A 144,179-nucleotide genomic window follows, 5' to 3' on the forward strand; every position below is an offset into this window, starting at 1 on the left:
GGGGTAAACGAGAAAACTTAAAATATGAAAACAAACACGGGAAAGAGGAGAAAAGCTGAGACAAAAAAAAAACAAAAGTTGCAATTAAAAATGAAACCAAAGGAACGGGTAGGAATATCAAGAAAAACAGCATGACACTAATACTCTCTATGTCCGAATAACTCTAGCATTCTATTCCACCTAACGCCAGACGATTTTATTCAGCTGGGAGTGAGTTTTAGGAGCCTGTGTAAAAAAGAAAGGGTGTTGTGTGTGTGTGTGTGTGTGTGTGTGTGTGTGTGTGTGTGTGTGTGTGTGTGTGTGTGTGTGTGTGTGTGTGTGAGAGAGAGAGAGAGAGAGAGAGAGAGAGAGAGAGAGAAGAATATCCATAAACACTACATAATTTGTGGAGGACAGAGAACCTACTGGCCAACCCACCAACAGGAAGTAAGACCCAAACATTACAATCCGGCAGAATAGTAATAACTCAATCAGTACCATGACGCCTTTTACGTCATGGAACCACCATACGATATTAATTAGCATGCGGGGCTCTTCTCGTGCTGATATTTGAGGGAAAGATTCTTAATAATATATACGAAGACTCGAGAATCGCAAACATTACAGAAATAAATCAGTTTCATCATCACTATCATCATCATTATCATTTTCATCATCATCACTATCATCACCATCATTATCATCATCATAGTAAACACAGTATCAGTAGGTCTATGTGGGTATAATGGACATCCGTTCGAGCAATTCAAGGCACTAGATGACGACAAAGCTTTTAAGTGTCTCCGTGTGTGTGTGTGTGTGTGTGTGTGTGTGTGTGTGTGTGTGTGTGTGTGTGTGTGTTTACAGTCGTGAGGAGGTGTCACGATGAAGGGAGTTGTGTGGGTGTCATCATTTCCGGTGACCCAGGAGAGGAGCAGCTGGAGGCCTTACTCGGATCTTCTCAAACATCTATATAACATTTCACTCTACCAACAGTTATAACCAATGACAGAAATATTTACTGAGAAGATATATATACTGTCAGGGCAGAACTACTGTACGGTACCTAAACACACACACACACACACACACACACAACTACAATATATATATAAAAGAGAGAAAGACGGGGTTACGTCCTCGGGCTGAATGGGTTAGCGTCGAAAATCTGAAAGCAATGCCTAAAAATTAAGTAAATAATAGGAAATATTGGTTTTGTTTATGGAGAGGAGGCAGACTGTAATTGCTAGCAAGGTGTGTTAGGCCAGAGGGAGTGTTGGTGTAAGTTTATACTGAGGAAGAGAGAGGAAAGTTGGTAGAGAAAGAGATAAGACCGACACACACACACACACACACACACACACACACACACACACACACACACACACACACACACACACACACACACACACACACACACAGCTAGACCCCAGACAAGTGTAGTACTTTCGCTTTTGTACTGACTTCTTCAGTAGAGAGAGAAAGTAGTCGTTCCTCTCTCTCTCTCTCTCTCTCTCTCTCTCTCTCTCTCTCTCTCTCTCTCTCTCTCTCGAATAAACAAACTCTAAGTGCCGAATTGTCGTGGGCAGGGAGCACTTCGCAGAATATTTTCCTTGGCGAATTTATATTGCCTATTAAATCGTGTTATATTCCCGTACATCACTGATAAAACTATGTGGAAATTAACCCCAATCCCTTTGCTAAGATGACGATTATAAATTTTTAGTCGACATTTCAGACGATTTTCTTCAAATTAGGAAAGATCTTTATTCAATTGGATAGTAAAGATTATACCCAGGCCCTACAGTTAAAAATCTCCCACAGGCTGAAGTAAATCGTCTGGGGATAGCACGTACAAGACGGAAATAGTAAGAGATAGAAATAACACACAGATTATCAAAGTGTACTGTGCAAAATAAATCGCCGAGATAGTTGTGCTGAGGTCTCCTACACTAACGAGAATATGGGCATTATAGTAAATTCTGTTTATTTCAGCGTAGGATGGGAGAGAGAGGGAGAGACAGAGAGAGAGAGAGAGAGAGAGAGAGAGAGAGAGAGAGAGGTATCAGACTCGTACCTAAGAGAGTTTCTTATGCACCAGGAGACTAGTTTCTAAACCTTTCTCCATCAAATTAATGCTATTGTGGAGATTTTCGCCTACTTTTACCAGTCTTCCTCTACATCACTTTCCCTTACTTATTCCCGTTTCTGCTTGATGTCTCTACTAAGCTAAACACGATCATCTGCAATAACTAGAAAGAAGGAAAACAGACGTCCTTGTACTAAAGAATCAATGGAGAAACAAGCCTTTTCGCATGAGAGGCCTTTCCCATGCTGAATACAACAGCCTGCAGGTAGGAACCATACATTAGGGGTGATAGATGAAGTCCAAGATGGCTAATGTCAATGAGCTAATAATAAGCAAAATTAAATAAAACAGAACTGTAAAGTCAAAGGACTGCACACATAAACAGAGACCTTATATTTTTGTCATTATTGTTCTTTCATATACATTGCAAATTTTTAAAGACAGTTTTCTGCAGTTTCGGAGTAATACACACACAAACACTATATATATATATATATATATATATATATATATACAGTAGAGAGAGAGAGAGATGTAGATATAGATAGATAGATAGATAGATAGATATAGCGCTTCTGTTTCATCAACATTTTTCTTTTTTAGTGCATTTACTTCAGTAAAAATTGGTACGCTTAACGTTTATGTTACGTCTTTGCTTGTATACTATATGAATACAGGGTGGGAGTAAACGGTAGACAAAAGTTAAAAGCCACAGAGACAGACACATACCCTAACATTCTGGACTCTATATTTTCTTATGCTCTTTTAGCGCTTTCTAATATCGTTCTCCTCTGCACAATTTTCATTCTAGGTTCAGTCTTTGCTTTTAACCTTGTTCAGCAGTTGTTACAAGCTTTCCAACTCTCTCTCTCTCTCTCTCTCTCTCTCTCTCTCTCTCTCTCTCTCTCTCTCTCTCTACCTCCTCCTCCTCCTCCTCCTCCTGGCCCAGCCACTACCGTACCTCTCTATCCCCAGTCCCCTCCTTCTCCCTTTCCCTCTTCCTCCCTTCCCCAACCCTCCCTACCCTGCGTGTTTGCCTAGCTCCTAAGGTCAGCACAACACAACACATCAGTCCCGCGAGCTCGTTTTCGCCAACCCACAACCTCATCACTGCTGTTGGTAAACCTCATCTCATTTCACAACACCTAGCCTACCTCGATGCCCAACACAGAACTGACCACTTGCGAGCTTAAGGCTACATGGGAGATGAAAGTAATGAGGCTAATAATCTTCATATTGTTAGCACAAACTACCTTTAGAAACAGATAAATATCGGGCGAAAATAGCTTTAACATGGGGCTAAATAATGTTACTCTTCGACTTATCCGTGAATAAGGATAGCAATACGCAGTTTCTCAAAGCACTAACAAAATATGTAGGGTCTTCGATATCGTGCTTTCCTTATCTACGGCATAATGAACGCATAAGTTCGTTTAGAAAGTACTTGCTATCACGTCAAAGCTATTTTAACGAGCAATTTTTCTATTTTTAAAGCAATATGTTCTAATACTAAGAAAATTATCAGCGTCGATATTTCTAACTTCGTGGAGCTTAAAACTCACAAGTAACCAGCCGGGGAAGTGTGTGTGTGTGTGTGTGTGTGTGTGTGTGTGTGTGTGTGTGTGTGTGTGTGTGTGTGTGTGTGTGTGTGTGTGTGTGTGTGTGTGTGTGTGTGTGTGTGTGTGTGTGTGTGCGCGCGCGAGCGCCCGTGCGTGGGGGGGGGGATGCAGTTGGACAGACAGACGGATGGAAGGAAAAAGGGAAGAAGTAGAGGAACACAGAGCAAAAGATAGATAATATTGCAGAAAAATAATATTTAGATAACTTCTAGACAGCTCTGCCTCATACTAGGCGGCACTATGAGAATAAAACAGGGATGACACCGAAGCTGTCCAGACACTCTTCGAACCAAAACTGGCAGGAAATAGCAAGAAAAAAACAAGTATGAAACAGACATAGGAAAACCGACACTATGAGGAAAATTAATAAAAACACTTTCCCACTGCAACTTACACAAAATATTTAAAAAAAATAATATTAATTCATCTTTTCCTACGCTGCCCAAGGGAGAGAAAGGTAGGAAAATAAAGACTGGTTAGGAAATGAAGAGAAAGTGTAGGCGGGAGGTGGGGAAAATGTGAGATATGAATAATCAGAACAAGTGGTATATGTGGCTAAAGTGAGTAACAGAACCACGGGCAAGAAAAATTTTGTGAGTAAGAAGAAGGGGGAAAGTGAAGAAGACAAGAATATAAAAAAAGGGAGTAAGACGTACGAGAAGATGGAAGATATAAACGCTATCATATCCACGGTAAGGTAAAAAGTTGTGGGTAAAGGTGTGTGTGTGTGTGTGTGTGTGTGTGTGTGTGTGTGTGTGTGTGTGTGTGTGTGTGTGTGTGTGTGTGTGTGTGTGTGTGTGTGTGTGTGTGTGAGAGAGAGAGAGAGAGAGACGCGGAGAATGTACTGAAGACGGTAAAGTGAGACGTAAGAGAAGACGATAACGAAGCCAGGTGAGTCAGAGATAATGGCGTGGAGCAAAAGACAGAATAACAGAGCCACAGACGAGGGCAATGTTGGGAAGAAGGGAGAGAAGAGAGCAGGGAAACACAGATTTTAGAGAAGGGGCAAAAGATGATGCAATTTTAGACGTTAGTGTCGCCAGGCAGGTCAGAGGTGCGGGTGTGATAATGAGCTAAGTAACTGAGAATAACAGAACCACAGAAAAGTGAAAATAGTCTCTGGGTAGGAGGACGAGGAGAAAAATGAACACTCAAAGAAAGCAAACAGGAGGATAATGGGACATAAAGGAGGACGGCAAAATAAGAAAAAGGAAGAAAGAAAATAAGAGAACCACAAGCAAGGTAAAAAAAAAAAATGTGGGTAAGAACGAGGAGGAGGAGGGGTGAGAAGGGAGACACGAAGAATGGTATGGGGGAAAAAGCAAAAAGGCAGGAGTAAGGTTGGGCAAATTATAGGTACAGCCGAGGTCAGGAATATCGCTTCACGTTTAAGACGAACATATATGCAACTCTCACACATCATCCTCAAAAAATTGCTGAGTATCGAAGAGCACCTCACTAGATTCCAAAAGTTACTGTTCACTCCTCCGTTATGTATCGTATGGAAGTGGATCGATATAGCGTCCGCAACAGTGCGTACAACCATAACCAAAAGTTCACCGAAATTCCACTGCCAGCAAAGTGTCCTTCCGACGATATTTCTCACTTGACACAACGACAAAGTTAACCCTTATTCTCACCCATTTTCCTGCGTGTTTCATACTGCCATCAGATTAAAGAAAACCACGTAACATTTTCCACTGCCAAAGAAAGAAGTGAAGTGTCAACCGACCATCCCCTCATGGCTGTATAACTTAAAATGAAGCGAAAGGAAAACAGTGACCCGTATTTTTGTCCGATAAGAGGGCTCCCAAGGGCCTCTTTGCTATCAGTTTATTCTTGCGTATGGCGTGTTAATTTTTCTCTCGAGTGTTATTTTTGCTTGATATATCGGTAATAAGAGGGTATGAAATAATTACAGAAGAATATCATGGTTTTATATGCAAAATGAATAGTACAGGAATAAATACATAGCCAAGGAAGGGTTGCTAGATAAGATGACGAGAATACCACCCAGTAACAGAACCACAGGCAAGGAAAAACTAGTTGAGAGAGAGAGAGAGAGAGAGAGAGAGAGAGAGAGAGAGAGCTAAGATGGTAGTGAAACCAGGCAAGGAACTGATTCGCAAACACACCTGAGTAAAGGCAAACACTATTCCTAGGGGTTCAGAAAGAAATGTCGAGATTGAAAGAGCGATCCGGATTACAAAAGAAGGCATATGTACGTAAGTGTGTGTGTGTGTGTGTGTGTGTGTGTGTGTGTGTGTGTGTGTGTGTGTGTGTGTGTGTGTGTGTGTGTGTGTGTGTGTGTGTGTGTGTGTGTGTGTGTGTGTGTGTGTGTGTGTGTGCAGTGGTTATACCTTGACACAAACACGCCAGTTCAATGTCAAATAATCGCCATTCCTATCACAGCTACATATTAAACAATCACACTCATCAACACCAGATAACACAGGCCTGAGATCGGCAAACAGTCTTATGATTCATCCCCTGTCATAACCAACATCTGTTTTTTTGCAGGAAGGGGAAACGATGCACCATAGTCGGATCTTAGCAGCCAGGACGTTGATTCGCCTATAGTTTAACATCATTTCCAAGCCGTAATTGTGATCTGACTGTGTAGGCAGGACAAGGAAGGAGGAGTGAAAAACCTTCCCGTATGTTATTCCCCATTCAAAAACAAATCCTAATTCTGACGGGGATCTCATCATTAGTCTGTGAATCCAATCCTTGAGTATCTTGATCCATTAACATATACACTACTTGCACATTCAACAAAGCCAGATGCACAACCGGGGACCAAGTTGGCCTATATAACATTTCTCCTCTTCTACTTCTTGCATTCCTATACTGGCTACAATTCCTAAGCTGAAACAGGTCTGGTATGCTTCTCTGCTCAAGGATAACGTTGCAACAGGAATGAAGGTGAGGGACGTGCCCTAACTGTGAAACAGAAGCAGCGGAATAAGAAGCGACCTTTTATCCCCGACTGTGCACATTGACCCCAGCACGCAGATGCACTTAAACAAGATAGACAGCCACACCACAAGCAAATACACACAACTGCACAAACAACACAGCAAACACCTACACCCACTGATACCTATGTCTACACCACCACACAGAAAAAAAATCACACACACACACACACACACACACACACACACACACACACACACACACACACGCTAAATATATATATATATAGATAGATAGATAGATAGATATACCGTAGATATAGATAGATAGATAGACAGATTGATAGACAGACAGATTGATAGACAGACAGATAGATAGATAGATAGATATACTGTATATGTATACATACAGATCAGAAAGTATTAAGATTTGAGAATAAAATACTGAGAGTGATTCTTGGGGTAAAGTGGCAAGACAGAGTTACAAATGAAAGAGTAGGGAATATTATGAGTGGAACCAGTTGATGAATACGTGAGACTGTCTCGCTGGAAATGGCTGGGGCACATAATTATATAGAAAAGAAGGCAGTTTAATACAGGATGTGCCAGAGTGGACTGCTAGAGTCTGAGGATGAGGCAGAGGTAGGCCGAAGGAAACCTGGTTGAGGACAAAGCAAAGAGAAGAAGGAGAGGAGTGTTGGTGGGAACTGAAGGAGATGAAAAGAGACAAGTATTGATGGGGAGAGTTCATCGAGGCCCAATGCATCCTGTGGGGTGCTACAGGAAATGACTGACTTATATATATATATATATATATATATATATATATATATATATATATATATATCAGCATCAGCAGCCGGTGAGGTCCACTGCAGGACCGGCCTATCCCTACCGAAGCAGGGACGATACAGCCAATGTATCTCTACCCAGTGGCTTAGGCTGTCTGGTAGAGACAGTATGTACAGTAGGGTGAGAAGTGCTTGTGAGTGTGATTGTAGTGGCTTTGGATGTGTGTGTAGTCTGTGAACCAAGTGTAATCGGCCCGCCTTAAGCTGACTGGGTGCAAGCATACTAGTATGAGACACTGCTTCAACCACAGCACCCCTTGTGTCTGCCAAAGCAGCAAGTGGCTTGGTGAACGCTTCCCAAAGTTTTTACAACTCTGGCGGGAGGCGAACTCGCGCTCACCAGCGTGCGAAACGCACACACTACCACTGTACCACAGAGGCTCCCATATATATATATATATATATATATATATATATATATATATATATATATATACACACACACACACACACACACACACAGACTTGACAAGTAACAACGAAACCCACTGTCACATCCGCCTAAATAAGTACACTCAGCACAAAACCATCACAAACATATTTCCATAAACAAGACAGACCCACTACCAACATACACAAGCATACAGCGCCAAACAGCCTAAATACACATACACCACATACTCGTATACCTATGGATACCCCAATACACACACACACACACACACACACACACACACACACATACACACACAAACACACACACACACACAAACACACACACACACACACACACACACACACACACACACACACACACACACAAGTACACGCTACACGGCAAACCCCAGAAAAAGCTTGATCGTGATAAAGACTGAGTCGCATGGAGCAGGAAATTAAAGAAAGCCTCGTGTTCTGTCACAACCTCCTCTATCACAATGGACAATTCAGCTTCTTTTTCCTTCAGCCGCCTGTCACGAAGACCAGGAGAATTTTCTAATTAAGCTTGATTTTTTTTTCTCTCCTTCTGGGGTTATGTGTTGGCAAGTGCCTATAACACGAACTGACAAGTGATGGAAAATTACAAGGGAAGATCATAGACGGCATGTGAGGCGTGATATCGTGGAAATGTCATGGCTGTATCACCTGACCTAATCGACACCTGCATTAATCCACGCCTGGCCTAATCAACACCAGGACTAACTGACACCTTGCCTAAACGACACTTGGACAAATTGACACACAGCCTAATCGACACCTAGCCTATCAACACCAGGACTAATTGACATCTGGCCTAATTGACACGTGGCCTAATCGACATCTGGCCCAATCAACATCTGACCCAATCAACACCTGGCACAATCGACACCTGGCCTAACTGACGCCTGGCCAAACTAACCCCTGGACTAATCGACACCCGGACTAATCGATACCTAGTCTAATTACAGGTAGGACAGGTCTATGTGGCGTCAGTGGGTCTAACCTGTCACCCGTCACACATCTGATCGCACCTTGAACTTAAGATCAGGTGTGTTAGGAGGGAAGCCGGGGAGACGGGAATGCACTGAACTGAGACAGGGAGAGAAAGGTGAGGTAATTAAGGTGTGGCAAAATGTGGTAGGCAAGACAGGATCGGGCAGTGTAATGAGAAAGAAAGAGAGAGAGAGAGAGAGAGAGAGAGAGAGACAGACAGACAGACAGACAGACAGAGTAAAAACTGAAACAGGAAGAGGGAGGGAAGAAGAAATGGGAGCCAAATGTCAAACTCTTCAGTAACCTGACGTCTTTTGTTTATTCCATTCTTACGTCAATACCAACAGGCGAATGAGATATCTCGTAATAAAGGGGTTAGGCGAGGTGGAGAGATACTAAGCAGGGGCTGTAGGTGAGGCAGGTGCAGTGGGTGAGACAGGTGAGGTAGGTAAGGTAGTTGCAGTAGGTGAGGAAGATGTAGGTGAGGAGGGTGAGGCACCTAAGGAAAGTGAAGTAGGTAAAGAACGTGAGGTAGGTGAAGTAGGTGAGGCAGGTGAGAAAGGTGCAGTTGGTAGGGTAGGTGAAGAAGATGAGAAAGGTACAGTAGGTAAGGTAGGTGAGACACATGAGGAAGGTGAGGAAAGTGCAGTAGGTGAGGAAGGTGCAATCGGTAAGGTAGGTGAGGAAGATGAGGAAGGTACAGTAGGTAAGGTAGGTGACACATGATGAAGGTGAGGAAAGTGCAGTAGGTGAGGTACGTGAGGAAAGTGAGGAATGTGCAGTAGGTGAGGAAGATGGTACAGCAGGTGAGGCAGATGAGGAGTGTACAGTAGGAGAGGCAGATGAGGAAGGTACAGTAAAGTACAGTAGGTGAGGTAGGTGAGGAAGGTACAGTAGGTGCAGGTGTGGCACGTGAAGAAGGTGAAGTAGGTAAGACAAGTGAGGAAGGTGTAGTAGGTTAGGCAATGAGGCAGGTGAGGAGGGTACAGTAGGTGAGGCAGGTTAGGCACGTGAGGAAGCTGAATCTGGTAAGATATTTGAGGTAGGTGAGAAGATGAGGTGGGTGAGAAGATGAGGTAGGTGAGAAGATATGGCGGGTAAGGTAGGGCAGGTGAGGCAGGAGAGGTAGGTGAGGCAGGTGACGTAGGTGAGAGAAACAGGCCTGAGGAATTCTGAGGCGGAGGGTGAGATGAGAGAGGGTGAGGTCAGGGTGGAGGAGAGAGAGAGAGAGAGAGAGAGAGAGAGAGGGAGAGAGAGAGAGAGAGGGAGAGAGAGAGAGAGAGAGAGAGAGAGAGGAACGAAGGGGAAGTGAGTGGGAAGGGTTAGGGATGGGAGGATGGAGGCTGAAGGGAGGGGGAGGGCCCAGGGAAGAGAAGGCGGAAGTGGAGAGGAGCGAGGGAGACGATGGTAGGAGATGTTAGAAAGAGGGAGACAAGGGAGGAGAGAGTAGGGTGAAGGAAGGGAAGAAGCAGGTAGGGTGAAGGAGGCGGGAGACAGGTAGGGTGAGAGGGGAGAGATGGAGAGAAATGCGGCTGGGAAAGGGCGTGTGGAGATGCAGGGAAAGGAAGATGTGTCGGTGAGGGAGTGAGGGAAGGAGCTGGTGGTAGCGTGAGGGAGGGAATGGACGAAGACAGGGAGGGAGAGGGAGGGAAGTGAGGGAGACAGGAGGGGAAGGACGGCAGAGGGTAGGGGGAAGGGGTGTGGGACGGAGAAAGGGAAAGAGGTATAAGAGAGAGGCCCAGGTGGGGTAGGATGGAGAGAAGGAGGCGTGGGAGAGGGAGGAGGACACGAGAGTGAAGTAAAGGGTGAGAGAAGAGAGGATGGGAATTCGAAAGACGAAGACAAGACGAAAGGGAGAGGAAGACTGAAGAATGAGAAAGACTGGACTGAGGAGGAGACGGAGGGGAGAGGATGAAGAGAGGAAAGAGGAGAGATGGGGTGGGAGAGAATAGTCGGTGGAGGGTAAAGAAAGGAACGAGACAAGAGATACGGAGGGGAGACAAAGAAAGAGAGTGAGAGAGGAAGGAGTGTGCAAAGGGCAGGAGAAAGAAAGGGGAGGGAGAGCTGAGAATGGGGAGACGAAAGAGGAGGAGGAAGCTGGGGGAAAAAGAAGACTACGGAGGAAAAGATGGAGGTGGGAATGCAGGAGAAAAAACGAATGAAGGGATGAGATGGGAGAAGGGGAGGAGAAGATGAAGGAAGACAGAGGAGGAATGAAAGAAGACAAGGGGAGTGGGAGATAGTGGAAACAGAAGAAAGGATGATACTGTGGGAAAAGGGAAAAGGTGTGTGTGTGTGTGTGTGTGTGTGTGTGTGTGTGTGTGTGTGTGTGTGTGTGTGTGTGTGTGTGTGTGTGTGTGTGTGTGTGTGTGTGTGTGTGTGTGTGTGTGTGTGTGGAGGAGGTACACACACACAGACACACACACACACACACACACACACACACACACACACACACACACACACACACACACACACACACACAACTCTCTACACACACTCACTCCTTTTCTGGCCAACTCTCTAATGACAGCGTTAACGGGTACCCTTTTGGTCTTCTATATACACAAATGATCAGTTTTAAATCAGTCTTTCCCAGTCCACGTTTCCACCAGGCTAAGACATCAAGTTTCTCAGAGGCAATATGTCCAGGCATCTTGAAATATACAGAAATTTTGGTTTGCTGTGGGAAGGGCGAACTGGTAGGCTGAAGAATGTTTCGTTTCTTCTTTCTACAAATGAGAGAGAGAGAGAGAGAGAGAGAGAGAGAGAAACGTGGTAATGCTGAACTGGCAGGTCGGTACTGCCAATGAACCTGCCTGTACCCTTCCCTCCCTCCCCTACTCTACTCTCCTCGCTTCCTTCTTCCCCTCCCTCCCTCCCTATTCTCCTCTCCTCTCTTCGTTTTTCTTTCTACTCCCTCCCTGCCTGTCTCACCCTAATCTCCTCTCTTCTCTTTTATTCCTCCCCTCCTCCCATATCTTACTATTCTCCCATTTCCTTTCCTTCCTCGTCTCTTTCATTCCTCCCTCCATCCCTCTTTCCTTCCCTCCTCTCTCTTCTTTCTTCCCGTCCACCATTCCCCACTCTGGCGTTTCTTACATCCTTCCCACCCTCCTCCTTCTGCTTCCTTCTACTCATCCCTCCGTTCAACTACAGTAAGCAGATAACCTTATAAATACTAAGGAGTCTCCCGTTATTTGCACTTTCTATAAACTCCTATATACCTCCCATCCTCAGCTGTTTTCTTCACCCTCCCCCTCTTCTTTACTCTCCCATATCTGCCTTCCTCTCCTCTTTCTTAATTCACCCCTCCTTCTTTCTCCCTTTCCTCGCTTTTCTTTTTCCTATATCCTCCTTTTGTCCCATCCTTTCCCCCTCTCCTGCTCTCTGGAACAGCACTCTTCTGTCTTTCCATTCTTCTTTCTCCGTCTCACTTCCTTTTCCATCCTTCCCCTCTTTCTTCCACTCTCCTTCCCAACTCCCTTTCTTCCCTACTTATTTCAAGACCTCTTCCTCTAGTTTTCTTGTCATCTCTTCCCTTTTCCCTCTTTCACTTTCACTTCTCCTTTACTCCTTCAGTCCATTCCCTTTCTCTCCTTTATATCTTCCCTCTTTTCCAATCCTCTTCGAAATTCCTTCCCTCCACTCCCTCTTCCTCACATCCCAACAACCTCCTATTCTTCTTCTCTCACTCCTTTGTTCCTTCCCGTTTTTGCTTTAGTCTCCCCCCCCCTCTCTCTCTCTCTCTCTCTCTCTCTCACACACACACACACACACACACACACACACACACACACACCTAATTGTTACGCCGACTCTCACTATCCCTTCCTTCTCTTTCCTTTCCTTATCTTTACCGCATCTCTTTCTCTCTCTCTCTCTCTCTCTCTCTCTCTCACACACACACACACACACACACACACACACACACACACACACACACACACACACACCTAATTTTCTCCCTCCCATACCCTACACCATTACGGTCACATTACTCTCTCTCCCTCCATTTCTCCTCTTCCACCTAATCCCCCTTCATGCCAATATATCCTCACACACTTCCATAACTCTCTCTCTCTCTCTCTCTCTCTCTCTCTCTCTCTCTCTCCTTCCCCAAGCCCCTGTTTTTGCACTTTCGCTCCTTCACGTTCTTCTCTCCCGGCATCCACCCACCTTTCCCTCTTCCTTTCATGCTCATTAATCTTATCCTTTCTCACTATATTCTCCCTCTTTTCCTTTCTTCCTATTTATCAAGTTTCCTGTCTGCTTTCTCTCTATGTATTTTCTCTCCCTCTAAAAAAAATTCTCCTTAACTAATATCCACGCATCTCTCTCTCTCTCTCTCTCTCTCTCTCTCTCTCTCTCTCTCTCTCTCTCTCTCTCTACCTACCTACCTACCTATTATCCATTATTTCACCCGTCTCTCTCCCTCTTTTCTCGATTCTTTTCTCCCCTAACCACTCATGTTTTCTTCCCGACATTCTTCTCTCCTCAAAGTCAGCCATTTTCCCGTATTCCCTTCCTCCCTATTTTCCATCTCCAATCCTTCTCCTCCTCTCCATTTTCACTCAACTTCCTTCTCCCTATTTTATCTCCTCTTTTCCTATTCCCATCTCCATGTTTTCAATGTTCCCTTCTCCCTATTTTATCTTTCTCCCCTCATTATATTCTCTGCACTTTCTCCCTCCAGTCCTGCCTGCCTTCTCTTTCCTTCCCTTTCTCCCTCTCCCATCCAGTCTTTCTTCTGCCTACTGTAAGCCTGCCACTTTCCCTCTCTTGCATACCTTTCCCCGCAGACTCCAATCTATCCCCCCCTTCGTCTTCATTCTCACTACTTTCCTTTCCCTTTCTCTTCACACCGTCTTCAAACCTTCCCCTTTACCTGACTCTCTTCCCCTTCTCCTTTCCCCTCATCCCCCCTCTCTCTCTCTCTCTCTCTAAACTCTTCACTACGATGAAGTCTTTCGTTTTTTGTGTTCTTGCTTCAGTCAAATGGTTTTCATCGGCTTGAAGCTAGATCCCCAGTAATGAAGGGGCTGTTGTTGTTATTGTTGCTGTTGTTGTTGCTGATGTCCCAGGCTCTTCTGAAATGTGAACGTGGTGGACTGCAGGCTTAATGTTGCCTTCCTCCTACAGTTTTCCATCCTCCTGTTTAGAGACGGAATGGGTTGAGGGACGTTTGTATAACCTGGCACTTGAGTCGTCCAGTTATATCGGTGCCACCACATGAAGGTGTTCCTTCCTAGCATTAATGATGGGGTTTGAAGCAATATCCAATAATCCATTTCAGAACAACCAGTTCTTTATGTGTCCTTTATATTTTCTGCCCCAAAGACAATTCTACACAGGAAAGGAGAAGCGTATGTGAGTGGTGAAGCTAATCCCTTCGATCCAATTATATTTTACAAACTTACCTTTGCTACTTACAGACGATTTTATTCAGCTCAGGAGAGACTTAAAATCAGATGGATTAGTCACTGTACAGCTTTCATCACAACCTTCACTACTACAGTACAGGTCATTCGTAAGTTGGATAAACTCGCTTGGTGGTAGAAAGTAAAAAACAGAACGTACATCATCGGACTTCAGGTGTAAAGTTCAATCATCCCTCTTCATTTTTTCTTTATTTCAGTATTTCTTTTTCTCTTTTCTCCTCACCCCCAATCCGGCCACTTTCCCTCCCTCCCACTCCACCCAGTCCCCTTCCCTTCTCATCATTTCTCACCTCTGAACATAATCATCTTCCACCTTCTTTTTTTTTTTTTCCTGCCTCAACATTTTTGCTTTCCTGTTGTTATTTCTGGATACACCGCACCACATGTATTTATGGAAAGTATAATGATGATGATGATGATGATAAAGAGGAGGAGGAGGAGGAGGAGGAGGAGGAGGAGGGTGCGGAAGATAATGATGATGATGATGATGATGATGATGATGATGATGATAATGATAAGGATGATGATGACATGAACTAAAGAAAAAACTAACAAAATGAAAAAAGGCGTCAACGTCTTCCCTCTCATTAATTCTCCCTGGTTACTTTTCCTCACTTCTTCCCACTGAATCTCACCCAACTTTCCCTTTCACCATCCAGTCCATATCTCTACACATTCCAAATTCTCTCTCTCTCTCTCTCTCTCTCTCTCCATCTATCTACCTATCTATCTCTGTCTCACTACAGAATCTGCCATATTAGGCTTGTAACTTTCACCCCAGGGATGGATAGCGTGGGATAGGTGGCAGAGAGATGGGAGGATAGCAGAGAAGGTAGGGTGGTAGAGACAGCGTAGAAGAGATGGCAAGATGGCAGAGGGATGGCAGAGAGAAAGTAGGATGGTGGAAAAAAGGGCACGGTGGTAAAGATGGCAGAGTGGCAGAGAGGACAAGATGGCAGAGGGATGGCAGGGTGGCAGAGAGATCGCAGGATGGAAACTGTAGGGTGGCAGAAGATGACGTGGCAAAAATAAATGAAATAAAAGAGTTAATTAATGGAGTGCAGTTGAAAGATTATAATTAATAAATGAAGAGTTAGTGAAAGGAACAAATGAGAGAGAGAGAGAGAGAGAGAGAGAGAGAGAGAGAGAGAGAGAAGGAACTGAATAACTGAAAGATTATAATATGAAAGATGATTAAATGAAAGAACAGAACATGAAAGAGGATTAAGTGAAAGAAGAAAATAAATAAGAGTAACGAAAAGAAGACAGCATATGAAAGAAAATAGTAGTACAAGAAGAATGTAACTGACTGAGGAGAAAGGTTAAACTAAAGCCACAGAAGGAGTGCCAAGAGAAAGGGAAGGTAACGAAGGGGAGGAGGGAGGGGAGGGAGTGGAGGACAGGTGGGGCAGGGAGAGGATGGCATGGAGAGGGAAGGAGGGGTGGGAAAAAAGAGACAGGGAATGGAGGGATGGGAGGGAAAGGAGTGGGAGAAAAGAATAGGCATTAAAAGAGAGGAATGATGAGCGGGAACGAGTCGCAGAGAGAGGAAGAGGGGAGAGAGGAAAGAAAGAGGAAAAGGAGTAGAAAGAAGAGGGAAGAAATAGAAGGAGTGGAGGAGAGAGGAGAGAGAATGACAGGCGTGGAGAAGAGAATGGATGGAAGTGGCAGGGGTGGAGGGGAGAGTGGAAGGATGTGGCGATGACAGAGTGTACAGGAGGAGATTGGAGCAGAGATGGTAGCTTCCCTTTCCCTCCTCGACCCTCCAGCTTCCCTTTACCTCCCTCTTCCCTTCCCTTTAACCCCTCCCCTTCCTCTTTCTCCCTCAAGCCTCCCATTACCTCCCTCCTTTTCCCCATTTCTCCCGCCAGCTTCTCCTTACCTTCCTCCTCTCTCCCCTTTCTCCCTCCAATGCCTTTTAACTCTCCACAAGCTGTAGCTTTCTTCAGCTTCCCATCATCTTCCTTTTCTTCATTACCCTTCCATTTTCTCTTCCCTTTCTTCATTTCCCTCTTCCTTCTTTTCCTTTTCTTCACCTTCCTTCTTTTATCCTCTTTCTTTCATCACCCCCCTCCATTATTCCTTCTTTTATCCTCTTTCTTTCATCACCCCCCTCCATTATTCCTTCCCTCTCATCTTTCTCCTTTTAATATCTTTCTGTCTTTCACCTTCCATTTCCTGTCTCCTCCTCCTCTTCTGATCTTTACGTCTGCTTCCTACTGCTTCCTTTTCTGTACATCTGATACCTCTCCATCCTTCATCCTCTCTTCCATATATAGATAGACAGATAGATAGACAGAAAGATAGATATTTTGACTGACTGACAGATACGCCGGTATGTATCCTTCTCACCCTCTTGTTCCTTCAGTTTCTTTATCATTTCTGTTTATTTTCCATCGAGATGCTATCCTAGCATTTATATCACTTCTCAATCTTCTTCTTCAGTCTCTTCACCTTTTCTTCCCATCATATTCCCTCATCTTTTATCCTCCCCACTACATCTCCTCCTCCTCCCCATTAACATCTAAGATCTCTTCACTTTCCTGTCCATTTCTCTTCGCTTTCCCAATCACTTCCCTTTCTGATCATCCACTACCATACTCCTCCCTTCAACATTATCCCCCTACCTCTCATTCCGCTTCCTTCCATTCGCTTCCTATCCCCTTCACATCCTTCCTTCATCCACCTTGTTCATTCCTTCCTCTTCCATCTCTCCTTCCCTCCCTTCGTCAGTACTCCTCACTCCATTTTATATTTTTCCTTGTCCTTCCTCAATTCTCCCCCAAAGTTTCACTCCTTCCTTCACGTTACTTTTCTTGTTGCTTGTTTTTTTTCCCCTCTTCCTCTTTTCCCCCTTCCTTCCCTCTCTCTAAAAACTCTCTCTTCTCCTCTCGTCCCCTCCCCTCCCCCCAGTCCTTCCCACTGACATACTTTCTCTCACTTTCCCTCTCTTCTCATTCCTTACGCTTCCAGTGTCTCTCTCTGTCTCTGTCTCTGTCTCTCTCTCTCTCTCTCTTATCTCATTTCCTTAGCTCCCTTTTCCTTTTTTTATTTCAACTTTCTTCGCCAGTCTTCCTCTTTCTCTTCCCCTTCCCCATTTCTCTGTCCTTTCTTTCTCTTCCCCTCCCATCTCCCTCCTGGCACGCCTCTATCCCATCACTCATCCATCTGTACCCTAACACCCCCACTTCTCATTCCTCCCCTCCCATCCCGCCCACCCTCCCTAATATCCATTCTCCCTTTTCTTTCTGTCTTCTCCCACCTTTTCTCTGTCTCTCCTGGCTTTTCTCCTCTTCCTTCCCTCTTCCCCCTTATCCTTCCTTTCCCTTTTCTTTCTCCACTCCCTCCTACCTTTTCCCCCCCTTTCTCTGTCTCTCCTTATTTTCTCCTCCCCCTTTCTTGCCTCCTCACCTACCCTTCCCTTTCTCCCTTTGCTTTTTAGTTCTTCTGGTCCTCCCTCCTTCCCTTCCCCTACCCCTCATTCTCTAGCTCCTCTTATTTTCTCCTCCTCATTCCCCTCAATCCTTCTCTCACTCTCCTTTCTTCTCCCTTTCCTTTTTTTCGTTCTTTGGTCACTCTCAACCTTTCTCTCCCTTCTCTGTCTTCATTATTCTCCTCTTCCTTCCTCCTCCCCACTCCCCTCACTCTTTTACCATCTCCCTTTCCCATGCCATTCTCGTCTTTCCCTCCTCTTTTCCCCCATTTCCCTCTCTCTCTTTATCTTCTCCTTTTCCTTTCCCTCTGCCACTTCTCTCATCTCCCCTTTCTCTTTCCTTCTAGTCTCTTGCGTCTTCTTTCTCTCCCTCTTGGTCTCTCGCTTGTAATGTCCCCTTTCTTCCTCTCTCCTCTTCTTTTCTTCTTTCCTCTCTGTCCATCCCTTCTTTATCCTCTTCCCCTCTCCTGTCTCCTTCCTTCTCCTCATCTTTAATCTGCCACGTTCTCCCTCCCCTTAATTCTTCTCCTCCTTCCCTTCTTCCACCTCCTTCCTCCTCTTCTTTCTTTTATCTCCACCTCCATTCCGTCTCCTCACCTCTATCGTGCTTCTCTTCTCTTTCTTCCTCCCCTTCCTGTTCTCTCCAGTTTCCTTTCATTCATCTCTTCTCATTTTTCCTACTTGTTCCATCCCTTGTTCTACTGCTCATTTTCCTTCATCTCCTCCCCATTCGTCCCTTCCTTACATTATCTCTCTTGCTTTTCTCTCCCTCACGTTCTCTCCTCTCCCCCTCCATTCTCTCCCGCACAGTATTTCTTTTCTTCCCCTGTGCCCCTCTCCCATCTCCTTTTAAATCGCCCTCTCTCCCTCCCTTTCTGTCCTCTCTTTACTTAACTCTCTCTCTCTCTCTCTCTCTCTCTCTCCCTCTCTCTCTCTCACAGCATCCCCTCTCTCCCTTTCCGTGCCCTCTTTCATCATCTCATACCTCCCCCTGTTCTCCCTCACTGCTCTCACTCACTTGCTCTTTCCTCCCTCCTGACTCTCTCTCTCTCTCTCTCTCTCTCTCTCTCTCTCTCTCTCTCTCTCTCCCACCTTTTCTCCTCCCTTTATCTTATCTCTCTCTACCTCCCTCGATCTTTCTCCACTCAGCTTCCTTTTAACTCTGTGTACCTGACCTTCTCTCTGTCTTCATCCCCTGTATCTTCTCCCTGCCTATCTACCCGTCCTTTGCTCTCCCTTGCTTGTCCTTCGATCTTTCCCTCTCCATGCCTATCCATCTGTACATTCCTCTCCCCCGGCTGTCTGTTTGTACCTTCCACCCCTGTCTCTCTAACTTTTTCTTCTTCCCTGCCTATTTTTTTACCTTCTTGCCTGTCTGTCTTTATATGCCTGCCCTTATTCTTCCTCCCCTCTGCTTCATCTTTGCCAGTCCCCTGTCTCTCTTATTTTTATTTCTTTCACTCCCTTTTCCTCTTCCCTGCCTACCTTTCCTTTTTGCTCGCTTACCTGCCTATCTTTTCTCTATCTGCCAACCTCTCTTCTCACTTGTCTTCCTTCCTCTCTTGCCTCCCTCTCATTTTCCTTGCCTCCCTGCATCCCTTCCATTTACTTTACTTCCCTACTTTCCTTTCCTCTTCCTTGCCTCCCTGCACCCCTTTCCTCTCCCTTGCCTCCCTGCCTCCTTTTTCTCCTCCCTTCTATCATGCCTGCCTTCCCTGCCTTCCTGCCAGAATACCGTCGCTCTGCCTGTGCCTGCCTCACCTTTCCCCTACCGTGGCGTGCCGTCCCCCTGCTGGCGGCGTCTTGCGTAATGGTTGCAGGAATGTTGCAGCGTGGCCGGCGGGGGTGGCTACGACCGGGTACACTCCACCCAAGTCGCCGGAAACAACTCATTATGTTGCACTCATTCTCACTCTAGAAAAAAATGTAAAATGAATACTGAAATGCTGAGAATAATAAACTGCAAACTAGAGAGAAATGCTACTATAAAAGATATGCTGAGATGAAACATAAAAAATGGTAAAATTAATACTGAAATGTTGAGAATAACAAATTGTAAAATGGCTACTGAGATGCAAAAATAAAAGAAATGCTGGGATTAAAGAGAAAATAAATGGTAAAATGAATACTGAAATACTGACATAGAGGACAGTCAAATGAATGCTGAAATACTGATACAAGAAATGCTCAGATAAATGAAAGTCAAATCAATACTGAAATCCTGAAATGAAAAAAATCGTAAAATGGATCCTGAAATGCTGATATGAACAAAAAATAGTAACATGGATACTATTATGCTCAGAAAACGTGCAAGAACTGGGAGGCCAGGTCTACCTTTTATTATCATTATTATTTCTGTTATTATTATTACTATTATCATCATTAGTTATTATCATTATTATTATTACTATTATTATTATTTTTATTATTATTATTACCGCCATTACTGAGGAGAAGATGGACAAAAACAACAACAACACGGGAAGAAATGGCAAAATATTGAAACTCCTAAGCAATTGAGGCAAACATTTCATTGCCCTCAGCAAGAAATTCTGCACAAGTCTTCAAGTACTATCAACCTTTATTACGAGCACCGGCAACATTTTTCATGCATAAGAAAAAATGAAGGAAAGAAAGCGAAAAGAAAGAAAGAAAGAAGCCAAGACTAAGAACCTAAATATATATATTCCCATGCATATTCCACGACACCGCCTTAATATGAGTAAGACTGGAGGTTGTAGACGGTGGGAAAGACAAACTGAGGAATATAGTCATTAAGTTGATTACCTGCATACATGAAAGAGTAGGAGTGCCGATTATACCCTACTTTACAAAACTGGGCAGAAAATGGATGAGATTGACTAGTAAGATGGGTGCTACGTGACCGCCGTAATGAGGAAGGAATACAGGCAGGTAGTTTAGAAGGAAAATGACCAAGATAGCAGAGACAGACAGAGAGAGACAGAGAGACACAGAGAGAGAGAGAGAGAGAGAAAGAGAGAAAGAGAGAGAGAGAGAGAGAGAGAGAGAGAGAGAGAGAGAGCAACACAGGTAAGGAAGGATAGATGAGGACAGGAAGACAGAGGTGAAAGCTACCAGTGCTGGCCCGCCAATATTGACATCACCCTCCCTCCCCTGCACAACACCTCATCCGGGACGCTGACCAAACAACTACACCCTCTCAGATGCTAAGGGGGACACAGCATCCACACAAAAGTAACAAACTCTCTCTCTCTCTCTCTCTCTCTCTCTCTCTCTCTCTCTCTCTCTCTCTCTCTCATTTCCGATCCAAACCGCCTTCCTCGTGTGCTTTACCCGTACATCTTGCTTTTCGTCTTCTCAACTTCCCATCAACTTCATCTACGTACACTTTGTTAATGTTTCATTTCCCAAGTATTCCATAAGTCTAAACCAGTGACTGTCAACCACGGTGCATGGTGAACCCAGGAGTGCATGATTTTTTTCAAAGGGTACATAGAAATAACGGGGTGCATGACATGAACAGAATGCATAGGAGGAAGCTGTACTAAAGAGCATGTAGGGGGGGAAACTTGAAGTGTAACGTAAGATATGCATTTAAATAATTAAAATAATCCAGATGTGTATAAACAATAAATAACGTTGTTATTAGATGGTGTAAAATGAAAATTCAATCAGGTAGCCTATAAATTTATGGCTACTGGTTCGGCAGGGCCCAGTGAGTGAAGGCAAGTTGTAGCCTACCTTACTTGCTAGCGAGTTTAATTGCAAGTTATAAGTATCACGACCATTAAACTTCTGTTCACACTATTGCATATGAATTATTCATTTTCTTTCTAAACAAAATAATTTTAAATTGCCAAGTTTTAGTTACTAGTGATTAAATACGGGCTTTTATTTGTATCAGCTTATGTATTTCCTTTCCAGCAGGGATCTATATTTTACTCCATGTGCAAAAAGGAGACATACTATTTGTATTCATCTGTTTATCGCCTTTAAATATAAAGTACTAAAGTGAAATAATCATACATTTTTGTGATATTTAGTCTTTCTAGGCCCTAAGGGCTATGGTGCAAGAGTTTCTCAAAGCCTCATGGAAGGGTGCATAGAATTAGAAAACGTCGAAGAACTAGACCACTTTATTAAATTTTTCCTTTAGTGTCACAATCGTTCAAATGCCCAGCCATTATCTCCCCATATAACTCCAAATACACTCCTCACATAACTCTGCTGTTCGTTGTAAATTACCCCCTTCCTACAATATCCCATAGAATATCTCATTCGTCCTTCTTACAACACCCAGTACCTCATTCCCATTAATCAAAATCGACACCAACACACTGCTATGAACGGTTACCTTTACTTCCATACTGGCATAACGTACCCTTAATCACTGTTGTCATTACACTTGTTCTAAGAAACACTGCCGTCCACTTCCTCGGTTCTTACTTTTCTTGCCAAATACTTAACTTCTTCATACTCTCACCGAATCATTCAACTTACAGAACACATGGTATCAGTGATTTCTTTCCATGAATTTCCTCTTCCCCAACACATATGTCTTCGACTTTCATCGCTCACGCAAACTTCAGACTTCTTTGCAACTTTCCATTCTTATTCCCAAGCAGCACAGCATCACTTACAAACGAGAAACCAGTAAATTCCCACCATCTTCCCTCCATTTAAAGCTGGACCTAACATCTGTTGTCCTTCCCTAAGCACCCCAATTCTCCATCCTTAGCCAAGTACACATCACACATCCTTGTATCAAACTCTCACTTGATTTTCCTGCTAAATTGTCCATCCACCCTAATTTCTGCTCTCATTACAACATATTCAGTCTGTATTACTTCAGTGGCCTACCATTCAATCCATATATTCTGCGTATTCTCTGCAATTTTTTGACCTTTCGTCTTGACAAAATTTTCTAGATCTATGAATTTTGCACTAAACTTCCTATACTTCTATTTATCAACCTAAACAATTTTACACACACACACACACACACACACACACACACACACACACACACACACACACACACACAATGATACATACACACCTTCCCTTCCTAAACTACCCAGTCTTCCTTAACTAACCTCCCAGAATCTCTTATCTTGGCGATGTGTATTGCACAAGTTGTACTGTACATTTTCCCTACCACACTGAGCAAACGGACACCCCTACAGCCCTCATATTCCCTTCTTTCACCGCTCCCCTTGTGTACTGCCATACCGTACCGTAGTTATATCTCTCTCAGTGTCCTCATGCTTTCCTTAAACAAAAACGAAAAAAAAACAAAAAAAAGCCATTCCACCACCTTCTCTCCCCAACACTCCAACATTTGACCACATACCAGTCTACTGTACACCAGGAGCTCACCCCAGATCTGATTTCTGCTATGCCCTCACATTTAACTGTCCTCTCTCCTCCCAGCATTCTCTCCACCACTGTCATTCATATCTCACTCTGAGTTCGCATTAACCCTTTCAGCTATATACGAGAAATACCATGCTCCTATTTTTTAATCCCTCTCTTGCAATGTGATTATGAGAAAAATCATGAAGATACCGATAATGATGATGATAATGACGTGAAAGGTGCAATATGAAAAATTATATCGGCTTGAAATAGGAATTACAAAATCTCCTAATCCAAGAAATTAAGTGTATGTAACAGGATCTTCAGTCACCATCCCCCCCCCCATTTTCTTACACCCTCCACCTGACAAAGTCAGAGGAGGGTGTTATCACAGGGATCAATGGGTGTCCGTCTGTAAAGCTGGGCGACAGGGAGGCTGGCCTGGCGTAGAGATTTAGTTTCCGGGCCAGAACTCAGAAAGTATTCACTACAGGGTCATGAAACTTCACATAGTTGTGTCTCACTGTGAAATGGTGCCTTCTAATAGGTAAATGCTGTCTTGGGTAGTTTTTTTTTTTTTTTATAAAGAGAAAGTTATTAAAAAATCCAAATTTCAAAGCGACCTGCGCAAGAAATCTCAAGGTCCCAGATTGTGTCCTCAAGACGTTCTCCGTACACCCCCCTTTAAAAGAAAAGACCGGGGGAGGGGGGAATGAAGGCCGTTATGCACTTGGTTGGGTGTGCAGGGAGGTGGGGGGTATGTACTTGGTCAGATGGAGGGTTAGTAGACTTAGTTTGGAACAACGTAGCGTTTACAGAGGAGATCAGTACAGAAAATCGAGACTGACATCTTCGAAAACTGTTTCCCTCAACATCTGAACTGTTATCCATATATATAGACAGATTGATAGACTACGACAGAATATGTAAGCTTAAATGAATTATCGCCTGTTTTTGGTGTTGGTAAGGGGCTGGGGTACCATACTTACCGCTGGTCCAAAACGTTTATATAATATGCACATGCAGTACCTAAGCAGTAACCCCTAACCACCACCACCCCTCGTTTCAAAATAGTTCGGTACATTTTTTGAAAACGTGTTTATGTTGAACATTTAATGTAATACTTGTACAGTATTCCAGTTCAGTGAGAACATACAGTATGTGTTTGTTTATTCTGCTGCAGGATATTTATGGGAAGTGTGTTCTCGCATGGTACAGATCTAACCACGATATCAAACGTTAATGTTTACTCTCTTGATCTAGGTTTACAGTACGCCAGAGTAACCTACGGTACGTTACGGTGCTCATGGAACAGCAACGCCGCACCGTGTCCGTATTTTGACCCTGACCGGAGACCCTGAGTCCTTTACCTTTGAATGATAAGCATCACAATCTTACTACTTCCACCTAGATCCACACGCAGTTCATGTGCCGGATTTTGATCCTAATAAGATAAGACAGCCGTGAGATATTTGGGGTAAGGTTTACCACACTGGCGCAGCAATTCCAACTGTATTCTTACAATCTCACGATCTTCTGGAAAGTAATTTTAGTACCGTATGCAGCACAGATTGTTATCCGTGTCTTTTAGACTACAAAAAATGTACAGGAGAAACAAAACATACCTATTTCGGGGTATTTAAGGATGCCACCCAACCCCCACGGTAGCATGTTTACTGACTAGACGCGTTCTGGCTACCGAAGATCTCGCCAACGGGATGCGTTAGTGCATCAAACATTTAGGGCAACACGAAACAACGATCCAACTTAACCTAACCTATCCTAATCCATCTTAACCGCTTCGTCCCACAGACCCCCTGATTTTAGCCAACTTTGGCCACTTTACCTCATCTTGAAAGCCCCCGAACACCTGTCAGGTTAGATCCCAATTTCAGGTCTAATTTACTAAATCTATTCTAGTCTAACCCAACCTATCCTAACTTAATCAACAAAAATAATCGAAACCTAACACATCGGTAAGGAATTTGAAATTACGCCAGAAGACGTGCGTTATGACAGTTTGGCAGCGTTTTCCTCTCGGCGATAACTTCGCCGGAGTCAAGGATAATAGATACCCGGTGGTCCTTGATCAGGGTGATGGCATGAGATATAAATTCAGGTATTTCACGAAGCATACTTAATAAATGCGCAGTATCTATGGCAATCTGTGAAACAACAAATATCCTTTGAAAGACCCATTTCAATAGTTTTGCAAAACCCCGCATGATAGTGTCAATAGACAGTATTTTATTAGCACAGACACACACATAGAAAAATAGACATCACAATAACTACGCATCCGGCGTTGGTAAGTGCTAGACTAAGTACTGAGAGTGATGGTACCTGACACCTTTTAGTCGATTAACTGTTAGTTAAATGAAGGAGATAATATTAGATCCATACATAATTTCCTTAACATTTCTTTACAGCTAGCAACGTCTTGTATTGCCGATCTCCTATAATAGCACTTGATCTGGTAGCAATTTTTTCTGCTGCATCAATTATAATTATCCAAGCCTAAATACATATCGCATACGTTTTTTGCTAATCCTTTCGTAGTATAAATGTCTAAGGTTTGGAAACTGTTGAAAGAATACCATACCTAATGCAGTGGAGAAAGTTAACAAAAAGACGTAAAAGCCGTCACACACCCATTCAAATCAACACTTTCCCGCCAACTGGCGCACCGTCCCAACCTCCGTCGACTCAATGGTTCTATGTAATATTTGGCAGTGTCAAATACCTGTGTCCGAAACACGCATTATTATATTGTTTTATTTTTATTTTTATTTTATTTATTGAATTTTGGAAAAGTTTTTCTAAGTTAGGCTACGCGTTAATTTCGTGATGTTTAGCAACCAAAAAGGCGAGTTTGGATGCCTCTTCCTCAAGCGTTTTATTCTACACATCACACAACAGCATTCTTTCGTATATTATTGATGCAAACTTTGTCGAAATTAACCTATGCAAATATCATACAAAATAAGTGGGAGAACTTTGCAAAATAAACTGCAGAAGAGGTGCTCTTTCGATCCAGTCTGTTTCATCATTAAGATGATAGTTAATTGCAGGATAGATGAATAAGTGTTTCTCTCTCTCTCTCTCGGACCCAGTTCCCAACCCACTTTTGCTCAGAGCATTTTCTACTGTATTAAGATATATAAACCTCAGTTTCCTCAATAATGAAAAAGTCAGAAAACCTATTATAAAAACGTAAAGCCATGGGACTCTCTCTGGCTAGAATGTTCAGTGGTAGAGCCCGTACTTTATGACCAATAGGTTTGGCACAGGGTGGCGTATTTTCTGGCGAGAGATGTAGCTGTCTCTCCAAGGATCTCTCTGCTCTACAGAGCTATATAGTCCATGGGGATTCACCCTTTCTCTCTCTATATGTCCCAACTCCTCGCCTCCACAACCCCAAACTCTAAGTGGATTTGTTCAGAAATCCTTTCATGTCTTGCAGTACATGAGTCATACATCTATTCTCGTTCTACAACACCACACTTAATGATAGCTGGTGGCGACCATCATAACTCATTTGATGTGGTGGTGTCAAAGTATTGCTTCACCTTTATTATTCCTTTTCTCTGTCTGCCCTCCTCTTCCTACTTCTTCCATCTTTCCTATCACTTTTTATTACTCTTCTTTCCACTTCTGGTGCCTAAAGGTGCCTCCAGAGAGGGAGTTGATAACTAGTTAAAGTTGCAACCTTTGTCAAGTACACCTGCATCCCATTTGAGCCTTTATCATCAGCTTCGACACCTCACTTTGACATACAGTACGGTCTTGTACCATATCCATCCACATTCCCCTTTAAGCTCAATAAAATGACTTGGCAGGAGAACAAAAGAAATAAAGTTGTTACTGTACTTAAGAGGTAATGGAAATTTTCTAACCACTTCAGCATGGGCATGTCCTTTTTATTGCATTCTTGCTGATGCCAGCTCATTCTATCCAACTGAAGGTTAATGTCCCTGAACTGTTGGGGTTAACTGCAAAGGGGTCTCTTCTAAGATGAATAAAAGCATCTGGTGCTAACATGAATTAAAAAGATATAGTCATCACTCTAAGATGACTAAACTAAAATATGCATTAATGATGCAGAAAACCCTTGAAAATAGCAATGAATGAGCATACCACCGAGTACTACATTTACATTTACAAAATAACTCAGGTGATCAAACAGAAACTACTATGGAAATGGTGTTGACAAGTTCATGTATATATTTGCATTTATACATTATAAAGAAACCACATCAGTACAAACCAAAGAACGACCACTGTTCATCCTAGTTCCTGCAAGTGACAAGAATAAAACCTAACCCTTTACTTAACTTTCAACACCAATATTACCCGTAATCAAAGTTATCCCCCAATAGATGCCATTTAATAAATACTACTACATTTAAGAAGAGCCCTCATAGAGCACTAGATAATAGAGTACTATACAGAGAACTTGAAAAAGGAGTGGTTGAAGCAATAATTCCTCCAAAATATAATGATCAGAAACATGGAAGCTGATCATAGCAAGTCAAAAACACCACTGGTAATTATATTTTCTAATATTTTACTCTATCTGGCAAGTGTATGTTAAGTGCACCTATAAGCAATACCAAAATATTTGTGCAGATTGTTAGGCACGTAAAATGGAGCCAGGATTCTAGGGCTTCAATGGTGTGTGATTGATTGTTTGGCCCACTTCACCAGGCATATTGCTGCTAATTCTTCCTTGTTTTCTGGACCCTACTTTACACTATCCTTAGGAGGGATAAAAGGTCATGATGATGAATATAACAACAATGATGATGACACTGATGATAATGCTAACACAGCAGTATTGTATTCATAACAACCCTTCAGGCTGACTGCTTTAATCCTGTAAGTGCAGCTGGGATCTTAAAGTGAGCTTATTATAGCTAACTATTGATGATTTTATTCAGCAAAAGGATGCTTCTAGCACTAAGAGGGTTCAAGAAATGAAATTCTTTTAAAGTACAGTATTGCAATACATTACATACATATGCATGCAGTAATATAAGTCGAGAGAGAGAGAGAGAGAGAGAGAGAGAATGTACTGTACTGTACAATCTGCTTAGTAAAGTACACCAGGGTACTGTACAGCACAGAAAAAAATCGTGAAATCTGAATGATGCCCAAACTGCACAAAAAAAACTTCCATTAAAGCAATTACTGTGTGTGATAAATCTTTTATCCCTTTTACAGGCAAGAATTTCCCATTGCTGAATAAATTCTGGGATTTCCCCAACTACTGTACAACCTACACATGATACCAGGTAATACTGTGCCAGTGAATAAATAAATTTCAGCCCAAGAAGTTTCTCCTCAGCTGAGTAAAATTGTTTGCCTTATTCACCCCAAAAGGTCTCCTCAGATGAGTAAAATTTTTTACCATATTCACCCCAAGGGGTCCCTCCTCAGCTATGTAAAATTGTATGTCATTGTGGTTTTTGTTGCTTAACTTCCAGTCCACATGGCTGAGCAGACCCATCAACTGCAGGTAAGCAACTGCCCCAGTGGGATTGTCCCATAGGTATCTTAAATCAACAATGTTGTGTACGAGTCTTAGTGTGGCGTGCTGTGCAGTGCTCCATTCTGTGTGTCATGCTGTCTGGGCCTGTTCTTCAAACACAGAACATGTCATCTATGACTCCACACAACCCAAACTGAAGATGGTTACTGAGCAGGGCTGGATGATATCCCAACCTAATTCTAGCTTGGCGAACTCAGGTGAATGTCGGGAGCAGAGGTTTGAGGTGTAGTGTCCTGATCAAGTTGATCTATTGCCCATTTCTGTGCAGGAATATCTGGGGGTGGGACGTTGTTGAAGAGGGTTTGGTAATGTTTGTGTGGTGATCGTTTTAAGTGCCTAATTGTGTTAAGTGGCTTTATTACGTCATGACGGGTGTTATGTACTGGCCCAGGCAGCCATGTTGAATTGTGCACCTTTCATATCAAGATATTCTCTGACATGGAGGACCTTAGTGTCAAAATGTTAGTAAGCTGCATGAGTTGTTTTGGTGCAGTTAGTCATTATAAACTGGGCGTTCCTCTGTATTGTCTGCGAGGTGTTGAAATAGGTGTTTGATGGGATGTGGAAACATGCCAGAGAGCCATAAGACATCACTGATTTAACATGAAGTATCACCTGCATGAATGGCAGCCACACCACTTTTATATTTCCCAGTCTCTGTGGATTCAAGCTGGCAATACCTTGAATTTTTGCTTTGTGTATCAAGCCAGGCAAATTTTGCCCTCAAGTGGTAGGAAATAGCATAATCCAATGTCGTGCAAGAATGCTGGCAGTCACTCATAAGTTTTTCTCAAAACTATAAAAATGTACCGTAGTCCCCGAGGAAATGCCTCATACGTTTGAAGAACAGGGAGAGTTTCTTTTTTGCTAGCCAAACTCTGTTACCGTAAGTGCTCTGAATGAACTCAGTCTGGGGGTGCACCACCTCTTGATGTCTTGTATTTGATCCTTGAAGGTTAATCCAGTGTCATAAGTCACCCCAGCTATCTTAGCAGAGGGTATGTCCACAGATGTCAGGAATAACAGTACTTATATGTGCAGTTGGTGGTGGGTGTAGTGGTGGGTTTCACTGGATCCATTCTCTACAAGGGTTACATCAAATGGATCCATGTGCTCATCTGGTGTTTGTGATGGGTAGGGAACAAAGTAAGCATGTGTGTCTTTTGGGGGGTCCAGGATTGCACTCAGTGCCTCCAGCTAGTGTGAGGAGCAAGGAAATGACCACAAGAAAGTAATTTTCCTTGTGCAAAAAAACCATAGGGAGCAGCCACCACCATGCGAGACAGGACTTTACCAGCCCAGACTGGGTCCTCCTCACAGGGTGCAGGGTAGGATAAGGAGGTTCTGTTCTTAGTCAAAAGCCTCATCCACTCTCCACTCAAGGCAATGGTGGAACCACTTGAAGACTCCTCTCCAACGCCAACTCTTTGCCATAAATTAACATAACATGCAAAGTACGTCCCAGACTGAAAGGGTTAACAAGAGTTTTTAACCCTTTAACTGGCAGGAATATCCCACTGGTGAATATAATGATCTGTTACCACAGAAGACCTGATATCCAAATATGACTACCAAAGAAAAGGCTGACACCCTAAACTGAAAAACTTACAATCTAGTTTAACATACCTATAAATTTACTGTATTATAAAAGACTGCTTAGACACTGTACTCTACATAGCAAACTATTCAAGGATATCTTTAAAACTGAGAACAATTTTAGTCTGGATATAGTGTTAAAAAAAAAAAAAAAGTCTATACCTACTGTGTCTATTGCAAGATGCCTTAATCCCGTAAGGGGTGGCCATAAACAAATAGCCTCCATGTCGCCCTGTTCCCCGCCATTTCATTGCCCTGCTTGCAGCTCACACACCCCTCCCTCATATACCTCTCCACTCCATCCCTCCATCTCATCCTTGGCCTCTCCCTCCGTCTCCCGCCACCCACCTCACTCACATAAACTCTCCTCGTAAGTCTCTCGCTCTTCATCCTCTCCACATGGCCAAACCACCTCAATGTGTTTCTCCTAACGCTTCCTATCACATCCACATTCACACTACAAAAAATGTGAACCTTCTAAATAATCTGGATAACTGATCTACTGTATGACTTTCACTCCCCAGTTGAAATTCTGTAAAGCTGCAATCATTATCCCTACCACAGACAAAAACAATACTGTACTAAAATACAAGACTAAAATACAGCTAAACCTCTTTTATAATATATGTCAAAAGCTCACAAACTGATGTAGTAAGTTGCAAAGGTAAAAACAGCAATATATTTGCATTGTAGATGAGTGAGCAAGCCACTGGTTCAAGTATAACTCAGTCATGAAGTATCTTATGATATCGGAATTTGTCGGAACTTCGTCACAGTCTTTGCTGTCAAAACACAGAACTGTTGCCATAACAAGGTCCTCAGAAACAGCCTTACTGGGCTACCCTGAGGCCCATATGCTGCCATTCATTAGCGGGTGAACCAGCGAACCACGGTAGCGGTTCCAGTGTCTCACAGGTGTTTGCAAGTGACATACGGGGGTACATTAAATCACATTTCCAGTACAGAAGGGGTTAAAACAGTTAATTGGGTGCTTAATGGGATTAGACGAATAGGTTAAGTTACACCAAGACTTAATACATCTGAGATTGGGACACATCAACAAATGCTATCACACCACTGTGGTAATTATATCTACACAATAATTACCACACCACTGTGGTAATTATATCTACACATTAATAATTACCACACCACTGTGGTAATTATATCTACACATTAATCATTTGCTTTTTTGCACCAACCTCATAGTGAAATTTGTTACATTAAGAACTGTAAATTTAAGAGTCGTTTTGTTAGTACAATGTAAACAAACAATAGTTAAGTTATCCCAAGAACAAAATATATAAATTTTCTATTAAGAAATTCTTTTAACCTGGCTTGTTCTTTTGTTTGCACATCCATACCTGGTGAGGCCCCACCAACAACACTGCCTCCTCAGATGTGCAACCATGAGATTTTGAGGGGTTAGTAATGAAATATGTGATGAGCTGTATGGTGCCATGAGAAGCATATTCATTGCTGTAGATGTATCTTCACTGCTAATGTTGGAATGTCCGGAGGTGGATTGTTGTTGTCAGGGCTCCAGTATTGTTTGTGTGGAGACTGTTTTGTGTCTTCTTGTGTTGTCATGCTCACGTAATGACAGGGGTGATGTACGGTAGCACAGGCTGCAGCACAGAATTGTATGCCTCTTACATCAAATGATTCTCCAACAAAAACTTTACTTTCAAAGTGTAAGTGAGCTGTGGGAGTGATTTTGGTGCAACCAGTGATGATGCATAGGAAATCATTTTCTATGGAGATGATTATAATGATAATGAATGACAATGATATATGATATATTTGATGTGATGTGATGTGTGGTGTGGTGTGGTGTGGTGTGGTGTGGTGTGGTGTGGTGGGTGTGGGGGTGGCAGTGGCGACGATGAAGACGACGACGATGAAGTATGTGTGCTAGACAATCTTTTAGGTTTTGTGTGTGATATATGGACTTTATATCATAATGCACCCACAAAGAATCATCATTTCTCATGTACAGTAAAAAGCTGAAGCATCATGAAAGTTTTACAACACATTCACACAGAAGACATGAATACCAATATAGTAAATACTGTATAAAATATATAACACACTATTCTTCTATATAAACTAGTCTGTATAAAATAAAAATTATCTGGAAATTCAATTACCAAAAGCACAGACAAGTACTTAAAACTATTGTCTACTGTGGTTTTACCATCCTGCATCCTAATAAGAAATATGTGCCCTGACTGTCATAAGAAAGGGGAAAAAGTATCTTGGGCAACAATATAATCATCAGCTACACGATAAAATCACTCCATGTCACAGCCATTCACAGCATGAATTGCAGTAGTGCCATTATATCACAATGAAGGATGTACACTTTTTTGCTCTATGCACTGTACCACATAAATCATAAAACATCAATATGCTCATAATAGTGCACCATACTAGGTTATGTAAGGAAAGGAATAATCTTAAATATTTAAACTGAAAGACGTGTAACATATAAATTACCTATAACAGCATAAAGACATATAAATTACCTATAACAGCATAAAGACATATAAATTACCTATAACAGCATAAAGACATTAAAAAGTCACAACAATATGAAATTAGAATCTAATTCATTATTTCCTGTTAAACTCCAGTAAAATTTTCATCCTAGCTGGAATGCACTGTTCTCAGATACATCAGTATTAACTCATTACCTGTACAAATACCTGACCAATCATTAACCCTCGCAGAACTAATTCTTTTCAACACAGTTACCTTCCCTGAGTCAATGTTTTCAGACATTTTTTCTTTAATATTAAGTTGATCTTTTGTCAGCAGATCAAGTGTTTCTAAGCCTGAACTCTTCATCACTCTCATCTTTTTGTATTTTACAAATCTTGGGTGGGTGTGAGGGCAGCAATAAATCGCCAGCACCGCAGGAGGTAGACGGGCATGAATCCACCACTGCTGAGCTACAAATGATAACTGAATTACTAAATATGTGGTATCTGGCAACTGCGGTGTGGCAGAGCTTGGTAACTGCTCTGATGGAGAAGAGGGAGACTCAACATTCCCATGGAAACACTAATGCTTCCTTGTGCTTGAAATTAAGGCATGGAGACCTATCGCCTCATATGAGGTGATCAGTGAGCCCAGGGGTGGCCTGCATACCGCCTCATATGAGGCAATGAGACTGGCGGGGGTTAAGGGAACAAAAGTTCACTACTTGAGCAAATGCACGAGTAAGCAATTGGATGTTTTGCGCTGAGGCATATGTTCAAACACAACATTTGGAAAACGTACTGGCAACCTATGTTAATCACAGGGGTTTGATTAAGGTATTCACTTCACAGTTAATCTCATCTTCTGTCATTGCATACAGTTGCTGTTGTTGTTGTTGTTGTTGTTATACCAGTCTGTCTGGCCAAACAGATCCATCACCCACGGGTAGACTAGGCAACTGTTTCTGTGGGGCCACCCTACAAGTATAGTACAATACATTCGTCATGTAGGAGTCTGGCACTACTTTGTGGTAAACAGTGCCTCACCTTGATCAGGTCAAGGCACTTCCCACGGAGAGGTGCGGGAAAATATGAGGAAGTCTGGCTCCAGAGTGGATGCTGCATGCAGCTCTTCCACCCAGGATGCACAGCAACACCACAAGTTGGCTCCTCATCATCACCTACAGAACATACAGTACAGTACAGTACTTTGCTGCAACTGCATAGCTACATGATCAATTTGAAAAACCTTCCCAGGTACCATTAAAATACTCTCTATATTATTGTACTCTTATATGGATAATAAGGCCGCTTGTGAACAGTAATTAAGCACATCATCTGAGTCAAATAATGTTATTAAGTTACAATAACTACATCCGATAACTGCAACTCTCAAAACAAATGATAACAACCCACACTAATTACATATCACTTATAGTGCAACTTCTTGCTGTAAGTCCTCTTCTAAATCATTCTCCAGCACTTGCCGATACATTTCCTTTATAGCAGCAGCAATGGCAGCAGCAGTATCCTTGGCTGAAGACTTAGAGAGTGGAGGGATGTGAATAAAGGCTGAGCGTGTACGATCTTCATTCAGGGAGAGGTAGTAAACAAAGTCACACAAGAACCTGAAACCATCCCAAGTGCAAAATAATGGTAAAAAACTACCAAATATATCCCTGTTATTAGTATAAACAGTGGGTCTCACCTGCAATACATGAAAATGCAGTACAAGCACAGTACAGTGCAGAAACAGCAAAAATAACGATTGCTGTATAACAGTACACTACATTCAAATGATGGGCCCTTGCCTAGAGGTTTTGCAGTCAAGTGCCAAGGGCTTTCTGCAGCTGAGTGCTTGGGTCACAGAGTTGTGCCTTACTGATACTTGTTCAAATCCGAAAGACAACTGAAAGTTTTCTTATCATGTAAAATACTGCCTGAAGGTAGGTTTATCTCCTTTCCCTGAGTGTTCTGGAATATGACATAAACCTTGGGCCCCTTAACTCTAAAGAAGGCAATACAGGCTTAACAGTAGTAGCTACATTTAAAAGATGCTTCAACAAATGTATTTATTGACCAAGTGGCCTGCACTGTGGCATGGCACAACAATAAAAACAGTAATAATAATAATAACAATAACAATAATAATAATAATAATAATAATAATCCATCCATCCATCCATCATCCAATCCTACATTGCGCCATGAGGGGCATAGGAGCCCGGGGCTAGGCAAGTTGGTCCTGACATTTAAGATGACAGTGACCAGGCTCACTCATCTCTGAATGGCATTACGTGAGCAATAAACCCCAACCACCCTTTGGATATAAACCTTCACCGGCTCAATCCGATTCGAGCACAATAATTACCCACTAAACCACCAGGTGCCAAATTTGGCTATATGGTTACCACCCAGCATAGTAAATGGTTTCCTGGTGTACAGGAAACCATTTAGCTTGTCACTCAGTGTACAGTCACCCACAGGCAGAAGGAAGAGGAAAGAATGAAGGAAAGAAAGATAGGGGAGGGAGTGTAAAGTTACCCGTAGGGAGAAGGACGAGGAAAGAATGATAGATAGATAGATAGATAGATAGATAGACAGATATAGATACAGATATAGATAGATAGATAGATAGATATATATATATATATAGTGCTGCCTACTTTTTCCTTAGCCTTGATCATCCTTTTTCTGTGCCTGCCCTCCTCTCTTCCTACTTCTCCCATCTTTCCTGTCACTACTTAATCCTTTTCTTTCCGTTACAGGTGGCTTTACATTGAGTGACAAGCCAAATGGCTTCCTGTAAGCCAAGAAACCATTTACAACGCTGGGTGGTTACCATATAACCAAACCATACGTGCTCCCTACGTGTCAAGTGGGTTGGTGGAGGGTTAGTGCCCCTCCCTGTAAAAGAAATAACTCAGAGTCAAATGGCCACCCCATACGGGATTATGGCGTCTTGCGATAGATAGATAGATATATATACAGTATATATATATATATATATATATATATATGGAAGTTAAGAAGTCACTGCATGATAGTATTGTGATCCCTACCCTGACGTATGGAAGCGAGGCATGGACCTTGCTAGAGGGGAACAAGTCAAGAGTGAGGGCAGTGGAAATGAGTTGCTTGAGAGGAGCATGTGGAGTGACATAGAGGGACAGGGTGAAGAATGAAAAACTGAAGGAACGTTGTGGGGTGGATGTGGATGTGGCTGAGAAAATTAGGAAAAATACACTGAGGTGGTTTGGACATGTGGAGAGAATGGAGAATGAAAGACTGACTAACAAGGTGTATGTGGGTGAAGTGGAGGGAGGGAGAGGGAAGGGAAGACCAGGGATGAGGTGGAGGGATGGAGTTGAGAGATATATGAGGAAGAGGGGAGTAAGTTGGGGGGAGGGCAGTCGAATGGTGGATGACAGAGCGACTTGGAGGCGTTTTGTCTGTGGCAACCCTGTGCGGGGTTAGGGAGTCAGGCTATATGTGTGTGTGTGTATATACATATATATATATATATATATATATATATATATATATATATATATATATATATATATATAAAATTGGTATTCGTCCATATATGTATATCTTCACATGTACGTTCTGCCTATGACTGGAATATCACTTCTTGAGTTTAATATGACAATTGTTGGTTGTTCCCGCCAATTCTTCCCTACAGCTTGGTCTGGATGCACGACAAAGTCACTGGACCATCTCTTGATTGTCTAGCAACAGTTCAATGAGAAAGTGGCAGAAATGTCTAGGGACCGTCTTGCGACAGTCTCTTGACAATCCAGAGACAAAGTTGCCTTGTCTCCAAAGTGTCTCTGGACTGTCGCCAATCTGTATCTGGATTGTCCCGCAACAGTCGAGATACATAGCCGCTGGACTGTCCCTAGACTTTGTATCTCGGTGTGTACAAGGCTTTACAGGCTTCCATCCTTTTACTAATGATGTTTAAGGACACACAGTTCCTCCAACAAGTAACATTTTAATGAGGATTAGGTAGCTCAGTATGTTGAATAACTGCCTATAAAATACTGCAACATACTATTGTGGTGTGGCGGGAGGGGGCGCTCACCATCCACTCACTCGATATAGTGCTGCTCTCAGGTAACCGACCATTCCTCTCGTCCTTCCTTCTTTCCTTCCTTCCTCATTTGTCTTTCCTTCCTTACTCATTTGTCTTTCTTTCCTTCAATCTTTCCTCTTTCTTCTGTCTACAGGTGGCCCTACACTAAGCGACAAGACAAATGGTTTTCTGTACACGAGGAAACCATTTACTACACTGGGTGGTAACCATATAACCAAACTATGGGGCCTGGTGCTTTAGTGAGAAATTTAGGCACTCCAATCAGATTGAGCATGGCCTAGTTTATATCCAAGGGGTGGTTGGGGTTTGTTTCTCACATAATGCTACTCAAGGATGAGCAAGGCTGGTCACTCTCATTTTAAATATTAGGAGCAACTTACCTGGCTCCGGGCTCCTACACTCCTCATGGGGCGTCACAGGATTAGATGATGATGATGATGATGATGATGATGATGATGATAATGTGTCACTGAAAAACACTCCACTAGATGATTCTGTTGATACAAATCATAATGGATATGTATCAGAACCATAGAGAAATGTTTTACCTACTTTAACCTCAAATTATGCAAAACTGAGACAGGTGGTCACATCCTTCTTATACCAGTCACCTCATATCCGAGATACATTTTTCCCAACAATTACCAGTCACTGCTAGGAATTGCAGCAATTAGCTTATTTTGGCACTTGATTTAAGTGGGTCTAGGCACTCCAACTAGATGTGGCCCATAAAGATAAACTCTAGAATGGTATTTATTCAGGGTGAGCGACTGGTCAAACTCACCTTAATATGACTGAAGCAAGTACCTCAGCCTCATGGCCCCTACACTCTTGATGGAGCAAAGAAGGACTAACTGATGCATGGAAGAATGCATGATTAAGCTTGCACTTCACAGAACACTTCTGTTGTACCATGGTCAAACCTAGTATGACTGATCCTTAAGTGGAATTATGACATTGTAATCATTTGGTCTGATTATGTGGTCCACAACTTCCATCAATAAATTTTCATGTCCTGAGACAGACAGAAAGCCAATCATAGTAATGTATGTTAACAAAGAAATTATCTGAAAGGACTAACCTTCCTGGGTCTGTGGACTTTGCACAGGGAAGTTTGAGATGAGTCATCTTGTTGAGACAGCTGGAGACAAGATCCATACGAAGGATAGATTGCAGCATCTGGTCTCCTTCTGAAAGGTTGCAAGTGTACTAAAGAGGTAAAGAAGTGGGAAAGCAGTAAAACATGCAAACACAGTTCAGTGACAAAGATTATTATACAATGGCAGCACAAAAAAATATTTTTGGCTACAATTTCTTCATATCCCAACCCCCCACATTTTGAATACAGTAATCCCTGTACAATCCAGACACCCACTTTCCGGACACCTCACTTACCGGACATTGTGGGCCTGGACCTTCGGAACCCAGAAATGGCCAAAAAAAGAAAAAAAAAAATCTGAATTTTCTCCCACCCGTAATTTGAAATTACTGCGCGACGCCGAACAGCTGTTTATACCACGGCCCCTTCACCCCTTCCTTCCTCCCTCCTCCTCCCTCCCCTGTCAGGGTTCCAATTTGGTATTTTTCATTACCAAATGTGGGCCAATTTGGTAATGAAAAATTCGTTTGGTAATGAATCAGAGGGGGCGCGTGGGCTGTGAAGTGGCGTGGGACAGAATGACATGGAGGCAATTTGTTTGTGGTCAACCCTTATGGGATTAAGACATCTGGCAACAGATAGATTGACAGATGTTGCTGTGGCCCCAGGCTCCTTTGGATATAAACTCAGCCACTGCGTAAAACCAGTGGCTTAAATTGTGTGCTCCCTGAGACCTGTTCTTGCGCTGAAGTTAAGAATTATCTGTGTTGTCACTGTGCGGTGCATGAAGTGATTAGGTGTGTTGTAGTGTGGGGAGGCAGCATTCAGTGAAGGAGTAATGGAGTGTTTAAGAGCTGTATTTTCTGTTGGTACTAAAGCACTGCAAGGGGATGACCACATCATAGTGTAGTTAAATGTGTTCACGTCCATCTAGGAAGGTCAATTTTTGTTATATGGATATCATGTGCCTTAATTAGTCCAGTAATTAAACTATCAAGACAAGGAGAACCTCCCTTGCAACTAAGAGAATGAGCTGTAAGGGATTAGAATTGTCAACTCTCCTTTCTTACGGCCTAGAATCACTTACTCATCGTGAAAGGGCAATATCTTGTAGGTTCCAGTAATAATGAGCTTCGGTAAAGGCAGCTCTTTTAAAACATTATTTACCTCACAATGACACATCAACCCCCTTGCCGCATTAGGAGACTGTGGTCACCCTACTAACGTAATCATTCTTCATGATGCATCAGGCAACTACAGTCTACAGCCGACAAAAAACTTTTCTGTACTGCATTCTCTTGAAGTTAAGCTGAACGCAAACCTAGGATATTCTGCCACATGTTGCAGAAAACAGCAACTAAGCCAGAATAACAATAACAGCCTGAATAATAAAATAAAAACGGACTGATTACTGAAGTTTTGTTTGTTTTACCCACGATGAATCCAAATGATGGCTAGTGTTATGACTGATATATATCTCATAATGGGTCTTACTGAAAAATGAAATAGGCCTATGAACTCTTATGAAAGGTAAGCTGGTTCTCAGGCATGACCATGCTTCTGTAATGTATTTTAGCAAAGTGTTAGCAATGCAAGTCACTACAGATGCAAAATTAGACAATAGCAAAAATTAATTATTTTTGCATTTTTCCTCAGTAAATGTCAGTTTTCTTGTTGAAAGGTGGACTTTTTGCTGTTATCACAGTAAAAAATGGAAACTTCACAGTCATTTCCTATTAAAAAGGTACGGTACCAACAAAGTTATAATTAGCACTTTCATTTTTTAGTAACTTAGGCTGCGTCTAGAGGAATCACTGTGCAATGCTAGGTAGCGGCCAAAGGGTCAAAGGGGTCGGATTTTGATTCACTCAACTTCCTTAATGGAACATGGAGGGAGTGGTAACAAATAGAGCCTTCCCCACAGCCTGTCTTACAATGAGTTGTCATGTGGCTTTTGTTTATCCATTTTCTGAGTCATAAAAATTTGACAAAAGCTGTGAAGCTTCTCACCTCTTGCTTTGGTAGCCAAATTCAGATAACAGAATAACCGACGGAAGGGGCAATAGTATAAATTTTTGCACAGCCTGTAAGCTGTCCATCCACTGCCATAAGGGAATAATGCATCTGAGTTTCCTATCCTACCCAGAGGTTATAAGACTTGCTCTTCGTTCCCATGCCATCCTTTCAAGGGGCCTCCAATAAGCAGATGAGGAAATGGACTGATGTCACTGCCTGATGGGGAGTAGGGATGGTGTAAGTAGTAAGTCTTTTAGCTAACCAGAGGCTAGCAACCTACACCCTGTTGTGTCTTATTGAATTTTACAAAATGATAGTGACAGTTTCACATGCTTTTCACAAGCACAGTAGAGTTAAAATGCCTCTCTCCTCAATGCTGTAGCAGCCTGACAAAGTTCCATAATCACCATGTTTGTAAGCAGCACTTCAAATGCTCTTCCTCAGATACCCCTATACCCTCCAGGAGGAGGAAAAAGTACTCTACAGAAGTATTAAACAGATGTCAAACCACAGGAGAATTTGGGAAAGTGCTAAAGCACAATGCATGTGAAAATCCTTTGGGAGCTGAAAGTGAAGTACCATATAGGGCTTTGTGAAAGTGAACCACCACAAGGGGCTTTGCTACAGTGAACCACTACATGGGGCTTTGCTACAGTGAACCACTACATGGGGCTTTGCCACAGTGAACCACTACATCGAGCTTTGCTACAGTGAACCACCACATGGGGATTTGATGCACTGAACCACCACATGGAGCTTGACAACAGTGAACCACCACATGGGGCTTTGCTAAAGTGAACCACATGGGGCTTTGCTACTGTGAACTACCACATGGGGTTTTGCTACTGTTAACCACCACATGGGGCTTTGCTACAATGAACCACCACATGGGGCTTTGCTACAATGAACCACCTTGCATGTGAATATTTTAAGGCTTGACTAAATGGCTGGACTACTTCTAGTGATGCTCTTCCATCTAAAAATGGGTTTCAGACTATACAATAACTTGGTTTGAATAAGATACAGCAGGTATCATTTAGCCAGTCAAGAGATAGGAACACAAGGGCCACGTATGTGAAAGATGCAACCTGATTATAAATGTCCAGTATGGAATGCTAAGTAGTGCCACTTCACTTACCCAGCATATTTTACAAAAGACATAAATGCTTGAATAATGACTTACCTGGACAGCAGCATCCATTAAGTGGTATCAGCCCACAATTATCAGGTCTGCTATATTCATGGTTGTGAGCCAGCTGCTCCAAAGTCAGGGTTTCTGCCATTCCAGACACACCCACATGCACCACCAGCTGCAATGGCACATACAAATACTATGTGCACTACATCAAATAAACTATTGTCACATTACATCATATTTAAACTAGACTAGACTACACAACAGTACTTCCAAATTCACTATTCCCAAGCTTCCAAAATCTTACCATGTAGCAATGTGACTTTTTTTTTTTTTTTCTTTTTTTTTTGCAATTTGTGCACTGCTTCTTAGTTTACACTGGCCAAATCAAGCTGAAGGGCTCACAGTTAGTAAATTGTTCAATACACTCATACTGTAGCTCCTTTGCTAATGGTAAACAGCTACCAATACAATAAAACCTCATCCACCAAATTAAAAGTAGAAGGCAAATGAAATTAAATAAAATTCTTTACAGCAATTAAGGTACGGTAATCCACATTTCTACCTCTCACTAAATTTCAAGTTTCCTAGGATGCAAGTTCAAAGAATCCTACATAACAAAGTGCAGGAATCAATACAAATTTTTTCTTAAAAGAGAGATATGGAGTGTTCGTGAAAGAAGTCACTACTGAGGAGAGGTGAGAGGAGTTATATACTTTATGAGTTTAAGCAGAGTCATCAGGAGACAGGTGAAGAGGAAAAATGAATGTGTGTAAACAGAATCAACTGAATGTGGCCATGATACGATGCACAATCTCAACTTGACTCTCAGCCAAGAAAATGGTCGTCACCACCACCATTATCTCCGATGCCTTGCTCTTACCTGAACAGGGTATGGCCACGACAGAAATGTCCTCCAGGCTACCTTATCCACATACACATCGCTTTCGCTCTCAAACATTCCTTTTCCTCTTTCTTCCCTTTCATCACTATAATACAGGCCATACTCCAAAATCAGTATCTACAGTAAACACTGTGGTCAGTTTGGTATCAGACAGGGACCCTAAAGACATGGAGGTGGTAATAACCCAAGCAGTGGTTGGGGAGATATGGTACAGTACTGGATTTAGACACTGTGAGACCCTAAGCAATGGAAAGCTGCAGAGGCCCTATATGATACTTGTTAATAAAGAATTAGGCTCTGTAACAATGGAAATTGAGAAGAATGCTGCCGCGAAGCATGACAAATCCATGTGAGTGAATTACAGTAATTAGGTTAAATCACAACTTTAATACAAACTATAATAAAACTGTAACAAATCTTTTAAAAATCTTATTTTGAGTGGCCCCTACAGAGACTGATGCCCTAAGCTGTAACTTGTTTAGCTTATGCCTAAATCTGGCCCTAAGGAGATAGAAGGGCTGTAAAATACAATTTAGTGAGAGTGGCAAACTTTTACAAATATACAGTAGAATAATGGAGCAAGCATGATCTGATAAGAGAAACAGTAGATAGTGATGCTTGTGTGAGTATGGGACACTCTTTGGTGGGTCAGAAAGGGTGCCAAGATGTGGAAGAGAATAGGGAAAACTGAGAAGAGTCCAAGTACAAAAGGCTTATAACAGAAAACAGAATGGTATAGCAATATTATCATATGAAAGAATGGGCAAATGTGTGAAGAAAAATGGTTAAATAAAATTTTAAGTTGTGTGGTGTCAACACAGAACTGAAATAAACAAGCATATATTTGTGTAGACACAGTATTTTAATAAATAAGAAAGCAGCAAAATAGACTTTAAAAAAAAAATCAAGAAGTTCTGGGATAAGCAGCATAAATGTATCAAACCCTGGCCCTGCCCTAAACAACCACTACCTTCCCAGCCCATTCTGTCCAATCTTCTACATCAATACCAACCTTCCCCACCTCCTCCCCTACACAAACACCCAACAACAGGGACAGACTTTCAGCATTAAAAAGAAACACTCTCCCTATTCTACAACACAATGTATCAGATAAGTGATACCCTATGCTTCATGACATAGGACTCCATCCTATCTAACACCCACTACAACACCTTGCACACCATAGGATGCAGCCTCACTTGCTCGAAACATGTGTTCACAACATGTTTCAAACCATGCCTGGAACAATGTTACAGACATGTCTGAAACACAAGTGTCTCGAACATGTTGGCAACTCTGCTGGAACCATGTTGGTAGCACCGGTGTGGACGAGGCTTTGAGCTGCAGACATGAATCTAACACAGCAGTAGAACATTACCTGCAACCATGATACCATTTGAAAATCTGTCTTTGACATCCTCAAGAAATTACAAAATTCTGAAGTATCCCCCACTTGCTCCATTAGCAGACCAATGTCATCTCTACCGAGATCATTTACAAAAATGTGTCCATCACCATAGGGGTTTGCCTTACGTGATGGACGCACACAAAATCACCGACGAGCATGTATTTTTTGTCCCTGTTGTGCACATCATACAACCATTGCTGCTGCAGCAAGTAAGGCGTCCTGCCTCACTGCCATGTCGCTGGGTACTGTTTCTCACAAGTCTGGACCACACGACTACTTCACCTTTGTTTTGAACGTCAGTGACTTTCTCGAAAACCATGCTCGTGACACTGCCCATAATATGTCTGTGACATGTTGCTAATATGTTTGAGGCATGAATCTAACATGTCACAAGCAATGTTTCCGACAATGTTCAAGGGCAAGTGTGGCTGCACCATAAATACTAGGCTATGTATCATCGCTGGTTGCACCAGTACTACTCCCACAGCTTATTTACACTGAAACTATCCACTACAACACCATGCAGACCATACAGAATAACATTCTACATATCATCATTGGTTGCACCAGAACTACTCTCACAGCTCACTTCCACTCTGAAACTACAGTCCTCCCCATGAGTGTGTGTGTGTGTGTGTGTGTGTACACGCAAAAAGGTCGTGTGCATCCACTTGAGTAGATGAATAATGTATCCTTCTTTGCATGACATGTACTGTACAATATTACCACCTAGTGCAGTACATGGATATATCCATAAGAATAGAATGAGAACCATCTGCAACATGGACAGATCTAAAGGAATGCATCCTCAGATTCAATTTCCTGGAGCTGGAATTCTGCCACTTCTATCAACACTAAATGCTAAAGCACTGCAATAAAGAAAAACTGCACTACTGAGTCACCTTAGGTTTAAGTTCCTTCCATCTGAATGGGACTGTGTTCTTCACATAGTCATACTCAACCCTAAGAGTCTCTGTCACTAGTTTCACCCCCAGATCCTCCTCCAATTTCTCCTCTTTCAGCAACTCCACTGCCACTTGGCTGGCATTCTCAGGATGGGCTGCAAAGGGACCAAACCCAGTCACATAAATAACAGGGCAGTTCTCAGACAATTCTCTTGTTGCATCCATCTCTGTAGAAAAGAAAAAGCAAAATGCCAGAATTACTCTCACAGTGTAAAACTTTCCTTTCAGCTCATACTCAGTCTTATTATTTTTGAGGTGTTCAATAGTCACCTCTCACCTCTACAAACACTGACGGGTACAGTATCTTTCTATAACAATTCCAGTGGAAATCAAGGTAAGTGCAAGGTTTAGTTTAAACAGCTTAAAGACCTTAGCAATTCCGTTTTTATTCTTCCAGTTTGTTTTCTATATTTTCCTGACAGGTATTGTTTCTTGGGCATGATAGTGGACACTTAAAGCCCCTCAAATCTACCAAAATTCATTAGCTTTTCCATTCCAGCAAGTCTGGTTACTACCATGTTAGGTTAGGTTTGGTTAGATTAGATTAAGTTAAGCCCCTGTCACACATACACGACTCAAGGGCCAACCGCGGCACAACTCAAGGTCGTATACTAGTTGGCTCCCACGCCTCCCGACTGGCCCCGAGTCTGCTCTCCTCACGACTCACTCACAACCACGTCACAACTACCTCACGACCAGTTGTGACGTCCTCAAGAATGCGACAAGATTGTGAGGCGACCATGAGGCGATGGAGCTACGAGTCTTCAAATTTGAAATTTAACAGACTTTTGTCTTCTGTCTTTCCTTCATTCTCTCCTCTTCCTTCTGCCTACAGGTGACTCTACACCATGTGACAAGCCAAACAATTTCCTATACACCTGGAAACCATTTACTAAGCTGGGTGGTAACATTTAACCAAATCATGGCACCCTGTGGTTTAGTGGATAATTCAGGCGCACCAATCAGATTGAGCCTGTGCAGGTTTATATCCAAGGGATGGTTGGGGTTTATTGCTCACAAAATGCCACTAAGGGATGAGTGAGGCTGGTCACTCTCATCTTAAATGTCAGGAACATCTTGCCTAGCCCCATGCTCCTACGCTCCTCATGGAGCGCCACAAGATTGGATGATGATGACTTGGGTAGTGTGATGAGTAAGGATGAAAGTTTGGAGGATGAAATGCTTGAAAGGTTACTACAAGGAAGAAAGGTTGCTGGTTCTTTGATCGCATTGATAAGAAATAGGGAAGTGGGCATGGAAGTAAAAAAAGTCATGCAGTTGACAGTACTGTGTTAGCAACTCTAACGTATGAAAGTGAAGCTAGGACCTTGTTGGAGGGACACAAGTTAAGAGTGAAAGCAGTGGAAATGAGTTATTTGAGAGAAGCATGTGGACTTACATGGACAGGCAGACTGACAAATGAGAAAGTGAAGGAATGTTATGGTGTGGATGCGATAGAAGCATTAGGAAAAATACATTGAGGTGGTTTGGCCTCATGGAGAAGATGGAGAGCTAGAGACTAATGAGGAGAATGTATGTGAGCAAGGTGAAGGGGGGGACGCCAAAGATGAGATACAGGGATGGAGTGGAGAGGTATATGAGAGAGTGGGGTATGAGCGAGGGGAAGGGCAGTGAAGTGGCAGGGGACAGAGTGACATGGAGGTGATTTGTTTGTGGCCATCCTTTATGGGATTAGGGTGTCTGGCAATTGACTGACAGATAGACAAGTTAGGCTAGGTTGTTTAGATTGATAGGTTAGGTTAAATTAGATTAGGTTAGGCTAGGTTGTTCAAATTTCTTGGTTAGGTTAGACAGTTTGGTTAGGCTACATTATTTCATTAAGTCTGATTGGTTTATGTTAGGTTAGGTAAAGCTAAGTTCTGCATATGAAGGGTTAGGCTTGTAGGATTTAACGTCTACCAATGAACTTGGGAAAACAAACAGGAAATTGGAATGGGCAAACAAAAGAAAACAAAGTTGGCAAGAAACCACCATTTACCACCATAAAAATTATTAGAAATATAGAAAACAATTTAAAAAAAAGAAGAACTGAACTGGTAAGGCACTTCTGATGCTTAAACTAAAATGAACGTTCACTGAATTTAATAATAACAAAGAGTTAAAGCACATATAAATTACATGGCTCTCCCCAAGATTTGATGCTGCCCTCATCAATGTGCATGCAGCTGATCCAACTGGGGGAGGGGGCAAAACCCCCCTGACTCCCCCATCATTATCATCACCTAACACCATGCATACCTAAATATGCTAGTAAAAAATAAATGCATACCTTTCCTTTCATACACTGACAACGTGTATGCAAGGAGAAAGGATGAAACCTAATGCCTGGGAGGAACCACCTGCTATTTACTACTGGTATATTTCCAATAGTAATGATTTCTGACAAGTTTCAGAGAACAGATGCTTTTATTGGTGAGGGCCAGCTACAAACACCTGAAAAATGGCTGAATGGAGAATAATACCTTTAAAATTATCATTATCTTAAGTTTGCTTACAGTTGAATATTTCCGTAAAGTGGCACAACGTCCATGAAAAGTTTGATAAAAAATATGGAATCAACAAGCAATTATACACAAAATATGGAATCAACAAGCAATTATACACAAAATATGGAATCAACAAGCAATTATACACAATTACCTGTTACAATAACCCCTCAGTACAATGGCAAGTTTTTCATGACTACTGATAGCTGATAAGATTTCATTTAGCCTATCTAACAAGACACTTTTCAGCTAAATAGCACAACCTCCAGCAGCATAAATATAATTTCTGATTCACGTCTCATTAAGGCATTGACACGCTATTAAGTTACATTGGTAATTAATAGTTAGGAAGTCAGTTGAGCAATCTTCAGGGAGACATGGGACCATCTTATTTTGAGGTTTATTTTTTTTCCTTTACCATTGCCCTTCATGAGATTCTTTGACTATTTCCTGCGTGCGTTTTCAAGTCTGTATTTAATCTCTCTTAAAAGTGTAAAGCATTTATAAAGCGGCCTTGTTTACATTCCCCAACGGTGCCGAAGTCAAACGGACGCCATCTTAGAACACCATTTTGGAAGAAATTAGGCTCATCAGTGTTGATTTATCCATGCCCGAATTTTCTTAAGCCAATCTAATTTATCCTAATCTAACCTAGCCAAACCCTAACTCAACCTAACCTATCCCTTACATAATCACATTTTCCTTGTATTGATGGATCCACTTCTAATACTCGACAACGCCCTTGCTAAATACAGAGGTAGGTAATAATAATAATAATAATAACTAATAATCGAGGTGGTCCTGTCTCCCCTTGATTACCGTCAGCTGAGCTATTTATTTGGCTGGGTTAAGCGTAAAACTAGGTTTATAAAATACTTGTTCATACATTTGCCAGAACAAGGTGTCGGTAAACTTAAGACAAACTATTAATGTAAAGCCTACCGCCTAAATAACAAGTCGCTTTATCACTGTACCTTTATGCAGAGCGCACAGAAAACTAATTCTTGAGGATATGAATGGCCTCGGTCAAGAGATGACACAGTGCCCTTACACTACTATATTACAGGCGTGGAGGTTGCTCGGATGATTAGAAACTCACACATGTACCGTACATCCGGTAACAAATAACAGTCTACAGTGGCACTGAACCGTGCAGAGCCCCGACCCCTGTCCTCATTCCTGACCAGTCAATCAGTAGCCACTTTCGCCACCTCGTACTGGGGTTTGGGGAGTGAACAGGCTTGCCAGACGATTGAGCATAAAATTGGACAAACTCGCCGCGAAATAAGACAATTTCAAGGAAAAAATGACATTTTATATCTATATATATATCTCTATATATATATCTCTATATATATATATTTATTTATTTATACACACACACACACGAAATACCCACCCCAACGGGAGACCACGGACAGGGTGGCGCAACATCTACCCCAAGGGGAGACCACAGGGAGGCGCATATAGCGCACGAAGAGCCCAGGCCAGACTGGCCTATGTCCCCCACTACCTTGCGCCCCTCTTCCCCTCAACGGAGCCAGCCAGAGGAACGCCGCCTCTGCAGACTACTTTCCAGCCAGACCAGCACTTGCCAGGATTGGGTACAACCACAGTCTAAGTAATACGCAGTCGTCTCACGCACAGGATGATGATGTCATGAGAATGACGTCAGATTGCCTTCCATTGAAAACGAAAAGTAAAGGGATAATTCGAGTGTGACAAGTATACCCTGTTCACTCAGCTCCACTGGCTAGAGCCAAGAAACGTTTGAATTAAGGCTGCTCATTGGTTTATGCAACACTGAGGAGCGTGGTAAATCTACAGCTCTTCTTATTTTAATGCATATATTTGTAATCTGCTTGCAATATAAGCAGCCAGTTTAAATATGGAATAATTTCCAAAGTTAAAGAGGTCAAAGTTAGCTTTAAAAGATTACCATTATTAAAATACCCGCTGTCTCAAGAAGAGCACCTTCGGAGCGGCTACAGGCCGACTCCTGATTCCTCTCAGAGCGGCTACAGGCCGTCTCCTTCAGGAGGGTTGAGCGGCTACAGGCCGTCTCCTTCAGGGTGGTTGAGCAGCTACAGGCCGTCTCAAGGAAGACACCTTCAGAGTGGCTACAGGTCGTCTTCTTCAGGAGGGTTGAGCGGCTACAGGCCGTCTCCTTCAGGGGGGTTGAGCAGCTACAGGCCGTCTCAAGGAAGACACCTTCAGAGTGGCTACAGGCCGTCTCCTGAAGAAGGCAGGAGGGCTACAGGCCATCTTCTGATTCCCCTCAGAGCGGCTACAGGCCGTCTCCTTCAGGAGGGTTGAGCGGCTACAGGCCGTCTCCTTCAGGGGGGTTGAGCGGCTACAGGCCGTCTCAAGGAAGACACCTTCAGGGTGCCTACGTGCCGTCTTCTGAAGAAGGCGGGAGCAGCTACAGGCCATCTCCTTATTTCCCTCAGAGAGGCTACAGGCTGTCTCCTTCAGGAGGGTTGAGCAGCTACAGGCCTTTTCGAGGAAGACACCTTCGGAGCGGCTACAGGCCGTCTCCTTATTTCCCTCAGAGCGGCTACAGGCTGTCTCCTTCAGGAGGGTTGAGCAGCTACAGGCCGTCTCCTGATGAAGGCGGGAGCGGTATAGGCTGTCTCCTTATTGTCCTCAGAGCCTTTACAGGCCGTCTTCTTGTTGAGGGGTGAGCGGCTACAGACCGTCTCAGAGGTGCTGGTAGGAGTTGGAAAAACAGCTCCACCCCGAAGCTGGTTGGAGAAGGCTCCCCCGGAAGGTAGTCAAGTATTCCTGCTATGGTGGCGGCGGGCTAGTTCCGGGTCATAGGGGCGCGCGGCCCCGGCAGACTTATGCCGTAGTCGCTCGAGTTCCGGTGTAGCGTTATGATCTGTCCCCCTGTCCGCCCCCTACGGCGCATGCGCGAGGGTTGCCAGAGGCCGCCACAAATATGCCATTTGTCCTCTGATCTCTGTAGGGGTAACATGATCGGAGCCTCTCGCCCTTTGTTTACAAACGGCAAATGGTCATTCCGGCTTCTCATATCATTCGTCTCAAAGCTTTCTCGAGTAGTTTCCGCCCTTAAATTAAATTAGGTTAGGCGGAAAGCAGTAAAAATTCGAATTTCTAAGGTATGAATGAGTTAGGTTGGATAAACATAGATATAATTAATCATCTGGGGACGAGTTATCTAATCTGTTAGGCGTGATGATTGCCTTAGCTTTGAATCTTAACAGGAATGAGTCAAGCTCGTACTGTCCCGTGTCTTAAGCCATTTTTATCATATATATCCCTAAAATTATAAATAGTTTTGGCACACACTACCTCATTCGGTTGTGCATTCCACTGATCAATTGTCCTATTAGGGAAACTGAATTTCCATACATCTTTATCACCTCTCTTTTTATGCTGTATTTTGCAATGTCCTCTTGCTGATGCTTCACACATATGATATATATTCATTTATGTCTATTTTCTGTTCCCCTGATATGCATTTATATAGCATAATCATGTCTCCTCCTCTCCTGCAGCGTTGGTAAATTCAATCTTTCCAGTCTTTCTCAGTAACTTAAATCCCTTAAGATTGGTACCCATCTTGTAGTGGCCCGTTGTACTTTTTCAATCTTATCTGTGTTTTTTGAGATGACGATTCCAGACTACTGTGATGCATACTCCAGAGTTGGTCTGATGAATATCTTCCTCAGCATATCTTCATTTATATATGTGAATGCTATTCTCATATTAGCAAGCAATGTATACATGTTTCGTACCTTCTCACTGATGTGATCATCAGGAGATAGTCTGTTCCTGATAATTACTCCTAGGTCCTTCTCCTTTTCTGATATGTGTAGGGTTGATCTTCCTAACTTATAATACCAATCTGGTCTTTTCTCACTTTTACCAAATTTTATTACATGACACTTATCCACATTAAATTCCATTTGCCATGCTCCATTCATGAAGCTTGTTCAATTCCTCTTGCAGCTCTTTGCAAGAATCTATGTTAGTAATTTTCTTTTGAATTTTTGCATCATCTGCAACCATATTTAGATAGCTTCCTCTCTGCGTTATATATTCGCTTTAATACCCACCCAACCCCTTTTAAGTGCCATAGAGTCAATAAATAGCTTGGTGCAAACTTTTCCTTTTCCTTTGTTTTCCAATTATCCAATCCAGTCCCTTTAGTTTTGAGAAATCTTACATCTCACTTTTAGTTTTGAGAAATCTCACATAAGAGTGTTAGGCTAGTCCAGTATAGTTCAAGTTCAGTCAATGTGAAATAAAAATTAGCCTCAAAATTTCATTTATGGAAAAGTACTTTTAACTCCAAACACTATGAAAACAGTATGCACTCCAGTAGGGTATGCTTAGTGAAGTTTCCTGTTCACACTGTTACAGCACTGCTACTGATTCAATGGATAATGATAAAGTAAAAACCCTTATCAGTTACGTTACTGAGATCACTTCAGATACTAGTTGTTATGGGAAATAAAAAAAAAAAAAATTCCTACGTTAGGTTATTCAGCACATTGGGTACATTACTACACATCACTGATTGGCATATTTTAATACCAATCGTTTATTTAAATTTGCACACATGTGCAGTAACATAAACCCTGTCGTGTCCAGTAGCACAGGATATATTTATATACTGTGCTGTCAGTGGAAATGCATTGAATACAGTAAAAAAAAAAAAAAAAGCAAAAGTTAGCACCAAGCCAATGAAAATATGGCACTGAGGTGGAAGGGGGTTGGGTGGTTATTAAAGTGAAAATATATGGCTGAGAGATAAAAGACACATGAAGTACAAGAGGAGGTGAATAATAAGCGCCAGTACCAAGCTAAAACAATGACTACATGGCACTATAATGGAAGAGGGTTTGGTGGGTATTAAAGTGAAAATGTAAGGCAGAGAGGTACGACAGATAAAGTACAGGAGCAGAGTGGGAAGAGGGGAAGGATGCAGATTAAAGTGCCCCTTTTGCCACAAGCAGGGATACTGAGGAAGTATTCTGTCCCCCCCCCCCTCCCCAGGGGGAAACTTGGTCATTGAGTGGCTTGGTGCTCGCTTTCCTTTTTTTTTTTTCTTTTTTAATTATTCCATTTCATTCCATTCCATTCATGAGTCCTTTACTCATCCCTCTTAACCACCTGTGAGGTCTACAAATACCTGTACACTAGTCAAATTTAACACAATGAGAACTACTCAGCTACAGACCAGTATCACCGACCAGTGTTGTAAGATACTAGAAAAGCTGATAAGGGAAGTTTGGGTAAAACATCTAGAACATGGTGTGATAAAAGAGAGGTAGTTCGGTTTTAGGAAGGGAAAATCATGTGTTACTAATCTTCTAAGCAATTATGACAAAGTTAGAGAAACATTACAGAAAAGAGAAGGATGGGTGGACAGTATCTATTTAGATTTTAAGAAAGCATTTGACAGAGTACCGCACCAAAGACTTTTATGGAAGCTGTACTATCAAGGAGGTATCCAAGGCAATCTCCACTGTTGGATGCAGGATTATCTCAGAAAAAGGGAAATGAGACCAATATTAAGGGGAAATTATTCATCATGGAGGGAAGTGACCAGCGGAGTTCCACAGGGCTCAGTTATGTTTTTAGTATATTATGTTTTTAGTATATATAAATGACATAGATAGTAAAATTGGAAACGGAAGCTATCTAAATATGGTTGCAGATGATGCAAAAATTCAAAAGAAAATTACTAACATAGATTCTTGCAAAGAGCTGCAAGAGGAATTGAACAAGCTTCATGAATGGAGCATGGCAAATGAAATTTAATGTGGATAAGTGTCATGTAATAAAATTTGGTAAAAGTAGAAAAGACCAGATTGGTATTATAAGTTAGGAAGATCAACCCTACACATATCAGAAAAGGAGAAGGACCTAGGAGTAATTATCAGGAACAGACTATCTCCTGATGATCACATCAGTGAGAAGGTACGAAACATGTATACATTGCTTGCTAATATGAGAATAGCATTCACATATATAAATGAAGATATGCTGAGGAAGATATTCATCAGACCAACTCTGGAGTATGCATCACAGTAGTCTGGAATCGTCATCTCAAAAAACACAGATAAGATTGAAAAAGTACAACGGGCCACTACAAGATGGGTACCAATCTTAAGGGATTTAAGTTACTGAGAAAGACTGGAAAGATTGAATTTACCAACGCTGCAGGAGAGGAGGAGACATGATTATGCTATATAAATGCATATCAGGGGAACAGAAAATAGACATAAATGAATATATATCATATGTGTGAAGCATCAGCAAGAGGACATTGCAAAATACAGCATAAAAAGAGAGGTGATAAAGATGTATGGAAATTCAGTTTCCCTAATAGGACAATTGATCAGTGGAATGCACAACCGAATGAGGTAGTGTGTGCCAAAACTATTTATAATTTTAGGGATATATATGATAAAAATGGCTTAAGACACGGGACAGTACGAGCTTGACTCATTCCTGTTAAGATTCAAAGCTAAGGCAATCATCACGCCTAACAGATTAGATAACTCGTCCCCAGATGATTAATTATATCTATGTTTATCCAACCTAACTCATTCATACCTTAGAAATTCGAATTTTTACTGCTTTCCGCCTAACCTAATTTAATTTAAGGGGGGAAACTACCCGAGAAAGCTTTGAGACGAATGATATGAGAAGCCGGAATGACCATTTGCCGTTTGTAAACAAAGGGCGAGAGGCTCCGATCATGTTACCCCTACAGAGATCAGAGGACAAATGGCATATTTGTGGCGGCCTCTGGCAACCCTCGCGCATGCGCCGTAGGGGGCGGACAGGGGGACAGATCATAACGCTACACCGGCGCTCTGTCGTTGCTCCTCTATGGGCTCCTTGTGGGGGTGTCTGGGCGCTTCCGGAGGCACTATACTGCATTTTACTATGTACTCTGTATACCTTTACAACTATAAAAATTTCAATCAAAAATATAATTATGACGTCATCAAGATTCTTTCGAGAAGTTTTTGTATAAAAACTCCTTTCCTCCTGCTTTCCTATTTATATCATAATGAGCAATTTATTATTTTCAAAACATTTGTAAGTTATACTTGTATGAATTAAATACTTACGGAAATATGTTATAAATCCTCATTATCCCAACGATAAAATGTTGATATTTTACTAGAAGTTTCTCTGCGGGTGGAGTCATCGGGAATATACAAATGCTTCAGAAAAGTTCCAGTAATGCTCTAAAAAATAAATTAATGATAGTATTTGTAAATTATATGCAAAATTCCGCCAAGTCCTAATGATTGTCAACATCAGACAACATTCTTAACAGACATAATTAACCCGAGAGAAGTATAAACGGACAAATAACATGAAAGACGGCCAGTCAGCTGTCTGAGCTGTGTCACAAGCGATTCGTCTGACCAAAACATTACCTCGCCTGGCGGGTGTTCCTCACTTTGTGTGGGCTTTATTGCTCCGCCTAGTGTTCTAGATCAAAAGAAAATGACACGTAAGTATGCCCAAGCTATATATGAAACTACATGCTGAATCTGGGCGCAGGTGTTGTCAGGAAGATTGTTGTGAAAGCCAGTGGTTATTGAGGTCGTCCCGATGTTATTAATATATCCAGTGTTTCGCCACTGGTGATGTAAGATCTCTTAAAAAGGTAAGTGTAATTTTATTGGACATGGAAAATACCAAACTGTGTATTAATATATGTTTAGATTGCAAACCAAAGTTTTCCTTGAATTTCTACTTCGTCCTTCATAAGACTTGGTGGATACGGAACGTGACAACAGGTCATATTTTCCGTGTTTTATGGCATTTATTTGTCAGTGTGATTCGGGTATCATTTAAATAATCACGATATCTTATGTGAACCAAACATAAGAGGTTTCCCATTTACAGATATTGAGAAGTTAAGATCAGCCAAAATTTCCTCATAGCATGTCATTTTTTATGCCCAGATGCGGTAAATGTTCTCTTTACTCTTAGCGGCAGAAAGACCTTACCAGTTCAGTTTGTATTCCTCCAGTATGTTAAGTGTATTTTCCTGACCTGTCAGGGTAATAAATGACCTTCATGCTGAACTGTTTCCCCCATTGTTATCATACATTAAGCTATTCGATACCTACAATTGCTTGTGTCCAGCGTAATGGAAAAGGGAAAATATTTGGATGCCCTGTACTTCGATCTGTCAATTTCATTGTATTTTTCCTAAAATTATATTGGTCCAGCGATAAAAAAATATTTCATTGTGCAATTTATATTCAAACTGAACTCTGAAATTTGCCCCCTCCAGTTAGGCTAGGTTTGGTTAGGTTAGGTTAGGTTATTTGTGTGTATTTGGGTTAATTTTGGTTCTGTTTTTCGTCCTGTTTCAAGTAGCTTCTGTTTCAAGGGAGATTGTTACAAAAACCCACTTCAGGGGCATTTCCTCCCCCCCAAAGAAAGCTTTCAAAAATAAAACATCCGAAATAAGGCCAAAAATTAAATTAGTGGTACAGCAGCTCTTAATATTTACCTGGAAGAGATGTACCAAAATGTATGTAAATGTACCCAAATTCATTTACTTATTTGTGTTTTTTTTACTGCCTTTATGGGTTTAAATTATAATTCCTGTTGATATTGTTTCCTTGTTATTATCCATGTTCCTTTTGCTCTGCTAATGGTTGTTTTGTGGAATGGATTTTGCTTCGGGTGGTAGATGATGATGGCCATCATCCACCCACTTCATGTAGTGCTGCCTACTTCTTCCTTCACTATTATCATGTCAGCCCTCCTCTCATCCTATTTCTCCAATCTTTCCTATCACCTTTTATTACTCCTCTTTCCTTTTCAGGTGGCTTTACATTGAGTCACAAGCCAACTGGTTTCCTTTAAAAGGGTCCAGAATGTTCAGATCATTTTAGCAAATGATTGTATGACAGGATATCTTATAATGTGGTTTATGTTAGATTTGAAACCATAGTCAAATTCCAAAGTAGCATTTTGGGAGGTATTTTCATCTTTGAATCGAAGATCCTTATGGGAGCACTTGCAAGTTCAAGATGACACTTGCTATACTTGTTAAGGTGCTTCCCCACACTCGTACAGAGTAAGATTGGGTTAGTGGCTTGGGGGAAACCTGTTACAGTATTGCGTAGTGTGATGTCAGACTCTTGAGGGTATCTTATTTTTGTAACATGCTCTTTTATTTTATAATACTTTGGCTACTGTAAAGTTGTCGCATTAGATAGATACAGAGGAAACTTGGAGATTTATTATATAAGCCTAATTGCATGTACTGTATTGGAACTTATACATAAATAGTAGAATTCAGTGTTGAAGCAGCTAGTGATGAAAAGTACTGGTATGGATTAGACAAGATTTTGGATTTAGTGGGTAATGAAGGCACTCTAATCGGATTGAGCCTGTGTAGGTTTTTGTCCAAGGGGTGCTTGGGGTTTATTGCTCATGTAATGCCACTCAGGGATGAGTGAGGCTGGTCACTCTCATCTTAAATGTTAGGACCAACTTGCCTAGCCCCAGGCTTCTACGCTTCTCATGGGGCAACACAGGATTAGCTGATGATGATGATGATTGTTAGTGTGCAACTAAACATAAGCAGATTGTTACTTTGTTACTTAATAAGGTACTATCTGTCTGTCTATAGCCAGATTCCATAATCCTGTAAGGGGCAGCCACTTGTCTCTGAGTGAGGGGTTTTACAGGGAGAGTCACTAACCCTCCTCCAACCCCCTTGTTGAGACCTAGGGAACACGTATGGGTTAGTTATATGGTCGCCATTCAGTGTTGTAAATGGTTTCCTGACTTACAGGAGACCATTAGGCACTCACTGTCAAGCCACCTGAAAAGTACAGTAAGAGTTATAAAAAGTGACAGAAAAGATGAAGGAAAGGGGAAGAGAGGAGGGCAGACAGAAAAAGAATGATGAAGGTGAAGGAAGAAGTAGGCAGCACTACATCAAGTGAGTGGAAGGATAATGATCACCACCACCCACCACAAAAGTACCTGTAAGAAATAAATTAGTATTAACTGTTGCTGTATTTATTCCAGGTGGCAACCAGCGTGAACTTGCTCGTGCCAAGAATGCGAAGAAGCAGTTGGATTCAAAGAAAGGGAAAGCTGCGGCTGAGAAAGTAAGATTATTGTTACTATTAGTTGTTATTATTATTATTATTTATTTTTTCTGTTTAGTCCAGTCTCAAATAACATGAATTTAATCAGTAATACCCATTGGCTTGCTTTTTCTTTTGATATAAACTGAAAAGCTTATGGAAGTACTGTAATTATTTTCATTTTAGCATCATGCCCTAAGTTCCCTTTTTAACCCTTCAGCCCACGACATTACCTAAATTACCCTCCAGATAACAAAATTCTACCCAACAATTATGACAAGCTAGAATAATCATCATCATCTGGACCTCCTTTCCCACCCTAGGGCAGGGTGAGGAGTAGCAATGTCCAGACAGCCTAAAATTGCCCAATCCAATGGGCCACGCTTCCATTCACTCATCATTCAAGCCCCCAGAATCCTGGCTCTATCGGATCTGCCAAAAACATTCACGTTCTGTAGCTTCACATAATCATATCTGACAGAGTCAGTCCAGTTGCAGCCACGATAAAAAGGGGTGCCAAAAATCCCTGATCATGCAGTTCTCCTCACAAAATTCATCCAGCCAGCTCAGTCTCCTGTCAGTTCCCTAGCGTCACCGACTTCCAAACCTCTCTTCCTCACACATTCATCCACCATATCTCTCCACCTTCTCCTTGGCCTACCTTGCCTCCTCCCTCCTTCGAATTTGCTCAGATATACCTTCTTCATCACTCTATTGTTATCCATTCTCTCCACATGACCATACCATCTCAGTACACTCTCTTCAATTCTGGTGTCCACCTACTTCCTCACACTGCATCTTTCATGAATCACATTATTTTGTATCCTATCCACCCTCTGTATTCCACATACATTCCTCAGCAGTCCCATCTCCACTGCTCTTACTCTTGACTTTTCATTTTCATGCCACACCATAGTCTCACATCCATATGTTAAAGTTCTTACTAACACTCCTTCATGTAAGCCTCATGCAGCTGCAACACTCAAGCCTCTGTTTCTTATCAAGGCCTTCATTGCACCAGCTACTTTTCTTCCTTATGTCACTCTACCTTCAACTTCTTTTGCACATTTTCCTCTCTTTTCTATCACTGTACCCAGGTATTTGAACTCTCTCACCAATGCCAGTCTCTCTCCATTCACTGTTACATTGCACTGGGAGTCACCTTCTCTCTCAGTAACCATCACTTTACTCTTTTCTACATTTACTCTCAAGGAACGACGCTTACAGACATCAGCAAAACTCTGCACTAGCCTACCAAGTTCTTGTCCGGTACTTGCTAGCAGTACTGCATCATCAGCATACAACAAATTTGAGATATTCCATCCATCACCATTGATTACCAGTGCCATCCCTCTCTCCATTACTCGTGTTTTTACTTCTCTCATCACCCCATCCATATATATATTGAACAACCATGGGGACATCACACAACCTTGTCGCACACCCACACTGATCGTGAACCATTCACTTAGATGCCCATTAACCCAGACACATGCTTCACTACCATCATAAAAACTCTTGACAGCACCTAGCAGCTTACCATCTACACTGTACATGCGCAGAACTTTCCACAATCCTTCTCTGTCCACTTTGTCATATGCCTTTTCTAGATCCATGAATGCCATAAACACCTTATGGTCCTTCTCACAAGCCTTCTCTCCTATCTGTCTCTGCAAATATTTGGTCCACACATCCTCTGCCACTCCTAAAACCACTTTGTTCATCACTCACTAGAACTTCTGATATCTCTCTTACTTTCTCTATAATAATCAGTGTAGAGATCATATGGCACCTCTACATTGAGTGAGTGGATGATGGGCATCCCTACTTACCACAAGCCAGAATACTTGTTATAATGTAAACATTTCCCTCCCCATACTAGTTTCTCTCCCAAACTCACCTGGCCAGCAGCTGCTCTCTGCTATAACATGTCATACAGCTACTTGCTGGTTAGCTCACATCACAGCAGCATTGCAGTTGCTGATTTTTAGTCCCAAAGTGTGGGGTAGGGGAAGGAAGGACTAGGGGAGAGGTTTGCAGTTGCTCAACATCACCTTATGCAACATACATTACAGATGGGATGTCTCTCTCACTCATTCACTTGCCAGCTACGGCCAGTGGTTGCTTAGTGTTGTGCTGGAGGGGGTGTACTCATTAAGGCCAGATTCTATAGGTTTTACCATTGGACTTAATGTTCTGTTTCATGAGTTCATGTAATTGCCTTTTCTAGGTTTCTTTAGTCATACATTGCATTCTAGATACTTTGCATTGTGAACATAGCATATTATACCAGTATGTGACCGGACTGTATTACATTAATAATCCATCCAACCATCCATCATCTATTATTATTATTATTATTATTATTATTATTATTCATAGCATTTATAAAGTCTCCAACATGCTTGCATGCTCTGGCCTTGGTACCTAATGGTGGCTCTCCACCCAGCCCGATCTCTAGCAGCCTCCCTGTTCACTCTCTTATCCCTGAAGTCACACTATGACCTCATCCCATTTCTTTTTCAGTCTGCCTCTTGAACATAGCTGAAGTGGTTAGGCAGTCCAGACTGCTTCTGGCTTAATCGAACTTTTTCCGATATACAGTATAGGAACTTAGTCCGGTAGTTCATCGAGTCCGTTAAAAGCAAATTCTAGTCTATTGAAGTCCGTTATATCAAGGTTTTACTGTATAGGATATATATATGTAAAGTGTGTGCACTAACTATTTAAGGAAAGTGTTACTGAAGGTACTGTACACACATGAATAGACCGTATCTTTATATTGTGCAGTGAGAAGTTGTAGGTCCCTCAAAACTTTAAAGTTAGTGCGACTGAATCCCATCTTATGAGTATTTACCATTCCAACACAGTATCTCTCTGAAAATGGAAATATGTTGGGACTACTGCATTGCACCCTCACTTCATGTTCTGTTTACGTCTGTCAGCCGAGAGGAAATGCTGCTTTGTGATTGGCAGACACTTCCTAAGCGTATTTTTATAAATCTGCTGTGATTGGCTGGGGTATCAAAAGGCACCTTTCATCAACTGGCGCTGTCGTTTTGCGTATCTATTCCCAGGGTTGCCTTTGCCACAGCAGAATCATGAACATTGGCCTAAAACATATATAAAAATTATATGTTAATGATTGCTTGCATACAGGCAAAGCATGTGAGAGACAGTGTATTAAGTCAAATGTTCTGCATTATGGGGGGGGGGAAACTAATAAAAATAATAAATATGGCCAGATAATGCTCGGATGTCTACAGATTGTTGCTGAAACGTGTAACTTTTACACTATGGCCATAACCCATTTCATGTGGCTGGTCAGTTTCTCATTCAGAAAAGTAGTTTTGTGCATAAAGTTAGGTCATCGCATGTGATGGCTGATCATCTCAGTTTGTATTATATACTGGATATGTAAAGTGGAGATGTGGTTTATAACTTGCTTGTTTTGCAGGATGGTAACAAGGGCATGACACTGGAGGCCAGGAAGCAGCGTGATGCAGAGATGATGCGACTGAAACAGCAGAAAGCAGAAAACAAAAAATCAACTGAGGGTAAAAACTGAGGAGTCTTGAAAGGCTCCTGTCAAAGTTTCAGGAAGTGGTGAAATAACCACCTTTTGTTAATTTTTGTGGTTTGAAATAAAGAACATGGTCAGCAACTCCTTTAAATAGTGTTACTTGATGCAACATAGGATAGGTTTTTCCTGTTCTTGTACCTGTGAGGACACCTGCTGTCAGCATCTTACAGGTCTGAGCACCAACTCTTAATGATGATGGATGCAGGATCTGGTTCCAGAGGCAGCCGGATGGTTGTGCCTCTGAGGTGGGTTGTGGCAGTGGTGCGCTGGGTCATGGACTTTCTCAATTATTTAGTTTCCTATACAACCAGTGACTGGATTATTCAGTATTTAACGTCATGGTATTAAGTGTATTACTAACCATGCATCCATAATTTGTGTTGACTGCCTTGTTTGTCCTAGAGAATATTGTTTTTACAAATATGTGTTATCCACTTATGATAATGGTCAGAATCTCTGACTAATTTTAGAACTTCATTAGTGCTCTTTTATGTAGGTTAATAATTCATTTTGTTATGTACCAAATTCACTTCACTAACTTTAATTTGCTGTATACCTTCAGACACTGGTAATTTTTAAGTCCAATGGGAATCATAGCCTTATTTTATATTCATTAAATATTTCCACTTACATTTTGTTTATATAAGCCTCAAATTTTTCAGTATCTGTAAGAGTCTGTTGATAGCTCTCTTGCTTTTGCACTTCCTGTATCTTGATCCCTCCCTGTCAGTGAATTAAGGGAAAGTTTTGTGGATGATAATTTACAAATGATTGTAGTATAGTAATCCCAAGAGCAACATGCTCTAGATGAGTAAAGTTCTAAGGAACATTTGTATATATGTAAATCTTTGTGGCAATAACAAGATGCTTGATATTTAGATTTTTACTCTGCTTAGATAAAGAAATACATAGTGTTATGTACTTGTCCTTTATGCTGTGTAGTTGATAGTAAACAATGATGCAAATTTATTTCACAGGTGAAGAACAGTATTTCTTTGTGGGTATAGCATAACATCATAGTTCAGGAAAGAGTATGAAGTGACAAATTTTTCACATCCTACCTGTTATGTTGAGTGACTTGGACTGTGGTGAATTTCATAAACTATGATTAATAATGTTACCAGTATGTGATAATTAAAAATATCATAAGTACAGTATGTATGTTAGCATTCCTATGAGACATTTCCTCATTAGCAACACCACCAAAACCAGCTGACCCAATCAGCAAGCCTTTAGCTTATTCCTACAGCCTTAGAAACTAGGATCAGACAAACATTAAGCGAGCTATCACAGGACTTATTAATCCTTTCAGTATGCGTAACCAAGTCTGTCCCGTGGAATGTATATCCAGCTGAAATTTCTAAATGGTGAAAAGCATCTGGATAGTCAATATCCTAAAACTGTGTAAATGTGTGCCACAACATACCATTCTTATCACTGTGGCAGTGATACCCATTGCTCATACTAAGTGTTAGGACCAGTGCCTCCTGCAGTTGGATGAATAGCATGTGCATCTGCAAATTCTCTTGACTTGAGTTCATTCCCACTTTGGGGCACATTCAAGAGGATCCCCTTATGTTCTCTCAGGTGCTCACACTGTAGTGATTTCGTAAATTATGTAGATTCTTTAATTCTCAAAGACAATCATTACAACAGTTTCCACATGCACTTCTCATTTACACTCAAGTTCCTGCCTCACAACACCCATGTGTGAAGCACGAGCAGCAGCAAATTAATTATCCAGTGACAAAATTGTTTCAAAGTCTTGTGGAATGGTATTGGAATGGAATGCTACTGTCATTGGATGACTGTTCAAGGGAAGAAACTTGGAGGAACCATTATTGCTAGCAACTTAATGCAAATAAAACGGATGATATACAATTGACCCTCAATTGTGCGGACCCCGAAACAATGGATTTCAAATTTAACCCCTAAAGACTTCAGATCTCTCCCCTATCCCCAAAACCGCAAAAAGGGTCCGATTTTTAAACTTTACCACAGTAAAAAAATTTCTTACAGGTTTCAAGAGCTTGAATTTACACACCTGAAAACGTATGTTTCACTCTCACGTGGCTTTCGCAATATATGGCAAATGACATGGACTGCCAAATGTCATTACCATATAAATTTTCTATGATCAATGCACAACAAGACTTCTGATATATATTTTTCATCTGCATGCAATCAAGCATCCAAAGAATGGTTATACAAAAACACTGTGGACATCAACAGAATGGAAAAATTTAAACTGCTTGTGAATCATGAAATTAGATTTCTTGAGTTTCCATACTTTTTTAATTACAGTTCACCAAAACTAGACAAAACATTACATAAGAATCCTCACCTCATACATTACCAACTTCACTACTACTAGTAATTACCACTGACACATTAGTGATTATACATGGGAGACAGAGTTCAATTATACATATTTTGGGGGGAAAGTTCCTTCAGTTTACGACTGTAGTCATATGGGGGTATTCTCGAGCAACAGCAATCTAAGTAGCATTACCAAGAGCAATGAAATTCATTCTAAAGTGGTCGCACAAGTCATTCTCTCAAAGCATGATAAAAACGGTGAATGCTGCCATGCAAGTGAGACAAATGACTTCTTCCGTATTACCAGTAAGTCGTACAGTACTGATACACGTGTAAGTACAATTATAGAAACAATGAAGGTAAATGCCAACGAGGATATTGTTATTCTGGCTATGTTAATGACTGTCAAAAAGAAACACAATGCTGATGGAAAACTTTAGTAGACTTTCAAGAAGCTTACAGATGTGGGGAGTGAGAGCATTTATTATAAACAGTTCAGAAAATTTAGTCTGGAGGACCCAGAAACTATGTGGCAGTGCATATCTTCATCAGTTATGTCTTGTTTCTATTATTGCAAAGCAGGATACTGTACCAATGTACAAAAGTCTGTGACAACTGACCATGCTTGAGTGGTGGGTAGTGAAGGACTTGTATGTAAATAAGGAAGTGGAGGACCTGTGTGTATTTTAAAAAAAAAAGGGGGAGGGAGGGGGTCAACCCAACATCCAATGTATACTACCCGTGTTTTTAAAATTTATGTGAATATTTGGAAAGCAAGAATTGCTTGAAAATGTTCCATGTGACCATTGTTTAAGATAAATCACAATTGTTTTCCCTTCTGGAAACCCCCAGCAGGGGATGGCCATGACAATTTCCTCAAGTACTGTACCTCACTTCCCATATGTCCTGCTGCTTTCCTGTACTACATATCAGTATTAACTATAAAATGCTTTCCTTCCAAACTCTATTTTGTTTGCATTTGCATATACATTCAAGATTCTTCATGAAATTCAGTAACTACCTCGAGCAACTCTCTCACTTTCTGCATGCAAAACTGCATCATCAGGTGGGCAAGAGATATAGTCTACTACACACTCAGTGTCACCAGTTACTTTTATTTACACCTGAGACAGAAATTACAGTATCAGAAAGGTCATCTGGATCTTTGTTAAAAAAGTAATACACTCGACTTCACAAACAGAGGGTTTCATACTAAAACCCACCAGAAGAGCTTTTAAATTACAGTATTTTTAAAACAAAATACAAACTGATAAATTACACTAACTCTGGATACTGATAGTAGTCTATATCATTAACAGCATACAAGAGCATACAGGGATGTAATATATGAGATAAACCACAAAAAGAAACAAAAATGCTAGAAAGCCTCTTAAGCTGATAAGAGTATGACCCTAAAATCTGAGCCTTTACTACCTGATTCTTTCATCCTCTGAAGCTGATTCACTTTTATCATCTTTCAGTTGTACTGACTGAAAGGGTATAGAATTCCTAGCTCTCTCCTGTAGCAGACGTGTGCGGCAGTTGTTAATGTTAAGAGCATACAGAGATGGTCCTGGACGCAGTATTCGAGAGGACCCCAGAACTTCATCTCCCATATAGAACACTGCAAACTGTTGGAAGGAAAAACAGGGACAGGAAAAACTCTTCATATAATGTTGGAAGTGAAGATGGTGTTTTATACTTTACTACCCAAGGTGAAAATGGTCTGTCATACTGATGTAAATAAAAACTGTCCATCATACTGATGAGGTGGAAATGATATGTTATACTACTGGAAGTGGAAATACTTTGTTTAATCCTAGTATGACAGTAATTTGTTATAATGGTAGGAGTGAGAACAGTACTGTCCTGTCTATTACAGTACAATCTCTCAAATCCAAAATGGCTAAATCCAAAGGCTTCATGGAAAATGGAATATCTGAATGAGACTAATAATGAAAACTATGCAAATCATGTTGCTGACATCCTCTAGTACCACTAACAGTAAATGCAATGAAGCATCTCACATCTGTTAGTGATCATCTATTCTTTCTTACATCCATCCATCCATCCATCCATCATCCAATCCTATGTCGCCTCATAAGGAGCGTAGGAACCCCGGGCTAGGCAAGTTGATCCTGACATTTAAGATGAGAGTGACCAGCCTCACTCATCCCTGCCTGGCACTATGTGAACAATAAACCCAAACCTCCCCTTGGATATAAACCTATGCAGGCTCAATCCGGCTGGAGTGTGAGTGAGTGTGTATCATGATGAACTATTGATTTATAAGTATTCACATTCTGCCTCTCCAGCCTTTAACCCATGGACTGCGCAGTTACCTTTTTTTATCCCACCCGACGGTAAGCAAAAAATGAAGGCAATTTTTTCTTTTTTTTTTAGTTTCTGTTTATTATAAACTTGAAGATTAACATCCAGGGCATCATCTGGTGAAAAGAAAAAAATCCCTCTCTCCGTCTTTGTGAAGGGCCATGTGAAAGTTTATGTATGGGAGGAATTAAAAAAAAAAAGAAAAAAAAAATTGTTTTTGTTTATTATAAACTTGAAGATAAACATCCAGGGTATCATCTGGTGAAAAGAAAAAAAATCTCTCTCTCTCTCTCTCTCGTCTTTACGTAGCGAAATGCGTAAGTTTGTGGAGGGGTCGAGTTGTTTACGGTGGTGCACGGCCTAAGCTGTGGCTCGCAAAGCGACGCTACCCAGCCTGAGCTGTGGCTCGTAATCCACGGGTTAAAGCACGTTTATCTCTGTACCCATGTAAAAAGTTTTTTTTTTTCCCTTTTCTGTCTGTCACCTGGCCACCTTCATACTTCTTTCTCTCTCTAGTCTGGTCATTTTGAGAGAAAATTAAAGATACCATGAAGTCTTCCGATGCAAAATACACCAAACCCCAGTTAAAATAATATGTCCCTCAACCTCCTCCCATCCCTCAAAAAGGGGGATAGTGCATAGCAGGAAAAGGACAAATCATCATCATCATCATCCAGACCTCCTTTCCCACCCTAGGGCAGGGTGAGGAGTAGCAATGTCCAGACAGCCCTAGTTTGCCCAATCCAATGGGCCACATTTCCATTCACTCATCATTCAAGCCCCTGGAATCCTGGCTCTATCTGATATGCTAAAAAGTTTCACCACATTCTGTACCTTCACATAAACGTATCTGATAGAGTCAATTCAGACCCTGTCACATTAAAAAAGAAGTTGCCAAATCCCTAATCATGCACAACTCACAACATTCATCCAGCCAGCTTCATCTCTTGTCAGTCCCCTAGCCTCGCTGACTTGCAAACCTCTCATCCTTACACACTCATCCTTCCACCTTCTCCTTGGCCTACCTTGCCTCCTGCCTTCTTTAAATTCGCTCAGATATACCCTTTTCACCACCATCTCAGTACACTCTCTTCGATTCTGGTGTCCACAGACTTCCTCACTCCACATCTTTCATGAATCACATTATTCCATATCCTATCCACTCTCTGAACTCCACATACATTCCTCAGCAGTCTCAGTTCTACTGCTTTCACTACTGACTTCATTTTCATGCCACACCATAGTCTGACATCCATATGTTAAAGCTGGCACTAACACTCCTCCATGTAAGCCTCATGCAGCTGCAACACTCAAGCTTCTGTTTCTTATTAAGGCCTTAATAGCACCAGCTACTTTCCGTCCTTGTGTCACTCTACTTTCCACTTCTTTTGCACATTTTCCTCTTTTCTATCACTGGAACCAGGTATCTGAACTCAGCAATTCCAGTTCTCTCCATTCACTAACCACACTGGAAGTCACCTTCTCTCTCGATTACCATCACTTTACACATTTCTACACTTACTCTCACGGTATGATGCTCACAGACATCAGCAAAACTCTGCACTAGTCTACCAAGGTCTTCTCCAGTCTCTGCAAGCAGTACTGGATCATCATTTGCAGCTTCACGAAGATTACTTGGAGCGTTAGTGCCAACTTTAACATATGGATGTCAGACTATGGTGTGGCATGAAAATGAAAAGTCAGAAGTAAGAGCAGTGGAGATGGGATTGCTGAGGAATGTATATGGAGTACAGGGGGTGGATAGGATGTGAAATAGTGATTCGTGAAAGATGTGGAGTGAGGAAGTCTGTGGACACCAGAATCGAAGAGAGTGTACTGAGATGGTATGGTCATGTGGAGAGAATGGATAACAAGAGTGGTGAAAAAGGTATATCTGAGTGAATTTGAAGGAGGGAGGAGGTGAGGTAGGCCAAGGAGATGGTGGAGAGATATAATGAATGAGTCTGTGAGGAAGAGAGGTTTGGAAGTCAGTAAGGCTAGTGAACTGACAAGAGATCGAGCTGGCTGGATGAATGTTGTGGAGAAGTGCATGATCAGAGATTTGGCACCCCTTTTTAACATGGCAGCGTCTGGAATGACTCTATCGGATACATGTATGTTAAGCTACAGAACGTGATGAATGTTTTTGGCTTATCCAATAAAGCCAGGATTCCAGGGGCTTGAATGATGAGTGAATGGAAGTGTGGCCCACTGGATTGGGCATATTTGGGCTGTCTGGACATTGTTACTCCTCACCCTGGCCTAAGGTGGGAAAGGAGGTCTGGATGATGATGATGAATGATGATGGTGATAATGAACCAACTACAACTTCATACAGTAGTGTCATATACTGACCTGTCCTGGAGTAATAGCTCTAAGAGGCTGTGCAAGACTGACCACCATGTTGTTCGAGGCAGGGGAACGATGCCAAGGATTGGTATCGTGAGTAGTCATGACACAATCTACCAGTGGTGCTTGGTTCTCAAATCGGAAATGACATTCAAGCTGGCCTCTTGAGTAAAGTTGGTTAGGGGGATACCCATGGTTTATCCAATACACAGGCTCAGTGAACAATGATGAAGTGAAGAGTGCAGGATGATCTGAGCCAGATACCTGTGGAGGATACAGAGGTAATATCTTCATTTTCATCTACTTTGATTCATTCACACACTTTACTAATGAAAATCTGTATATAAGAGATAATTAGTTTGGTAACACTCTATGCAATGGTGACTGAACTAAAATCTGGGGATCCAACCCTTCACTACTCCTCCTCTCCTCCCAAAGCAAACAAACTGAAGGAGCAATTCACAATAAGAACCAGCCACCCTACCAGCGACAAGCATGTGGACTTGCACAAAGGGATACACACACACACACACACACACACACACACACACACACACACACACACACACACACACACACACACAAAACTGCTTGCCTAATTAGGGGAAATTACAGATCACAGGGCAGTCATTTCCCAACTACTCATAATGCCTGGTGAAATGCTTTACTACAAAGGTAAATCCACATTCCTAAAGCAAAACATACATATTCTCCACCAGCAAATCCAGGACAACTTAAGTCAGAGCTCAAGGGATCAGTTTCTGTTGCACCTCAGACTCATTTGAACATGAACCTGGTGAACAGCAGGAAGAAGCTGCCCTTCTGTAATCACCATCCTCCTTTCCATTTTTCACTGTCCATCACTGTTCATCACCTGCTTCAATCCTGTCACAGCAGTTTTTGTTATGGCCTCACTCATAAACCCATTTAATAATATACAGTATATATATATATATATACACACACACACTCACTAAATATGCTTAACAATTACACACCCTTGTCTCACTCCAACACTGCTAATGAACCACTCATTAATACGTCTGTCTCTACTTACACAAACCTTGCTATCATCATGAAAATTTCACCACATTATCAGTTCAACTCTGTCATATACCGGGTATTTACTCCAGATCCACACAATCCTTCTCATACACTTACTCCACTGTCTGTTTACTGCAAGTATTCAATCAACATATCCCCTACCATTAATCACCCTGTTCATGATTCACCATATATTCTGATTCCTGTATTATCAATTTTATCATTGTTCTTCCATATAATTTACCTACAACATTCAACACTCCTAGGAACCTCCAAAAGTGAATGGTCATAAGAAAAAATCTCCAGGTTACTTTATCTTCAAATAACTTTCACTTTCTCGAATATTCATCCTCCTCTTCTGTCTCTCTCACCATTACTGATTACTCCACACTTCCTCCACACCACATAAGATTTGCCTCTACCAACATTACCCTCAATCTGACTTTCACACACTTTCTTTGACACCCTTTCTATGTGCATTCTTCATTCTTTGTATATGTCCATACCATTTCAATGTATTCCTTTATATCCAATTGGCAATTCCAGATCTCACTCCTATACTATCCTGTTGCTCTTTCCTCCATTACAAACTATCCATAAATTTCACTACACGTGCCATTCATCCTCCTCCTACCTGCAGCTGTTCTGAGAAAGGTCCTTTCTACAACTTGCAAGCTAAAAATAGCTCTGTCACTCACTACCCAGGTTTATTCTCATACAAGTATTGGTAATAAAATACATTCACTCACGGTTCATTCATATGGTTCTCAAAATAATGTTTCCTTCCACTTCTTATTTCATTTCCATTTCTTGAAATTCTTCTATTTTCCTCATTTACATTTTCACATTTACCCCCAATTTTTTGTCTGAATTTGGTTATTACATCCACTCCATCCACTTCTTTCTTTTCTCATCCACTACTCTGTTGACATACACATCCCACCATACTGCTCGTTCTTTGATAGGTTACACCCTTGCAACATCACAAACTTTACCTCTCCAAATGAAAAACTTTGTATGTTCTCCTGAGCAAATTTTCTAAATACCGGTACATCAATTTCCAACTCATTAGCCCAATCCCCTCCTCTATCTCTGGCAAAATTATATTCATCTGTTACTGCTCTGATTTTTAGTTTTTCCACTTTCATTCTGAGCAACCCTCATTCTCCTTCTTGCATGCTTCTCTCAAATTCATCTTACATATCTCACCCATCTGAATAAAGGGGAGGTATTCTTTATCCCCTCCAGTTCTATGATTAACCATAGTAAATATCCTTTCCTTTACAAATTTCTATATTACATTATGTTACTGGTTGCTATATCCATTAGCTAATATATTTCAGTACAAAAAGAAGTTGCTAAAATACTTTAATTTATAACATGAACTTCTCCTCTTTCATTCACAAATACAAGTATGTACCAGGTCACCCACCACATATATACTGTTTGTCTCTGGGTGCTTCTCTGCCACAAAGTATGGTTTGTATGGAGTGACAATGTTGCAGCGTTGGCCAATGGTCCACAGATGCAGTCCCCGATGCTCACCTACCACTTCACGGGTATCCAAGTCGATGAAGTTACCTGGTCGATCCTCCAGGTACTGGCACCACATGGCATACACGACAACATGTGCTTTAATTTTGCTTCATTTAGTACAAACCTGATAAAAATTTGTAGGTTTAACCTGAGTTGATTAAAAATGGTTTAAGTGAGTAATGTGGAATGGAGAATGATCAAATGGGAAACAACAAAATATTATGAAGATGCCACCCATGAAGAGCAAAATCAAAGTGAAAGTTTGAGAAAGAGGGTGTGAGAATAGGGAGGCTGAAAGTAGAAAGTTGACAAAAAACAAGTCGGGAGGACTATTTGGAGCTTATACATATCATGGGAACAGTAGGCAGACAAATATTTAGAAGACTTATTGTTAAGGTCACAATTTAGAGGACATTATTTTAGACAACATGTAAACAGAGAAAGAAAAGTAGGCATAAAATAGATCAGGTGATTTCTAGTATATAGTACAAGGAAATTACTCAATTTTGTGCAGTGTTTGTGATAAGTGGGTGCATAAGAGATGTAGTGATATTAGAGGTAGGTTGAGGACTAATGCTGACACCGAGTGTGTGGTATGTAAAGAGCATCCAAAAGGAGAGGGGCAGGAAATGATTTATTCTCATGGAGAGTCTCTTGAGTGTATGAAGTTTTGCCATTTGGGGGACATGATATGTGCTGAAGGTGGGGCTGAAGCTATCTCAGTGACAAGGGTAAGTAGTGGTTGGAAGAAGTTTAGGGAGTTGCTTGCTCCTCCTGTCACTGAGAGGGCTTTCCCTCCATGCTAAGAGGTCCTTGTAAGCAGCATGTGTTAGAGTTGTAATGTTGTACAGGAATGAGACTAGGGAAGTAAAGGAGAAAGACATTCACAGGCTCATACATACAGAGATAGGAATGATTAGATGGAGGTGTAGTGCATCCTTGAATGAAAGGTCAGAGGGGTTAGGATTGTGAACGAAGAGCTGAGAGAAAGGATGAGACTTGAATGTGTTAGTGTTGTGATGAGGAGCTGACTGAGATTGTCTGGGCATGTGGAGCGGACAGAGGATGAAAACTCGTGCAGGGAGCAAGTGGTGTGAAAACTGCAGGTACAGTTGCAAGAGGTAGACTAACAAAAACTTGGAATGAGGTCATAGAGTATGACCTAAGGGTCAAAGGACTGAACAGAGAGGCTAAGGATGGGGTGAGGTAAGATCCAGAAAGCAAGGAAAGACAAGATACATGCATATAAATGCTGTAGTAATTAACAGCATACCCAGTGAAATGAGTAGACAGTCACTTGACAATCAAGCCCATGAATCCTGACTACTTCAAAGGCCAAACCATCAGCACATATTATTTTTCCCCTCTTCCTTTCTTCTTTCCTTCCATCCTCTTCTGCCTCGCTTTCCTTCATTCTTTCCTCTTCCTTTTGCCTATGAGTGACTCTACACTACCTCTTCTGTCTCTTTATCCTTCATTCTTTCCTCTTCCCTCTGTCTATGGGTGACTCTACACTGAGTAACATGCCAAATAGTTTCCTGTATACCAGGAAACCATTTACTATGCTGGGTGGTAACCATATAACCAAATTATGGCACCTGGTGGTTTATTAGGTAATTAAGGTGCTCCAATGGGATTGAGCATGTGCAGGTTTATATCCAAGGGGTGGCCGAGGTTTATTGCTCACGCAATGCCACTTAGGGATAAGTGAGGCTGGTCACTCTCATCTTAAGTGTCAGGACCAACTTGCCTAGCCTAGGGCTCCTACACTCCTCATGGAGCAGCATAGGATTGGATGATGGATGGATGGATGGATGGATGGCAAACACCTGCCATATGTTCCCGTATATAATTCACCCAGCCAACTCAATCCCCTCTTAGTCCATTAGCTTCATCAATATCCATACCATACTTTATTGTACACTCATTTACCATATCCATCCATCTTCTTCCTGACCTACTACATCTCCTTTACCTTAAAACTCATTCACATAGACCCTTCTCACCAACCTACTTACATTCATTCTTTCCATATAACCATACCATCTAAACAAACTCTCTTCAACCGTACTGTCAACAGACTTCCTCACCCCACATCTTTTATCTCACACAATTTTCCTAGCTTGGCTTGACTGTGGATAAACTGCACTGCATAAATCGTTGTTTTACGGAGGGGCACTAACCCTCCATCAACCTACTTGTTGATGACAAGTGCGGAGCATATATGGGTTGATTACTGTATATGGTTACCACACGGCGCTGTAAATGGTTTCAGGGCTTACAGGAAACCACTAGGCTTGTCACTCAATGCAAAGCTACCTGAAAAGGAAAGAAGAGTAATAAAATGTAACAGGAAAGATGAGAGAAATATGAAGAGAGGAGGGCAAACAGAAAAAGAATGATAGAGGTGAAGGCTGGAGTAGGCAGCACTATATCAAGTGAGTGGATGATGGTCGCCATCACCTACCACCATGAAACTGTTTTTCATAGACCTGGATGGTATTGGAAGAGGATATTCACAGGCTCAAACGTACAGGAATGACAACGATTAAGTGGACGTGCAGTGAGTCATTGAATGTGAGGCCTGGGGGGGCTAGGTTTACGATGGAAGAGTTGAGACGTAGGATGGGACTGAAGTGTATTGGTGTTGTGATGAGAAGAGGTAGATTGAGATGGCTTGGGAACATGGAGAGGATGGGGGATGATAATTGGGTGCAGAAAGTGAGAAGTGTTAATGTCAAGGGTAGGGTTGCAAGAGGTGGACGCATAAAGACCTGGGACGAGGTCATTGAGTGTTGCCTCAAGGATAAGGGACTGAATAGGGAAGCTGCCAGAGATCGAGCAGCAAGGACAGCCGCCATTAGGTGACCAAGGCCGATGCATGCTAGCATGTTGGAGCCCTTAAAAACAAAATGAACGAAATGAGCTAAAGAGAAATGGTTCTCACAAGTATTTGCCCTATAACTGTTTGTCTATACATATGCATTTAACTTAGTGGGTAAGAGAGTAAATGAAATGATAGATTACACCAGATAACTCCAACATCAGCCAAGTGCCATGTACAACTTTGAGAATTTGTACTCAGGCTGTAGCTTGTACTATTTTATGAATAATGGTAATCCAAATACATTACATCAAGAGTGATATCAAGGATTTACCATAAATGAAAAACTACAGAAAAACATGTCACTCTTCCTGAGGCACAGAACCATATCAGGGTTAGATCCAACATTTTGGAAAAGGAGGGGTGTGAATCCTTGCAGAATCATAACTTACTGTATTTAAATATAAAAAAATAAAAGTCCAATTATTGTACTTCTTTTAATCATAGAAGTACAATAATAATAACAACTGTAAGGGCAAGAAGATATGTTTCATATTTTGGTAAATATCATTGCTCTTTTACTGGAGGTAATCATTGGCCTACCTAAAATTGAGAAGCATATTCTCCCCATGACCCCCCCCCCCACAAATCCATTCTTGTATATACATTTATCTAAATTATTATAATTACTCTATATTCATATTTTACTACTGTATTGATGTTTTCACATACATGGTTCTGAATCATATACACATGAATGTGGGGAATAAACTGCACAGTAATTTATCCATCCATCCACCCATCATCTAATCCTGTGTTGCCCCATGAGGAGCAAAGAAGCCTGGGGAAAGGCAATCTGGTCCTGACATTTAAGATGACCCTGAGTAACATTATGTAAGCAATAAACCCCAACCACCCCTTGGATATAAACCTACACAGGCTCAATCCAATTGGTGTGTCTTAATTACCCACTAAACCACCAAGTGCCATAATTTGGTTATATGGTTACCACCCAGCATAGCAAATGGTTTCCTGGTGTACAAGAAACCATTTGGCTTGTCACTCAGTGTAGAGACCATAGGGCAGCACTACATTAAGTGAGTGGATGATGGGCACCCCCACCTACCACCATACTGTAATTTATAATGTTACATATTGTGTTACTGGAATTCGTCCTATTCTATAGGAATATATTAGTCTTATGATTACCTCTGAGATGAATTCTTTGAAGTTCCTGGACCCAATAAAGCACATACCAGTGGAATCACGCTTATGAGCAACACGATTCAAGTTGGCACTTTCAGCAATCTTACGCACCACCGTCTTGCTGTAGTCACCTGCAATAAAAAAACATCATCATTATCATCCAGACCTCCTTTCCTACCACAGGGCAGGGTGAGGAGCAGCAATATCCAGACAGCCCAAATCTGCCCAATCCAATGGGCCATGCTTAGATTCACTCACCATTCAAGCCCCCGGAATCCTGGCTCTATCTGATACGCCAAAAACATTCATCACGTTCTGTAGCTTCACATAAACGTATCCAATAGAGTCAGTCCAGATGCTGTCACATTAAAAAGTGGTGCCAAGTCCCTGATCCCTTCTCATCACAATATTCATCCAGCCAGCTCAATCCCTTGTCAGTCCCGTAGCCTCACCAACTTCCAAACTTCTCTTCCTCACACACTCATCCCTCTACCTTCTCCTTGGCCTACCTCGCCTCTTCCCTCCTTCAAATTCACTTAGATATACTTCTTTCACCAATGTATTGTAATCCATTCTCTCCACATGATCATATCATCTCAGTACGCTCTTCAATTCTGGTATCCACAGACTTCCTCAATCCACATCTTTCATGAATCACATTATTTCATACCCTATCCACTCTCTGTACTCAACATACACTCCTCAGCAACCCCATCTCCACTGCTCTCACTCCTGACTTTTCATTTTCATGCAACACCATAGTCTCACATCCACATGTTAAAGTTGGCACTAACATTCCTTCATGCAAGCCTTATGGAGCTGCAACACTCAAGCCTCTGTTTCCTATCAAGGCCTTCATTTCACCAGCTACTTTCCTTCCTTGTGTCACTCTACTTTCCACTTCTTTTGCACATTTTTCTCACTTTTCTATAACTGTACCCAGATATTTGAACTCTCTCACCAATTCCAGTCCCTCTCCATTCACTGTAACATCGCACTGGGAGTCACCTTCTCTCTCAATAACCATCACTTTACTCTTTTCTACATTTACTCTCAAGACACAACACTCACAGACATTGGCAAAACTCTGCACTAGTCTACTAAGTTCTTGTCTGGTATTTGCAAGTAGTACTGAATCATCACCATACAACAAATTTGAGATATTCCATCCGTCACCATTCATTACCAATGCCATCCCCCTCTCCATTACTCATGTGTTTACTTCTCTCATCACCTCATCCATATATATACTGAACAAACATGGGGACATCACACAACCTTGTCGCACGCCCACACCGATCATGAACCATTCACTCAGATACCCATTAACCCTTACACATGCTTCATTATCATCATAAAAACTCTTGACGGCACCTAGCAGCTTACCATCTTCACCGTACATGTGCAAAACCTTCCACAATCCTTCTGTGTCTACTTTGTCGTATGCTTCTTCCAGATCCATGAATGCCATAAACACCTTATAGTCCTTCTCACAAGCCTGCTCCACTATCTGTCTCACTGCAAATATTTGATCCACACATCCTCTGCCTAGTGGTAGGTGGTGGCAACCATCATCCACTCACTTGATGTAGTGCTGCCTACTTCTTCCTTAGCCTTTATCATTCTTTTTCTGTGCCTGCCCTCCTCTCTTCCTATTTCTCCCATCTTTCCTGTCACTTCTTATTGTTTTTCTTTCCTTTACAGGTGGCTGTACATTGAGTACCAAGCCAAATGGTTTCCTGTAAGCCAAGAAACCATTTACAAAGCTGGGTGGTAACCATATAACCAAACCATACGTGCTCCCTACGTGTCAGCAAATGGGTTGGTGTAGGGTTAGTACCCCTCCCCGTAAAACAAATAACTCGATGTCAAATGGCCACCCCTTATGGGATTATGGCGTCTGGCAATAGATAGATAGAGACATCCTCTGACACTCTAAAGCCACCCTGTCCATCACTCACTAGGACTTCTGGTATCTCTCTTACTTTCTCTATAATAATTCTTCCATATACCTTCCCTACCACACTCAACAAACTTATGCCACAATAATTTTTGCACTCACTTTGCCCAGCTATATTTTTGTGCAGGGGTACAATCACAGCCTTTTTCCACTCTGCTGGCACAGTATCACTCATCCATTCCTTCTTACATATCTCCAACAAGCACTTCATTCCGCTCTCTCCACTACACTTAATCATCTCACCATACACCTCATCAACTCCAGCTGCTTTCCCATTGTCGGCTGCTTCACAGCACTCTTCACCTGTGCGAGTGTCACATTTCCTGGCACTGCATTCCTTCTCTGCACACCCCCAAAACCAATCATGTTTACAGTGGCTCTGCTCTCTCTGTTCCCATTCATCAAGCTTTCAAAATATTCTTTCCTTCTGGTCCTTACTTTATCCACATGGATTAATAATCTACCACCTACATCCTTCACACCTTCACATTTCTTTCCACTTTCACTTAAAAAAATATGCTCCAGTAAACATTTTTTGTGCAACTCATAAAGTATCAATACTTTGATCCATGGAATTATTCTCACACAAGGCAGCACAGCAATACAGGGAGGGGGGGAAGCATAAATAATGAGTTCTGCAACATTCTTCACTCATTCAATTACTCATGGTTACCTCATATTTTAAATTACAGTAAATGTGCATGTTACCATGCATCATCACCTAAGTCAAACCCTCCCATATTGTGGGAAGATTCAGAGTGAGACTTTTCATTTTCTCGGGGATCATGCATCACATGAGAAGGAATCCCCATGTACAATCTGCCTAATACTTCACCTCCTCTTCACACCTTCTTCTGCTAGCTGATACCGCTGGGCTGAGAGAGATTTGGTATATTTCTCTGCCTACAGATGATTTTCTCTATGTGCTAGAAAGGAATGTGACTGACATGCCCTGAGTGTCAAGAAGACGTTGTGAAATATTAGGTGAATTTTTGTCCCTGACTATACAAGGCTACAGACAACACATGTGTTTGGCGGTGGGCTGCCACCTTTCTAAACCAATACAAAAAAATTATACTTAGCTATCACAGAATAAAGGAATACCATATGAGGGCAGCTACACATGGAACATCATCTCTCCATTTTCTAAAATCTCATCTTAAATGTCAGGACCAGCTTGCCTAGCCCCGGGCTCCTACATTCCTCACGGGGCAACACTGGATTAGATGATGGATGGATGGATGGATGGAGAAAAGAATATTTATGGGCTACAGGAAAAAACAATGAAAAATATAAGGCAATGGCCAATGTAATACACTTATCAACCAGAGTTTGTTGTAATCATTCACCATTCATTTATAAGGGCTCAAGCAAGCTTACATGTGTCAGGCATGGTCACCTAACAGTGGCTCTCCACGCAGCTCTGTCTCGAGCACCCTCTCTGTTCACTTCACACTCTATGACCACATACCACACTGCAACAGAATACAAAACTGCAACACTGTAGGAGAGCTGTGGAAATGAAAGTGAGTATGACAGTGCCAGCTACTTCCTGCACATCATAAATGGGAACTGAAAAATGCTGAAATCCTAACCTCTTTGCATTGGCATTAGATTATGGCAACATAAGCACTTAGCATTTGTGCAGCAAGTAGTGCAAAATGTCAAAAGTAAGGGCAGTGGAAACATAACTGCTAAGAATGTACAGTACTTGGAGTGTAGTGAGTGGAGAAGATATGAAATACAGTATACTGATTTGCAGTCAAGGAATTTGCAGATTATAGGAGAGAAAAGTGTGCATATGTGAGTTCGAAGGTGAGAGGAGTGGTATAAAAAAAATAAAAAAAAAATAAAAAAAAAAAAAAAAGCAGATGGATAGGGTAAATGAGTATGTGACAATGCAAGGTATGGAAGACAATAATGTTTAGGGAATTGACAAGTCACTGAGTTACCTGGATGAAATATAAACCCGCCGACATGTCGTAAAAATACCCCCGCTAATACCAATACACCAGTCCTGTATGAGACAGCCCTAGCATGTATTCAATACGGAAGGTGGCTGTTAGCACCGAAGTGGTGACATGTGGAGGTGTAGGAGGACTATTAGGCCTCAGGATAGGTTACTGCCCCCGAAAAATAGGCCCTGAAACCTTTGCCCACAGTCGGAAAAAAAAAAAAAAAAAAAAAAAAAAAAAAAAAAAAACTACTTTTGCACCATCCTGTTCCAGCTTTGGATTCCTCAAGTCCTCTGCACCAATAGAAAATACAGTAAAACCTCGATATAACAGACTTCAATAAGCTGGAATTAGCTTTTATCGGACTCGAGGAGCAACTTGACTAAATTCCTATACAGTATATCTGAAAAAGTCTGATAAAGCCAGAAGCAGTCTGGACTGCCTGACCACTTCAGCTATGTTCACCACAATAAGGTAAATAAAAGACATGTTTATCAGTGTACAGTACAGCATTATTATATATATTATACCATTTGATTTGTAGTAGATGGGGGCGCTCACCATCCACTCACTCAATATAGTGCTGCTCTTGGATGTCTGCCCTGTCCTCTCCTCCAGCCTTCTTTCCTTCCATCTACTTCTATCTATCTTTCCTTCATTCTTTCCTTGTTCTTCTGCCTATGAGTGACTTTACACTCCCTCTTCTGTCTTTCATTCCTTCATTCTTTCCTTTTTCTTCTGCCTATGGGTGACTCTACACTGAGTGACAAGTCAAATGGTTTCCTGTACACCAGGAAACTATTTACTATGCTGGGTGGTAACCATACAACCAAATTTTGGCGCCTGGTGGTTTAGTGGGTAATTATTGTGCTCCAATCGGATTGAGCCGGTGAAGGTTTATATCCAAGGGGTGGTTGGGGTTTATTGCTCATGTAATGCCACTCAGGGATGAGTGAGGCTGGTCACTCTCATCTTAAATGTCAGGACCAACTGCCTAGCCCCGGGCTCCTACGCTCCTCGTGGGGCAATGTAGGATTGGATGATGGATGGATGGATACCTTTTGATTAATGTAGTGAAGTTATAACAGTACAGTACTGCAGTGGTAGTCAAAACAGTTTAAAAACCGTTTGTGCGATCCAGATTAATGTCTGATATATCAGAAAAAGTCCGGGTTAGCAGGAGGAAGTCCTGATGTCACTTTTATCGGAATTTCGTATTTTTCAGAATGGCTTGGGCCCCAATTAGTCTGTTATAGTGAGGTCTTACTGTAAAGTTGGAATAACAGATGATGGATGGGTGGATGGATCCATGCTTAGTTCCAAAAACCTGAAGAATCTATCTATCTATCTATTGCCAGATGCCTCAATCCCGTTTGGGGTGGCCACAAACAAATCGCCTCCACGTCGTCCTGTCCCCCGCCATTTCACTGCCCTGCTTCCAACTCACACCCCCTTGTCTCATATACCTCTCCACCCCATCCCTCCATCTCATCCTCGGCCTCCCCCTCCCTCTTCCCCCCTCCACCTCACTCACATACCAAACAAATCGCCTCCACGTCGTCCTGTCCCCCGCCATTTCACTGCCCTGCTCCCAACTCACACCCCCCTCTCTCATATGCCTCTCCACCCCATCCCTCCATCTCATCCTCGGCCTCTCCCTCCCTCTTCCCCCCTCCACCTCACTCACATACATTCTCTTCGTCAATCTTTCACCCTCCATCCTCTCCACATGGCCAAACCACCTCAGTGTGTTCCTCACAACACCTCCTATCACATCCACATCCACACCACAACGCTCCTTTATATCCTCATTCGTCAGCCTGTCTTCCCATGTGACTCCACAGGCTCCTCTTAAATAACTCATTTCCACTGCTCTCACTCTTGACTTGTGTCCTTCCAACAACGTCCAAGCTTCACTTCCATATGTTAGAGTTGGTATCACAATACTGTCATGTAGTAACTTTTTCACTTCCATGCTCACTTCCCTGTTTCTTATCATTGCTTTCAAAGAACCAGCATCCTTTCTTCCCTGCTGTACCCTTTCAAGCACTTCACCCTCCAAACCTCCATCCTTACTCATCACACTACCCAAGTACTTAACCGTACTCACATTTTCCAATTCCTCACCATCCAACCTCGCTGTACATTCACTGACTTCACCTCTCTCAAAGACCATAACTTTACTCTTCCCTACATTCACCTTTATATTCCGTTTCTTGCACACTCTCCCAAACTCATCCACCAAGCCTTGCAGCTCCCCTTCATCTTCACTCAACAACACAGTATCATCTGCAAACAACAGTACAGGGAGTTTCCAAACACTATCCTCTCTCACTAGGGCCACTCCAACATCCACTACCCTACCTTGTACCTCTTTTATTACCCCATCAATGAACAGATTGAACAACCATGGAGACATGACACATCCCTGTTTCAACCCAACCTCCAAAGAGAAAAATTCACTTAGTTCACCATCCACACGCACTGCAGCCTTAGCACCATCATACATACTCTTCACAGCATTCAACAACTTTCCATCTACTCCATATATTCTTAATACTTTCCACAATCCTTGTCTATCCACCCTGTCATATGCTTTCTCCAAATCCATGAAAGTCACATACAACTTCTTTCCCTTCTCTAGAAACTTTTCCACCAAAAAAATGCTGAAAATTAAAATATTAATCAAAATAAGCATGTAAAGTATGCTTTTACAGCAGCATTGTGCCTGTAATTCTTGTTTCCACTAGATAGTCAAAGCATTTCCATGAGGAAACTGAAACACTACTGTGTTGGTGAAGTGGTTCACACTACACTGAGGACTTACCAACAGGGAACATAGTATGCTGAAGAGCATACTGAGGGATCTGACTCAGGAAAAAACTCTGATCTTTGTGCCTGTCAATACTACGAAGTAGCCGTGCACCTGGGGATAATAAGAATTTTGTAGAAATTAGTGACAAACAGAAATACAGTAAACTAAACAATGACACATCAGTACATAACCTTATCCATGGTAAGTTGTAAATCTATTCGTTTCTGTCAACTGTCACAAAATATTAAAAGCATGTAACCTGATACAGCACACAATCATGTATTATCATCATCATCATCATTATTATTATCTTGACCATATTTAAAGATGGGGTAAGATAAAATCTAGAAACATGGAGAGAGAAAATGCTAAAGCATGAGAGCTATGAACAGTATGTCCAGGAAAATGGACAACACAATGATTCCATTATCCTTCAAGCTCTTGAAATCTGGCTTCACATCACAGGTCTAACCATTTGCTCTTATTTTTCGTATTATTCTTCAAGGATACAACTAGGACAAGCAGTCATTCCATCCAGTATTTCATCCAACCAACTTAATCTCCTGTTAACCCCCCAACTTCATCCACTTCCTTATCTTGCTTTCTTTCATCCATTTACCATACCTATCCACATTCTTCTTGGCCCACAATCCCTTCTCCAACTCTCAAACTCAATCACATTTACTCATATCACCATCCTATCTGGTGCTGGCCAGGAATGCCTTCATGTGATGACATCAATAAAACTATGTGACTCTGCTGCCATATACTGTACATATGTCCCTCATCTCTTTCCCCATCCCTAAAAAGGAGAAGGCTGGCTGCAGGAGAGACAGTTTCAGCCTTCTAACCACAAGGTTCATGTTCAGATGAACCTGGGGCTACAGCTATTCCTGCATTACTACTACTACCATCCTATCTACATCCATTCTCTCCATATGATCATACCATCTAAGCACACTATCTTCTACCCTATTAGTCCTGGAATTATAGTTCATAACCTGAGACAAACTGGTAACAAGCTGAATTTTTCATGAAAGGTCCTTTAAAATGTCCTTACCAACATATTAAAAGTCCCCATAAATTCTGTGTTAACTTAGGAATTCAAGATGGTATCCAAAATGGCCACCACCACACACAGTACTTTAACCCCTCCGTGGCCAAAGGTCCAGAATTTTCCATGCACGCCAGGCCGACGCTAGGGCCATTTTTTGAAGTTTTGAAATTTTTTTTTTTTTCTTGTCATATTGAAGAGAAAGTTCAGATGCACCTAACAGTACAAATCCCAGCTTCCTAGATGCATTCTGTGGCTTGCAATGGAGCGCAGAAGTTGCAGAAATATCGGCAATCGATATCCGCCGCCCACTGCTGAAATGCAACTGGGCAGGTGTTGTTATTTTTTTTTCTTTCTCCCAAAACAATGCAAATGGTGTTGAAATGTTGTGCATATATGAGATCTGATGATATCGAATGATTTCAGTACATAATACGTTAGGAATGGTTGGAAAAAAAACAAATTGTTATGAATACTTTTTCACCTTTTTGATATAAAATGTTTATGGTAGTTTTGAGTTATTTTTTAAGTTATCGGTGTGCCCATGCTTGGAAAAAGGAGTGAAAGGGTTGAATTTTCAGTCCTAAATAAGAAAACTGCACTTCCTCCGAGGCTATGCTCTGCCACGGGAGAACAAGGTGAAGGGTCAGATCTGATTAGCAATACGGAAGTTGAGTCGCAACTTCGAGCTCCCACACAACGAGCATGGCTAAAAATAGAATCGTAATGCAGTTTCACAACTAATAAATCTAATTATCACAAATACAGAGAAGGCAGAAATAAATATGTTTACAGATAGAGGAAAACGTATTTTTTCCGTAACATGTTCATCTTTATCATTTTATGTTCATCTTTATCATTTTACCTTGTTATTTTCACAATACATATTGCTGTCTCATAAACAGGGTGGTTGTGTGTGTTTTGCATGGGAGGAAATAGATTGTATTTTCTGTCTGGGTCAAGATAATGGGCGTAACTATGTTTTTAGGCATGGCCACAAGTGAAAAAATCGTATATCCACTTGTCACAACAGCAGGTAATGAACCGACAAAGGATATGTGACAGCGTGAAGTCAAGGTCAGTCTCATGTCCCAGATTTTCGTTCACTTCCTGAAAGTTTTCTACAAGTTGCACTGCATCTAATGATCCAAACCATTAAAACAAACCTGAGCAAATAGGTAAAGATACCAAGACTAAATTTATTTTTCCCTTATCATCATGTCTTTCTTGTTTGTACCTGTATTACTTCATAATCATAAACAGGTGGTTGTGTGTGTTTTGCAAGAGAGGACAAAGATGATGTGTTCTCCCCGGGTCGAGATAATGGGTGTAGTTGTGCTTGTTTAGGCATGTCCTGGAGAGAAAAAATAAAAAATCTACTCATCACAGCAGCAGGCTCTAAACTGTCTGATGGGGTGTATGGGAGTGTAATGTAGGTCAGTCTGAAGACGTTCAGAACGTTCGTTCACTTCCCAAAATTTTTTGCAGTTTTTTATAGGCCGCGCTCAAACAATGCCTGCGGCCATTTATCAGCTAAATGTCATTCAACGCCGGCAGCCACGGAGGGGTTAATACCTTTGCAACAAGGTGTGACAGAAATATAAACTAAATGGCTACACATAGGTTTTATGACAGGAAATATCCAAAGGAGCAGTTTATCAGATGCTTAAAACACACACACACACACACACACACACACACAAATCCAAGGAAAAATCATGGTGGCCAATATTGTAGCCAAGTGGAACCAGTCAGTTGAGGTGTGTGTGTGTGTGTGTGTGTGCAACAAAGAATGCTGAAAAACACAAGTCAACAACACAACAATACACTTGTATTCTGAAAATATGGACAATGAAGGTAAAATGATAAATCCAAACATTATCTTACCATTTTTTGGATCATAATTTTCTAAATCCTCCCCAAAGGAGCTGCGAGCATAGTGTCCTGTGGCAATAACCTCTGAACTGTGGGTCTCCTGTGCATACTTGAGGAATGGTGAGAACTTTATCATTTTATTGCAAATAATGTCTGGGTTGGGTGTGAAGCCAGCTTTATATTCTTCCAGCACATACCTGTTAAAGTTAATGAGATTAGCTGATGACCACATAGCTGTGAAAATGCACTTTGGTCTTTACAGCAACCTTATAACACGTTAAATAATGTTGGTCTTTATCTTTAATGTGTCCAATTCTGGGCACAGACCTGATAGCCCACTCCCTATGGCCCAGCAGTCCTACTGCAAGCCACATCCTTCACATGGTACCATTCTGGCACTAATATCCAGTCTACTGAAAACTTGATAGAGCTGTCTCATGCAGGACTGGTGCAATGGTATTAGCATGGGTGTATTTATGACATCTCAGTGGGGCATATGGCAGATCAGTAAATTGTATGTTTTCATCAAAACTCATCAAATTCTTCCCTGCCTACCCTGGAACTGAACCTGTGTCTTTTCAGACAGTGAACATCTTTTCTTAACATTCTATATACTGTAAATATACAAATATAATGTACACAAACCACTTTATGGGTTAATATCTAAATACCGTACAGTATATAACCACAATACAATATATATCCATATATCTATATCAGACAGCTAGATAGATAGATAGACAGATGTATTGTATTGTTATATAGGCTCCAACACACACACACACACACACACAGTACAACACTACACCAGACTACTTCATTCAGGTTTTGTATACTCCTTGTTTAAAAGTGTTGACAACTGAGTTTATTCCCTAAAAACATATAATAATAAACTGCACAGTACGGTACACAACAAAATACAAGCCAGCTAAAACTAGATTCAATCCACTTCCAGACCACCGAATTTCAATGCATTCTCCAGTGGCTATACTGCAGTAGAGTAAACTAAACAGTAATGTACCTGAGGCACAACTTACAATTTCTTATGAAACATGGAAATCAGTTCATGACTATGTCAGTCAAACATGGTTCCTTTAGGATTTTCCAGATCCATCATATCAAAAACATTATGTCAAAGTCAGTACTCTGGAAAAAAAAAAAAAAAAAAAAAAGGCAAGGAAATTTACATTAAGTACAATAGAAACATCCCGTACAAAGTATATGGCACATATTATTTTACAACTACCTGTATAACAAGTAAAAAAAAAAAGTCTAAAGGCATTGCATAATGCAAAATCAAAATTATGAATAAACACTGTTAGAAGTAGTGATGAAATTTCTGACAAGACACAAAATACCATATCAAAGAAATCAATGAACCTTACCATACAATACCAGTATTACTGCAATTCAGTATTATGACTGAAAAAAAAATATGATACTGTTGCAAAATACCAACTTCACACCCAAAACTGTTAAACATACTGTAGTAAAAACACTGCTGCACTGACTAAATGTGGTGTTGCTTATTTGTTGTTTGTATATGAAACATCACAGAAGAAAGCTGACTTGGAACTGTGCAATGAATTTATTACCAATACTGTACATTTCTTAGACAGCTGGTGTTTTGGCATTCTAATCTTAAATCCAAAGTAACCTGGTTACTGTCAAGTGGGTAATTAGGTTACTGCACGGGCATGGTATACCAAGAATAAAAAGAGCAATAATTTTAGCATCACTCATCACTCTGACCACTGTAGTAAAATGTATGAGAATTAAACTGGACATACATAAATACATCATTCCAGTATTCTTTGACAAAGCTGATCTCATGGAAAGGGATGCCCAGGGATCGACAAACCCACTCAGCATCCTCAGCATCTACGTCACTAGGGCAGTGACCCTTTTCATCTCTCTCATCCCAGTTGCGCATGAAGACACCAATCACCTCATATCCTGAAACATCATAACTGATACAGTAATGTATCAAAAGAAAATGATTCATTTAACATACATTTCATTAAAGTCTGGCATCATCACCAAAGTTTTTCAGCTGTTAAAACTATGGTATCATTGCCTTTTCAAGCATGGAACCTATCTAGCTAGCTAAAACTAGATGCTATAATCCCATAAGAAATGGAGCCCTAACCCTATGCCAACCCACTTGCTGAGACATAGGGAACACGTATGTTTTGGTTATATGGTTACCATGCAACACTGTAAATAGTTTCCTAGTTTACAGGAAACCATTAGGCTCTGAGACAATACTTTTTTTTCTTCCCCTTATAATCAGCATAGGCTAATAATCCAAACCAGTCTATGATATGGGCCAAATCTGGTATGAATCAAGGCTGGGCCAAATAAGCCCACATTTTTTACTGCTATTAAACAAACAAAATTTAACAGGACCTAACCAATCCAGAAATGCAACATCTTTCTGTCTTGAAATTATCATTCTTCACTCATTACCTTGGCTTACTGTGATCCAGACATCGTATATATATTACTCAGGTATATTTTGTCCTTGCCTTGGTATTCCCCAGTCCTCACCAATCAAAAAAGCGCCTAACCTAATAAAGAAAGCTACATTCTTTGACTCATAACCCACTCCATTCCTGATAATTGCATTACTGACAGAAAGTTTCCTCACAACAAAACAGAAGCATGGTAAGCAATGTTGTTCTCATAACAAGTAATAAAGCACCACTATAAAGTACAAAAGTCCTCCACTAAGAAAGAAAACTACTTTTACACAACTCACCTTTTCTCTTGAGAAGGAGAGCCGCTACTGCACTGTCTACCCCACCTGACACCCCTAGTACAACACGTGAAAATCGTTTTGCAATTCCTGCCATTATTTATCTTGTTCGTCTAGGGTGTTTAGTTCGAGATGCTAATATCGTTGACAATGTCTCCTGATGACTGCACAAATCTTGGCAATGTTATTTTTATGTAACCCCCTCCTTTTTTGGCACTCTTCTGTGTCGTCCTACCGTGACCTGTACCATCATCCTAAATACCACCCGGGTACTTTTCCGCAACCCTAAAAGTCTATCTATCTATCTATCTATTGCCAGACGCCTCAATCAAAAGTGCCACTACAAAAAGGAGGCGGATAGTTAGGGTTTAGGACTGTGAGAGAGGGCTTGAGAGATGTGTAGATAATTCTGTGTTCCACTTCAGTAGGCATGCTGTTGTTAGTTCTCCCACTTTGGCAGTGGTTTTTCTCAGCCTCTAAGAAACAACTGGTCAAAGGCCTCTCATAAACTCGATGAATTAAAGACACAGGCACCACCTTCGAATAACAGAAAGAATCTATGAAAAGTGCCACCAAGCAGTTCATTAAAACAACTGTGAATTACGCCAAGGTATGCTAAGCTGGGCCTCAGCTTCAACCAATTTGGACATGAATAAGCACACACACACACACACAACTAATCCATGCGATTATTAAGACCACCAATATAGATCACATCAAGAAACAGAGATACCACCTATTAAAGGACATTAGAATATAAGTGGAACACAGTTCATTGCTTCAATTCAAGGCCCATCCTGCCCTTGTAACTTTTATGCTGCACTGCTCCCCCTTCCCCTCCTCCACTTGAGCCGCGTTTTCGTAACGACAGATCAAGGTATTTCTCCAGCCATATCCCAGGAAACCGCAGGCTACGGCTGGTTATGACTGTGACCGCTCAAATGGCAGCACGAAATTGCGGTCATAGAAACAAGAAACGAACAACTGCCCAGCAATACCCAAAGTATTCCTGCAACATCCCCTTTCCCTCATCCGCACCATGTTCACAAACACACGAACACAGCCACAATAGCCATCCAACATCTTCAAGTAGCATCCTTCATGAACCACTACCAGAAAAATACCCCTCATAAACCACGCTACCCAGAGAAAATGGAGTTCCCTCCAGGTAAACCCTGTATTGGATCATATAGCCCCGCTAGGTTACAGAGTCGCGCTGCCACCCACGGCACGGCAGTTCCGGGCGAGGCTCGAACTCGCAATCCCCCGATTACAGGCTTGATGCTCTACCACTGGGCCACTGTGCCCCCCCTCCCTGCCAGAGTTACATGAATTGACTCGTGCCAGACTGTGGGAGCACTGAAAGATAATGTTTCTTGGTTGCAAGTACTATAGTCACATGTGCCCTTCACAAGCAATCCTCTATGCCCACACTGCAATGCAGCAGCCCACACCACAACACTCATTTCAGGCACTATACAAACACAACACATACAGACCTTTAACATAATTGCAACAAAAGACTCTGGGAGTGACCAGTGAAGGGTCGGTTTCCTGCAGTTCACTGGACCTACGACCAGGAGGACACGACGGTTGAGAGAAAGTGTGACCCCAATCAGAAGGGTACCACCTAATGATAGATTTAAGATTATGATGGGCCCAGGTGACCAGGGAAAGGTAACTACCTTGCAGGATCAAAGGCAGGTATTTTGTGCATATTTTGTGAACGGAAATCACTATTAAAAGTAAAACTTTCAAGTTTCTGTTCAATAATTCTTAAGTTACTGTACTTGATAACCGTTTACATCTTGCTTTTTTTTTTTTTTTTAATAGAGTTGCTTATTATATTCTTAAGGCGACCTCCGGCCTTAAACTGACTACACTCTCGGAAGAGATTGCCTCAGTGCAGTCCTCTCCTGCTGTTCTCCTACAGGAGCAACACCGCGCCGACGGTCCCTGAGAACTGGCTGCCGGAACCAGGATGCAGCAATTCTCAGCTTACGGGACTTCTGGTCGGAAAAATCAGCTCCCGGCTAGAGACAGGGAGTACTTACACAGGGTTCCTCAGAGCCCTGCTATCGTACCAGTAGTAACCGCACTGATGTCATCCTACTACGAGAGCAACACCGCGCCGGCACCGGTCCCTATAACGTGAGTCAAGTTTAAGGAGCGGCTCCTCTTCAAGATCATTTCAGTTAGAAAGTGCATAATGGAGACAATTCACTTTTGCAGTTGGTGCGCAAGGAACATTAGTACATTTGGTCTTCACTGAAGATAGCCTCAGTACGTCACTGGAGAGAGTGTGGCCTCATGTTTAATAGACATACAGTTGCATTCTTCACTTTTTACTCGCAACAGTAATGGAAACAGCTTGCCACGTTATACATGGCGGGGAAGAGAGGCCTCTAAAACGCCCTTCAGTTGCTCCTATGTATGCCGGGTAGCTCATGGCCACTTATTTCTAACATGTTTGACAAAATTTGCGCTGGGCTGGAAAATGTGATTTTGATTTCATTTTCAAACATATCTCATGAGACGGGTTTTCGCGAGGCTGAAAGTTAAGAAATCTGGGCTATCTTGGTATTGACTCGTGCTGATACCCGTTTTTGGGAGCACTGAAAGATAATTTTCTTGGTCAAGACTATAGTCAATGTGCCCTCGAAGTATTTTGATATTGCTTTCTCTGTAAACACAGCATGTCGGCTTCCTTGATTTGTGGTGAAATAAATACTCCAGTGGACATTAACGTAATGTCAGTCGTATGGATGACTAAAATGCCCGCCGCCGGACCTCCCACCTCACCACCCCCCACCCCACCACCGGGCCGCCACCCCAGGACACCCAGGGTGCCAGATCCACCGGCTTAATCAAGAGGGTCACTAGGCGATCCTGAGCCCTTGTTCCCCGCAACTGCCACGGAGCCAGGTGACCAGGGAAAGGCAACTACCTTGCGGGCGGAACAGCTGTTCGTCAGAAAAGGGTAACACCGTATTGACGGTGTTACACCTCTCAGGTCAGAGGCCCAAGGTCAGGAGGCCCAAGGCTGCGGCCTAGTAAAGTGTACGAGGTAAGGCGACCCTCAGGCTCCGGCCTTAGTACCCCCCAGACAGGAGAGTTGCCTAGTGCATCCCTCTCCTGACGAGGCCCTCAACTCGAGGCAACACCGCGCCGACGGTCCCCCATACGTGGCGGGGAAGGGAGCGGCCCCGTACGCCGCCGACGTTGGCCTAACTGGTCGAGGGCCATCAGCTCCCGGCTACGGCCAGAGTACGTACCAGGAGAGCCTCCTGCTGCCCCACCGACGAGTGTGACTGCGGAGCAACACCGCGCCTGCGGTCCCTTGCCCTACGTGGCAGGCCAGGAGCGGCCCTGTACGGCCTTCAGTTGCTCTCTGTAAGACGGGTAGGCATCCGGCTCCGGCCGTGGCAGGTACCATAGTGACGCCCCTGAAGATGGCCTCGAGTACGTACTGGGGAAAGAACAGTGTGGCCTCTGTGCCCCTCACTCCGGCTTGTCCCCTACTACGGGAGCAACACCGCGCCGACGGTCCCTATACGTGGCGGGAAGGAGCGGCCCTGTACGAAATTATCAGTTGCTCCTTGTACGCCTGGTAAGCTCACGGCCACAGCAACGTAGGTGGCCACCAGACAAAAGGCGCCTCAAGGCTCCGGCCTCTGTCACCCACCAGAGGACACGAGTGACGTGAGTCCTTCAACTCAGCCTCTTCCCTCATGTGGAGCCTCGTCACCACTCCGGGAATATAACCCTCCACCTCATCACTAGAGTGGTCTAGGCCTCTCCCTCTATCGGACCTCCACCTCACCTACGACTGGGAGACCCTCTTAGTCAGTCTTTCGATTCTCCGAAGGAGAAGCTGCTTCACATGTCCAAACCACCTCAGTGTATTTCTCCTGATCTTCTCAACCACGCCACAGTCCCAGGACACCCAGGCCAGCGTTCCTTCGGCTTCTTCATTCGTCAACCTGATCCCGACTCCTCACTCCACATGCTCCTCTCAAGTAGACGACATTTCCACTGCTCTCACTCTTGACTTGTTCCCCTCTTGCAAGGTCCATGCCTCTTCAAGTACCCCAGTCAGGAGGGTCTCCCTGCACAATACTAGGCCTCAGCTCGCAGGGCCACCTCTCTTAGGTCGAGGCCCCCAGACAGAAGGGGCCTCCTATTTCTCATCACTGCTTTCCAGTGTGACCAGGCAACCTTCCTTCCCTGTTGTAATCCCTTGCCCTCAAGCACTTCGGGTCCCCCAAAGGGCTCTACCCTCACGCTCTTGTCACGGAGTCACATTACCCAGGAGATACAGGTAAATAGTGACTCACATTCTTCGAGAACAAATCAGGGAAATCCAACAGTGAACAGTGACTAAGTGACTTCAGTTACCAATCTCAAAGAACTCAGTGTCGGCAGGACTTTACTTTTGTTTACATTAACTTTCAGATTCCTCCTCCTCAATAAGAGAACTTTCTGTGAACGCATGAGACTAGGGTGCGCGGGCCGGTCAAAAGCCTGTGTGTGAGTGTCGCCGTGACCAGGTGACTGTGTCAAGTGTCGCTATCCGCACCCTATCTTATTTATAGTAATATTTCCCCTAGAGACCCCCAATCTTGTTTATCCCCTTTGTGATCAGTTCAGTGTATATCCTGCCTAAAAGTGACACATAGACAATACCATATATAATTCAAGATATCCCTGTATGAGCATTGCAGTGTATACTGAGTGTAGCTATACCATGTGGTGCTGAATGTTAACTCTGTGTCCTTGTTCCCCTGTATCTCAAATATCACTCTGTGTTGTACTGTAACGGTTAGAATTAAGGTAATAAATGTGTTAAGGTGTACTGCCTGGTTTTTATGTCCTGTTCCTATGTGGGTGCTTTATTTCCGGTCTAGAAAGAGGACCCCGCTTCAGTCGCTAGTGTTTTTAGGACGAGAAGTCGCCTTAAAAACACCAGCATAACAATGGCAGTTATAATTCAGCGTGAAATGATGAAGTGTGACATGTGACCCACTGAGATCAGTGATGTGGCCACAAGGTCAGCTTTACCGTTTTGGCGAAACTCTCCACATTGTTGTAAAAATAGTTCAAAAATTATTTTGACAATTCCCGCTAAAACCCACTTTATACTTGCCCACACACTTTCAGACTGTATAAGTAAACACTATTTGGCAAACATTTTTGGCAAACATTTTTTCGCTTACATTCAAATTGCCCGGGTGACGAACGGCGCAGGTGGTTGCTGGGAGTGCGCCACTGATGGCACGTAATCGGGAAAAATCGATAATCGTGCATCTCCACTTCATAAAATCAAAATAATTTAATAAATGTTCATTACCTTGCGCGATGATAATAAAACAAATTTTAAACTAAATCTCTATATACACCTGAATCTGGTTAAGCCCAGAAATGATGTGATGACGGAAGCCAAGGCCACTGCGTTATGAGTTGCGCACGGCGGCCATGTTTGTTGTGATGTGGTGAGGCGGGGATTGTGTATTGTCGGTCCAGATTAGGTGAGTTCTTTGTTTTGGTGGCTAATTTGAATATCTTCACACACTGTGAGATATATTAATTGGGTTAAAAGTAGCGTAACTGCTTGCTGATATGGCTGACACAGCATATTTGAAGGTCACTGATAGAATATCAAGCTGACAGCAATAAGATGCCAGGCACCTCATACACTAAGTCGCATGCCAAAACATTCATTATACGGTCGTTCATTGGAGATGTTTAATGTAGGTTATGGGTGTTTCAGTTTCTCATCGTAGCAGAAAAGACTTGTAGGTCATTTGAGAATGGATTTAATTGAATATTGATAGTAGGATGTGAATATTCGTGATGATTCATGTGGTGTCATAACAGTACGACCTCGGTGTCAAGGCACGCTTTGATAGCATAATTTGTTATTAGTTATTTAATCACGAGTTATGTGACGTAACGTAGTTTTTATTTATTTATATTTGCCGTTTGCAGATTTTTTTTTTTTTAGCACAAAGTTTATCTCGGTGTTGTGAAGAGATCCTTAGTCTGTTTAACTTGTCCTGTCCAAAAAGTCTTAGTGCATTAAATCGTTGTTACCACCATGTGTTTAAAAAAAATATCATTATACTGAAGGGGTTAATAGATATTGTACTTAGTAATTATGTAAATGTGGATGATTCCTCCTTGATATCTGTATCTACTGTACTGATACCATTATTGTTGCTGGAGTAAGCCTACCATAATATAGCATATGGTTATGTGTTAATTCATATTCTTTATATATCAAGGATTATAATGAAATACGGTACAGCCACAGTTATATGAATTATCATATGAAATAAGGAGGGTGAATTTCAAGATAGGCTACAGTTGGAGTGATTGGTAATTTTTGCAGTTTTTTTTCAAGATTTTTCTGTACCAGTCCTTCATGTGATTCACTGAATATCTTCTCAGTGTTTTCTCAAGTTTTTTTTTTTTTTTTTTTTTTCCAAGTGATGAATAACATTTAAAAAACAGTTTTGTTTACACATCTCATGGCACTGAAGACAGACAGATGCCATCCTGTGCAATGGAGATAGATGAATACCATCATAGTAAACTGTTTTTGGCACAAAACAACCCTTGTGATTGGTGATTTACCCAAACCATAATTTTAATAGCTTAATCCAACCAAATTTATCCTAACCAAACCTAACTTTCGTGAACTTAGCCAAACTTACTCTAATGTAACCTACCGTGTCCCATAGGGTATATAATTGTATTCCTTCAGTGCACCTTTACAAGGTCTTTGAATAAATTCATTTTTTTTTTTTTTTTCCTGAGTGTTCCCAGATCTTGAAGTATTCCAGTTGATTAATAATGCAGTACTCTAGTTGCTGATGGGAGCATCATGGAATCCTTTCAGTTTTGTTATTGGTGTGGGGTGTTCACAGTACAGTTACTCTGTTATTTTGTGTAGGTTAATACAGATACTCACTGTATTTATTTTATAATGTTTAAATGTTTTGTTAGAAGTTGGGGTTATATTAATATGGTTGAATCTGTTCTTTTGTGTAGCTAGAATAATACAAATACTGGATGGTTTTATTGTCTTAATTTTTAAATGTTTTGGTAGAAGTTGGGGTTAGATTAATGTAGTTATAGTTTATTACCATATATAGGCATGTAGAAATTGAGTTTTTAAGACCAGTTTTTAAAGCAAAAAAGACAAAGGTTGACAGTGCTACGGTACATTAATTAAAAGTTTAATGCTGGAATTCCGAAGTCCAGTACCATAGTCATTTGCTGCTCTATCACCAATCTGACATTCTGTTAAGTGTATGTTTTAACCAGATACCGGTAACTAATTTTCAAGGATTTTTTTAGGACAGTATACAAAATACCCTGTATGGGATATTTTGATACCATATTGCTAGTAGTGTAATAAATGCAAAGGCAAGAAGCCATGTGGAGAGGATGGAGAGTGAGAGACTGATGAGGAGAGTGTATGTGAGTGAGGTGGAGGGCGAGAGATGGAGGGGGAGGCCGAGGATGAGATGGAGGGATGGAGTGGAGAGGTATATGAGAGAGTGGGGTGTGAGTTGGGAGCAGGGCAATGAAATGGCAGGGGACAGAGCGACGTGGAGACGATTTGTTTGTATTGGATTAAGGCGTTTGGCAATAGATAGATAGATAGCAAGAAGCTTGTAACATTTATGTAAAATACTGTTTTCACATGAGAAAGAACAGTTGAATACAAATACAGGTTGTGTTATCATTTCAACTCTTAACAGAATTACGGGTTTTTGATCCGTTTTTTCAGTATTTTAGAAAATTCTGAGACACCTTTCTTCTATGACATTTTCGTTGCAAATTATTTTTATTTTACTCCTGAAGGTTAGGTTAGGTTAGCTTAGGTTAGGTTATCTTCAATAAAATAAAAATAATTTGGGACAAAAATGTCATAGAAGAAAAGTGTCTTAGAGTTATCTAAAATACCGAAAAAATGGAGCAAAAACTCGTAATTCTGTTAGGGGTTGAAACAATAATTTTACCCAAATACAGTACAGGCAGCAGCACAGTGTAGCCAGAGCACAATGGCAACAAACCTAATATAAAGCTGTATGTCATTTAACCTAATCTTTCTTTTTACAGTATTTCATTCACTCCCCAATCCAGAAGATACATATTGTACTACTGTTATCGCAAATAAGGCATCAGATTGTCAAACTGATGTACTGGTATGGCAACACAGCAGCATCAGTCAGCTGTGATTTCTGCGGTACAGAATTCACACATGACCATAATTTATATTCTTACTTCGGTGTCAGGATGTGACAGGCTTTAAGCATTGTGGATATCCTGATAGCACCACGAGCAATCAAAACATGTTTTGTCCCATGCCATAACCACAAGGCTTTGGTATGTGTAAGACCTCAATGATCGTTCTCAGTATTTTTCTCATTGCCAACACAAACAAGGTATACTGTAATCTTACAGGTATGATCAGTTATATCTTTACCTAAGCAAGTTGTTGTTATTGTTGTTGATCAACCTGATCAGGCAGACTCATCAACCACAGAGAAGCAGCTGCCCCTGTAGGGCTTTCCTATGCAGTGAATTTATGTTTCTTTGCGAGTGACAGCACCTCACCATAGTTAGGCATGGGGAAAAGTGTTGAGATTTAGTCCATGGGTGGATGCTGTGTCAGGACTCTAAAATATCATGAATAATAGCTAGTAGCATGGATGTAATCTAGAAGGTTAAGTCAGTCGTGGCTAGGGCTGGCAGGAAATATCGTCTGCACGTTCCCTCTGAAGAATGTGCAGTCTGCACCTCATGACGCTTAATAGGAATACGCATATACATGCACAGGCTTCAAAAACATTTGACAACCGTATAATACATGTGACAGAAGCTCTTATATACGAGAGAGAAGCGAGAAGAAGACAGGAGTTAGGTACGTTCAATATTTTATGCCCTTAAAGCCCTTTATTATTTATTGTTTAGTGTCTAATTGTGTGTGTAATACATGCATTGACTGATTGCTTGATTGTGTGCCTGTGTATAAAGTGGGTGAAAAGGGAGACTGGGCGAACGTCCAGAACCAAATTCCATTTTTCCCATATATAGGTTTAGTTATTTTTATGGCATGGTTTTCTATGGTGTGGGCTTGGCCCAGAACCAATTAGCCACGCCTTAGGTGACTTGAATATATATACTGTATATACAATATCAGTACAGGTAAATGTTAGATAAGGACATGTAAATTAAAATGTATTGAAATTGCTTTAATAAGAAAAAAAATTTAGTGCAGTTTGACAAGATATTGATACTGGTAACTGCTGCATTTTGAAGGTTACTACCGCAAAGTTAAAATGGAATAATTTTTCTTGGTTTGATGAGCAATAATCAAGCAGATTAATATACTGTACATTACTGCCACATTAAACGTGAGTTAGTAAGGTATAAATTCCTGTTACTTGTAAACAAAAAAATTAAAATTATAAAACATTATTAATTTGCTGGTAGCCCTGAAGATTGTAAGAAGCAAGAAATAAGCATTAAATATACAGTACAGTACTGCATTTTTTTTTTTCTTTATATGGTATATTTCTTTATTGTTTTTTTTTTTTCTTCCAGTAACTGTACAAATATAATTGCAATGTTTAATAGTTGTGTTACAGTGGTCTCATTACTTTATTGTATACATTAAATACAAATACCATTTTCTTTTAACATAAAAATAAATTAGCAAATGGCATAAAACTGATTAAGTATGGATTTTTATCATGACAATAATGTGTAAAAAAATTGCAGAATTGAATGATGTTTTAAGCAGAGCTGGGCACTTCCGCCAACACTTATGCAAAGTTCGCAATTGTGGAAGGTTGATTTCGTTTGCAGATTTGCATTGACTACAAATTTTACGCAAATTTGCAGTTTTGCATCTGCGGAAATACTCCCACAAACACAAACCTGCTGGCAAACCAGCCTGTCCTCTTAGAACTTTGAGCGGTTTGTTTTTATGAAGGGCAACATGGACCTGCTCAAGATGGAGCTGTCTCAGTCGGAGGAGTCTGACTGTGACAGGAGTGAGGACTGAGGTTAGAATTGAGGTAATGAGGTGGACTGGTGTGTCAACTTGTCAAGTGTGAGCTGTTAGGTGTAATAATTTAATTTATCTGCAGTAGTGAATGATTTACCCTTGTTTTGTAGTAAAAACAGTCTAATATACTAATATAATAATATTTAAAATATATACTAGAAAACTCCATAATTGCTGAACTCATAATTAACACCACTAATTAGCAAATTCTTTCTTAAAAAAAAAAAGTCGTTAAAATACAGAAAAGAAACTGGAGGAATATGAATTGAATTGGTAAGGTCTTTCTGCTGAAAGTTATATGTACATTTAGTGCTTACTCTTTTGTTTGTTTTTGTGTGTATATGTGAGAGAGGTTATTGATGCAAAGAATAATTCATTCCACTAACCCCTTAATAACCCCCAGTGTTGAACAAACCTTTATAGTATTGGTGTCAGTGACGTTGAGTTAATGCGAGCTACAAAAAACTGTGTACAATTATGGGAAGGTAACGAAGATCACTGGTATGTTTATATGACCCTACGATACCATCCCAGTAGTCAGGTCTCAGATGTTTGTGCCCTCATTGCACATGCACCATAATTTTATGAATTCTTCCGCGAATCATAGCGAATCACAGGATGGGTTTAGGAAGCTAAAAAACACATTGCTTGGTGTGCCAGACAATTCTTTTCACGTCTGTAAGAAAAATAAATTGATTTGAGAACACTTAAAAAATCGCTTCAGAGCTGGCCATGGGTGCACATAAATTTCTGAACCCACGGCCATTGAAGGGTTAAGCCATACCTATGATTGTTTGTTTCCGGCGCAATAGAAGAAACTTATTCTGCTTAAAGGTGGATTTAATTTCCCAGATCTCAATTTTAAGTTAGGTTAGGTTTGGTTAAATTATTAGGTATAGTTCAACTAGGTTAGGTTAGGTTTAGTTAAATGCTTAGGGCAGTCCGTTCCGCCGTTACGCTGACGAATCACACAAGACTTGGCACAGCGGAACAGCTAAAGATAATGGGGAAACAGATTTAACAAGAAACATTTATTTATGGATAATGCATCATGGTATCAGTGGTTCATATGCAACGCAATTACTGGTAAAAGTCATTTTCAGGAAGGCATCAAGAATTAGGGAGTTTTCTTTCTTTTTTTTTATGTAAGGAAGGAGGAACCAAATGCCAGGGGCCCGCAAACCGTTCCTTCTAAGAAAAAACAAAAACAATATAACAGAGCCAAATTCAAGATCCGTTCATTTTGAGATGCCTGGACACACTGCATTTGAAAGACTGGAGTTCCAGAGTTGACCCATTGTATAAATGAAGGACTGGGAGTAATGGTTAACTCTTGCATTAGAGAGTTGGACAGAAAATGAATGAGAGTTTGTTGTCAGACGGGTGATATGCAGCCGTCGTAGTGGTGGAGGGGTGCAAGCAGATAGTTCAGAGGAGCAATGACCTTTCAAGTAATGACAGAAGAAAGATAAAAATGCAGCAGTGCAGCGAAGAGACAGAGGTTGAAGGGAGCCAGTAAGAGGAGGAGAGTTACTGAGACGAAAAGTCTTTGACTCCATCTTGTTGAGAAGAGCTGTATATTCTTTATTTATTCTTTATGTGTCCGACTCTGGGCAAAGGCTTCAGGACGAATTGTTTTGTTATTGTTGTGATGGTGAATTGTCCCGAAACGTTTACATAGACTTAATATGAAGATTATTCGTATAATTCCAAGGTATGTCGATTGTTCACTCAAGGTCATCAGGCATTTATATAAATGCCAATAATGTCTCGTATGTAGCCTTATGTTAAGATGAAGGAACGATTGTAAATCAGCTGATTCACGTTTCAATATATTTTTATTTTTTCATTTAATACCCATGATTTGATGCCATGTTTTACATTTACTATATAAACAATAAATCACCATCACTTTTATAACTTACATAATTCAAAAACTAGTGTACTTGCTAAATAAACTGATACGTAAATAAATGATGGAGAATCGTCATGACGGCGAATTAACTTGACGGCGAATTGTCCCGACTCGGCCTCACAGTCACAGCCCTCACTCATCACTGTCGGAACTAGCTGGCTGGGCAGGGCTAGCTAATGAGGCTGGACCGGTGGACAAGTGTTTGTGGTCCAGCGCCGACAGTGTGAGGACGTTTGTGTTGCGTTCGTACAATCGCTGTTCACTGAGCCGCGGGTGATCCATCGTTGTAGCAAATCGTTCCCATCGTATAGTGGGCGTAGGGTACTAAAATTTTGACATTGTATAAGCGAAATATCGTATATAGAGGCATCATATAATGAGGGATTACTGTATATTCTTGTACTGCATATAAATTTTTACCAAATGAACAAATACCTATTCTGAGTGGTTCACAGTGGTTACTGCTACCATAGAAAATGCGACAGCCGCAACGTGGCTCCAGAGAACATGTTACCCTTGTTTAAAGGGTCACCTGTATTGCCCATTTCTAAGCTCAGGTGAGCAATTTTTCTGTGATTTGACATTGTTTCTCACAAAAAGCGGAGGTTTGAGGGAAAAAAAAATCCAACATTGGTCGAGATTGGGGAGGTCATTGATGAAAAATCGGTTTGGATGCAGCGAGTTAAGAAATAATGAGGCATAATTTTGTTTTCATATATATATATATATATATATATATATATATATATATATATACTGTATATATATATATATACGATGGGGCAAATATGAATTGGAGCAGATGGGGGATGTGGAAGGTGTGTGCAGGATATTCACAGAAGAAATATGTGCAGCATGTGATGTGGTGTGTGGGATGAAGAGAAAACGGAGGGGTGTGCAAGGAACAGTGTGGTGGAATGAAGAGGTGAGACAGGCTGTGGCACAAAAGAAGAAAGCATACAATGAATGGATGAGAAATAGGGGCGTAGAAGACGTTGAGAGGCGGAAGAGAGAGTCATATGTAGAAAGAGAGGTGAAAACATTAGTAAGAGAGAGTAAGAAGAGAGCGGATGAGGAATTTGGTAGGAACTTGAGTGTAAAGTGGAGGGACTGTAAGAAAATGTTCTGGAAAGAGGTGAAAAGAGTAAGACAGGGTGGAAGTGAAGTTAGCAGGGGAGTGAAAGATAAAAATGGTAGTTTACTAGTAGAGAAGGGAGAAAAAGTGAGCAGATGGAGAGAACACTTTAAGGAATTGTTGAACATAGAGGATGGAAGTAATGCGAGTATAAGTGGCTTGGAAATGGCTGCGAGAAGGAGGGAGGCGAGAAAACAGGAAGAAATCAGTAGGATAGAAGTTGTGGAAGCAATGAAGAAAGTTAAATTGGGGAAATCCCAAGGAATTGATGGAGTGTGTGGTGAAATGCTGAAGCATGGGGGAGAGATAGTAGTAGAATGGATGTGGAAAATGTGCAGATTGGCCTGGGAGGAAGGTAGAGTCCCAGAGGATTGGAAGTCAGGTATAATTATTCCCTTGTACAAAGGAAAAGGGGAAAAAGAAGCGTGTGGTAATCATAGGGGCATTTGTCTTCTTAGTATAATAGGAAAAGTGTATGGTAGGATACTTGTTGACAGAGTTAGAGAAAGGACAGAAGAATTAGCTGGAGAAGAACAGGGAGGCTTTAGGAAGGGAAGAGGTTGTGTAGATCAGATATTCATTCTTAGATCTTTAGTGGAAAAGTTTCTAGAGAAGGGAAAGAAGTTGTATGTGGCTTTCATGTATTTGGAGAAAGCATATGACAGGGTGGGTAGACAAGGATTGTGGAAAGTATTAAGAATATATGGAGTAGATGGGAAGTTGTTGAATGCTGTGAAGAGTATGTGTGATGGTGCTAAGGCTGCAGTGCATGTGGATGGTGAACTGAGTGAATTTTTTTCTTTGAAGGTTGCGTTGAAACAGGGATGTGTCATGTCTCCATTGTTGTTCAATCTGTACATGGATGGGGTAATAAAAGAGGTACAAGGGAGGGTAGTGGATGTTGGAGTGTCCCTGGTGAGAGAGGGTTGTGTTTGGAAACTCTTTGTACTGTTGCTTGCAGATGATACTGTGTTGTTGAGTGAAGAGGAAGGAGAGCTGCAATGCTTGGTGGATGAGTTTGGGAGAGTAAGAAACGGTATCTAAAGGTGAATGTAGGGAAGAGTAAAGTGATTGTCTTTGAGAGAGGTGAAGTCAGTGAATGTACAGCGAGGTTGGATGGTGAGGAATTGGAAAATGTGAGTACGTTTAAGTACTTGGGTAGTGTGATGAATAAGGATGGAGGTTTGGAGGGTGAAGTGCTTGAAAGGGTGCAGGAGGGAAGAAAGGATGCTGGTTCCTTGAAAGCAGTGATAAGAAGCAGGGAAGTGAGCATGGAAGTGAAAAAGTTACTACATGACAGTATTGTGATACCAACTCTAACGTATGGAAGTGAAGCTTGGACATTGCTGGAAGGACACAAGTCAAGAGTGAGAGCAGTGGAAATGAGTTATTTAAGAGGAGCCTGTGAAGTCACATGGAGAGACAGGCTGACAAATGAGGATATAAAGGAGCGTTGTGGTGTGGATGTGGATGTGATAGGAAGCGTTAGGAGGAATACACTGAGGTAGTTTGGCCATGTGGAGAGGATGGAGGGTGAAAGACTGACGAAGAGAGTGTATGTGAGTGAGGTGGAGGGGGGAAGAGGGAGGGGGAGGCCGAGGATGAGATGGAGGGATGGGGTGGAGAGGTATGTGAGAGAGGGGGGTGTGAGTTGGGAGCAGGGCAGTGAAATGGCGGGGGACAGGGTGACGTGGAGGCGATTTGTTTGTGGCCACCCCGAATGGGATTGAGGCGTCTGGCAATAGATAGATAGATAGATATTTAAATACCTTTAAGCTTTTGAACTTCCTCTGGGAGAAGTTTTTGTAGAGCTTGTGAAAGAAATTTATCTGTGCAATAATTTTGTGTAAAATGAAAACAACAGTACAGTAAAGAAAATGATAATACAGTGTCTGTATTTTTTGTATGCTTAATTAGGTACAATCTATCTATCTAGCTATTGCCAGATGCCATAATCCGGTAAGGGGTGGCCATTTGACTTTGAGTTAGTTGTTTTACGGGGAGGGGCACTAACCCTCCACCAACCCACTTGTTGACACATACAAGTATTAAATCTATCTATCAGTCTATTTATAGGTGGGGCCCTCCACCATCCACTCACTTGATGTAGTGCTGCTTTCGGGTGACTGCCCTTTCCTATCGTCCCTTCTCCTTTCTTTCCTTTTTTGTCATACTTTCCTCCATCCTTTCTTCTTCTTTCCTTCTTTTCTTCCTTCCGCTTCTGTCATTCTTTCCTTCATTCTTTCCTATTCCTTCTCTCTGTAGGTGACTACACTGAGTGAAAAGCCAAATGGTTTCCATTACTGTACACCAGGAAACCATTTACAATGCTGGGTGGTAACCATATGACCAAATTATGGTCCCTTACGGGTTTAAGGCGTCTGGCAATAGATAAATTGAAAAAAAGTAATTTGTCACATAGCAGTAATTGGTGTCGCAGCACACACACTTTGCTTTCAATAACATTCACATCCCTCGCTAACCTATCATCCCTCTTGACCAGGAAGTAGTCTTGTTATTTTTACTCTAGTACTCATATGTAATTGGCTTACTCTCGGTTTTGCCTTCAAAATATGCCGCACACAGTCATGTTCACTGCCTCTCCAAACTCTCCTAATGCACATTCCATGCACCATATGTGCATCTCCCATGCACCCATTCATATCCTTTAGCTGCTGCATCCACATGATCGTTTAAATTTCCACCCAGATTTTCATCATCCCCCACACCACTAACCACACTCATAAAATCTTCCCAGAATCTGTCCTTTTCTTCATCGTCCAAACTGACCTGTGGGGTGTATGCAGATGCTATAGTAACCATTCATTTCACAAACAGTAGGGTACCTTCAATTTGTGGCTTTTCATCAATTGCCAGCAAATTTGTAGCCTATCTCCCTTCTGTATGGAGGGCCAACTATATTTTAAGGACATATCCAATTTCCAATGTACCATACTGTATATGTTACATACTTAACTGTTCATATGAAACAAAATGTATTTCCATTTCTGTTCCTTCATTACATTTGCAGAGTATTAAGTGCTATATAATATAGAACTATTTAAGGAAAAATAAAAGAGTTTACACAGATGGATATGCACTACACGATCATAAGTTAGTACTGTAATATAAATTTTTTTAGAAGAATTAAGGCTATGTCAGTTTCAGCTGAGTCCCCTGACCTGAGTGATGGTAGTGTTGCTACTGTGATTATCATGCTTGTAGCTACATATCACTGTTTGTTAGTACAGACAGCATATTTCACAAACAGGCTTATATTTTTAATTGTCACATAATTTTCCACAGTACAAATTGGAGAAACTGGCAGATCAGCTTTGCATGTAGAGTGGAAGTATAATGGGCAGTTCTGTAGTTACTGAGGACTTACAGCAGAATTGATGTAAAAGAAAGAAAAGAAAAAAGTGAGGACTGCTGAATGATACCTTGCAGGGCTGATGATAGCCTGCTAGCTACTTGGTATGTTTGAAGGCTTGCTACAAGATGTGTGTAAATGTATGCCTTCATCATATTAATCAAATACAAGTATCTTGCCTATATTTCTTTTTTTCTTCTTTCCAGAGGCCATCCATTTCATCATAAGGGACCAAACAAAGGTAACCTACTGTAATAGCACAAACAACTTTATTTTATTTGGTTTATAATGTCATAAGTACAGTTATCAAATGTATATATATATATATATATATATATATAAATATATGTATATGTATATAGATAGATAGATGGATAGATAGATTGATAGATATATACAGTATATGTATATAACTTCAAAACAGTGTGAGAGTGAATCATGAGAAACTTCAAGTGAACAGTAAGTGTTAATTCATCAGCAGCTTAACCCGTTAACTGCGCATGGCGGTTTTTTTGAAGGTGTCCGTGGTGCGCAGACATTGGGGTAAAAATGAATTTCCTAAAGGCCAAATTTTGTCTTAGGAACTGAGAGAACACATGCCAAAGTATATAGTAACGAAATATTAGCTCAATATTTACCTTGGTAAAGCCATGGATGAACATCGAAGTGTCTGATTCCCTATTGGAATGTATGGTTTTCGTTTTCTTTTTCGGTTTTGTTTCGGTTTTGAAGGCTCAAACATGCTTGCATGGGTCGGCCTTGGTCACCATGGCACTATATTCGAAATTCACCTGCACAGCCAGGGCTGTATTGAGCAGTTGCACTTGGAACAGACCAGGCTGTATAGAGCAGTTAACGGGTTAATAATGAAACAAAGTGAAACATCTTTAAATGAGGATTTGCTAATTGCATTTTGTTAGTATCTGGAGAACATCACAGATGTAGTTGGTATTTGTACTATTGTTTACTGATGATGTACTATTGTACAGTATGGTAATGTGTTATGGTATAAAATGGCTAATATGTATATTAATATAAATCTGTCTATCTATCTATCTGTCTATATCTATCTATTTATGTGTTTCATATTCTATACTGCTTAGAGCAATGAGGCTGCCTGTGATGGTTGATTAGTTGCTCAGGGGCTCATTAACCATGATTTAAAAATCAGAGATTATCGGCACAAAGTTCGGAGATTACCAGACAAGCTGAAAGCTTATTTGAAAAAAATTTGTTTGGAAAGCATAGGATTAGCCAATATATTTCAACATATTCCAGACAATGTTGTTGATCCCCTCTTTGTGATGTAAGATTTTAGGTTAATGTATATGGCTAGGTTAACCCCGTGATAAAAGTTTGCCAGTTGTGACTCTAGTTGTATGTGCCAAATTTGACAGTAAAGTGTCACCTAGCACACTCCTTCTGGGAATGGCATGGCACTCCTGCCTTGCTGCTTTTCATTTCTGCATTGTTTAATTAGGAGCTAACAAGTTCAGCACTCAAATGTGTGACTTTACTAGTATGTCCTGCTCAGCTTGTCTTAGGTGAAATCCTGATTAAGAATTAATACAAGAACACTGTTCTGAGATCCATGCATCACTACTGATGAGAGGTCAGTTGTATATGATGTATATAATGCATACTGGTTGAAGTGCTGGCAAGTATCAGAAGTACCTTGAGATGATTTGGCTCTGTGGAGAGAATGGAGAATGAGAGATTGACTAGGAGAATGTATGTCAGTAAGGTGTAGGGCAGGAGGGGAAGGGGGAGACATGATGAGGTGAAAAGTTGGGGGTGGAGAGGTATATGAGTGATGGGGGACATTAGAGAGAGCATGGCCCAGTGGCAAAGGACAGAATGACTTGGAAGAAGTTTATGTTTGGCCTCCCCTTCAGGTATTTGGGTATTTGGCTATAGATAGGTTGATAGAGTGGTACGGTATATAGAATTGTAAATAGGTTGATTGGTATGTAGAATTGTAAACTGTCTTGAAGAGACTAAGTGAGATGTACATAATAGGGTAAACTTATGTAGAAAATTGTGTACTTTAACTTATACTGGAGGATAGAATTGTATGATGAATTATAAATTAAAAAAACTTTTTTTTCACCTACGATATTTTGAGCTAGGATATTTGGGGTTCTCACATTTCTAGAGACAGCAAAGTAAGGCAGAAAAAATTTAATTTTATATTCAGTACTGTAATGTCATTAAATTAATGCCTGAAAGAACTCATCGGATTGAAAAATGTTCTTCCATTTTTTTTCTTTTCCACTCTAGTTCCTTTCCTTTCTCTGATCTTCAGTCTTGTGACTCCCCCACTCTCCACCTGCTCTTCCCTATTCTGGTTGTTTGTCTAGAGTGGGGCTTGGCAGGCACAGCCGATGGGTTCACCTCAAATATTTGGGTTTGGGATATACATGAAACTCACATACACTTGTTCTTGTGTTCTTGTTCCCTGTTTGTCACTCATCATCTTGTGGAAGCTTGTTGTGCCATGTGTAAGTGTAAAACTTTTGTTTTTTTGTTCAGCTCCATGCTGCCCTTATTGTTAGTTGCATTTTTTTTTCTTTCTTGCATTCTTTCTTGTTTAATTGTGGCAGGCACTTCTACCCTTCAGAATTAACTGATTCCAACCAAACTTGGACACAATGACCAGCCCGTGACCTAGTTGTGTGTGCATGGTTTTGGTTGCCAGGCAACTACTTGTTGTCTGACAATGGTCGAAACCCTCTCCCCCCTTTCTTTTTTTACATTTTGAGTTGTAGAAACATTATTAATGAGCATAGAAAACTCTGGCTTCTTTAGGTGTAATCTTCAGGTCATTCCCTATCAGAGTGTGCCATCCATTTTTCCCCTCACTCCTCTAGTTTTCGAGCAGCAGCCCTGTGAAGAGTGACCTCAGTGTCAGCAGCAACCAGTACCAGTTTTCGAAAATGCCCTCCTAGTCCCCAGTGGCTCTATGGAATAGAGTGAAAGTTTGCATGCTTATAGACATTGACTAGTACTACAGCTTTCTTTGTACACCTATGTGCTATGTTGGCCAGGTCGTGGGTCAAAGGTCATCAAATGTGAAAACAACAAAAATAGCTATAATCAGACTCTGCTCGTACGAAATGCTTAGGCTCCGAAGATAATTAAGCCAGGGCCATGATTCTTAGGTGGAATGTTACACTGGAGTACCTCCATACAAGAATGACATTTAGTGTCGAAACTCGCTTCCAGTCGCTGGCAGCGCCTCCTAGAAGTTGTACCTCTGGTGGGCCATTCCATGAAGTTCAGGTTCCCTAGCTCCACAGTGGGTGGATAGAATAAAATGAAACTTTGCATGCATATAGACGTTAATGAGTACTGCATGTGTGCTTCGTACATGCTTGACCTATATCTGCCAGATAAGAGGTCAAAAGTCATCAAGTGCAGAAAATATGAAAAATACTAAAATTATGACCTTGCTTGTGCAAAATACTAGGGCTTCAAAGATTACTAAGCTAGGGCCATGATTCTTGGGTGGAATGTTGCACTGGAGTACCTCCATATAGAAATGACTTTTAGTGTTGAAAGCTCACTTTTGGTCGCTGACAAAGCTTGTTCCACTTAGAGCTGGCCAATGTTGCTTTCCGGCTTGTGCTTAGACTTTTTATATTATTTATGTATTGTTAATTGTGGTAGTGACTGCTTATTTTTGATCAAAGGTATTCGTAATGTTATTATGCATGTAATGTGATGTCATTGGATAGCCAAATGAAGTGGTGGTATCAGCATTACTGTTTATGGGTTTTGTACTGCTTTTGTGGATATAATATCTTCACATTCTGCTGCAGCAATTAAAATCTGATGTGTGTTATATGAAATTTACTGTCAGCAGTATGTAGTTGTAGAGTTTGATCATGAATGCGTGGTTGTTATTGTTTCTTTTTATCGTTCTGTGGTTATCAAAGAATTTGTGGGTGATGCATGAGTTATGGCCTTGCTTAGTACTGGTGAAGCATAACAGATATTCTGTCTTTACATCTATCTATTGCCAGATGCCTGAATTCCATAAGGGATGGCCACAAACAAATGCCCCCATGTCACCTGGTTCCCTGCCGTTTCACTGCCCTGCTCCCAGCTCACACACCCCTCTCCCATATACATCTCCACTCCATTCCTCCATCTCATCCTTGGTCTCCCTCTCCTTCTCCTCCCCTCCACCTCAGTCATATACACTCTCCTCATTAGTCTCTCGCTCTCCATCCTCTCCACATGGCCAAAGTACCTCAGTGTATTTCTTCTAATGCATTCTGTCACATCCACATCCACACCACAGTGCTCCTTCACTTCCTCATTTGTCAGTCTGTCTCTCCTTGTAACTCCACATGCTTCTTTCATCTAACTCATTTCCATTGCTCTCACTCTTGACTTGTGTCCTTCCAGCAAGATCCAAGCTTCACTTCCATACGTTAGAGCTGTATTACAGTGCTGTCATGCAATGACTTTTTTACTTCATGCTCACTTCCCTGTTTCATATCACTGCTTTCAAAGAACCAGCAACCTTCCTTCCCAGTTGTACCTTTTCAAGCACATCACCCTCCAGACTTTCATCCTTACTCATCACACTACCCAAGTACTTAAATGCACTCACATTTTCCATCTCTCGAAGACTGTAACTTTGCTCTTCCTTACATTCACCTTTAGATTCCGTTTCATACACACTTCCAGACTCACTCACCAAGCCATGCAGTTCCCTTTCGTCTTCGTTTAACAATATAGTATCATTTGCAAAAAGCAGCACAGGGATATTCCAAACGCTGCCGTCTCTCATTAAAGCCACTGCAACATCCATTGCCCTACCTTGTGTCTTGTTCATAACCTCATCATATACAGATTGAACAACCATGGAGACATGACACATCCCTGTTTCAATCCAACCTTCAAATGGAAAAATTCACTCAGTTCACTATCTATATGCACTGCAGCCTCATACGTACTCATCACGGCATGCAGCAACTTCCCATTCACTCCATATATTCTTAATATTTTTCACATTCCATGTCTATCCACCCTGTCATATGCTTTCTTTGAATCTGTGGAGACCTCATACAACTTCTTTCCCTTCTCTAGAGACTTTTCCACTAAGAGTGAATGTCTGATCTACGCAGCCTCTTCCCTCTCTAAACCTTCCCTGTTCTTCAACTAATTCCTCTGTTATTTCCTTAACTCTGTCAACTTGTATCCTACCATATACTTTTCCTACTACACTAAGAAGACAGATGCCCCTATGATTACCACACACTTCTTTTTCCCCCTTTTCCTTTGTATAGGGGAATAATTATACCTGACTTCCAATCCTTCGGGACTCTACCTTCCTCCCAGGCCAATCAGCACATCTTCCATATGCATTCTCCTACTATCTCTCCTCCATGCTTCAACATTTCACCACACACTCCATCAATTCCTGGGGCTTTTCCCATTTTGACTTTCTTCATTGCTTCCACTACATCCATCTTTTGCTTTCTTCTTCCCCTGTCATCTCCCTCTTCCGTCCAGCTATTCCTCAGCCACTTATCCTCACATCACTTTGATTCTTTTCGTTTAACAGTTCATGAAAATGTTCTCTCCATCTGCTTACTTTTTCTCTCCTTTTCACAAGTGATCTACCATTTTTATCTTTCACTCCCTGACTAACTTCTTTGCCACCCTGTCTAACTCTCTTTACCTCTTTCCAGAACATTTTCTTACTTTCCCTCCACTTTACACACACAATTCCTTCGAAATTCCTCATCCAGTCTCTTCTTACTTTCTCTTACTTCGCTTTTCAACTCTCTTCTTCTCTGCATATAACTCTGTCTTCTGTCTCTCAACTTCATCCACACCCCTGCTCCTCATCCACTCACTATAATGTGCTTTCTTCTTTTGTGCCACAGCTTGCCTTACTTCTTTCCACCATGGAGTTCCTTGCAACCCTTTTTGTCTCTTCACCCACACACCACCGCACATGCTGCACAGACTTCTTCTGTGAATGTATTGCCCACACCTTCCACCATCCTCATCTGCTCCACATCATATTTACCCAATCATTCCTCCACTTCTCTCTTAAATTCTGCCTTTTTTTTTTTTTTCATCCTCTTGGAACCACACTACCCTTTCTGTATGGACTACACCTTCCCGTCCATCCCTCCTCCTGTTCTTCCATTGCATTTGAATCTTGACTTTTACCATCACCACTTAGTGGTCAGAATTTCAGAAAGTCCACTCACCCAACCTCTGTATGCTCTTGCATCCATTACACACATTCTCATTCTGTCATCCACACACACATAATAAGTCATTGCCCTCTGTTTGTTCACTTCACCACCCACCCTCCTCCTTATTCTGCCTTTTTTTTCATCCTCTTGCAGCCATTCTACCCTCCCTTTATGGACTACATCCTCCTGTCCTTTCCTTCTTCTATTCCTCCATTGCATTTGAATCTTGACTTTCACCACCACCACTTGGTGGTCAGAATTTCAGTAAGTCCACTCACCCAACCTCTGTATGCTCTTGCATCCATTACACACATTCTCATTCTGTCATCCACACACACATGATCAATCATTGCTTTCTGTTCGTTCAGTACATCACCCACCCTTCTCATCACTCGCCACATGTACTTGTGAATCATTTTGTGTCTAAATCAGGTATTGGCAATCACCAGCCCCCTCCCTGCACAAATGTCCACTAGAGCATCCACTTCTACTGACACACCCCACTCACCAACTACTCCATCCACCGTCACATTGCCTACTTTCCCATTCATATCTCCAGGCAAAAACACTCATTCCTTTCATACTTTTCCATGCATGCTCGCACTTTTGCCTGGAACTCTTCTTTCACTCTACTTGCACTATCATGTGTTTGCACATACACAACTGCCCACATTTGTTGTCCTACTTTCTATCCTACCCACACAATCTTTCAGCCAACTGATCCATGCTGTCTTATATTCTCCTTCCATTAGTTGCACACAACAATACATACTCCTTCTTTTGCCCTCTCAATCTCACCACTCCTGTGCATATACCCCAACCATACGCCCACACTTTGACCTCTCCATTTTAGTCTCAGTTACTCCATGGCCATCGTCTTCTCCTAGATCTATCACCAGTGGTGTTCCTCAGGGCTTTGTCCCATTACCAACTCTCTTCCTTTTATTCATCAATGACCTTCTGAGCTGTACATCTAACCCTGTCCACTCATACGCTGATTATTCCACCATTCACCTTCCATTCGGTTCCTGCAATGTCTTTCTCAGCAGTTATTTCAACAAACAAGGGATGAGGCTACGGCACACCTAATGTCTGACTTGGCTCCTATCTCTGAGTGGGGTAAAAATAATCTTGTTGTTTTTAATGAATCAAAAACTCAGTTTTTACACCTATCAACCCGACACAGTCTTCCACAGGAGTACCCACTAATGTTCAGTAATATCCAGCTCAATCCTGCATCATTATTGAACATGCTTGGGGTTTCATTCACTTGGGACTTATCCTGGAATGATCATATTACATCTCTTGTAAAATCTGCTTCCAAAAAATTAGGTGTGCTAAGCCGATGCCATATTTTTTCTCTGCACGGTTGTTGACCTTATACACGGGTTTTATTTGCCCCTGTGTAGAGTACAACTCTCATGTGTGAGGAGGCTCCCCACATACAGCTCTGCTCAATCGGGTGGAGTCAAAAGCATTTTGTCTTATTAACTCTTCCTCTTACTGGCTCCCTTTAGCCTCTCTCTTCACCGCACTGTTGCATCTTTATCTCTTTTCTTTTGCTACTTCAATGGTCACTGCTCCTCTGAACTCTCTGCTTGTATCCCTCCACCTCTGTGATGGGTGCTAACACCCGTCTAGCAGCAAACTCTCATCCCTTTTTTGTCCAGCTCTTTAATGCGAGAGTTAACCGTTACTTCCAGTCCTTTGTTTGTGCAACAGGTCAGCTCTGGAACTGTCTCCCTCTGTGTGTATTTCCTACATCTTATGATCCCCAGTCTTTCAAATGCAGTGTGTCAAGGCATCTCGAACGGTTCTTGAATTTGGCTCATTTTTGTATCGTTTTTGTTTTTTTTTGGAAGGAATGGTTTACAGGCTCCTGGCCTTTGGTTCCTTCTTTCTTGCATAAAAAAAAAAAAAAAAAACTTATGTCCACTTTCACACCCTCAGGTACCTGGACAGTCTCTCTTTCTCTTTCACCTCATCATTCGAACCCCTTACATCCCATATTGCAATCTGTATCGTGTCCTTTGATCAGACCATTGTCATCACCTGTTGGTCCGAGGCTTGTTGTTTGTATTTTTAGTTAGTTGTTTTCTGGGGAGGGGCACTAACCCTCTGCCAGCCTACCTGTTTTCACGTAGGGAACAAATAAATGATGGTAAAACTAGAATGGCGTAATAATAACTAATGCCAACGATCCCCATGGAGGTGAAATGGCCTGATAGCTTGGTTATCAGCATCCTGGTTACTGTGGTGAACTGTCATTCTTGTAACACTTCTCAGTTTAGATTTGATTACCATATACTGTACGGTACTCACATTCATAAGTCATACAGTACTTGTTATATTAAAACCTGCCTCATGATCACCAGGTCTGCTGGTCTTGGCAATTGCTGCCTGTCTTGGTACATGCTGCCTGGCTTTACTGTAAGCATGACTGTACCTCAGGAAGTAAATCTCTGAATTGTTGTACGGTAACCTCTCAGTTTTTCGTCGTCGCAATATCTGGCGCTGCTGGCTCGGCTTTGTTAAAGCAATGTCTGATGAAGTCATGCAATATCCGGCACTGAAATGGGAGGTAGCTGGCGGTTCTATGCAATATCCGGCATTGAGGTGTATCAACTGGCTCATAAAAGGTAGCCAACCAGCCCTGTATTATGGTATGAAAGTATTTTATCATTATTTTAATATATGCTTAATTTTCATCTTTGCTCATGGGAAAGTTTTTAGGATAGAGGATTGAGACAGATAATAATGCAGTATCCGGCTTGATGCCAAGTACAGCATTGAACCGATGGGAGAGTACTGTGCAATATCTGGCGTTTTGCAATATCTGGCATAGGGCTTGGCTGAATTACGCTGAAAAATTGAGAGTTTACTGTATATCAAAGCGGGATTTGGTGTATAGAGCAAGCTGGGACAAAATCAGGAGAGGGAGGGATGGGGATGGGGTTGTTGGGAATTGCAAGAGATGGAGACTGTGGGATTGGTTGAGTCGGGAGTCATTGGGAGGGATCGGGTTGGTCAGGAGTTGTAGTGAGAGAATGGATTGGTGGGGAGTCGTAAGGGAAGGGGAAGATAAGGATCACTGATAGGGAATGGGACTAGGAGTTGGTAGGAGAGAATGAGTTGGTGGGCTGACTTTGGGATTGGGCTGGTGGGGTGTTGTAGGGGAAAGGAAATTAAGAGAGGTTTGAAGGACGTGGGTTGGTTTGGAGTAGTCGGAAGGGAATGGGTTGGAGGAGGAGGTGCAGGAAGGGACTGGGTTAGTTGGGTGTAGTGTGGAGTAGGTTTAGGGAAGATGTAGTTAAGGAGAGGGTTGATGGGGAGTCTTTTGGGAAGGAGCGTGGGTTATGAGGAGTTGTATGTGAAAGGAAGTCTTTTGTTGGGGATATTATAGCAATAGAAAGCATTGGTGGGAAAGAGAAAAAAAGAGGGAAATTAGAGTTGACTCAGTGAGGAAGGAATACGGGAAGAGGTTAGAAGGGATTGATAGAGGGAAGGAATTGATATTAAGGGGAAAGGCGAAAGTGAATCAGAGGAAAGGAAAAGTTGACCACAGTAGCACGATACTTTATTTTTGCTACCACCAAATTATTTTCGTTCAGCTTTGTGGAAATCCCTCGTAGTGAAGGGGTTACAAGTGATTCAGCAGAAAAGAGAAAATAGAGAATGTGGTTGGTGTGAATTGGTGGAGGGAGGGAGAGAATATTAAGTCCTTTTACGATGACTTTTTGCTGTAACGTATTTCTTGCACCTTATCTTGGACCAGGTTTTCGACCATTTGTAGCTTATTTCACGTTTGCACAGTGACAGAATAAGACAAAGCTTCTGCTCTACGTAATTTCCATGGCACTTCTTCATGACTATCTTCATATTCCATTGCTAATTTAATGTTACAGACCGGCATTAAAAAATAGTGTTGCAGGTCAGCATTAAAAGATGAAGGAGTGCCAATTTTAGGCCAGCTTTGAGTGAAAAGAGTATAGCTGGTTACTTTATTCGACTTAGGTGTGACCTCCTGTAATAAAGGGGTTAATGAAAACTATCTAACATCGTCAGTTTGAAATGTCTGTCCTTAGCGGAGAGAGAGGGAGGGGTATAAAAATGACTTCCTGGGGCTGAAGGGATTAAAAAAAAGGGGGGGAGGGAATGGGATGGAAAGGACAGGAAGATGGATGGTATGGAAGAAGGAGAATTTAGGATTGGAATAAAGATTGACGAAGTTAAAGAGAAACTTAGGAGGAACGGTAAGTGCATTAGAGAAGGTTAATTGTTGAGGAAAAGGAAGGAAACCAGGGAGGGAGGAAAGGAGGGAACTAAAGGGAATAAAATCTAAAGAAGAAAGTAAGGATCTAGGAAAGAAAGAAGAGAAGGGGGAAAAGAAGAAGAGGGAATTAGGAAGGAAAAGCAAGAGAACCACGGGAAAAGAAGGAACAAGGTAGGAAGATAGAGAGAAGTAGGAAAGAAAGAGAAGAGAGAACTAAGGAAGATTGAAGAGAAAGGAACTAAGGAGGAAAGGAGGGAGGAGAAGATGAGAGAACTACGGAAAAAGAGGGGGGAAAGTGTTGAGGAAAGAGGAAGGACGGGGACATGGGGAGGGTATAGGAGAAAGGAGTGGTGGAAGACAAAATGAGAGAGGAGGAGGAAGAGGATAAAGGTGGTGAAAGTGCGTGCTAAAGAAGGCTGCTAAGTTCAAGTAGGTGAAAAGAGCCGGATATTGATTTTTTTCCCCTGGACGGTTTGTGTGTTTTGTGAACGTCAGGAAGAACGAGCAGAGGGCCGGAGGAGAGGAGGCGGGAAGAGGACTGAGGGAGGGAAGTGGTGCAAGGGCTGGGGGTGGAGGAATCAGGGAAAGGCTTGGGGACGAGAGAGAGTGAGTCTGCTGGGAAGGGGAGACGGTGAGTCTGCTGGAAAGGGGAGGCAGTGAGTCTGCTGGAGAGGGGAGGCAGTGAGACTGCTGGGGAGGGGAGACAGACTGCTGGGGAGAGAAGGCAGTGAGACTGTTGGGGAGGGGAGTCTGTGATATGGCTGGAAGAGGGGCGGCTGTGAAATGGCTTGGAGAGGGGAGGCTGTGAGGTGGCTAGGGGAGGGGAGGCAGTGAGAGGGCAGGGGGAGGGGAGGCTGTGAGAGGGCGGGGGGAGAGGGAAGTTGTGATGCTTGAAAAAGACTAAGGAATATGGGAGGTAGTGAATGAATGGAGGGAAGGAGGGGAAAGATGATGGCAGTGGAAGGAGAGGGATGAGCGGATGGAGGATGAAGAAAGAATAAAGGAATGGATGGAGGAGAAGATTGAGGGGAATGAAAGGAAAACCATGAGGAGGGGAAGGAGACTGATGAGGGTGGTGGAGAGAGGAGAGGAGGAAGGAGGAGGTGCAGACGGAGGAAGAGGAGGGAGATGGAGGGAGGAGAGGCAGGAAGAAGGAGGAGGAGGAGGGAGATGGAAGGAGGAGAAGAATGAAAGGATGAAGGGAGAAGAAATATGAGAAATGAAGGAAGGAAAAGGATGATGGGGATGGCGGGAGGCGAAGTATCGATAGGTGCGGTTATAGTAGTACCAGAAGTGATGGAGGGAAGGAGACTGATGGGGGTGATGGAGGGAGGAGAGGGAAGGAGGAGGAGGAGAAAAGGAAGGAGATGGAGGGAGGAGAGGCAGGAAGAAGGAAGAGGAGGAGGAGGAAGGAGATGGAGGGAGGAGAGGCAGGAAGAAGGAAGAGGAGGAGGAGGAAGGAGATGGAGGGAGGAGAAGGATGAATGAAGTAGTATGAGACATGAAGGAAGGAGAAAGATGATGATGGGGGATGGAAGGAGGCGAAGTATTAGGGGGAAAGGTTAAAGGAGTAGGAATGATGAAGGGTGAGGCTGCAGCTTCTGGCAAGACTGTAATTAAATCCTCCTCAACCATCTTCCTCTCTCCCCCCCCACACACACACACACACCTCCCTCTTCCTCCTCCTCTGCATTACAGCATCTCCCTTTTCATTACCTCTGACCTCAGCCTCTATTTTACCATTTTTTCTCATCTCTGTTCCTGGCTGCTGCTTCCTTTTCTATTTCCTCTTATTATTTGCTCGTGTTCCTACCTCCTCCTCCTCCTTCTCCTCTTCCTTTATTTTTTTTTTCTTTTATATTATTCCCTCCATCCCTTATCTTTGCCTACTTCCTACTTTCTCGTCTTCTCCCTCCCCTTCTCTGCTCTCTCCCTCCCCCTCTTTTTCTCCCTCCCATTCTTTCTGCCTTCTTCCTATCCTTTTTCCTTGCTTTCTCACTCCCCATCTCTGCCTTCCATTCCCCATCTCTGCATTTTCCTTCCCCATCTCATAACTTCTTCATTCCTGTTATTTTTCCTGTGTATTTGGCCTCCGCTCTTCTTCCTCTTTCTCCGTACTTAATCTCCTCCCTTCCTCTTCTACTTTCCGAATCTCCTTCCTTGCCTTTCACCCTTTCCTTTCTCCCGTCCCCTCTTTGTTTGCATTTCCCTTTTCGCCGTCTGTTTACATTGCTCTCCGCCCCATCGTACCGTTTGTATGTTTTATTACTTTTTTGTTTATATATTTATATTTCGCCTGCACTCGCATCTGTTGACTCGCGTACCGTTCTTGGTCTCCTCTTTTCAATCCATACATTCATCTCTCCAACGCTTTCAGTTCTTTTTTCATCATTGTGTTGCCTGACGTTCCGTTAATTGAAGGATGGAGGTGAGGCAAATTCTCCGAGCATATCGGTTCATAAGAGGAGAGATCGTGAAGTTTTGAACATGATAATGAAGAGGAAGCTAGAGTGGCAATTATTATTATTATTATTATTATTGTTATTGTTATTATTACTGGTATTGTTATTTATTCTTATTATTTCTTCTTCTTATTATTGCTATTATTATTGTGCATAGTATTTCTCTTTCAAGGATGTACACCTCATGCAGGGTCTTTGTGTTTCTTCACACTATTCAAAAGGGACTTTGTTTTGGTCCGCTAATTGGCGTTTATAGCGGGGAAGAACTGAAGTATCTGTCCACGATATTATTTGTTATTTATTTATCTGTCTGTCTGCATATCTGTCTGTCTGTCTAATTTCGTGTGGGAGGACTACGGTAGGAACTACGGTAGGTCTGGTAATTATGAAGGTTAAGGAAAAAATGAAGGGAGACAGTGTGATAGGGTTAAGAAAACAATCTCCATTAACTCCATAAGCGTGATGGCATCCACCGACGGACGTACTTGTGTGTGTGTGTGTGTGTGTGTGTGTGTGTTTGCGTAGGTCAGGGCAGAATGATCCTAGTGAATGGGTTATCTATACACAGGTAACTAGGAAAATGGAGGGGTATAGGTTTTTCATAAAGCCTCTGTTGCATCCTGAAAATTAGTCCCTTCAGTACGATGACGTATTTAGTTTCTTTTTCTTTTTTTTTTAAATCTCCAGGTGATTTTTATTATTGTTATTATTTTTTTTTTCCCCCAGGCTGGGGGGTTTAGAAGTAAGCATATTTTTTTTTTTTCCAATATATACTAGACTGCACACCCCATAATGACAGACAAACGTAGTGTGGAAGTGTCTGTCTGTGGGTCAGGTCAGAAATGCACTGATGACGGTTTATGTAATGAATTTCTTGTCCTTATAGTCTGCCGTAAACTTATAACAGATATTGATGGACTCACAGTACGAACTGCATACAGTTATGTCGAACTCTACATACAATAAACCACAGGTGAGCCACTGCAGCGTTTTCATTGACTCACACCATATTTCCATAAGTGTTCAGGGAATTCTGAGCTCGACTGTACCACTTGTGTCAGAATAGAGGGAAGTGTAATGATCTAGGTTTAAACACTGCCTTGTTTTATCTTGAAGTGTGGAAGATGGGTCCTTCTATATTTAACGTGTAATTAAAAATTTGGGAAGATGGTAGTGACTGGTAAAGAATGGAGTCATCGGGACCTCATCAAACGCTCAAAGTTTCCCGCTGATTGCATGTCAACACGGCACTTGATTACCTGCTCCCTTAATTAATTTCTCATGGAAATCTCTGCCATTGTTTTTATTCTTTACCTTGAGTGCAGGTGTCGATGATGGAGGGCTTAGCCTGCCTCGCCTTTTCTCCTGATAGAGTACACTAGGCAGGGTGTCTTACAAGCCAAACCACCTGAACCACAGCATCTTAGCGACTTTGATGTAGATTCTGTCATTTTTCCTCCTAACTGAATGCAGTAATTAGTGTTGTGCTAAAGGCTGAAAGTCTGCGTTCCGGACGGTTTGATGTACTGATGTTGTTGCTTCAGACGGTTAATGTTTCCATGAATAATTAGTTTGGTAACGAGAAAATGGCGTGTTTCTGAGAGAGAGCATCCATTACAGGTATGGCATGACATTTTCGAAATTTGTGGTGTAAGTGTTTTTTCCCGGCCGAATTATTTCATCATTTCAGTTTCATTACTTGCCATTCGAGTCGCGAAATATCAGTTACTGACAGCCTTACGTATGGCCTGACAGTTTCCAAATTAGTGGTGTAATTATTTGTTCCCAATCGAATTATTTCGTCATTTCGGATTCATTACTTGCCATTTGAGTCGCGAAATATCAGTTACCGACTGCCTTACGTCGCTTGCATCTGACTTCATTTGCATCGAGAATGCAGTGCTCTGCCTTTTTTCTTCCTAACGTAGTGCAGTAGGGAGGGCTCTTATAAACTCATTCTGTCTACCGCCTGACTATTATGCTAAGCTTAGGAGATAGGCAACCCACGTGGTTAATGGGGTATAATTATAGGGTATCCAGAAACCAGGCCACTCAGTGAAGTCTTCCCGAGCCGAGTAAAATCATTTGACAAAATCAGTAACAAAATACCATCGCGTTCAGGTGGTTAATGCCTTTGGCCGAAGGACGTGATTTGCAGTTTATTGTTGCAGCGTCCTTATGATTTTATTCAGCAAAGTAGAGAATTTCTAACAGGAGGGATTGAGTATATACCCATCATTAACCATTCACAACCAGGGTGCTCTCATAGGCTGAATATAATCGTGTATAGCGTGTGTGTGTGTGTGTGTGTGTGTGTGTGTGTGTGTGTGTGTGTGTGTGTACTTTTTTTTTCCCTGTAACTGGTTAATACTGCCGACTCATTATGGGGTTATATATTATTCTGTCATTCAGTATTAGCACGATGTCAGCAACTCAGGTCCATAGCGCCAATTACAGCGGCTATAAATAATTCCCGCTCTTAAACAGTGTGAATGAAGAGAGGACGGCCAGGGAAGGGGAGGGGAGGAAGGGGGTGAAAGCTGGCTCTCCCCTCCCCCCTCTCACCCCCATCCCGCCCACCCCACCGGCCGGCTCATCATCTCCCCCCCCCCTCCTTTGATTTTATCCCCTCTTTTCGTCTCATGTATCTTAGCCTACTACTCTCTCTTTCTCTCTCTCTCCACACACACACACACACACACACACACACACACACACACACACACACACACACACACACACACACACACACACACACACACACACACACACACACACACACACACACACACACTAACCTCCGCCTCTTACATAACACTTCTCTCTCTCGCCTCTCTCCACCATGTTTTAGTTTTGGTTGTTTCTTGTATACTGTTGGTTTGTTTTATGCATCGCTTTCCTTTTTGCTTTTAATGGCTCTTATATGCTTTATTCTGACTTTCGTTTAATGTTTGTGTTCGGCGGTATATGGCCTCTGCTGTTGAGTCGCCATATTGTCATTCATTCATTCATTCATTCATTCTCTCTCTTGCCCCCTCCCACACCTCTCATCTCTGTTTCACTTTTCTCCCCGGTCCCTTTCTCCCACTTTTTCGTCTCTCACCCACCTCCCACCCGAACCTGCAACGGACCATAACATTTACCTCTTCCACCAACCCCCTCATTTACCTCTCCTGCCGACCTCTCTTTCCTTCGCCTCTCCTTCCAACCTCTCTTTTTCTCACCTCTCCTGCCAACCTCTCTTTCTCTCACCTCTCATTCCGACCTCTCTTTTACCTTTTACCCCTCCTCCCGACCTCTCTTTACCTGTTACCTCTCCTCCCGACCTTTCTCGTTACGTCTTACCTATCTTTGCCGACCTGTATCACTCACCATCCTTTGTCTTTTGCTCGTCTCTTAGACTTAGTAAAAGTCTTGTATCCCTTTCCTACGTCACTCATTTTTCTCTCCGTCCGACCCGTTACTCTTACCGACCACCTTTACCTTTCCCAATGATCTCTCACCAGCCTTTCCCTCTTCACCTCTTTTCCTTACCTCTTACCGTCCACCAAGTCTTTGCTCATCTCTTCCTTGTCTTCCCTCACTCTCAAACCCCCAGTCTTCTCTCCCACAGAGCATCATCTTCCCTTCCCCACAGACCACCCTGGCTCCCCACCCATCCCCAGTCCACCTCACCTTGCCACCCCGCGCTTCCCCAATCCACCTAACCTTGCCTCACTGTCACTCACTCACTTGCATGGCTTCGCTCTAATTTTACCAGATGTGTGTTAACCTGAGTGGAGCAGTTTCACAGCTACTATGCAAATTATTGAGTAATCATTGAGGTCCACAGATAGCGAGTAATATGCATTTGTTATGTACGAACAGTTATGCGAAAGTATTAAACACCGTTTGACTGTCACACAACTTTATTGTTCGTAATAACACCCAAGTCTGATGTAGCTGTTGTACAATACTGTTAATCAGATTTTACGAGAGGGAGCTGTTCATTAAGAGACTGATGTAATCGATATATCATGATACATTATCAGCTGATTTTCAGTTATGAGAAATCAAATGTGAAAAATTTGCTGTTTTTCTGATTGTATCCTTATTAAGATAAAAAAAATATTTAGGAATGGGTATAAAGAGGTAAACAGCTTTGCATTTACAGTTTATTATGTATGTTTTTCCAGCCCTTGAATATTCTAATGTTTTTCCAGATTTTGATAAAAAGTTTGAGGATTGTGGAGTTCCCGGCCACACCACCACCACTCCTTTTATGTTCATCCAACAACATTTAGGGAGTACGTGGGTAGCATTCTCTCTCCCCAGTCCTCAGTGGGGTTAAGCTGGTTATGTAATGAAACTTGCGGTAGTGCGGGAGTCTTGGCTTGTATTTTTGCGTACTTGTGGCTGAGTTCCTGCTTAACCCCTGCAACATGATTACGTAAATTTCGTACGTTGTTGTTACCTCCAAATAAGTTACTAACGCTTAGAATCGTCATGAATTAAAGGGGTCAGGGAAAGTCTGTCTATCTCTTCGCCAGTGGATGTATTTTGTAAGTTTAGTACAGTCATACCTTGGTACCTTGATGAAAATGAAGAAGACATCAATTTAAGGAGTTAGGTTGCTGTTTAGCTATAAAGCGCGCGCGCGCGCGCGCACACACACACACACACACACACACACACACACACACACACACACACACACACACACACACACACACACACACACACACACACACACACACACACACACACACACACACACACACACACACACACAACGTTGTACAGTAATAGGTACCCCAGTACCTACTAATTTTCGGAGTCTGTACTGAGAATGAATGCTGTTGTAGCTTGTATTCGCTCGGTATTATAGTGCAAACTGAACATGTGCATTTGTTCTCATTTCTAGATCATGCCCACTCTGTTTATAATATTGGGTATAAGGTTTTGAAGGAATATAACTGATTGCTTAGATCAGGGATTTTTTTTTTTTTTTTTTTTTTTTTTTTTAGCACAACCCCCTGTCCCACTTGGTACGTTTGCCACTTCTGTTTAAGTAATACTCTCCTAAGATTGACTTTGTACCCCCATGATAGACTTTATTTTTGATGGTTGTAAGCGATTGTAGTCACTTCAGGAAACGTTTTATCGACGGTGGGAGGGGGGACAGATCGAACCTTCATTAACTTGATTAGAACGAGAAGTCTTTCCTGTTATGAATAAAATCACCTGTAAATACCAAGAATAAAAAAAAAAAGAAGGAAAGACGTCAGCGTACTGAAGGGGTTATTTGAAGCGGGAGAAAAAATGAGGTGTGCTGGCCTAGTTTGTTGAAATAATATACAACACTGACAGGTGTCTCCACTAACGACGCCATTATTGTCAAAGATTATCCTATTTTCGTGTCCGATTTTCTCACGATGGAAAATATGCTGGGAGTGTTTTTTTTAAAGACAAGGGTTGACTGGCAAGGTGACTTTACCTTATGTTTGTCTTGGGCGAGTCACTTGTTTTTGCTGACTAACACTGACAAGAATCATGTACTTGAGCGTGTTTGGGTTACTGCATATATATACCGGTCTTGTATTGAATTTTTTATGTATTTTATGTGTGACACGCCCCTTCACTTCGGTTACATATTTATTTTGCTCTGTTCACTCGATTTACAAAGCGCATGAGATACTTGGAAATTGAGGATGTAGGTAGAGTTTTCACTAACCCATTTACACTTCATGATATCCCCAGATCTGATTGAAACGCATGGAAGCTGGAAGAATAAATCAGTCCTATGCGTCATCGAATTCAAGGAGTTAAAATATCCGTTTTTGGGGAATTCACTTGAGGTACTCATATAAGCGTATACTGTAACTACTGTATAATTCTGTGTGTGTGTGTGTGTGTGTGTGTGTGTGTGTGTGTGTGTGTGTGTGTGTGTGTGTGGTTTAAATCCACGTGCAGGCAGTCCTCGTTATAAGCGGAGTATTATGTTCCAAAATCTTACAACTTTTTCCATGCAGTTGGTGCAGTATAGTTTGGGAAGTAGCAGATTAGCTTTTGTGGTACCATTGCAATATGAATGTGCAATTTTTCTGCAGTTTATTGAGGACTAAATAGAGAAAATATGTAAATAAAAACATAAGCTATTAAAAGCCACATCGGAATCAGTTACAGGTTAACCCCTTCACTATGATGACATCGATTGTAGTAAGTTACCTAAGAGAGGAATATATACAGTGGATGAACCTCGTGTACGAAGTGAGTTTATTCAGGCAATGTCGTACACTCTTGGCTGCATGAATCGTGAAAGCGTAATAAGAATGACAAAACAACTACATTACCCAGTTAAAGCGGCTCTGAAGGTTGGAAGAATAAAATAAAACTTCAGCGGATTTAAAGGGTCAAGTGTTTGGTATTAGCGTGTGTATTTGTATGGGGTGGTGTGGCGGGGTCTCCTTGCTGGTCAGTGGGAAGGACGTGGGTGGAATTGGAGTGTCGGGTGGCACGTTGGCTGGAGCGCCACTGAATATAGATGTCTCTCTCCCGCGTAATACGCCACCTTGTTGCTGCAAGTGGTCACGTAGCCACTGAACCTCATAGTCTAGATGGCTTAGGAGACTTCGTAGTATATTTTTCTGGTGGATTTGTTATGCATATTGACACCTTGATAATCTTTGTAATTTATTACATCCGCAAGCAAAGTGGGACAAAGGTTAGGTATTCACATACGGCAGGCAACCATCGAATTTACCTTTGAGGTTCCTAATTTAGCTCTAGGTGCGACCAAGCTGGAGGAAAGAAAACCCTTTCCACTGGTCTCGTGGGAAGGGTCGGGGGACGTGTTCCAGTAGAGTAAGTCTGCGGTATAAATTGCCTTTTTTTTTTTTTTTTTTTTTTTAAACTCAATATTATACAGAGAATTTCCTGATCATGCACATGCTACTTGTAAATTGGTATGCAGGTATCTCATGTTTACAGCAACAGTGGTATGAGAAAGTTGTGGTAGTTTGGACACGTCTCCCACTTCTAATAAAGGCGGCCCCTGTAATGTCACATGAAAATAAAACATCCGTAAGCCACAAGCTCTGTATACACTCCAGCAACATGTTTTTATCTGCGGATCCCGGAAGGAAAGTGTTTATTCGTGAAAAGCCAGTTTACCCTCCAGAACCAATCTGAACAAGCCTCCCAGAACTTGGATGCTTATTTGGCTGTCAACATGAATCTTTAAAATTTAGTTTACTCTCCCAGGCTCTTCTGGCGCGGCTGAATAAAATCGTGTAGTGTGAGCTGGGATGGAAAGCGAGTCGTATTAATCATGCGAGCGCTAATAGGAGGAATATTTTCCACTTACACTTCTCAAACTCATCAGCTGAATAAAACCATGTGGGGCATTAGCTGGATAGAATTTTATAAATATCCCGACCACGAGAATTTACGCCACGCGTAGGCATAGTAACTTGAGAAATGATTTAAGTAATGGCTGCAAAGTTTTGTAGTATTATATTGTACCGTATTTTTTCATTCCTGCGAAAACAATGGGTCTGCAGTCTTATATAGGGTTTAGAATTCTTCCACTTTAACTTTTGCCCAGATTTTCGTCCTTTAGTAGCGTATTTCATGTACTTCAGAGGCAGCTCTGCATCCTCTCCATATCACTTCTTCGTAACTAGCACCATGTCCTAGTGTTAATCTGTTGCTAACATTCAGCATGCGAGATAGAAAGATGTTGCAGTTTAAGGCCAGGTTAGAGTAAAAAGAGTTCAGTACATTTTCTTTTCCATCTACAATAAGTATTTTGCAATATTTTGTAGTTTTGTTTTTTACCCATAATGTATTCTATTTCCCTCCAGAATATGTGGACCACTGTATTTTGTAAGGTTTTATTTCAGTATTAACTTTTTCCTTCCAAATGGTTTCGTCTACAAATTTTGTTGGGGTTTATAGTGTTAGCTTTAATCCAGAATAAGTAAGATGTAGAAGGCTATTGTGTATAGTTTAACATCGGCGGAATTTTTTCTTTCCGTCCAAAATAACTCGTTTGCAGCGTGGGTAAGTTTTATTCAAACGGAAACAGAAGTGTTTCCAGAAGTGATCACATGAAGTCAGCTGCCGCCTGAGGGAGAGGGATGGCGTGTGGTGGCAAGTGGTGAGATTGGTGGTGGGGATTTGGCGAGAGAGGCGGAGGGATGTGATCATGGTTTGGTAGGATAGAATTTTTTGGTGTGATGTGTGCAGTGTCATGCTGGCAAGGAGTGTTAAAGTGATCAGTGGTGTGATATGGTGAGTTTGTTTAGTGACAAATGGTGCGAGTGGTGGGTGAACATGACGAGAAAGATGCGAGGTGTGAACATGGTTAGGTAGGATAGGATTTTGGTGATGTGGTGTATTGTGGTAACTGATGAGGGTAGAGGGACACAGTCATGCCAGGCTAGGACAGGGATTTGGTGTTGTGTGTAGTGGTAAGTAGTGAGGGCAGGGGATAGGGCGAGAGTGGTGTATGTGGTCATGGTATTGTATGGTAGGTTTTTTGTGTGGTGTGGTGTGGTATGTGATGTGATGGCAAGTGGTGTGTGTGTGTGTGTGTGTGTGTGTGTGTGTGTGTGTGTGTGTGAGAGAGAGAGAGAGAGAGAAAGAGAGAGAGTCACACACAATCCACACACGACTATAAAACTAAGGCATGAGACAGCCAGAAAAATAGAGCGGAACCGTGAGAATCCAAGGAGGGGAGAAATCGAAGGGAAGGAGGGGTGAAGGGGAGGAGGAAAGCGAAGGAAGAAAATGTAAAAATGGAAGGAAGGGAGAGGTGAAGGAGAGGAGGAAAGCGAAGGAAGAAATAGAAAAGTTAAAATTGACGAAAGGGAGAGGTGAAGGAGAGGAGGAAAACGATGGAAGAAAAAGATAAGTAAAAATCGAAGGAAGGGAGAGACGAAGGAGAGCGGGAAAATGAAGGAAGGAAAGTCAGAAGAGAATAAATCGAATGAAGGAGGGAATGAAGGAAAGGATGAAAACAAAGGAAGGAAAATCAGAAGAAGGGGGATGGAAGAGAGGGAGAAAAGAAAAAAAACTAAATAGAAAAGTGGAAAAACCAGGAGAGTTGGAATTGAAGAGAGAGAGATGAACGAGAGGAAGAAAGCAAAGAAAGGAATATCAGAAGAACATGAATCGAAGAAAGGGAGAAACGAAGGAAAGGGGAAAAGCAGAGGAATGAAAATCAGAGAAGGGGAAAACAGGAAAGTTGAGAAGGAGAGAATGTAAAGGATAAAGGAAGAGGGACCAGTAAGAGGAAAAATGAATGGAGGGGAAACCAAATAGTAAATAAACACGGAAATAAAAGGGGAGCATAAGAGGGAGAAGTACAGGAGACGGAACGAAGAAGGAGAATGAAAAACGAAGGAGCACGCAGGTAAGGAAGAGGGAAGATCGAAATGAATTAAATAGAAGATGAAGAACCAGAATGTAGAGCGAAGGAGAAATGAAGCCAAAGAGCAAATGAAGGTGAAGAACGTGAAGGTGAAAGGAGATTTAAGATTAATCAGAAAGAATTGAGAGACGGACCAGTTGAGAGAAAAAGTCAGAGGAGGGGAAGAGGAAAGCAAGAGGAAAAGCCGTGTGAGGGGAAGAGGCTATGGTGTTGAAAATTTTCTGGTGAGAGAGAGAGAGAGAGAGAGAGAGAGAGAGAGAGAGAGACCTTTAATCAGCGGGGGAAGCGACAGGGACCCGACTGGCCTGAGGGTGGCGAGAAAAATTGGGACAGCGACGGTGACGACGCCCAGAGATGACGTAGGGACCATGGGAGAGGGTGGCGAGGCTAGGAGAGGCTGGGGAAGGGGATTGGGAAGCTTGGATGAGGATTGGGTGGATTGGATGGGATGGAGAGAAAGATTGAGAGTTTTGGAGTGGGACTGGAAGGCTAGGAAACACCGGGGAGAAGGTTTTGGAGGATTGGAGGGGTTGGGAAGGAGGAGGAGAAGGCTTGGAAGGGGACAGGAAGACTAGGAAACACTGGGGAGAAGGATTTGGAGGATTGGAGGGGATGGGGAGGAAGATGAGAAGGCTTAGAGGGGGACCAGGAGGAGAGATTGAAGAGGGGGACTTACAGGGTGGGAAAGGGATTGGGAGGTTTGGAGGGGCTGGGGAGGAGGGCAAGAAGGATTGGAGGAGGATAAGCTTAGGAAGGATGGGAAGTAGGACTAGAAGGATTAGAGGGGGACTGTAAGACTTGGAGAAGCTGGGATGGAGGACTTAAAGAATTGGATTGGGATCGGGAGGCAAGGGGGACGTGGGAGAAGGATTGGATGGATTTAAAGAGAGAATTAGAAGGCTTTTAGGAAATGGTGAGAAGGATTCGAAGGCTAAGAAGAAGGTTAGAAGGCTTGTAGGGGCTGGGGAAGGAGATTAAAAGGCTTGTAGGGGCTGGGAGGGGGATGGGAAAGCTTGTAGATGCTGGGTAGGGGGATTAGAAGCCTTGGAGTGGCTGGGGAGAAAGATTAGAAGGCTTGGGAGGGGATTAGAAGACTTGGAGTGGCTGGGGAGGGGAATTAGAAGGCTGGAGGGGGGGCAGGGGAGAAGGCTTGGAATTTGGAGAGATAGATTAGAAAGCTTGGAGGAGCATTGAAGGGTGATAGAAGACTTGCAGGGTCTCGGAGGTTAGTAGAGGCTGAGGAGGGGGATTGGGAGACGGTAGAAGGATGAGAAGGTTTGTAGTGTAGAGGGATATTTATAGGCTAGGACAGGGAGATTGGGAGTATAGGAGAGGGATATCGGGAGGCTAGGAGAGGGAGATTGGAGGCTAGGAGAGGGATATTGGGAGGCTAGGTAAGGGAGTTTGGGAGGGTACGAGTGGGAGAATGGGTGGCTTGGAGAGGGAGGGTGAGAGGCCAGGAGATGGGGAGATTGAGAAGCTGAGGATGGGAATTGGAGGGCCGGGAGGAGCTGAGGAACTGGGAAAGATTGAGTTATTTGGGCGAGGATCCAGGCAGTGAACCTAGAGGGTGGATGGATTAGATGACGTTGCAGAGAGAGAGAGAGAGAGAGAGAGAGAGAGTATCCGATTGGGTTGGTGAAGGATGTAACATTAGCCCTTCAGCGCGAGGACGTAATTATTTTTTTAACCGATATTTTTGTCAGGGAATCATGCTCAGCTTAAGATTGTAGTGAAAGGGAGAATGAAGGCTTTATCCCCAGTCTGGTAACGTGTCGCCAAACCTGACTACAGTGTAATCATCCGGAAATAACAAGAATAAGGTAAAAAAAAGAAAACGTTGCGGTAGTGAAGGGTCGGAATAATTTCATCCGTCGTTCAGTTTAATAATAATAATAATAATAATAATAATAATAATAATTAATAAGGGAGGTGATGGAGGTGATGTCAAGGGAAGCGTTCAGCAGGCGATGTAGGAGACTTATTCCAACAGCCTCATAACGATGGCGATTTTTCCTTATTGTTCCTTTTCCCGCAAGACGATCTCACTCAGCTTTATCTCTGGTGCAGAAACATTTAGAGGTAGACTCCGTTAATCCCATCCACAGTGATTACCATCTTCTACCAGTGTAATCCCCCAGTGCCCGACGATTTCGTTATCTATAAACACCCCTAAGTCTGGAAATATTTGACGGTCATCCATAAATAAATAAATTTGTCAGTATTTTTCTCCATTACTACCAGATCATTTTATTCGAATTGAAAGGTTAACTGAAGGCTTATTAAATGACTTGGATCATAAAAAGAGTTGGCGAACAGTGTAGACTACAGAAGAATGAAAGACTGTAGCAAAGGGTAGTTGCAGGATTTAACATCCTTCACTACGAGAATGTATATATCGGTACTTTATTCCCAGTACCGCCATACGATCCTATTCAGCTTGGGAGAGGCGTGGATCAGATTTGAGTTAAAAATAGCCTCTACAAAACTGATTCACTGCAGGACGTCACCACTAAGTTAAATATGTCGTTTGTAGTTGCTAATTCTCGTTGGATGAGGTGACTTCCTAGTACCTTTTCCTCAGCGATTTATTTTTGGATATCCTCTTGTACGTTATTATGCAGAGTATGGCGATATTGGAAAGACTTTCACAACACAGAATAGGACAGAAAAGGGTAATTAGCAAAACAAATCGCTCAGGAGAAGGTGTTAGGGAACTTCCTTAACCGGTGAGAATACGGGCCTAAGTCGTCCAATTGAAGGTGTTTAGGATACTTTTAGAGGATTGAGTTTTTGTTTCAGGCAGTGGCCGCGTGTTATGTGGAGAATTTTAGAAAGTGGAAAAGAGGAACTTGGTTTTTGGTTTTTAGTTTGGTGAAGAGAGAATTGAGAAATGTGTGTTTATGTGTGGGTGGTGTTTTGGGGAGAACTGAATTATATTTTTGTGATTGTTTAATTTTGCTACGGATATGCTTTTTGTGTCCAACTTCCGTTCTCTCTCTCTCTCTCTCTCTCTCTCTCTCTCACATACTGAGTCGCTTCCATTCATTCTAATCACTTCATATTGTAGTACCTTGGATATATTTTGTTTTTTCAAGTTTATTAACCCATTCAGTGTGTTGACGTCTTTTTATATTTTCTCACTACCACCAGACCAAATCATTCTTTGTAGGGGAGACCACGTACTTTAAAACAGTCACCATTAACCCACTTTATTTATCTACTATTTCAATTTATTTTTGTGTTTATTCTTGCCACTGCTAGACGGTCGACGATGCAAGTGAAGATTTTGCCGTATTTATTTTTTATTTCAATTGGCCGTCCACTCGTCCATCCCACGCGACTAGGTATTTAGGGATGAATGAATTCTTGTAAAATATTGAGAAAAATGGAGGGTTGTTTGATTTGTTGTGATTGAATTCAGCCCTCCATTTCCCCCCCCCCTCCGTGTGTGTGTGTGTGTGTGTGTGTGTGTGTGTGTGTGTGTGTGTGTGTGCGCGCCAGTCCCAGGTATACATTGATAATCGAGAATTGGATTTGTGTGTAAATAACTGCCAACCTGTCAAATGTGTGTCCATTCACTTATCCAGACAATTATATGTTGGTAGGTGGACCATCCCCTGCTTGATGGTCTCTGTAGAATTATAGTGCTTGATATTTATGTGGTTGAAATGAATGGTAGGAGGTATTTTATTCCTTAATTTTGAACAGGAGAGTGTGGTGGATAAAAGATTTGTCATTTAGTCTCCTCTGTACGATATCGCCTCTTCTTACTGCCACAACCACCAGACGATTTTACTCAGCTAGAGGTAGATTTCTCATAGCTAAAGAGTTGGAGTTTATTTCTCTTCTGAACAAAGTAGAAGTCGTGTGTTCAAAGCAAGAAGATATATACAACGTGATCATACAGAAGGGAAGTCCATGTGGCATTACGTTTCCCCGTCACTGATAGAAGAGTGAATAGGCCTGAGTAAATACGATTTTTAGAAGAGTGAATAAAACTGAGTAAATAGCGAGTGGCGCTGAGTGTTTACGTTCTCGCCTTCGCCCTCCCATCCAATCTTCCTTCGATCAAGTGACGGTGTGATGGAAGTGGCAAAAATCTCTCGGTAATATGCGGCGAATGTTGGGGAAGTTGCTGGTGGTGGTGGGAGCGAGCACCGGGAGAAGTAGGATAGGCGAAGGAGGGAGGGTGAAGAGGGTGAGAAGCAAATTGGATGGAGTTGAGCTGGTACGGTAGGTAACAAGAAAGAGGATGGAAATGGAGAGAGGAAGACAGGTTGGATAGATGTAGGCTAGTAGGATAGGTGAGTGTGGGGAGGATGAACTGGGCGAGAGGCAGACGTAGGTTGGATAGAAGTAGGGTAGGATAAGTGATGGAGGGAGGATGAAAAGGGAGAGAGGGACGCGTAGGTTGCATGGGGATAGGCGAGGAACGGAGGATGAAAGGGAGAGAGGGGTCGTAAGTTGGATAGAGGTGGGAAGTAGAAATATGTGGAGGGAGGATGGAAATTGGGAGAGGGAGACAGGTTGGATAGAGGTAGACTGATAGGATAGGTGAGAGGAGGGAGGATGAAGCTGGGGAGAGAGAGAGATGTAGGTTGGGTGGTGGTGGGCTTGTAGGATAGGCAATGGACGGAGGATGGTAAGGTGAGCGAGAGACAAATTGGATAGAGGTAGGGTGGTAAGATAGGTGAGGGAGGGAGGATGAAAAGGGAAAGACACTGGTTGGATGGAGGTTGGTTGATAGGATAGGTGAGTGGAGGGAGGATAGAAAGGGGGAGGGGAAGATGTAAATTGGTTAGAGGTGGGCTGTCAGACGAAAAAAGGGAGGAGGGAGTGAGAGGGAGACTTTGGATGGATATGTGTGAAGGATGAAGGAGATTTGATTTTGTTTTAACCTGCTTAAAGGCCGCCTTCTGCGGCCTCCGTTCAGTGTCAAGTCAATTCCTATTTTTAGTCGAAAGGTAACAGAAAATTGAATTACTCATGCCGTGAGCGAGACGGAGCGAGAAATTTTCCCTTATTTTTATCCTGCTGGGACATCCGTTGAGAGAGAGAGAGAGAGAGAGAGAGAGAGAGAATAGTAATATTTGCTCTTCTGCTAAATTATACTATAGCATTATGGTATACAATTTTAGGATCATAAGGAGGAAGGAGAGGCGAGAGTGGTAATACAACAAACATGTCACTCTTCTCTCTTCTGTCCTACTGGTAATTTCAATGCCGGACCAAGAATGAATCAATCCCCTCCACTAAAAGCAAATGCTAAATTTTAAGCAAAAGGCCAGAAATGAGACATAACTCGGGAACCGTTTGTCCGATTGAACTGGAAATTATTCTGTTCTTCAAGTTAGAGCATTTTAATGGTACATTGCTCTTACAAAAATTGCGCAACGAACAAACAAACATACAGAAATCGGATCATTATGATATGGATTCTTGATACCACCAGTTGTTATGATTCAGCTTAAGAGAGACTTCCTCTCGTGAAGGGAATACCTATTTTTGTTCTTTACCTCCAGTTCGAAGAGTCTCACCTTGCCAGAATATATTCCTTTGGTGGTAACAAGAACAGAATACCATAGATGTTATTGCTGTGACGTGTTGAAAGTGGAAGGGAACTTTGAGTGGGAGGAAGAAGTCTTGGTAGGGAGAAGGAGAGGTGGGGTGGTGGGGTAGTCGATAAGAGGGACGTTGAAAATGGGGAAGGGTGCACTTTGGTTGGATATGTGTTTTGGAGGAAGAGGAAGGCTGGTTTAGGGACATTGAGGAGAGGTGGGCTTCTAAGATATATTAAGTAGGGACGTTGAAAAGAAAGAGTTGAAATTTAGGTTGAGAGTTTTATAGGAAGGAGGAAGTTTGGTGGAAGGAGTAGAGGCGGGTGGTTAGGATATGTAAAGGAGGGAGGGAAGGAGAGAAAATCGATAAAAGAGAAGAGAGATATTTCAGAAGGAGGGAAGATGATACGGGAGAGGGCTAAGGAGGAAGAAGGGAGGGAGGGAGGAAGGATGAATGGGGAAAGGGTGGCCTAGGAGGGAGGGACGAGATTGGGTAGGATGAATGGGAGCGAGTGGCTGAGGTAGGGTGAGACGGGGGGATAAGGTACAGAGGAAAGCAAACTCCGACACACCTATTGATCCTGTGGAAACTGTTTGTTATGGGGTAAATTATCGCGAAGGTTACTATTCTGTGAGACAAGGATAGCAAAGCAGGAAGTAGAGTGAAATAGAGGGAATGAGATAGGGTGACAAGGGAGGGGAGTCAGCCGTGAAGCCTTTTGTTCTCATGATACAATGCTACTATCAGGTCGCTCGTTCGCTTGTTGCAATCCCCCCCTCCCTCCCTCCCATGTGTTGGTAATCCTGTCCCGTCCCATCCCTGTTGCATCACTTCCTCCCCTCCCCCGCCTCACCCCAGCCTCTCTTTGTTTGGCAACTCCCTGTCCTGCATCGCCCCGCCCAGGTTTTCTTTTCCTCTCCTGTCTTGTTTGGTGATGCCCTGCTTCTCCACGCCGTCAGCACTTCCTGCCCCGACCCGACCCGCCCTGCCCTGCCCTGCCCTGCCCTGCCCAGCATCATCGTCTCTTACCTAACCCAGCCAAGCCCCGCCCAGCCCTAACCCGCCCTGCCTTGCCTTGCCCAACATCAACTAACCCAACCAAAATCCCGCCCCGCCCCGCCCCCGCCCTGCCCTGCCCTGCATCATCGTCTCTTATCTAACCTAGCCAAGCCCCGCCCCGCCCTTCTCTTCCCATCCCAGCATCATTGCCTCTTGCCCCGCCCCGCCCCGTCCTTCCCAGCATCATTGTTTCATGTGTCGCCCCACCCCGCTCTGCTTCACTCCATACAGCATCATTCCGGTTGTATAATCCCCCCGTCCCGTTAATGTTGTCTCCTTTTCAGCTTACCGCTACCCAGTGGCTTATTCTCGACCATCCCTTTCCATCTCATCCTGTCTATTCCCTTCCCATCTTTTGCCCGTGCCAGCACTTTCTTGTCTCCTTCCTTACCATCTCTTCCCTTCCTTTCCCTTCCCTTCCCTTCCCTTCCATTTCGTTCTTATCACTTCCCTTACCTTACCATGTCCTGCACTTTCCTACCCTTGCTCATGTCACGCCACATTCGCCTTTCCCTTCCCTCCCTTCCCATCCCTCTTCCTATGCCTCAGCCTTTCCAGTCCTTTCATTCTCTTTCCTATATCCCACTTTTCTTGTCCCACATCTGCATTTCCCTTCTTTTTCCCTGACCATGCATCAGCCTTTCATGGTCTTCACGTCCCTTCCCCTCGCTTTCCTTTCTTGCCCTTTCCCTCACTTTCCTTTCCTCTCCTCTCCTTTCCATTCCTTTCCTTTCCCTCCTTTCCCCTCCCCTCCCTTTCCTTTCCCTCGCATCCCCTCCCTTCACTTCCATTCTGTGGTGCACATCTTCCTTCCCATACCCATTTCCTAGCCCTGCCCTACCTTTCTCTTCCCTCTCCTCCCTTCCCCTCACCCCACCCTTCCCCTCACCCCACCCTTCCCCTCACCCCACCCTTCCCTTCACCCCACCCTTCCCCTCTCCCCACCCTTCCCCTCGCCCCGGCCCACACGTGTCATATTGCATCCAGTTTCCGAAGCGATCCCTAAAATAAAATTGCATTGGGCCGTGAAAATATTGAGTGATCCCTCCATGCTAGTCTGTCCTCCGCTGCTGACGACCTAACTGCCCACTTAACTGGTGCTTTTATGGACTGGGTCGACTGACTGACACGGTTACTGATGGACTGGTGGATGGTTTTTTGTTTTTTTCTTTTGACTGGTATTAACTGGTGAATTAATTGGATCAGGTGACAGGCTGAGGGGAGAGGGACTTGGGTGGATGGTGGAGTGTGGGAGAATGTCTTTTTTTGGGAGGGGAGGAGAGGGAGAGAATGATGGAGTTAGAGGAATTAGGGAGAGAATGATGGAGTTAGGGGAATTCATTTGACTGGATGATGGAGTGGTGGAGGAATTTATGTGACTGGATGATGGAGTGGTGGAGGAATTTATTTGACTGGATGATGGAGTGGTGGAGGAATTTACTTGACTGGTTGATGGAATTGGGGGATTTATATGACTGGATGATGGAGTGGTGGAGGGATTTATTTGACTGGATGATGGAGTGGTGGAGGGATTTATTTGACTGGATGATGGAGTGGTGGAGGAATTTATTTGACTGGATGATGGAGTGGTGGAGGAATTTATGTGACCGGGTAATGGGATATTGGAAGAACTTAAATTGCCTGCATGATGGACTGTTAGGGGGAAAAAAAAAGTTTGACCCTATGGTGAAATGGTGAGGTAATTTCACTGTGTGGGTGGTGACTGATGAATGAATTTGAGTGGATGGTGACTGATGAATGAATTTGAGTGGATGGTGACTGATGAATGAATTTGAGTGGATGGTGACTGATGAATGAATTTGAGTGGATGGTGACTGATGAATGAATTTGAGTGGATGGTGAGCGATGAATTAATTTGAGTGGATTGTGACCGATGAATTAATCTGAGTGGATGGTGACCAGTGAATGAATTTGAGTGGATGGTGACCAGTGAATGAATTTGAGTGGATGGTGAGCGATGAATTAATTTGAGTGGATGGTGACAGTGGCTTAAATTTGAGTGGATGGTGAACTGGCAGACTGGCAGAAGAATGTACTGACCTGCCAATTGACTTACCTGCCGGGAAGTGAACGCCCTAAAGGGAACGAATTAGCAGCAGTCTAATAATAGCTTCCAGGTTGGCTTGCTGACAAGATGAACACACAAGTTGACTGTGACGAAAATACCGACTGACTGACTGACTGATTTGCTGATTGTGTGACTGACTGAGTGACTGACTGACTTATTGGATGATGACTGACAGATTGTTAAGCGCGTTAGGGAATTGGATAAGCGGTGGCCTAAAACAATGAAAGAAAGGGAAAAATGTGGATGGCTATTGACGAAAGAAGAAGAATAGAATCGAAGTACCGGTATAAGGGAAGATCTGATTGCAGGAGTGTGTGTGTGGGTGTGTGTGTGGGTGAGAGAGAGAGAGAGAGAGAGAGAGAGAGAGAGAGAGAGAGAGTGTTACAACGAACCAAACGACCTTCCATAATTATTTCTGTATATTTGTCAAGATTTTATCCATCCATTAACATGTAGTCACATGAGAAGGAGGAATGAATGGATAGGGATGGCTCCATAATGTAGCTTGAGAGAGAGAGAGAGAGAGAGAGAGAGAGAAAGAAAAGAAAATGGTGGAGGAACAAATGAACTGTCAGGGTAACTCGATAAGAAACATTAGGCAGCAAGAAAGTGGGGAGGCCGGATGGCAAGAAGAAAGGAAGATAGGGAGGAAGGAAGAAGTGGGAGAAACGGGAGGAAAGAGGAATGAATTATTGAGGCGATACTCGTGGCGCCAGAGGGGAAAAAAAGGAAGAGGGGGGAGGGAGAAGAGAGGGTGAAATGTAGGGCATATGGGAATAGGGGAGGGAAGGGTAGAGGAGGGAGGAAGCAAGTTAGAGGGAGGAAAGTTTGGGAGAGAAAAGCGAAAGAGGATATTGGGGAAAAGGGGAAGAGAAGAGGGAAGGTAGGAAAAGGCCTGAGAAAAAAAGTGAGAAAGGGAAAGGCTAGAGAGAAAAGAGGAAGGGTAGAAAGAGGAGGACGGGGAGGAAGCTAGAGAGAGAGGAAGGAGGGAGGGGAGAAAGAGGTAGAGGGGGAGAGAGGCTAGAGAGAGAGGAAGAAGGATGGGAAGAGGTAGGATAGAGAGAAAAACAGCTAGGAACAAATAGATGGGGGAGAGGAGAGAGACTTGGAGTGTGGGGGGAGAGACTAGGAAGAAAATAGTGATGAAGGAAGCTCAGAAGAGAAGAGGAAGGAAAGTACAAACAGGGTGGATGGTCTGTGGGGAGAGAAGATAGCCTAGGGAGGGAAGACGTGAAGGGGAACAGGAGGGTATGGAGTACAGAAAACTGGGTTAGGCTTGAGAGAGGATCGGTGGAGAGCAGGAGAGAGGCTAGGGAGTATAGGGTGAGACGCGAGGAAATCAAATGGGAGGTGAGGAGGATGGAGAAGAGAAAGGAGAGGCGAAAGGAGGAAGAAGAGAAAGTTGGAAATGAAGAGGAAAGCAAAATGGGAGAACGGAGCTGGGAAAGAAAAATAAAATGGAGACAGAAAGATGAAAAGGGATAAAGGGAGAACGAAGAGAGGGGAGGAAAATGAGGAAGGGACAGGTGGGGGGAAGGAGAAGGAAGATAGTAGGAGAGGAAAGGAGAAAGAAAACTGAAAAGCTGGTGAAGGAAGAAGGGCGGAGCGATTACAGTGTTCGGGAAGAGAAATGGAGGGAGTGATGGATAGAGTGGTGTATGGAGGTGGAGGAGGGAAGGAAATAGCATGGACTGAAAAGGAATCTCAAGGGAGGAGGGAAGGAGGAGGGGAGCCGTGTGAAGAAGAAGTGGCCCTGTGTAATGGTATGTGAAGGTGAAGCAGGAAAGACTACTGGAAGAAATGGAGGGGGTGTGTTGTAAAGGAGAAGGGAAAAAAGAGAAGAAAACTAGAATGTGATGCAATAAAGAAGGCAAGATAAAGAGGGAACAAACAGTAAGGAAATTGATGTAAACATTAGGGAAAGTAAGACAAATGCCAAAAATAGAGATCAGGGCGAAAGAAAGGCAGAGGAGAGGTGGGCATGGGGGAGGAGTAACGGGAACCAGAGAGTGACGTGAAACAGATGATTAACAGTTAATGAATGAGATGATAGGGATAAAGACGGACAGCGAGAATAGGAAGTACATCACGAAAGGCAGTATTGGAAACTATACTGTGAGGTGAAAAAGGTGTGGTATGAGGAAGAGGGAGTAAATTAAGTGAAAAGATGATGAAAGGAAGGCATAGATAGAGGAGAAAGGAGAATAATGGGACGGAAGAGGGAACTGGGATGTGAAGTGAAAGTGAAGATGGAAAGATGTATATAGAAGAGAGGTGGAGAAAAGAGAAGACGACACGAATATGAAGATGAAAGAAAAAGGAGCCTAAGTGTAGAATTAGTCTGTGGAATAGTGGGAAAGGTAATGAGTGCATAGGAGAAAGGAGGAGGGGAAATAGGAAGACGAAATAAGATATGAATTGTGAAAGTAGATGATGATGGTAAAGTGAAAAAACCCAATAAAAATAAATATAAGAGGATAGGCCTGAAGAAGGGGTTAAGGAAATGGAAGTGGGATAGACGGTGGAAAAGTTAGGATAGGGAAGAGAGGATGATAGAAGGGGGGGGACCTAGAATAATGATGAAAGTAAAGATTGTTCGGAAGTTGGTCGTGGAAAAGTGGGGAAGACTGGAGATGAAAAAAGAAAGGGAGAGGGAACTGGAAAAGGCAGTGAAAAAGGCTAGACAGCGTAGAAGATGGTGAAAAAAGGGACATAATTAAGCCAAGAGTTGATAGTAGTAGACTGGGAAAGAGAAGGAGACTATTAAAGTGGAAAATAGATGATGTATAGGTAAAGATGGTGACAAAAGCGAGGAAGACGTTGAGGAGAGTTTGGTAGAAGGGGGAAGGTTAGTAAAATGTGACGTGAAAAAGGGAGGTGAATAAGTAAAGGAGTAGTTGATGGGGAAAGAGAAGGGTGGGGGATGAGAGGCGGGCTGGTGGGACGCGACTCATCTTTGCCGATAATGTGTGAGTAAATTGGGTGGTGGTGGGTGGCTGGCAGACTCTCCGGCACCACATCTCTTTTCCTCCCTCTCTCCACATCTCCTCCTCTCTTTCTCTCTCTTGTTCATGTCATCCTTTTCCCCTTAACCTCCCCTACTCCCTCACCCGCTGTCCTCACTCCCTTATCTCATTTTCCCGACCCCCCGTCCTTCCTTCCCACCACATCTACCCTTTCCTCTGTCTTTCCTCATTCCCATTCACTCATTTGTTCCTGCCATCCTTTCTCCCTTACCTCCCTCCCTCCCTCCCCTCCCCACCCTCCCCACCCCCTAACCTCACTTTCCCCCTCTCCCCTTCCTTCCCTGACCTTCCATTCCCTCCACTCACAACCCTTTCCTTCCTGTCACCATCCTGTCACTCTTTTTTCCCTCGTCTCCCCCATCCCTTCCCATCTATCCTTTCTTCCCTCTCTCTTCCCTCCTCTTTATCCTTTCCTTTACTTTCCTCTTCCTCTCCCCTCTATCCTGTCTCTTATCCCCTTCCCTCTTTCTTTTTCATTTTATTTCATCTCGCTTTCTCCACCCCCTTTTCCCAAAAATAGAAAAACAAAAAGGAAGAAGTAGCCGCAATAATGAGAACACAAAATGGCTAATCCTTTAAGGAGTCAGACCGTAATAGGGTTGAACTCGTTGGCTGTCATTGAGTAGAGATTCATGGTAGCAGGGGAGATGCCAGAGAAATGAGAGGGAATTGGAGTAGGTTGGATCTGATGGAAAGGTATCAGTTAATGATAGAGTAGGTAGGTAGAATCGTACAGGAGGAAGGAACAGAGTATAGAAGGAAGGAACTAAGACAGTAGGAAGATAGTCATGGTAAAGACGATCATATCTGAGGAAGAAGTGTTGGTAGTGACTGGGCAGAGATGCTTGATAGGAGGGGAGGTGTCAAGGAATGGGGAGAAAATTGGGGTAAGGAGGAAGATGAGGGCGGTATTGTTGGTAGTAAGAGATCAGAAAACCGCAGTAGCAAGGAAGATATGAGGCAAGAAAATACTCATAAATGATTGGTATTACTGCTCATATTTAAAGTGTGAAGGTCTGTGAGTAGCTTTCTTTCAGTGTATTGGTGTTTCTGATCATGTCTAAAGTGTGAAGGTGTGTATAAGTAGTTTTCTTTTAATGTGTGGGTGTGTTACTGAACCTCTTAGCCTCGGGAACGGGCTTCATAAACTATGGCCAGAGTTCAGTGCAAAACATAAAAGACTATGAGGGAATGGGTGTTGGCAGGCTGCAGCAAGGGATGGTGGAGGAAATTGAACAGGGAACAGGCACGGTGATTGACATTGTTTAAGAAACAGGAACTGGTGACGGGCAGGCCGGATGGCAGGCAGGCAGGCAGGCAAACAGGGAATGGAGAGAGAGAGAGAGAGAGAGAGAGAGAGAGAGAGAGAGAGAGAGAGAGAGAGAGAGAGAAAAGCATTTAACCAGACAACGAAATGGAAAGATGAGGAGGCAGGTAGACAGGGAGTGATGGTGGTGAGGCAGGGAACGGTTGAGGGGAGACAGATGGAGGCAGAGAATGGTGCATGGGAGATACACACAGAGGGAAGGGTGGAGGGGAGATAGGGAGAAAGGAATGGTGGAGGGGTGACAAGGAGAAAGAATTGTGGGGAGAAGACAGGAAGAGAGAAGGAATGGTGGAGAGGAGACAAGGGGGGAGAGAGAAGGAAAGGTGGAGAAGAGACAGGGAGAGAGAAGGTATGGTGGAGAGAAGACGGAGAGAGAGAAGGAATGGTTTAGAGGAGACGGGGAGACACAGAGAATAGTCAAGTAGAGACGTGGGGAGAGAAGTAATGTTGGAGGAGAGACAGGAAATGGTGAAGGGGTAGGGGAGGGGGTTGGGACGGTAGAGAGAGAATTAAAAGTGAAATTAAAGAGAAGACAAAGGGTAGTGTAAGGGGAAAGGAATATAAGGATACAGGATGAAAGTATTGGACTGAGGGAGAGAGAGAAAAATGGTACGATGTGGATTAATTTCGGTTAAGTAGGGGTAGAAAGTAAGGCTGGGATGTGGGATGGATGAGGGTGGAACTGTTGGGCTTATTCTTTGCAGTAACCTTGATCCTTGTCATTATTTGCACTAAGTTTGGTAGAGAGAGAGAGAGTAAGTATAGATAGGGTACCTTAATTAACGGGAGTTTCGATATATATATATATATATATATATATATATATATATATATATATATATATATATATATATATATATATATATATATATGTGTGTGTGTGTGTGTGTGTGTGTGTGTGAAGAATGAGGGGGTTGTCGAGAGCCTGGAAGACATGATTAAATTGTTAGTAATGAATGGAGTAGATGAGGGATGGACATAACTAATAATAATTCTGGGGAATATTGAAAATGAGAGGAGAAAAGAAAAATGTGAGAGAGGAGCAGACAAATATCAAGAGGGTCTGTTATAACCCCCCCCCCCCCCCACACACACACACACACACACAAAAAAAAAAAAAAAAAAAAAAAAAAAAAAAAAAAAAAAAAAAACCCTGCTGTTAACCTGAACTACGAGACGTCTCCATAAGCTGAATAGAATCTGTACTGAGGGGTAAAAACACAACTTCTTCACGTCCAAAAGCGTCCCATAATCAGAATGGAATCGTGTACTGGATGTGAAAAGACCTAAAAAAAGCAACCTACTGAGAGGGGGAAAAAAAGAATCTCTGTAGAACTGGCGTTATTGTCAACTTGAGATGGACTTAGAGGACGAGGCAAAGAATTGTGGAGTTATTCTGGGAGTGTGACGGAGCTGATTGGAGAAACTCGGTGTGTGGAGGCTTCTGTCATTCTTTGCACCAACTTTGGTTCATTATGAGAGAGAGAGCGAGAGAGAGAGAGAGAGAGGCATATATAGTAAGTGAAAAAATAGCGCACACACACACACACACACACACACACACACACACACACACACACACACACACACACACACACACACACACACACACACACACACACACACACACACACACACACGGAGAATAAAAACTGAAAAAAAAAAACAGCAAAAATACACAAGGAACCCAGCAACACCGTAACCCTAAAACGAAAAGGAAAATAAAGAGAAAGAAAACACCGTGTTGGTAAGGGTGGGAGGGGCGTGGAAAATAATTATAGACTCGCTAGCAGGTAATAATGCAGTGTTCCGGGGGTGGGGGTTGGTGGGGGAGGGCATTAGCATAGTATTGAGACCTGCAACACTCCCCCTCTTCGTACCCCACACCCCACCATCCACAGATCCCCTCACATCGCTCTCAGAAGCCCCCCCCCTCCCCCCAACCTCACACGCCTCCTCCCTCCCTCTCTCTCTCTCATTATTTTTTTTTTTTTTTTGTCCAGTTCTTGATTTTTTTTTTGTCCTCCTCTTTCCTTCACCTTCACCTCCCCTTCACCCTTTCTCCTTCCCTTCACTCTTTCCTCATTCCTCCCTCCTTTCTCTTCCCCTTATTTCTTTCCTCATTCTCCTCTCCTTTCTCCTCCCCTTCACTCTTTTCTCTTTCCTCTCTCCAGTCTCCTCCCCTTTACTTTTTCGTCATTCTTCTCTCCTTTCTCCTCTCCATCGCTCTTTCCTCATTCTCTCCTTTCTCCTTCCCTTCACTCTTTCCTCATTCCTCTCCCCATTCCCTTCCCCTTGTTTCTCCTTCTTCTCCCCATCGCCGTTTCTTCATTCCTTACTCCTTTCTCCTCAATTATCTTTCCTTACACTGTCGTTTCCCATGTCCTCTTTTCACATCTTTTGTGTCCTCTCTTACATTCCCCTGCTACTCCCGCCCTTATTCCTCCTCTTTGTATTCTCCCTCCCCCTTCATTTTTATTGCCACCCATTCCTTTACACGCTGTCTGTTATGCATCCCTGTTCTTTATTGTACACTTCCCCTCCTTTTTCTCTGCCTCTTTGTATAATTTCATCCTTGTTGTTCCCATTCTCGTCTCTACCATCGTCTCCCGTCCCTTTCCTTCCATCGCCTGATACATTGTGTGTTGTGCTTCCCTATACTTTTTGCAAACGCCCTGACCTCTTTATTATGCTTCTACGTTATACATGCCCACTTCTCCTCTCCATATCATTTCTTGCCTCTTCCACGTTTTTTCCGCCCCTTTACACCTTGATTATTTTCCTTCTGTTTCCTCTTTACTATACTCCCCACTTCGCTCCTATATTTTTTTCTGCTCCCCTTTGAACTGCGTATTTCATTCACTCGCTACATTCTAAACTCTTTGGAGAACGTTGAGATCTTGCATCATGTTCTTTATGTTATTTGTCCAGTTTACTTCTATGTTTGGTATTATCTGTTGTGTTTCATTATTTCTTTTGGTTTTTATTTTGCCATATTTTTGTGCCATTTTTGTGGTACTGTTCTGTTCCTACATTGTTCCTCTTTTTGCTACTCTGCCTTTCCTTCAGCCCCCTTTTCATCTGGTGTCCTTGCATCCTCGTAATTTCTTATTCTTTTCATCATATTAAATAGTTTATAAAAGCATTGCTCCCTCCTCTTCCTTGGTTAGTGTACTGTAAGCTCTTGTATCACACCCTACTTAGTTTATTTTGCCTTTCCCGTCGTGCGTAGTTCTTGTGTCCGTCTTCCACGATTTGTTTATTCTAGGTTCACTAATGTTAAATCTCTTCCAGCTGTTATTCGTATTCCATTCATATCTGGTTCTATCCCTACTTTTGGATTTTCATTTCTTCCTTATCGTGCCTTTTTCCATTTTTTTGTTTTTGTTTTGTTTTTAATGTACCACGTCGTCTCTTCTTAGTCCTTATTCATTTTTTTTTTCCGTTTTCTTTTTCTCTTTATTCTTCCCTTCTTTGTTTTTCCTTTCTTGAGTTTTTTTTCTCTTTACATGCATTTTTTCTTTCCCCATTTATTTTTGTATTGTTTCCCTTCCTTGGCCGTCTGTGCTCTTTCTTCCTTATCCCCTTTTATTCCTTTCTTCCCTTTGTTTCCCTCCTTACCTCTTTTGCGTCTTCATCCATCGTTTCGTTTTTCATTCTTACTACTATTTATTCCTGGTGTGTATAATTTACACTCCTTCTAGTTCCCATCACAGGCCCTTCACCTCCCCCTTTTTCCCCCTTCTGTTTTTCCTTCTTCCTTGCAATTTCCTCCTCCCTTCGTCACCTCCCTTCCTGCTTCCCTTCGGTTTTTCTCTTTCTGCCGTCCAGTTTTTTTCCACTCCTTCCCACTTCTTCCCTTTGTTTTGAGTTTTACTCTGTCCTTCCAGTATTCATCCCACTCCTTCCTTCTTTTTTCTGTTGTTTTTCTTTCTTACTCCTTCCCTCCAGTTTCCTTCTCTTCTCTCTTCGCCCTGTCGCTTTTCTTCCTTCCTTTCATCTTTCCTTCCTTCCAGCTTCCTCATCCTCTTTCTGTCCATGCCATTTCTTCCTCTCTTTTTCGCGTGTTTTCCGTCTTCCATCCTACTCCTTCCCTGTTTGCGCTCACTTCCTGCTTCTGTACTTCCCCCATACTCATTATTTCTAGTCTCCTTCCTCCTCCTCCTCCTCCTCCTCTCTCTTTCCCTCTCGTCTCTCCTCCTCCTCCTCCTCCTCCTCTCTCTTTCCCTCTCGTCTCTCCTCTTCCTTCTCCTCTCTCTTTCCCTCTCGTCTCTCCTCCTCCTCACTGCGCCATGGAGGTAGGGAAAAAAGTTGGTGATTTTAGTGCCTTAAATTGGCCGGCGGAATGTATCCTCGTGGGACCGGAAACGGGGCAGGTGTCATTGTGCCGGCGTGTTTACAGGGGGAGAGAGAGAGAGAGAGAGAGAGAGAGTGTTGATGTGTGTGTGTGTGTGTGTGTGTGTGTGTGTGTGTGTGAAGGCATTGATGAGGGGGAAGGAGGCTGGTAACTCATACATTATGGATCAGGATTACCGACTACCTCATCAGACTGAACGCACGAGGAAGGAGAGAGAGAGAGAGAGAGAGAGAGAGAGAGAGAGAGAGAGAGAGAGAGAGAGAATGATGATGATGAAAGGTAGGGATGAAGCAGGAAGAGTTGGAAGATGAAATGTAAATGCAAGGAAGATGAGAACGGAGAGGGGAAACGAAAGAAAAGGTAGAGATAGCCGTAGAGGGAGGCGTAGTGGGAGGAGAAAGTGGATGAGGGGAAATGTACTGCGTGAAGAGAGAGGTGGAAGTGGAGGGAGATGTAGTGAGAAGAGAAGGTGGTGTAAAATGTTGAGAGCGGAGGAGGGAGAGATGGAGGCTGGAGGAGGTGTGATAGGAGAAGGTGAAGGTGGAGGAATATGTAGAGAGTGGAGGTGAGGAGAGATGTAGAGACGTGAAGATTGATCTGTAGGGGAGGTGAAATGTGATGAGTAACGAAGGAAGATGGTAGATGAATTGTGGGAGTTAGGTGAAGATGGGTGAAAAACGAAGCTGAGGGAAATAATGATGATGAAAAAGGAGAGAGAGAGAGAGAGAGAGAGAGAGAGAGAGAGAGAGAGAGGATGATGATGATGCAGGAGACCGTAGATGCTTGTTACAAAAGCAAATGAGGAAATATGGAGAGTGGAGGTAAGGGAAGTGGTAGAAACATATAGAAATGTGGGAGAGATTGGAACGAGAATAGGATGGAGGAAGAGAGAGAGCTGGAGAGATGAGTAAGGAGGTGGAGAGGTGGATGGTGAGATGCAGTATAATGCAATCTGGTGAGAGGGAGAGACAGAAAAGGCAAAGAGGTATTAAGATAAAGTCGGAGGTGTGTTAATGTGTGTGTGTGTGTGTGTGTGTGTGTGTGTGTGTGTGTGTGGCAAAAAAGGTAACAGGTAACATTCATTCCTATATAACCCCCTTGGGCTTTCGAGATCTAGGGAGCTAAGGTTAAGTTACCGTAGTCCAGAAAACTGTATTTAATCCTTGGACTCCGATGTCATATTTTCTGATTTTTTCCTTCTACCTGCAGGCGATTTTTTTTTTTTTTTCACCTTTGGGAAAAAAAGTCGTGTTATGAAGGAGTAAATGGAAACTTACAAACCCTGTCACTACAGAGGGACTCTCA

The 144,179-nt window shown here is 42.2% G+C and overlaps 3 protein-coding genes across 3 annotated transcripts; 1 reads left to right on the forward strand and 2 right to left on the reverse strand.

Moving 5' to 3' along the window:
* Positions 1 to 34,142: 34,142 nt before the first annotated feature.
* LOC145411848 (pyroglutamyl-peptidase 1) lies at positions 34,143 to 44,504 on the reverse strand. Its single transcript, XM_080281806.1, has 4 exons — positions 44,277 to 44,504; positions 41,111 to 41,237; positions 37,894 to 38,002; positions 34,143 to 34,338 (listed from the first exon to the last, which is right to left on the reverse strand). The coding sequence occupies exons 1-4, from the start codon at positions 44,502 to 44,504 to the stop codon at positions 34,143 to 34,145; spliced, it is 660 nt and encodes a 219-aa protein (XP_080137932.1).
* Positions 44,505 to 54,134: 9,630 nt separating this feature from the next.
* Positions 54,135 to 61,820, forward strand: LOC145411981 (modifier of protein aggregation 4). Its single transcript, XM_080281951.1, has 3 exons — positions 54,135 to 54,353; positions 56,903 to 56,985; positions 60,422 to 61,820. The coding sequence occupies exons 1-3, from the start codon at positions 54,347 to 54,349 to the stop codon at positions 60,530 to 60,532; spliced, it is 201 nt and encodes a 66-aa protein (XP_080138077.1). The 5' UTR covers positions 54,135 to 54,346; the 3' UTR covers positions 60,533 to 61,820.
* A 1,139-nt stretch (positions 61,821 to 62,959) lies between these two features.
* On the reverse strand, positions 62,960 to 86,714 carry LOC145411979 (mitochondrial tRNA-specific 2-thiouridylase 1). Its single transcript, XM_080281949.1, has 8 exons — positions 86,577 to 86,714; positions 85,606 to 85,771; positions 83,828 to 84,012; positions 80,899 to 80,997; positions 74,160 to 74,287; positions 70,023 to 70,190; positions 67,553 to 67,810; positions 62,960 to 64,497 (listed from the first exon to the last, which is right to left on the reverse strand). The coding sequence occupies exons 1-8, from the start codon at positions 86,668 to 86,670 to the stop codon at positions 64,297 to 64,299; spliced, it is 1,299 nt and encodes a 432-aa protein (XP_080138075.1). The 5' UTR covers positions 86,671 to 86,714; the 3' UTR covers positions 62,960 to 64,296.
* Between the last annotated feature and the right edge of the window lie 57,465 nt (positions 86,715 to 144,179).

The sequence above is a fragment of the Coenobita brevimanus genome, chromosome 91 (genome assembly GCF_032717465.1).
Source record: "Coenobita brevimanus isolate Jiangsu-jjx chromosome 91, ASM3271746v2, whole genome shotgun sequence".
NCBI lineage: Eukaryota > Metazoa > Arthropoda > Malacostraca > Decapoda > Coenobitidae > Coenobita > Coenobita brevimanus.

Bases quoted from the DNA above. Each gene is read 5' to 3' on its own strand.
- LOC145411848 (XM_080281806.1), bottom strand. From the start codon at position 44,504: ATGGATGCAACAAGAGAATTGTCTGAGAACTGCCCTGTTATTTATGTG. The intron at 41,238-44,276 runs GTGACTCAGTAG...GTGCCATTGCAG, and splicing joins GGAAGGAACTTAAACCTAAG to CTGGTGGTGCATGTGGGTGT. The intron at 34,339-37,893 runs GTTAGTCCTTTC...GGATGGTTTCAG, and splicing joins AAGTCCACAGACCCAGGAAG to GTTCTTGTGTGACTTTGTTT.
- LOC145411981 (XM_080281951.1), top strand. The intron at 56,986-60,421 runs GTAAGATTATTG...CTTGTTTTGCAG, and splicing joins GGAAAGCTGCGGCTGAGAAA to GATGGTAACAAGGGCATGAC.
- LOC145411979 (XM_080281949.1), bottom strand. From the start codon at position 86,670: ATGGCAGGAATTGCAAAACGATTTTCACGTGTTGTACTAGGGGTGTCA. The intron at 80,998-83,827 runs GTAAGATAATGT...TATTATCCCCAG, and splicing joins AAATTATGATCCAAAAAATG to GTGCACGGCTACTTCGTAGT. The intron at 70,191-74,159 runs GTAATCATAAGA...ATGTGGTGCCAG, and splicing joins TCAAAGAATTCATCTCAGAG to TACCTGGAGGATCGACCAGG.